Source organism: Helicoverpa zea, chromosome 7 (genome assembly GCF_022581195.2).
Source record: "Helicoverpa zea isolate HzStark_Cry1AcR chromosome 7, ilHelZeax1.1, whole genome shotgun sequence".
Classification (NCBI taxonomy): domain Eukaryota; kingdom Metazoa; phylum Arthropoda; class Insecta; order Lepidoptera; family Noctuidae; genus Helicoverpa; species Helicoverpa zea.
In genome coordinates, this window is record NC_061458.1 from 4158500 (window position 1) to 4302678 (window position 144179).

Consider the following 144179-nt stretch of genomic DNA (forward strand, 5'->3'; position numbering starts at 1 on the left):
TCTGAAAGATTAACATCAGACTTCAGAGCCACTTCATCATAGGTCTTCATCTGATTAGATTGAAAAAAATATATTATCCTTCAAAAATATATATTTTTAGTCAATAACGTCGCACTACTCTCAGAAAAACTCTTTCTATTCTTAGATATAAACCCGTTAATATTCTATTACCAGATATCAGACAGGTCGTTGAACTCTTGAAAGTCACGTTGCTAGATTTTTACACGAAATCTAAATAATTTATTTCGGGTAAAAAGTTGGTGAAAGATTACTTAGAATTAGTCTACGAATATAAAAATTCAGGACTCATGAGCCTAAGTAAGTAGGTACTTACTCAATAATTTCCAATTTTAAAATTTTTGTTCATATTTATAAACGTTGTATGTGTGCATGAAACAAAATGTCATGCATCGTTTTTGTTCTACAAGTAAAATTGGGACTGAAAACGTATAAATGATTAATTTTAGTATTGATACAGGTGCGGATTTTAGGGTGAGCCCACAGTGACGAGTGACGCGTATTATTCACGCTAACACGTAGGAATTTATTTAGATTTTTTGATAATAATTGAATACCGTAAGTGGGTAATTGAATCTAGACAAAATGAAATTATCCCAGTCGCGATTCCCAGTCTAGGTACAAATCAACTCACGTCGCAGAGTGGAGGTACTCTTTGATATTCAAAAAGCACTTTAAAATGCGTCCATTCTTAATAATAAAAACGTTGTCGTTGCCGTTCAGAATTCATATTTTTTCTTCGACTTTTCTCATTCAGTTCTCGCTATTTCTGTGTATATTTTCGCTTAGCTAACTGTGTGCCTATATATTATGTAGGTATCTACCTGTAGTTAATTTGAGTATCATTTCCAAGTAGTTATTTCATATCGGTAGACATGTTTCAGAAGAAGTTTGTTTCGGACTACATTTGGCCAAAATGAGACTATTTTAGTAAGTTATTTAGTAAACGATATTTGGTCTATTTTCGATACAATAGGCGTCTGTTTGTACAAAGTTTTCCTTTGTTTCAGTATTTTCACTTCGCTTGTGGTTTTTATTAAATGTGAAAGTTTTTCCAAGCCCAATATAGTTTTTATTGTGGCTGATGATTTGGTAAGTTTCGTGGAAATATTATTAAACATATACCCATGAGATTGTAACCAGACATATTGTAAAGATAAGTTTGCTTTAACTACTATTCAGAATTGTTTTAACAACTCCTTTAGTAAACACAACAGAATAAATAATCAAAACGTAAATTAAAGTTCCTTCTGTGGAAGTTAAAATTCGCAAATAATTTTCGCAACAGGAGTTAATTAATCTTGTTTGTTGACTACCGAACTTATTCATACAAAACAGACATAATTTTTTGAACCATTGTATGTATACCACTCGGATACTTCCCCTACAAATTCATCATAATAATCTTAGGAAAATTGCGTACAGGGTTGGGGCGACGTGACTTTCCACGGCTCAGATCAAATAATGACTCCTAACATCGACACTCTGGCATACCAAGGAGTCATAATACCGCAGTACTACGCCGATTCCCGCGGCACCGCGTCAAGAAGCGCGCTTTTCACCGGAAAATATCCTATAAGAACGGGTACGTTTTACGAAAACGCTTTCTTATACGAAGCTACCGTGAATTTATCTGTGTAATATTTTAAAGAGACCTGTTTATTTGCATTTAGGGTTGAACTCTTGGATCTTGAGATGTATGGCACAATTTGTAGATAAGAAGTTTGGCTTTTGTAGTATTTTTTCAGAACTCTATTTTAGTTAGAGTCATTCAAAGTACAGTTGAAAAAGAACAATACGAGTATTTTTTAAAGTGAAATGATATGTAGCTATGGTCATAAATTCGATACGAATTATTCCACCCTTTGTCAAATAGTCATCACGTCGTTTTCATCAGAATTGTTAAAAATATGTTCCATATTATTTAAAAAACGTATATTCATGGATTCCATTTCAGTAGTTAGTCATATTTATGCATATCAAACATAAACATAATATGAGTATCTATTTTGCATATTCCCTATCAATTCCGATTAGACACCACTCATCCATTAATGAAGCAATTCCAATAATGTATTCTAAATTCGACATTCATGTTTTAGGTACTCAAGGCGTTTCAATCGCTCATGCCGAAGATCGAGGTCTGCCTGCCACAGAGTATCTATTGCCACAACATTTACGAGAACTGGGCTACACCACACATTTGATAGGTAAATGGGGCCTCGGTATATCCAGGGAACATTATCTACCCTCTAATAGAGGCTTTGATACATTCTATGGCTTCTTAGGCAACAGTGTGGATTACTATACGTATAATCACGTCGAGGTTAGTATGTGTTGAGGTATTTGGAACGCAACGTAGCCTTATTACGAGTTAGGTTAAAGAACCTTTTGCTTGAACGCTGGAATGGGGCCTTTTTTTAATCCTTGCTTGATGGTAGAGTTTTCATGATTTTAATAACAACTAAAAAAACTGTAGCAATTATTTGTTTTGTAAAATACATCATACTTTAACAGTTTTGTAATTAACTGTTATAATTTCAAGGAAATAATTACCCGGATCGTGTAATTGCCACGTCAAAGGAATCATTTCGGAAGTCGATTATTGCTTGTTTGCATAGTCTTATTGCTTGAATATAATATGTTATTGTGAATGTATGTTATGTATTGCATGCGAGGGGGATGAATTTATGATTGCTTAATATGTTCTTGCAAAATTGTGCTGCTACTGTATACAAGGTGTTGATTTGCATTTGTGCCATAGTTCAGGAGGAGGACATACAATACGTAAATAATCGATTGGAATTACAGTAGATGGGAAATAACTAATATGCACTACATTTTTTGTCATTGTAATGTCGTGGCATTTCCAAAGTAATCCAATTTTATGAATGAAATTTATGAGTGATCGTTGCGTATGCTTTGTGTTTGCGTTTGTGTGAGGGTGCAGCACGGTTTTAATGCCAGTAACATACGCGCCAAGTTTAAATAAGGCTAGATGACATTAACGGAATTCCGAAAAAAAATTAAAGAAAAAAAAATTACGTACCAATTTTTTTATTGATTTGGGTCGAGAATCATTAGCATAATTACCTCCTTGAATATGGCACGGATGCAAATCAACAAACAACTTGTATACATATACTTAATACTATCGTCTGTCACTGGGGTACCTACGACCTATTTAAAAACTACTTTTTACCTAATACGGTACAACAATTTTAAGCGTGAAAAATTAATTTGTACTCGTAATTTAATTAATAAGTTTTTGATGCATATGTTACAGACATGGAATGATACAGTTTTCTATGGACTTGATTTCTTTAATGACTTCGAACCAATTGAAGATCAAAGGGGTCATCTCACCGATGTACTAACGGAACGGGCTGTTAAGCGTACGTATGGCTATTAAACTTTATGTAATAAACATTTGCATATTTGTTTGATGCACTCATTCTATAAACATAAACAGTATTAGAACATCAGAGAGAAATGGTTCGTGGTCTATTAAGTAGATTTTAGTTTCGTAATTTGAATTTTTTGGGGTAGGAATTTGATGATACTATAAGTAGGCAGTTCGCAAATGAGACGTATTTTAATAGTTTTGAAGTTTCTACATTTTACGTAGACAAAACCGCGAGTAAGGCATTGTATTAAGTTTTTTTTTTTTTTAATATTTACATTGGAAGGCATTGTATTAAGTAGGTATATAAATCCAAATACGTGCGGAAAAGCTAAAGTGTCAATAAGGGTAACATTGAAACTTTAGGGTAAACCAAATAGGTTGGGTAAGTCAAATAGGTCGGTATAAGTCAAGTGGGATTATGAGTCTAATCAAAAACATTAAGTGCCTTTTGTGCTTTTGTCGGATTGTGAACCCAGTTTTTAATGAATAGATTGGAAGTCTCATTAGTACTATTGTTTTAACTTTTATGTTCATTGAAATAACAATGATATAACTCGTTAGTCCAGTAACAGATAATTAAAAGTAAAGTATTAATATCAAAAATGTTACCATAATGTTAGCGATGAGGATCAATTTTTCGACGCCCTTTATTAGTGTCACCTACCATAAATTCATTTCGAATCGTTGGCAAATTGACGCTTTTATATTTTCTCGCCGTACCACATAAAAATTAAAAATATTGAAAAAAAAATAGTCCCTTTTAAAAAATGCGAATTAAATCCTTCTTTTACCAAAATTAATTGAAATATTCCAGTGATAAGGAATCACGATGTATCGACGCCTCTGTACCTTCACATATCGCATGCTGCCCCCCACATTGGAGGGGGGTACGTTAATCTGCAGCCGCCCGAGGAGCTCATCGCCGCAAACGAGCACATCGCACATTCGGCACGCAGATTATACGCAGGTAACTGAATCATGTCTTATGACTAGGCTGAGGATTTCGACTTGGAGTAACAGTTCAAGTGGTATTTTAAAAATTGTAATCAAAAGTGATGGTTCTATCGCTATGAAATATGACCGGTTCATTTATTGTTCTTTTGTTAAACGGACGATAACTAAGAAATTTTTATTCAGAACCGTGATCACTAGTCCAATACACGTCACATATTTTATGACTTTGCAGTATAACAGTACTTATTTTGTAGATAGAAACTAGACGCGTGTCGTCTAAGGCACCGTACAATCACAATTAACAGACCAACCAATATCCCCCACAGGTCTCGTTACCGGCTTAGACAGGAGTATCGGCCACATAGTATCAGCACTGGCTGAAATGGAACTACTCAACAACTCTATCATCGTTTTGGTTTCTGATAATGGTGCAGCTTCAACTGGATTAAACCGGAATTTCGGCTCGAATTTACCTTTGCGAGGTACAAAAGGCACGCCCTGGGAAGGTGCGGTGCGCACGACCGCGGTCATATGGCACGCATTGATACCATACAAAATTTGGCCGGGACTGTTTCACGTGACCGATTGGATGCCAACACTAATTGCTGCTGCTGGTGGAAGTTTCAACGAGACAATAGACGGTATCGACCAATGGAACGCCATAACAAAAGACGAACCACCTCCTCGAGAAGACTTATTAGTAACTCTGGATGATCTCAAAGACTATGCAGCGTTTAGACAGGGAAATTACAAAATTATCGTAGGCAACGTTGATCCAAAAACAAGTGGATATTATGGCATGGAGTTAAAAAAGTTTAGATTACCCTCGTTTTCGTACGAGAACGTGTTGCTGAGCTGTGACACAGCTCGTGTCTTTAAGGAGACTTTAAACATCAAACTAAATCTGAACACGGTAGCTAGAACACGAAATATGTCTAATCTATATCGACAAATTAATCTGACAAATATTGAAGAAGACCTTTGCATACCAACTAATGGTTAGTAATTATATATAAAAGTAAACATTTTCATGAGTCGTTCTGTGGTTAACCATTATTATTAGAAATCTGATAACTTTGTTTTTACCCAAGATAAACATATGCTTGTGTTTATGCAATTAGATCAACCGCAATGAATTAATAAGCTTCATCCATCAGAGGATTTATATGAAATTTGTTTCAGCAAAAGGTTGTCTGTTCGACTTGAGCGTGGACCCAGCTGAGACCAATGATCTGTGGTCCTCTCATCCGGATCTCGTGCAGCACATGGTCCTCAGGCTGCGGATGTACTGGGCCGCAATAAATCCACGACACAAACCAAAGCCAGATCCACGTGCAAATCCTGCACTTCGAGATTTTATTTGGTTCCCCTGGCTTGATAACGAAGAAAATGTATCAAAGGCTTTACAGGCATTCCCGTCTTTCCCTTTGCAAGTTTCCGCTGGCGAGCTACAATATTTAGTGGAGTTCAATCTAAACGCGTTCAAAGATAGTTTGACAAATTACGTTAAAAGCTCAACTGATGCTATCAAAGAAAACATTGCAAAATTATTCTCGTTTTAAACATAATTCAATAATGTCAACCTCTTTGTAAAAAAATCTCTCACTTTCCTTTTTTAATTGTACGTGGTTTATATTTTTATTAATGAAAAGGGGTAGCAAAAACATGCTTGATGACTTGGATGGGCCGAAATAATGAATTTTATGAGCCGTCGAGTTATTTTGTCGTCGCTTCGCCGCCCGCCCTTTGATCAAGGCGTGCATTAAAAAGGAAAATTGGTCAGCTTTTTGGGTTCGCATAGCTGAAAGAGCAACTGTGTTATTATGTTAAAATAAATAACAACATCCATCTATGTCTAAACGGCGTAAAGGGCTAACGAAATAATGTTCGGAGGAAGTTCAACAATTTGTTATTGTATTTTCACAGATTCATAAATATAAACAACAAAAGTTATTTATGTATAGGTAATACCAGATATTAATGGACGTCATTATTTATTGGAGAACTTGTGATATACGAAACAGATCCACAAAACTGTGGTATGAATAAAACATAGCATTGCCTTCGCTCCAATTGCTGTGGTATCTATAATTTAAATGAAATCTTGAAAGAAACAAGGCTTTTGAAGATTTTATTCATAACTCGTATAAACGTCGTGTATTTATTGTTCCTGTTTTATATTCATCTCAGCAAGCATCATTATGTTTGACGGCTAAGCGAATGAAGACTGCGGATGCATATACAAATATACCAATGTTACTTATATGAAAATTTTAATGTAATTTAACCAAATGCTAATTAGTAGTTGGTCGATACATACTTATTGCAATTACTGCACTTTTTGGACAACAGAAATTGATCTATATTATGTCTTTCGGAATGATGGATTGTTACACAGTTACCTAATACAATTGATAAACAATTTGAACCGGTTTTCAATTATTTCATATTAATGTTTTGAACTCGTGTTTCTATTTATACTTAATTGACATTCTGGCACGTTCTGTAAATTCGTGTATCCGCTGAAAATGTTTAGGTTATGCATGTTAATAGACAACAAGTTCATGAACTTTAAACTGTAAATAAATAATGATTATTAAAATTTTACGTAATGCCTAAATAACTTAGAACAACAATCACGTCTGATAAAAACAGAAGATGTTCGTGTCTGTAAAATTGTCGACTTTAGGAACATTAAATCAGGATTGATAGCAGGAACTGTGAGTGTTACCCAAACGTTTTGAATCGACTTAGTATTGGCGTCATAAATCTCTTGAGTCGAGAAGCCCTCTAATCTAACTCCCGACAAGAAATATATGAGCTTTCGTTTGTACACCATTCTTACACTAAAGAACCGCGACAATTTGTGAATGGCAAGAAAAACGCTCGTCATTTCAAAGCTAAGTTTCATTACAAACTTTTAATGATGGAACTTCACATTATTTATTCATGAGGCTGTTGAAGTTTAATATTTCTGTGAATCGTAATTATTTTTTAATAACTTCTAATGAAATGTCACCCTAATGGCGGCTATTTCAGCTAGGGTGGGATTAATTAATATTTTACAGGCGACAATGTCTATGCAAAGCGATACTAATTATATCTAGGTAATTCGTTTAGGTTAACGTGACAACTTTCATTTTAAATAACAACTAATAGTAGATTCGTTTATAGGTCCCAAACAAAGGTTTTCTATCTTCAAGGTATTCGTTTCCATTACGGAATTCGATTCCCGGTGGGCTGCGGAAAACCTAAAGTTGTAAAAAGACTACAAGAGTGACGAATCACCGGAATCACACAATACAGAACTTCCAATTCCTATGTTCTGTGCAAAGTTATTTATTCGGAACTAAGGGATTGGCGCGGCATCGATACACTGAACGTTCTCATTGTTTATCCTGTAAAAATAAACTTTACTCCAACGAGAATGTACTGATATCACCTTTGTGCAAAGATTTTATGCTTCCATTGCATTCTCCTTAGTGAAAATTCTTCGATTTATACGACATTTCTGCGGTTTTGTTTGTCGGAATACTATCGTTTCCGCGGGTTCTCTCACTTTCCGTATGCAGTATACTTCGGATAAGTTCAGGTTAAGTGATATAATATGTATAAAACAAAGTGCACTAGGTATACATATATAACTATATTCAGCAATATTATTGTATGATGTTTCAATGTTAACTTAGAATTTGCTAAAAGCCTGTTCCAATGAATCTTTGTTTAACAATATTATTTAGGCTCGCATTCCCTAGCCTATCAAACGTAACCGTTACCTTTACGTAACCTTTACATCATTGTAGGTACAAAATAACATATAGCCAGCAAAATAGTGATTCTATTTGCATGCATGGCTGTGAAACAAAGAAGTGCGCATTTTTCTCCCGAAGAAGTTTATCAGTGAATTGCCATCGGGGAGGGCCCGCTGGCACGATGCCAGGCTGCGTTCCTAACAACTTTATTATGCATTACCGGGAGCGCGTCAACCCTAAATAAGCAACAGTTCACTTGCCAAGTTTCGGCTTTACATTTTCATTAGATAGCGGTCTGTCAACGCGTGTGTGATATTAGCGCATAATTTGCGATAACACCCGCTCAAGATTTTGTACCGGATTGTTGATTAATCAAATTCAAAATAGATGTGGGTGAAGAAGGGAGACTTGTTGCGTTGTGTCGGTAACTTTGTCAGTCTGTGGTTATATTTGGCCTTCGAAGGATAAGAAACTTAATCATTCTTAATAAAAAAAAATTAGAAGGTTCATTAGTTTTTCTAGTCCTTCGTAGGTTGGCGGTTCATTTAGATTTTTTTTTCTGTTATCTTATTGTATGCTTTATTTGTAAAACTCCCGAAGAAGTGACAATAAACATTCAAATATATTGTAACTTTATTTCTGAGGTCAGCAGTTTATCTAAGTAGTGGGTGTAGGTCTAATCTGAATTTGCTTGTTCGCAGTCAAAACATAAAGGTCTTTGCATTTGACCTTTTAGAACTATCATAAGTCAGTTTGATATTAAACGGTCAACTAAATTGTTATCTCGTATTACTGAACTTATATGTCCTAAATAACACGATGTCATTGAAAGGAGTATTTTCACAGGAAGGGCATTTGTTATTTTTAATGTTATTCGAGTGTTGCTATGTAGTACCTACATGTGTATTTCAATTTATATTGTCAATATAGCTTCATAGCATGGATTGGATAATGAAAGATAAAATTTGGATAGATTGAATGAAGCGCTGGGTACCTATATAATGCGAATGATAGGACTTATGTATGAAACGCGGTATTCTATTCCGCAATCAGTCACTTTAACGTTAAGATTACATGACTACGTCAGCACAAAGTTCCCTGTTTTAGGCATATTACTACCTACTAAATATGTAGATGTTTACGTTACTTCATAATTAATGAGCTTCAGGGTTTTCCTTTTTAAAGTACGCTGTTGAGTTTTTTGTAGCGTAGGAGTCTGATAATGATGCAATACGATATGATGTAAACTATATTTAGACAAGAACATCCTCAATTGTGTTTAAAACAATAATTAGGGCTGTATTTCTGTGTTAGGCATCTCGGTATTTTAATAGTTAACATTATGACTTGACAGTGTACTTGATTTATAAAACGCCAGCTACTGATTCCGGCTTCGTGCGTTAGATTAGCTCGGAAAAACCAGTACGAGAAAGTTGTCACTACAACTATTAAAAAGTGTGATGACGGTGGGAAATGTCTTGTACACAGGTATATCTAGCAATTGCGCATGACAGAATTATTGTTAGTTACTTATTATACGTACTCGTATATTATTTGAGAATCATCAAACATTGATGCTTTGATAATCTTCGTAAGTTCGTTTTCATTTCAAACGCGGTATTGTTCTACAATTTGTAAAGTCATGTGTAGGATAACGACCTCACATGTTCAAAAGTAACTTCACTTCTAAGGACCAAAATAAACTTCTAATACATCTCCACATTATCTGATTGTAAGTTCTTCATTCTTGTTGGAATTTCACGAGAATTTGTGGTCTTCTAGTTAGAAAGTTCCGTGGGACTTGGGAACACCTTGCCAACTCCTTTGAACATTCATAACTCGTAATAAAATTTGTGCATTTTAGAAAACCGCAATACCCATACGGGGGAGGGAATATGTGAAACTTTTCGTTTTACGCTACGAATACTAAAATTGTAGGTCGTTTTATCGTTTGTAGATTCTAGCTTGTAGGTTGTGAGAAATAAGGGTACGGTACTGAATACAGATGTGACAATGGTCTCTGTATCATACTCAGTCTTTTGTCTTATTTGCTACGTCTCTTTATTTGGTTTTATATTACACTAGTGTTCGTTCTATCGAATAGTTTGTGAATAAAAACGGGTGGATTTTGATAGAGCGTGAAAACATACCTGTTTACGTAGCGGTTCATGCCCGCAATATTTGGAAAAGCTCACAAGTTATATTAATTCGGAAAAATATGTTAGTGGTGATGTGGTGGTTTTATTCCAGTAAATTTTGATTTATATGGGAAAATGGACAGTTTTTTATACCCACATGTTCCTATTTAGGTACAATTTCTTATCCTACATACTACAGATATGCCTACTTATGGTTTAGTTATTTATTATTTACATATAAAGACCAACCTTTTTTGTAATATTTCGTGACCTGAAACAGGAATGAAAGAACCTTTTGACCTGTAGGTACTCATAAATGAATTTAGTTCTAAGGAGTTCACATTAAAGCGAAATTGGTTATGAATTTAATAAAACGGATTCTTTCTCAATAAATAAGAAAGTGTATAAAATCTAGGACGCTGACTCTCATTGGCAAACATCCATGAAACAAATTGCGCTCATAAATAAATATAACCAAGTAAATAAGCGTTATGAAAAGGAATCCTTCGTTCCACATAGCTTTTTCCAGCCGTGTTTAAAGGAAAAAAATATAGGGAAAAATATTCAATGCAAAAAATGCGTAATGTGTGTATTGATTAAGTTATAAATATGGATTTGCCATTTACATTTACATATTCATGGAATGTCTCCGTTGGAGTTTCCAATTCGAATCGACGAGTAACAACTTTCGGCCCCACGTACAAAATTTCTAATTACATTATGTTTCTGAATAAAAGCTTGGAGCGGTCCTTTCATAAGCTCGCAAAGTGACATAATCCTTGAATTTAATAAATTACCCCACAAATTGAGACTTATATAACAAGAATGAAATTAACGAGGGCAAAATGACTTTCTGTAGGTAAGCTTTTATCGTATATAAATTCGTTTTGGTTAAATGGTAGGAAATTATTTATTTCATACTTTGCTCTTTGAGCCACTTGACGTCGGCATTTCCTGATTACGTCCGAAATCATTTTGGGTTCATAACAGTGACATTAATATAAAAATGTTAAAATTAAAAATATATTTTGCCGTTGTCTGCATAAATAATGTAAAAGGGGTAAAGTGTCTACATTTTGTGTGTGGGTTTTCGAACCACCCGACAAATTCCTGGAAAGCTATTTTATCTCTAAATGCTGTAGGCTGTGTTTAGAACATGAATGACGGGCGTTAGAATTTTCCAAACTGTTCACGTTTAATTAATACAATATTGTACTGCAGCACTTTACCTATGCATAGATGAACATTCCACCGAAGCAATAATTCAATTCAAAATAATCTCATTTGACATTATTTAAGCCGCGAACAACAATATTACGGTGACCCATTTTTCAGACAATGGCATCAATAAAGTGAACTTTCATTGTACGGATAACGGTAGCGTTCATTCAGAGATTGTGTATATTTTGTGAATTTTTATTTTACTCAGTCTTCCGCGCACTGCACCCATTGATGGTCCAAGAAATGTAAACAAATTGAAGATGTTTTCTTATGCTGTAGCTTTTCTTCAATGTGTGTCTGGTGTAACAAGTATTTCAATTTCATGAATTAAAGGAATTGCTTTTTTAAATCAATATTTATATTTTTTGTTAGTCGAAACTTTAAAGTAAACCCCCATAGTCTTTTGTATTTATATGTAGATACATTACACATACTTTGTCCTTGATTCACCTTCGTTTTTAGAAAAGAGTGTTATTGACTATTTAACGACCGCGACGCCCGGTCAAAAGTCTAAATAGTATTTTAAATAGGTCAGTCAGTGTATAAATTATCAAGAAGTACTAAGTAATGCTACCCATCAATGTTTTTTTTTTTACTTTGAATATATTTTGAGTACATCTGAAAGTCAACGCTTACATTGCCTGTAGACTCTCCAATTAACAGAACTGCAATACTTGTTACACATTACATCAACAAATCATCCCTCTTTGAGTGATTTACTCAATCTGACATCAACACAACTTCGGTCTAAATCAGTGTCATATTCGAAATTGGAAGCGCACGAAGCATCTAAGCAGACGAGCGAAGCATGAATCGTCGTAAACACATCACCACTAACTAGCAATTGGATTACCTGCAGATTGGACGTGCTAAACGATTTGCATGCATGAATGCGTTACGGACCAATTGGACGAATTTATTTGTGTTTTAGAGTAATGTTGAGCCATTGTACCCTTAATGTTATTCTTCGTGTTATTGGAAGAGTAAGAAACTTTGACTATGGTCATGGAATTTTAATACTTTTAGTTTATAAAATTACTTCTTTGAATATACGCTATTGTCATTATCCACTTAGTATGTATTTTAGAATGTCCTGAATTTGATATTATTTGTTGATTATTCAGGTTTTCATCGGATTTCGATCTCATTATTGTAATATCAATTATACGACTTATCGTTGTATAATAGGAAGATTACTGTTAAGCCATGTATTATAGAGCAGTGCAAAAATAAAAATAATTGGTTTAAAACGTATGCATTGAAGAAAGCCAACCAAACTCATCATCGTATAGAAGAATAAGAAGCATATTAAAGAAGTTTTCAGTCAACCCTTGGAGTATCCTGCAGACTGCAGACTAAAAAGTCGGCCGACAGTCTATCTTATTGTTGGAAAAAAATACTTAAAGAATATCTTAGATTCAATCAAAGTTTTTAGTCGGTCTGATGCCAACTAAATATATGATCGTTGTAATGTACGTTCTACCGTTCATCTCTATGCCTATTTATGAAGCCTAACCAACTATCGGTCGACTAAATGTTTCTATAGTTCGGCCATTCAGAGAATGCGTTCCTGACACGTCGCGATTGAACTGACGACGTAACTTTGCAATGGCGTTGCAGTTACGATAAAAATATTTTTGCTGGTTGTTTACCGTTTTAACAATTGAGGAGCATTAAAACAACATTATTATATCAATAATCAATGAATGTTATAATTTTGTGCCAAACTGAGTGTCAAATAACTTGGTAAACAATATTTTTCTAAATCTATACTGCGCTATTACAAGGTTATGTCAGCGGTTTATATTTTGTAGTGCTGTGCTAAAAATAACAGGCAAGTATCGTAATCTGTTCTTATACAGTTATAATATAAAATAATACGTTTTGATTTTCTTTTTAAGAATTGGAAAATAATGGACTATAAGACTTAATTATAACTTTTATGAAAAATAAAAATAAAACTATGACCAAACCGCATTTTTATACTTAGATTAAAAATGGTAACCCCAAATGGCGTTATGGGCCGCCATTTTGTGACGCTAAAACAGTCGTCCGTTGTCGTTTCGTGCGCATAGACCACGTTTTTCAAGTGTTTTCGATCTGTTTTTATTTGATTACCCGGCTTTTGTTAGACCGAGATATCAGGATTGATTCTGTTATTGATAATAATATAATTATACATGTAGGCGAAGATGATGATGAAGACACCACCTCCTCAAGCAAATCGGAGTCTGATTAATATTCTGTTCGCACATTCAATTCAATGTACTTGTAACAAAGAATAAATAAAACAATTTTATTATATGAATATTACCTTTTTTTGGTTTCCACTTAAATAACTAAAATATAAAACAAATGATTCCGCCAATTTAAAACGAAAATAATCTTAAAATAATGCGGCGGTTCATTTTGAAGGAACGGTAACGAACTCAGTGTTATGTTGTGCCCATCACTAGTCGTGACTAACTGATAGGTGTCAGGAACGCATTCTCTGAACGGCCGAAGTATAGTGTGCGCTTTACTCTTGCCGTATAAAATCTGCTCTGTAATGATTGTGATTACAAGGCAGACTTTGTCCTAGCTAATCCATTTCTAACTTAGGCTTAAACAGATAACGTTGAGAAGACTTAAAAAGAACTGACGGGACGAACTTTAATATAGTTAAAGAAGAAAGATAAAAGTTCCTTATGTTCGTAATAGATTTGTACTGGCTTGGATTTGTACTGGATTCGTGATAATGGTTTTAAATAGATGTCGCGTTCTGAATGTCCAATTTAATCTTGTAGGATTAAGTGGTAGTTAAAAATACAATTCATTGCATTACTTACAAGTCATTTTCATAAAAAAGAAATATCACCCCTTTAGTATATCGTTCGGATCGTTAGGGTGCGTCCACATCTGGCGAATGCGCCGCGAATGGGCAGCACGCGAGCCGATCGCGAGCTGTCCGCGAGCTGCGCGCGTGCAGTCACTGCAATAGTTCGGTGCGCCTCTTTAGCGCAACTCACGCAAGGCTCGTATAGAGCGCGCGAGCGGCGCGCGATCTGCGCGCAATCAGTTCTCGCCCTTACAGTTCCGTATATTGGCTCAGTACTATCGAAGATGGCAGACGTCGCGCGCCGCCTGCGCGCCGCTCGCGTGCGGCGCTTAGGTCGCGCGCGAGATGCGCGCGGGCGGCGCAGAAGCGGCGCACGAACAAAAATGCACGCGCGCAGCTCGCGGACAGCTCGCGATCGGCTCGCTTGCTGCGCATTCGCGGCGCATTCGCCAGATGTGGACGCACCCTTAACTATCAGATTTTTCTAAGAACTTTTTTTTTACTCTAATAACAAAAAGAAATGCAAAATAAAACTGTTTTTTTTTATGTTTTTTTTTTTTTGCATTATATGTTTCCAGCTTTACAAGGCAACAAGGTTTCAAGCTTTAACATTAATAATTTCGAGGTTATTTTGTCACCGGCCGGTTCAATTGGTCCCAAGCGTAATAAATTATGCTCACTTCGTTGGCTCATTTTTGACCATAAGGTCCCCAGTTTGATGCTCATTTTGTCGTCAGTTTGACGTTAGTAGACTCTTCTTATTTAAAATTACTCTGCACAATCCCTATAAATGCTATTTATAAGTCTTATCCTGTCTTATAAATAGCATAGCATAATTTACATATCCTAAATGTGTACCTAATCTTAATCTGGCTGTCTGTCATTCACTAACAAACAAGGTTTTGCTTCTAATTCTTAATCAAGTTAACATGTTCTAGTGACGATGTAGTAATTAGTTAGAGCTAACGAGAAACGCAAATATTAATGAATCCTGGGACACCCAGATCTTTCAAGGCTTTCCAAGAATTCTGTCTGCCTAAAGTCAATGTTACTCGAGTACTGTTACAAAGTTTTTGTTAGATAATCAAATTTTGATTAGAACTTGGTGTGGCTTCTAGACGCCTCCGATAACTGTATGATTTGTACTGAATAATATTTAATAGTATGAAGTTTATACAGTTTATATATTTTTTTGAGAGTAAGTATCGTGATTTCAATCACATTTTTTAGCCGTCTGATACCTGACAAATACACGATTGGTGTTTCATGCGTACTTTCATGATTTATGAGAGTTTTTTTTAGTTTTGTAGACTTGCATCTTAGAGATAGACAAGGTATCAGGCGGCTACTAAAAAATTAGACGGTCACTAGAAAATGACTAAAACAAGTCATTTTTTACCCATCAGATTTAAGTATGTTCCAACCCCTGTTATCTTCCTTCGTTTCCCCGATAGACATTCGATTAAAATTTATTAAGGCCATCTTAAAAGTATTCGGTTTTCTTCGTAAAATACGTCGGTAACGAAATGGAAAAGTTGGCGACTTGAAAATTTACCGAAAAGTCACTTACATGCGCCAACTTGAAACACAAATAACTTATAACTTCCCCTTATATACTGATTATCCATTTGCTTTCAGAAATTAAGGGAAGGTGAACGTTTGTTTAACGTTTCAGTAACTTTATAAATAGGTTATTGATTTTGTGTTATAATTTTTCGTAGGAATTTGAAATGTATGTTTATTTTGGGAACTTTTCATGTCACACATTTGTGTTGTTATTCTAGATCCGACATGTCATTTTAAAATATGAAAAGTAAATGAAACCTAACAATGTAACAAATATTTAGTACAAACGAATGCGTAGGCAGATCAGCATGGCAAAACATAATTAATTTCAAAACAAAATGATCCCTCGTCAACGAAACAAAGGATTTCAATCCAATATTTAAAAAAAAAGTATCTGGTTTCATCCCGTCAATACCTCTGAACCTTTGTTATAAGATAATAAAAGAATTTTGTTCAATTAAACCACAAAACTGAACAATGGTTGTGTCATTTTAATTAAGCGGGTGGATAATCTACTGGTTAACGGCACATCGTAAAAGTTACTGGAAGAGATTTCTTTTAGAAATGAGCAGCTTTCTAGGTTCTCTAATTCTCTGTTTTTCTATTCTCTCTTTTATTCTTCTATGATTTTTTATCAGTTTGTGTGTACACTACTATGTATAATACTGTTAAATAAGATAAATTAAATGTTAAATTAATAGCAGCAATGTACACTTAAGATTATCAAGTACATACTTAGCTTACACGCAGTAAATCTGATCTGTAAGTGGAGAAAAGGGTTAATAGTCGAAAGTCGATTACATATCTGTGCTTTGGTTCTAGTAACTTTATTTAATTTTGTAGATATGATAATGGCTATTTATTTACTGCTTAGATTTACATTATTTGAAGTTGAGTTAGTATCAGAAGTTAAATTTAAATTGTAATTTGAACATTGCAGTGGCACCAAAACAGTAGGTTCTTTACACGATTGACATGCAAAACACAACCTAAGCCAAACATTTTTTAATAATAAGAAAAGGTAAAATGGTAAAGGCGCAAAATATAAAGGCCGAAGAAAGCCGTGAGATGGATAGTCCGATATGATACAAATACAATGGAGCATAACCGTCGCGTCACGACGTCACGTGCCGGCCGGGCTGTACCTGCCCAGGTATAGGGACACAGGTAACATAACGTAACATGTCAAATCTTTTCATGTCCCACATAAAAGCCGTGTTGTGCTATCGGCAGATAATAATTTTAGGTGTGTTCGCAGATTTTTTTTCCCGACCATTTTTTATACGGCTCCCACCCTAATTTAGACCGAACTTCTCGGGTTGTCAGTTTGCAAAATAATTGGACAATCGAGAATGATATGTCGCGATGGAAATATCAGGCCTAGGCAAAAAATGATAATTCCAAAACAACTTGATTTACGATGTTTGTAACGAGCGAAACCGGTAAAGAGCCAAATAACAAAAGCAAAACTTGTTTTTGTTTACAGTCCGCGCTCACAGGTAACCTTATTAAATAATCGCCTTCTCGACGCGTAACGGTTGCATCAAAGCTGTTTGATCTGAAGTTTGCCGTTGTTACCTGTGTACACAAAGGTTTGTGAACTTGACAGTTAGCAAAGGTTGTTTAAAGTAAAATTAATTGTTAAGCTGACCTCATAAATAGCTACAAAGCCTTGACATTGAAATCCAAAAGTGCCGATCCATTTGGTGCTCAAGTGAAGTTGTTATGCTAATCATGGTTTGGGTAAATTTTCGAAGCTCAACGGTCAGTGATATGATGACCAGTTAGTTGGCGCGCTGTAGTGCGTGAACGAGACGGCGCTAGCTGGCGTCAACGCGCCAGTGCCTCCCGCGCTACACCCGGCATTTATCGCGGCGCATTGTCGAGTAGAGCGCGCTCCTAGCTCGGGTATCCCGCATGTATTCCGCGAGTGTACCTCTGTGAATATCTTCTGTGATCTCTGGATGTTTTGCGTGCAACATGGGTGGACGACTAGTGTTGTTGTTAGTGATGTGCACGGGACTCGTGAGAGCCGACAGGAAACTTACCGTCGTCGAGAAAATTAGAGGAGACGGGGACCTCTCGCAGGTATTGCAAACTTTCTAATGAGTACTTAAATAGTTTTAAAAGTCTTTTGTTTTACTTTTTAAGGAGTTTCTAAGAGGAGTCTTTGGTGCTGGAACTACTTTAGCCGCGTTAAAGTTAGTTGGCGGAGTTTTATGGTCCAACTTCAAAGAATCAAGAGTCAAGTTAGACCTGCACTTTAACTGCCTCAAAGTTTACTTAGGTATATCGGGAGCGTAATCCGTGTGTTTCAAATGTAAATTGGCACCCACTTGATTCAGTCTATTTGTTTAACATTATTTAATCGTAAGTGGGTGTCAGATAGAGCTACGCACTACGAACCAGTCGCAGGAACTTGACCTGATAAATAAAAAAAGTTAAACAAGTCCGAGTGCAAGATATGCAAATAAATATCATTCTTATTGGTTCTGTATTGGGAACAAGTTGTTTTTTCTTGAATGAAGTACTGTCGATATGCGTTATCGTTTATTATTGCTTTGACGACTCAACATTATAAAGTTGTTTTTGTTCGGAGAAATGTTAAGTAACAAGTATGTTTTGTATTGGATGTATTTCCTCATTAAGCTTAGTTTACATAATAAGAGGAGTTATTCATAACAGCTGCGATTAATTATTGCGAATGCAGTTTGCAATCGGCCATCTGGCCGTATGAGTCATGTGGTCACCCCTTAACTTGTTTTCCACTTGCTACAAAGCCTCGTTGATTTGTGACCAAAACTTTTACTACTCTTGGGAGTTTCTTTGTCTCCGACTTATTGTAGCTATTTCGAATCCTTTGATCAATTAATCTATCTTAAAGGAATAAAATAGGATACTATTATTAATCCTTTGTAGCAAGAAAAACTCACCGTGTTTCCCCATAGTTACCAACCAGATTGGAACAGAGAACCATTCACTTGGGTCTGTTACAGATTAATGGCTACCATTTTTCTCTATTAGAAGACCCCATAATTTCTCCATGGATGACTATAGGGGTCTTTAAGGAAACAAGCAGAAACTCGAAATCGACTTCCAAGAACTTTGAAGAAAGTTCAATTTATAAATATAGTATCCATAAAAGTATTGTTACTGTTATTTAGGAAAAGCAAAAGCATTAAGATCACTTTCTGGAGCGATGACGTAAAAACCACACCTTTAGAAAAGAAAACTGCTGATCATGCTCTAAACCTAAGAACTGGCAGGCAATAAAAGACGAACGGCGTAAACCAAAGCTATTAGCTGAAGAAAGGAATGGTGGGTCAACAAACTCACCTCAAGTAGACTAGCAGTTGACCTGTAACTACGCAAGTAGCACTGTCGACTGGTTAGCGGCTTCCGTTTTATATGCGTGACTCATTACACGGCTAATGGTCAAAGCGCATTATGTCAATCAATTTTGAAAGCTGCAGCAGAGTGCAATTAGATGGGGCAAGATCATCTATGAGTTTAGTCGCTCTCATATTTCCTGGTCGTTTAGTAGGAGTATTATTGATGATATCTGGGCTTCTATTACACTCTTAAATTAGCAAGTTATTGTCTAATGTGAAATATGTGGTATTAAAACAAGATTTTGAATTTCATCTCTAAATATCCAAATCTGAAACCAAATCCCACACAATAGGTACCTCGTCTTGAATAATTGCAGAAGTAGGCGTCAATATTAGATACTCTTAAAGTTATTTCTATCCCTTATCCATCCAAAATAAGCATCTTAATGTAAAATAAGTGAAACGAAAGCCGATTTAACTAAATCTTTCCTCAAAAGTTTAAAAGAGTCTGTAATTTTTCCTCTCTTATTTACGAAAACAGTGGTCCGCACGACGGCGATAAGCTAGGACAAAATCTTCTTATTAAAGATATTATTTAGTCACGGACCAACCCGGGTTACAAATTTACATATTTTGTTCCGGGGATGGCAGCAGGGCTTAACTATATACAAAAATATACAAACTCAATAACCAGAGAGTTCTCAAACTGGACTGTAATTTAAACCCGTCATCGACATTAGTCCCACAAGGACCCAAACGTATTAAGCTATAATGCGTAGTACCTCTCCAAGGAATGCATAAAACTCGTTCCTATTTTAGGCCCAACCGGGAAAACTCATAAAACTTTGCTAATGTCTGTTTTGGTACACATTTTGGTTATAAAGGCTTACTTTTAAGAGTTTAATTCCGCTATGCTCGTTATATCTCGGAAACAAACTCCCATTTAAAGTTTGCCTTCAACACAATTGAATTAGCTTTTAGGGCAATAATCGATGATTTAATCAATGGTCCACAAATGTTAATAAAGGCAGGCCTACATAATTTAATCGAACTGTCTCAAATGGTTGCATCCGTTGTCTTATAAGTCCTTTCAATTGTGGCTCAACTTTGTCAAAGGATGGTCTTGGATTTATTAATAGCTACGGCAACGTTTAACAATTAGACCTTATAGAGTCGGGGGGGGGGGGGGAGGAACATCTATTGAAATAGGGTACGAGGTGGTCTTGACCGTTTATGTACTTATGCTACCAAAACTCTTCATTGTAAAGTCCTATACAAACATAGAGTTGCTCTCCGTTTTGAATTGTGGTTTCCAAACGCTGAAACTGAAAGTGGTCTTTATGGCCCGACTCTGAAATGAGGTCTTGCCTCCAAGCTACGGTTATTGTAATCTGCGTTCTGTAGGGATTGCCATTATTTTGAAATTAGTAATCACCGCTGTTCCAATCGGGAACCCTTTTCGATAAAGGATTATGTTGTGAGTAATTAGCTGGTTTTTGAGAGACCTTTGTTTAGGAGTGCCTAAAAGTAAAATTTTTCAGATGATACTTCAACTGAGTTTCTTCTGAACAAAACCGAATTGACTAGACGCAAGGATCTTGTATGTAGTGGCATTGTATTGAAGTTTCTCGAGCACTGTGGCGCTTATTCAGGTACGTGCCTCAAAAGCGACAACCCGGCCTGAATGATGAAATATTACATAAATTCTTGTATTGTCTACGTTATGTCGGATATCCTTATGTACGTGTATGTACGTACTAGGCATACATAAGTAGCAAGAGCACGCGACGCGCGCTCATCTTACCCGCTTCCTCTGAGATAATTATTGTGAACAACGGGTCCCTTCGTCAATCAACGGACAGTTAAATTTCATTTGAGCTTCCTTTGTGAAGGTTAGGTTAGTTATAACGACTCACTATGAATATTATGTTACCTTCCAGCAATTTTGTATGTGGGTCGTTTTGTTGATTAGAGTTATCACAATTAAGTCATTTTCGTGGTTTATTTAGGCAGTGATCACTAACGTTCACTCATGATTTAGTTAAAGTAATTTGTTTTCTTTACATACTTATGTTTGTTCTTCATGTTCACATTACGAATAATGTAGGTATATCGTTATTCGGTTAACGTACGTGTTCGAAAATGGATGGCATAAAGGATTTATTGGTAGATATTATCTCTAATAAATCATCAAAAATGCGTTTACTTTTAATTTATGATATCTGTTTCTCTGCTTTACAATTGGCGAAAAATGCTTTAATGAAAAATTGTTTGTGTGTCGTGACGGGCATTCGGTTTCAAGGGGAACCGTGCCCGGGATGGCAAATCTAAAGTATTTTAATAACTCTTATCTACCAAACTGGGAAGCATGCGAACATGTTTTATATCCAAAATTAAATTCTTGAGGATGGACTTGGGGATTTCGAGATATTTTTGGGTCTGAGAAGTTTGTATCAAAGTTTACTTTATTTATGCATGAAAGAATATAATCGATATACTTTTCATTTCTGGGTTTGCCTATATCGAAGGAGCGTTTTATCATTCATAAATAATAATTTGTGTAACAATAGATAATAATTTAATTAAACTTCAATAAAGTAACATTCCTTCAAATGGTATTTACTATCTTTGCTTTTGCCGCCAAGAAATTATTTCTTGGAACACAATTCTCTAATAAAACTGAGTTCACGTTGAACTTAAAGAATTCAAAAGGAATTTCACAATCTTCCAATAAAAAAAAAATCAAGGAACGATTCCTGAAACGCTTCTGTTTTTGAGGTGCGACCGACTTAATTGGAAGCCGACTGAAGTGTTGGAAATTACAATATCGTCGATGTAAAATATTTCTATAAAAGTGAACTTAGGTAGCAATTGATAAGACCGTGGTAATGTCGCCTGTTCCCGTTTCGCTCTCAAGTGTTATTTTATGAAAATGGATTTTCTTTTCTAACGTTGCGTCGACAACTTTTTTTATTGGAAAATGGACAATATTGCTTGTCTATTGGACTTTTCATTACACCCATTCATTTTTGTAAATAGGTCGTAAAGGTGTCTTTCAGATAATATATTTCGAACTTTTAATTACTTATCAATGATGTTTCGAGCTTTTGAACTAAATTCGATTTGACTCAATTTCACAGTAGAAGTACTTATTCTAAAGCTTGTTTATTTTGCGGACTATTTAATGCTAAATAAATATCGTTTGTGTGTTTTGGTAATAGCATTGTTGAATAGCAGCATGTGTAACCTTTAATTGGCGTAGCCTAATTAGCCACACGAGCATGGGAATTTAATAGACAGCAACTATTTGAAATCTAGTTATTTTTATTGTTGAGTGATATTTTTTTTTTGGGTAATTATATCAATATAAATAATGGTTACACTTAAAAATACTTTTAAAATTATTGCTTTCTTAGAAAAAATTCATTGGCTGGCGTAGGTTGCCTAAAAAGGCGCTAGGTGACTATTTTCTTTATTATAATAAATATTTCTAGAACCTTTTTCAAATTCAAGACTCGATTCAAAATTACGATAAAATTAATCCTTAAAATGGTTAAGTAACACTCATTCAGATACAAATTTTCCTGGCTCGGACGGAATACTCAATCTCATAGTAAACACATGCACGGTGACAATATCTGGGGGCACATCCTGCCATGCTTCCTGCGTTCCCGTAGGTGACGAACTACGAGTATCAATTGATGGGGAATTCAATATGTGAGACTGTGCGTACGAACATATTATGCGGGCCACGAGACGCTGGCGTTTTGGTATTCCGCGCAGCTAGCGACACCTACCTGACAGGTGTAGGTAATGCCTAAACGAATTTTAACGTATTTTTGTGAAGGACGCCTACAATACGTTGGTAGACCGTTGATGATTTTTTTTGTTATAGTCCTGGTGTGGTTGATGTGCTAATGGTTGCGTAAGCTTTGATGATTCATAGTTGGTGCTTTTAATATTTATGAGTTAAGAGAATCCTGTCTTCCTGTTTAAGTGGGTGTTTTCAAACAGCATAGTTTCTGTATAATTCGACTAATGAATATACCATGAAGCGATGAAAGCTATTTCGTGTATTACAAAAAAGTCGAGCCCAATTTAATTAGTTTACGCAAAAAAACACGAAATAAATAAAAGTCAATTTGACAGTGTTCTCTCGAACAACGGAACAAGACAAGAGTCAAACAGCGTTTGAAATAAATTAAGTTACAGTTCGTTCATGAAAATGTTCAAGTATTTAAATATTGAATATTCTGTGTTCAAAGACAAAGTTTCCCACCTTGGAGACCGATACCAATACCGATACCGATACTCCATCACTATTAGTTAATGTTCGAGTCGGTTCTGTCTTAAACATCGGTATAGTTGGCCGACAGCTGTTATATTTCACTCGGCAAATAATTACCGCAATTAAAATAGTTAACTACCCATCTTGGTCTCGGTTGTTTATTACCTTCCGGTAAACTTTAGGTACCTATATTTATTTTATACAAATAGAAGCTTTTCCGTATCTATAATAATTATATGTCATCAAACTTTTGTTATTACTGTCATATAAGTGTCAATTGTTTCACAAAATCTTTATATTAGAAGGCATTTCTGCCCAGCATAAGATATCTTAAAAGCCGATGATTTGTGATCGTAACATTACTATTTGTTTCATGCATATTGCATAGATGTGCACCATTATTATTAACTGAAAACTTATGCATCATGAAAACTCACATGAAAGCTCTCTAAAGTTTACCAACGTGTTTGGCCTCTTCTATTTATTTGTTGGAAAATATTCAACTATCGACAAGGTTATTTTTCTAACGCAAACTTTTTCATCACACTCGCCTGCAGTGTATCTTTGTTACGTGTTAAACTCTCACTAGGATGAAAAGCCCAGAGAATTAGAGCAAAGAGAGAAAAAGCTTTGATTCTAACGCTAATTATTTTACTGTTTTAATTTCACAAATGAGGGTAACTTAGACTTTGTAAAACTTATACATTTTACATTGCAAGTGCAGGAATCTACTTCAAAATTTAAAGCTTAGTACCTACATTGAGGAAGCATCGCTCTCTTTACAAAATGTCTAAGCCAAGACTTGCAGTATTAAGGCATTACTAAATTAAACATTTTGTTAAAATATTACGCTGTAAACCTTAACTTTGGAGTACAGAAATTTGCTTTGAATTAAGACAAAGCCGCGTTAAACTTAATTATGTAATAATAATAATTGCTTATGTTGTGAGAAAATTACAATTTGATGTGTTCACGATTAAGTTATTAAGATTAGGAATCCAGTGAGGTTGCCTTTGAAGATGATAATGTTATGTATCACGATTAAACAAACTGGCATCCAACCTTTCCCAAAGAAACTTCATCTTCATTCACAACTTTACTTCTGGCCAGTTTCTGAACTCCAAGAGACAAGAACTCAGAAACCGGCCATTAGATAGATAACGAAAATAGCGCTAAATTATCGCTTGATAAAAAAATATGTTTATGTAATTCTAAATAAAAAAACACGGCCACTTTTTATTCCTCACTGATAAGTGATAACTTTTACAATAATTTGTTCTATGTTCCACTAAGTACAGAATAAAATCTCGCTGCCAACGTCGATAAAAACATTAAACGTGTAAAACAGTTTAATCGCAGACGTTTTATTTAAATTACGAACGGTTACAAAATGTGGGTAGTCGGATAAGTTGGTAGGTTTGATGCAAATAATGGCGGGTCCGAGCATCGCTGACAGTGATACGGGTGACTCTCAAGTGATAGCTCTTATACAGATTTATTCGTTTTTTGATATAGGAGGTACACCACTCTATATGTAGATTGAGTGTTAGTAAAGTACCAGAAATATTAATGGTTTTGGTTTGCCCTAATTACTTCTGAAGAAATGCCACAAACACAAAACGGACATAGTCACTCCGTGGCAAACTCCGCCGTGGTCATAGGATTTGATTGTTTCTGCTTCTAATTACCGCTCATTATTTCTAACCGCAGTAAAGGATCATTGTGAGAAAACCACACGAGTGTGTAGACAACAGCTGATTGCAACGCGAATTCACATTACAATCCAAAAGGCACAAATACCCAATTCAGAAGATAATCATCGTGAGTCATATCACGATATTAATGTCATCGACCTATCATGCCGTCACAGAGCATTTGGAAAGTAATGATTATAAAACTGTGATCATTGTTATCTGTAAATAAACCGGTTCATTCCGGCGCTAAATTGCGAGTTAATGTAACAATCAAATCGATTGAACCCGAAGAAGAGGCAGAAAATTAAAAAAGAAATGTCTGGCCGAAGTTTATTGAAGTTGTTATGATCGTGTCCGAAATAAGAAGAATAAAAGGGTGAATTTCAACAGGTCCAATAAAATCTTCATTTCCGTGGATTTTTTATACTTCAACTTTAGAACAAGAAAAAATAGTGTTTACTAAAGTTTTTGATAAGATATGTATTCTTCCTTAATATCTAGTAGATAGCTTAAAAAACTAACGAGATATACAAGACTAAAATTTTCATGCCACGGCGGTGAAACATGCATGCACGGCAATGAAACATGCGTCCATGGCAATGAAAACTATTCCTGCAGCCATCGTTTTGACATATCTTTCTCTTTCTTTTCTTAAATACTCCTCTAGTAAAACAACCTAAGTGAACCTGAACCTGAAGTGGTGTGTGTAAGTTTATCATTTAGTGAGGTGAACGTGGAAATATCTTTTTGTAGTTGACTATATAGTACAAATTGTTTTTTTTTCTTAATGATGCCGTGGCGATGAAAACATAAGTCACGGTAATGAAACATGCGGCCACGGCAATGAAACGAAATTGTTTTACAAGGCATGGCAATGAAAATTTTTTCATTGCTGTGTATTTTTTTTCATTTCCATAGCAAATTTTGACCACGGAAACCACGGAAATGAGAGCACGGCAATGAATATCAAGGCAAAAACATCAAAAAACTAAAAATCTGTTAATAATTCACAGTAATTAACACGTCACAAATAAACATAAGATAGATGGCATTGTACCGAATGATCAATTAAGAGGACAAACTTATTCAAACAGAAGTAAGACCTATCCACGGCGATGATAGAAAAAATGTCCAGTGATAAAAAAATTGCATACTTGCATTTATGGCGCGAAAACGCAGGCACGTGCAAACGTCATTCCACGTCGAACACTTGATGTCCACTAATATGCAACATTTAGCGCACAGCGGGAGGGACGCAAACCGTTAGAAAAAGGAATATTCTTAAATATGTTTAGGACATGGCGATGAATGGTGGTTCTGGGACAAACTATTTTTTATTTACCATTTGTTGTATTGTTTAAATATTTCAACAAATGTAGTCCGTAATAATACTTTAACTATTCACGAATCAAATAAAAGTAGGTTTTAATATAAATAACTAATACATTTTTATCAATAAGGTCTAGTACACATCAAGGTGACGTGTGGACAAACACGGCAATGAAAGATTTTGAGGTTTATTTTTTTTTTTTGGAGAACCAATTAATCCTATTAATAAAATATTTAGTGCTACACATAGATTACTATTTCACCTACTTAGAAAAAAATATTAGAATATTATAACAATGATTTTTAGTACCGATTTCATCGATGCCACGCAATTTTTGGTCCCGGGAAATTCACCCAAAACATTTATGTTCGAACTTTTTCTGCGATAATCAATAATAGATTGATCTAGAAGCAAAGAGGTAGTTTGAAATTAGCTGCTTTCAACACGGGAAAATTGACCCTTCATCTATGATGCCCCGATAATTGAATCCCTGTCAAAAGGCGAAGGAAAAAACTTTTAACAATATTTCCTGAAAGATTTATAGGAAAACTTTTACATTGTGTTTTTTACTGAATTAAAATTATGATGAAAGTTGAAGATGGACTAAATTTCAAATAAGCAGGTGTTTGTAATGGGATCAAGTGGAACGACTTCGTCGAATTACCCGGTGTAGGGAACAACCCTTTGAAATTGTACTGTTTTAATTATAACTTTGGCATCTGACGGCCGATATTAACAATTTGATCATGAAGCAAAAGCACAAATATTGTATAATTTAATTACCTGTCGTATAGAAATCAGTGAACAGAAGTTCAAAAGTGTAAGAATGTAGGAATTGCGGAAACTTATTCAGCACGGATTTCAATCAAACGTAATATGTTGGCAGTAAATTTGATCGCGACGTTATCACGAATGTGGGTAAACGACAAACGAATGAATCCAATAACGTTCGGTTACTGCTGCGAATATCGCACGTCCGCGCTGCAAGCAGCTGCCTGGCAGATAGGCTCCTTTGTATTCAGAACGCTGAGCCCACACGCTGAATTGCTTACAGTTCAACAGAATTCCTGAACAGTATCATTGTTCTTGTTTGAATATGAATCCACAGGTATATGTACCTACTTTTAAAAATTCAGCCCCCAAAAAGTACGATTTTCAGAAACTTGAAACTGAGATGCCAACAGCAACTTTATGCTGCTATTTAGTAGTTTTTTATTTAGTTTATATATCTCTACACAGAGTTCGATGGCAGTTATTGAAGCATTGATTTTCACCACTTTTTTACAATTAATATTTGATTTGGAGATCGTATAACAGACCGTGAGAACGAAACAATTTGTGACAAATGCCTCTTAACTAAAAATGTGATTTTCGACTACCACATATATTGTGGTGCTATAAAAAAGAAATATAGTTTTATTCTTTTTGAATAGGGACGTTAACGAACTAATAGGTGGAGGTGCGCTAGGCGTGGAGCGTACTTGAGTATCTAAAATGTCTGTTCGTCGTGAGGGCCTCGTTTGAACGTGACATGCTAAAGCCCGCGCTCACTCCGCGCCATTGTCTACAGGGCATCCGTGGCGTTATCGCGTTACCCCGCCTTCCCCTTTATATGGCTGCATCCCTAAGAACTACGCTCCTCGCAAAATGCTTGTTTATCGTACACCCATTTTTGTAAAAGAAAATGTTGCTCGCTTTTTAGACATGTTTTCCAATGGAAGTCGCGGGCTTTGTTCTTTTCTATTAATGTTTTTTCTCCCGTTTTAACTTACAGCCGTAGGAGTGTTTTGCGAAACAGAGCTCTGAATTGCTGTTATTTATTACACCATTAGGGCCAATTGATTTAACTTTTTTTTCTGTATAATTGGAGCAAGTGGCTGTGATACGGAGCCGTATATAACTGAATTGACAAATAGGGCTGACTATGATTAGAATGAATGGGAAGTCCGTCGTACTGTCTCTTACAAACTGATTTTAAAATGCTTGCATGGGCCATTTAATCCGTCATCGTCGTAAATTTATGAGCGTTGTTCAGTGCCCCTCTCTAATAAAAGTCGATGAGCCGTGATCTGTATGCCAAAAGTTCCACAATGGCGCTATAAGTTGGTTTTATTACGCACCGTGCATCTTAATGCGTCCGTGAGGGTTGTAAGCTAACATTACAAATGTCCGATTAATTAAATATTGTATGATTTATTGCATTCCATATTTTCAGCGATTTAGATTATGCTTTTTGCCAGCAAGATCGCCCTTTGTCGGGTTATGGCTTATCTCCCAATTAAACTCGTGCAAGGGTGTACTTATTCATATTCAAAAATTATAGAAGTTTTTAAGTATGTTAACCAGGTTATTTGAAAAAGTTTTTATTTAGCCTATTTATTTATCTATAAATAATAGTATCATTTTGAAGAATATCATGTCCTTAAATGTGGGCATAAAGGAACCCGCTCGATTCGATGCTCTTCAGCCCAGTGACAGTTACACGGAACATACATTAGTTTCCTCCAGGGATAACCAAAAATAAGTCATCCAAAAACAGCACTTACCGCCTGTCCTACTAAATGCACATTTATTTATTATTTTTATTTATTAAAGTATTCGTAAAAGCAAGGCATTCGGTAAATGACGTAAAAAGCATTTTGTAAAAAATTATTCACATATTTTTTGTGTTAGTCTATCTTGCTTTATTTGCACATAAAGTTCTTATCCTTCAATAAAATAAAAAAAAAACTTTAAACCAACCCAACGTAAAGTTATTTTTCGCTTGATAAAAAAAATAAGAGCTTTGTCATACGAGGCGAACGATTTTTCATGCAAATTGACACCTCGTCCGAAATAGACGTGGTGCCCGATCTATATATACGATGTCCGATATTCAATAGTTGGAAAACTATATTGGGTTTAGTTTTGCCTGTGAAAACTAAGTTAAATAACTATATAGATACGTCAGCATATAGGGTTGTTGGTCGTTGATGAAATATTCGTAGCAACCACAAGCCCGTCGCAACATTCCTGAGATAACATTGAAATTCTTTCCCTATCGGTTATTATTATTACGTTCCCTTGAAATTGTAATGAGATACTTACAGTGCACGTGACACCAGCTTGTTTGTTCTGTTTCACAACATCAGGGGTTTTTGAAATACTTGTGTTGAGGGAAAACTCAAAACGGTGCTCGATATTTTTTGTGGGGTCATTTTTTTCCTGGTATCTCGATTCTCGACACTTGAATCGCAATGCTACCTTCTTCTTGCCATTTACTGGAAACAGTAATTAAATGTCTACATAATGTAGCTACAAACACGAAGTATCTGCTTAGTAATTTAAAACGTCGTTGATTTAAACATAAATCAATCCCTATTCCTATTTTGGGATTAATCTCGTCGACTACTGCCGCTAAATTGCCGATGATTTAATTACAGGAGTTAACTTTGACAATACTAGGTACTCGTTACGTAATTAATACGATCCATTCTTCCTTGTTTAAAGTTCTTTGATACGAAAGCAATCCGCTTTGGATCCAAACGACTGTTCGGGCATAAAAAAAAGATTATCGAGTTTCTGAACGGTGACTTTTGAGATTTATTTAATCAAAGACTCTCTTTGTGTTTGATTTACGTAGTGTAGGCGGTAAATATAGGAATACATTTTTAATCATTTGGTTGGTAAAATTGTTTGCTAACTTTAAACCACTAGGTTTATGCCCTTATTAAAGTTTGGAGATTATTCCTACTAATTAGTTGAACAAACGTGATCGCTTCTTTGATCCCTTCCGTACTTATCGAATTATTCTTCAGTAAATTTTACATGAAGTCCAGGTTTAGACTGTAGATGTATGTTAAGCGTGGTTGCTAAGTAAATACGAGCTTCCCTATCAGTAGGATCTGCACTAACGCCGATGCTATTATCATTGTTTACAGTTTAGATTCTCTTTGGGGATTACAAATGTTATGGTTTTGATATTACGATTACCTACAGCTGCAGCAGCAATGGCTAAGCTCAATTCCCAAAATTGAGTTTAATCCAGGGACCATTAGCCTTTTATGAAGCACAAATGATACAAATGATAAGTAATCCTTTAAATCAATTTGGTTCACAATTTTTTTATAAAGTTATACAAAAATATAGGTTGTTTTTTTTTACTAATGCCTGACCCACAAAACCGACTAGCTAAACCGCGACCTTCTTTCACATTCAATTAAATGGAAACCAATTGATTCAATTACTTAATTAACGTCATTATGTATGTCTTTGATTCCCTATCGGTTAACACGTCAAGCTGTTCACTGATTAAGGCAATGTGTGAAGAATCTTTAACTTTGTGTTAGAACAGTGAACGTCTTTTCAAGTTGTAAACTTTGCCTCTTAGAAGTTGCCTCAAAGACATTTTGGGAACAAAACTTAGATGCGATTAAAATTAATGATGTTCTAACGGAGTTGGGCATGTAATACTTATTTATAGGTAGATGACTTTTGCGCGGGCTCTTGTCTATAATTACATTTTGTTTTTTTTTTAATATTTACAAAGGTATTTAAATAATTTCAATGTCAAAAAGTTCTTTAAAAAGTGTCAACATATTTTCTATTACAGTTTTAGAGATAAGAGATTTTTGAATTTTATAGATTTTAAAATCGACCACTAACAGATGTCGTCTTTGTTAGAATATTACTATAGCTGGTACAATATAGGTATGTTTATTATTGTAGGTATATTGATCCGTCGGTCAGTCTTACGTGGTCTAACTGTCTATCACAGCGATCGCGGTAGTTAGAGCTGAGGTGCGCTAGTAATTACATTGTGGCCAGTAACCGAGTTTATCACAGTCAACTGTCGACATAACACGATGTCTTAGTCTGGGGAAATTAGTTTATCAGAAGTTATTACTACGGAAAACCGTTAATAATTTGAGAAAAGAGTAGGTATAGGTAGTACCAATACAAACACACCAATAAAATAAATACGTTTTTCGTTATGGTATTCATTGAATTAGCGACATGTATAAAAAAGAATAATTCTCAGCCTCTATGCCAATTTCAGCTGTCCAAATAATCATAATCCATTTAACTGTACGAAGCAATGTAGCAGAAACATATATAAATTAGCAAGGAAAACATACATAAAACATCCAAACAAAATACTCAATGCACATGTGTACACTAATAAATCACAAATGCCACCAAAGTCCGTACTACTCGCAGATTACCGTTATTAAATATAATACCATTAAATGCCAACTACCCGCAAATGCGTGCCAAAGAACACGATGTTTTGTGTGTAATCCTCCAGCTTATTTGTCACAGCTAATGGCTTTTATGTGCTACCTTATAATTCCTAGTTTTTTCTCCTAATGTTTGTGTACAAAGAATAATGTGTTGTGTAACATGGTTTTGTGTATCGCTTAGCGGAGAGCACGCATCAACAATAGATGGGGCCCCATTGTGACGGTAATTGAAAATGCGGGCATAATCGAAGCTTTCTATGTTATTGTAATTTTCGACACACGTCCCACATTTTTGAGTGTCGATAATTTCGTCGATGTGATAATTGGAACGTTTGAAGCTTTAATCGTTTTGTAAAATAAGTTGTTTCTATTGTGTACACATGAGTGCAGAGTTTGGTGATAATTATTAATCAAACAGTTGCAAATTGATGTCATACGGCTGATAGGAGAGGAAAATTAGCAGTGCTCTGTGTATTTTGGCCAGCAGTGTTTGCCAGTTTAGATATTCAAGCAACTCTCTAGCGGCAAAGGCCTTTGATGGAGATAATCAGTCGACCAGCTAAACTGACTTGAGGTACTTATTTGTGCTTGATTTATTAACTGAATGTAGATAATGCAATTAATTAAATATCGTTCATTTTCTACAAAATTTAAGCAGAGATGTCCTAATCTCACATTTCGTTAAGTTAATTTGAATGTAGCTCGTAAAGCTTTTTCTTTTTCTCAGAAATTAAGTATGTCAAAGTACTGTTTTAATTTGAATATCCCGATCAAACCGCAGTTCTAACTTGCTGACCCAACAGAGGCAATAAAATCGTCGATCAAATCAGTATAATCGAATTATTAAATTAAAAAGCGAAGGCACGGTAAACTAGGTGGGTGTGTAAACTAGGTAAATTGAAGGAAGCACTTCAAGAGCCTGTTCCGGTTTCGAGCGAAATGCCGGCCGCTGTATGGCTTCCGGCGCTGACCGCAGCACGTACCGCGCCAGACCGCCCGAGCTCTGTAACACAACTCCGCGCACCCGGACATCAAATGTGGCAAATAATTCACCCGCGCCTGATACATCACAGTTTTACACGCCCAAAACAGCTCTCATTTATTAAGCGTTCCACGAAATTCTTGCTCACTTTGTTGTGTCAAAGTTATTCACCTTACTCCGTCTACAACTCAAAGCGGAGTCAAGAATATTTACTAAAATATTTAATTACTTATAAGTACATATACCTAGACTTCTTTGTTGAAGGTATTTCGTTCCACTGAGCACAATATTTCGAGTCTTCTCGTTCATGTAAATGCAATGGGAACAGGGTAAACAAAGCGGCGAGCGTTAACAATTAGTTGGTTTGAGCACCACTGTACTGATAAACAATTTGTTGAATTTGTACGAGCGTAAACGTACTTAATCAACAGTTTACTTGTTTGCTTATGGTAATTAGCATCGATAATAATACAGTTGATGTTTGTATTTACCTTACAATTCCCGGTAAACAATGAAGCCTATCTCTTTTCCAGTGACGTCTCAAATCTGGGGGAGAATAGTTGTATAGCCTTTTGATTACGTTAAGCAAGGGTCTAATAACTTGGCGAAACACAATTCATACGTAATGAGACAATGATAATGATTATTCTGAGCAATCTAAGGAAGTTGTTGATGGGTTTGCTCACAGCAGGGAGCTGTTCTTGGCTGTGTTAAATTAAAACAATTTTCCTTTGAATAATTTACTTACTTTCAAAACTTTGAATCGAGCTACCGGAATACCTGTCATGGTATAAATATTACAAGTTCAAAATGAATGATCGCAGTTTTCCAACTCCAGTGAGTCTGATTTATTCGGGTCCAGTTGTAAATAAATGGACGCGCTGCCATCAAGTCATCAATAAAATGCTCACAAACATATCACTCACCTAACTTAAGACAGTTCTGAAAGATATAATGACAATGTTGAAAATTTATTTTTGGCAGCGCTTTGCAAATTGATGAACAATTTGTTGAAAGACATTGTAAAGTGATTGGAAATTCTATCTGCAACTTTATCCTCTTGAACGTAAAGTCGTAAATTGCTTGGTGCTGGGACGCAGTTTAATATCGAGTTTTGGGATAGATGTGAGAATAACAAAGGTAACAAGGGAGAATCCTTTAAGCTCATCAATAACCGGATGAAAATGCATACGAAGTCTTATTTTTGTCTGTATGCTCCATTAAATTCTGAACGAACTGAACAGTTCTGGCGTTCCATTAAATAATTGAATTTTACTTAAAATCGTGCGCAGGATTAACATTTCAGAACTAAGATTCAAAATTGTTAAAATACTGAATAAAGTAGGCAGGCAAAATATACCTACCCTACTCACTCTTAACGAAGAATAAATTTAAAGGCTTATTTAACAAAGTACCTTAATATTAATCATGTCTTTTAAATACCCTTCTACTAATCCTCGCATATTAAAAGCCAAGTAGCTTCACACGGGGTAAACGGCAGCTTGCTTATCAAAATCTTTAACAAAGCTGGGTATTGTCCTGGCCGGCTCATATTGAATGCAAGCGAGCGCGCGGCGCCTCCCAGCGGCAAATCAAAAAGTACCCTGGCACGCAGGATATTCTCGGTCGGTGGTCTTATACCACTTATAGTCCCGGTAATAATCGCATAGCCTGGATCGGATAGCCCCTTTAATATAATAAAAGAGCTTGCTGCAAAGAACCTCGGTCTTAAAAGGAATTTTAAAACTAATTCCCTCTAAACTCTCGAGGTACCCCTAATAGAATTAGCAATCGAGAGCTTCTGTCTAAGAAGCGGTCAGGGCGCATTATTATACAGATCTAAGCTGGAAAAAGAGGTAAACGGCATAATCACTTACTTTTATAGGATTTTAGAAATGTTATGCAAATGCTTGGTTTATGCAAAAATCCTTTTAATTTGTATTAAATCTCTTGACGTTTTTGCGCCAAATGAGGTCACGCCACCGTCACACTGGGTAATTAAGAAAATTTCAGCCTTTTTTGTGGGCGAGTTGGCTGTTCCCGTCAGTTGTGCCAACATTAGTCTTAATGTGTAATTTAGGATGGAATACAGACTCCGTAATCTGTTCGCTGATGGCTGAAACTAGTCTCACCTCGGGGTCAACTTCAGAATAACCTTATTAATTATTTAAAGTGCCTACACAAAGCTCTTTCAAAGTCCGTAATAGATTAAATAGCTTCAATGTAATCCGTTAAAGTTGAGAATTTTCTTGCTGAAAATTATTTTTTCATAACGTTTTCAGTTATAGAATTTACCACCTGAATAAATTATAATGTTTTAGCAGTAAAGGTTTTAATGAAGACAATTTTTTAATAGGCCTTTATTTATTTTTTAATTTTATTTGAATAAATTCTTGTGCTTTAGCTTGGTCCATTGAATTACCATGAATTGTAGGATCAAAGAAGGAATGCGTCAAAGAATAATATTACAAGAGCATCAGTTGCAGGGTTGAATCTCGTGTTTAAATCAGATGTCTGAGCACAAAATTCATAAACAATAATAGTCGAAGAATGACTGATAAGATAGCACGAAAACTAAATGTAGCTTTTAGTAGCAAACTGATCGTAAATTCAAATTCAATACACATGACTAAAAGGAGAATCGGAGAGCGTCGTGAATACTACACAGTCACGCTAGAGCTATCAATATTCTACGTCTGCTATATTGTTTGTAAAGAGCTTTTATCTACCTATATTTATATCGAGTGTGAAATTCGGTAACGTCTGCTCTATATCAAATATTCATTGCTGCATAGATACATGTTTTTCAATAAAAGTAATGTATTTCAATAGGCACATGTTTTACATGATCCGGCTCACTGAATAGGTAGATGAAAAGGATTAAAGTTAATTTAAAAATCATTTTTATATTTAGTAGTTACAAATGCTATTAAATGAAAAAGCTTTAAAGTAAATAAAAGGAAATTATGTTGTACGTCGATAAAATAAATGAATTCTTATTACTAAAATTTTGGTACTATTTAAATGAGTAGACAAAACTACTAGGGTCTCATAAGTTTGTGAGTTTGTAGACTTGTAATAGACACGAAATGTCGCGACGTCGGCATGCGGGCCCTATTGTTCCTACATCCTCCGATGTCCCTCGTTTAAACACTTGATACTTACTCTCCTTTTGTCTGGTTTTCGAGACTTCGTTACACATGCGACATTTTACGAGTGCGGATTTTTCGCGTAATAAAGTTGTATTAAAATGTTTGCTCGTTAGAATAATGAGGTTCATACCGCTTGCCACTTCTTGGACTATGATTCTGAAACTCAGATTCTGGTAACCTGTTTTTGTTTGTCATTTTTGAGCTTTGCTTGTAATGTAGGTACATTCTAGCAAATTAATTATTCGTACCTCAAAGCAAGCTTAAAAGTCCCTAGAGCTTAGAGACGGAGAAAATGTATTCAACAACAAAAAATGCACTCCAAAGGCAACAATCCCGGAAATCTAAAAACCGAGAACGTAGCGTATGATACATACAAACAAACAAAAGAAGGTCGACATATCGATGACGCCGGCTCGCGGCATCAGTATACTTATGTTTCATTCAGTCCGGACGCAGGAGGCCGTTAGCTATCGGACAAAGCTCAATTTTTCATGCAGATTTAATCAGTAGCTGGCTATTGCCCGCCACGGCCGGCTGTAGTACAAATACAAATAAACAGACACCCGACTGCCTGCCGCGTTCCGTAATTCGTCGCATATGGCGCATTAATTTTCAATTGACGCTTTATTGACAGAGATTATAATATTAGAAAGCCCCGCTTCGCTCTAGAGTACAAATGCCAATTAAGATTAGAATTATTGAATATTGAAATGCTTTTCACATCTGGGATTGAAACTAAATAGTGACATTCTTCGTATTGTGTTTCCGTATTATTGTTTGTAATTTTTTAATAAACAAAGTATGAAGACTTTATCTTCAATAGTTTTTAGGTGTTTATATTTTACAGTATTATTTCAAAGGGTTTCAGTCAAAGGAGGATAATAAGGAACTTTTTACTGTAGCCGTCTTTCAGATAAAAATACTTGGGTTTCCGGACATTTTTAATTACAAAAAGATTCCCCAATGATTTGCCTCTGAGACCTCCGTCTGACCCTACGTAGTCCTCAATTCTTAGAATATTGAATAATAATTTAATATTTTCGTAACAGTTCATTCCGAAAATTAAGAAAAGCTTAGAAAATGTTTAGTAGATTATTAAACAGCAGTTTATTATTAGTATTGAGAAAGATTGATGAGGAATATCGGCTGTGTTCTCCTTTAAATGGAAAGGTTGTATTAATATTAATAACAATGCTCTTAATTCTTATCCACTTGGCGGGACCTGAGTGCGCACTCCTGAATATAATGTGGAACATTTTTCGTATATTCAAACGTCGGTATTTTCCTGAACAAGCCACTGGTTTAACGGCTCGATGGACTTGTACTGTAGTTTTGGAAATATTTTATTTTGGGACATTGTACAAGAATGATATTCAAGAGTATGTAGGTACTTTAGAGACATTGTAATGAAGTTATAAACAAGTAGGTAAATTGCTTTAAGAAAGATGTCATAAAATTAACCACGTGGTTTAAAATAAAGTCAGTTGACTTCGTGAAATTCCAACTTCTTTTGGCTGGCCGCTAAAAGAAGTAGGTGTAATGTTTCATTTTAATTATTGCTTTCAGCTAACAGCAATCTTGACGATTCTTGTATGTATGTTAATTTTCGCTTTATATGCAAAGCGACTTTGTTGTAATTATTATTTACCTAGGTACATGAAAAAAGGACAGAATCTTTTTCAGAATATTTGCCGTGGAGTCCCACATTAATTGAATAAATAAGGTACCTTTAGGGGAGGGATTAAGCAAATTTGTTCACGTCGATTTGTTCCCAGGAATATTATTGTTTGAGCGAAATAGAGATTGTCAAACATTTGATTTCTTTTCGGTTTTACGGTGAATCAAAAATATTGTTGACGTGGAACTTCATTGTTAGTGAAGAATATAAATGTTCGAGTGTACTGCGATTTAATAGTTGCTACAATCTCTGTAATGGAAAATGCTGTCGTTTGAAAAGCTAGGATTAATCGCTCAGCGGCGTGCTGTCGGATTTCAATGTTTCGCGAAGAGAATTCCTTTTGACTACTCTACAAAATGTATTGCGGTGACCAAGTTATCAATCAGACTGGGAACAATAACTTATTGCACAAATACTGCAGACAATGTTAAATTGACTAATATTTGAAGTAGGTAATTCTACGTCATTCTTCATAGCAGAATTAAATAGAATTTTGCCCTGTCTGTTCATGGAATTTAAACTCAGATACGGCAGTTATTTAAATAAAATTAATTATTTCCTATAGAAATTGTAATTTTTGTAATATGGCTATATTACAAAAATTACAACAGCAAGTATTCTAATATCCAACAAAACATTATATTATCAATTAGAGTAATAATTAACATTTAATTAAATGCACTGACAATTTCATACCATTAAAAGCTAGATAGATCTTCGTTACATAAATTTATAACATTTTCTTCTACTTACCGATATTATTTCTCGTTTTCAAATAAAGTTATTTCTTATTCATCTCTGAAACAAGTGATCTGAATTAAATTCATAGTCTTCAGGTCTCCACCTCGTGCTGAAGTACTACATTGTTTATTGAAGTACAAGTCCAGACTATTCTTGACAAATTAAAATAAACTCTAAACTAGAGAGAATAGAGTATGAACTCGAATATAAACTTTGCAGGTTGCATCTCGTCTCAAGAATAATTTTAATACTTGCTCGTTAAATAATGAAAATGAAATGATTGCAATTTCTTGTCCAGTACATTTAAGAAAAGTGTATTTTGAAATTAATCAACTGACACATAATAATTTACGTCTTTGTAACCTTCATATTATTAAGCCGACCATGACTTAACGTAGGTAATTTTCACCTCTTTACAAACCATATTACAAATACAGTCACAAAAAAGATGCAACTTGCATTTAATAGTTACCATCACAAAATTATTCTACTTGGTATAACGTAAAACATTATAGAATACTCTACTTCACGATTGGAATTGCTTACACACTCGTCTCTTATTTAATTTGTACGCTTAATCACAGCTCGGAATTGATTGATAAGCCCGATACACTAAGATAGCACATTTATATAAACAACACCCACTCATCTCATTACATTACTCTAGTTTCTTTGTGTGCCAATTTTCTTAGGGGTCAGAGGGTTTAGTGACCCCTTGTTGACATGTAGCAGAGTTACAGCTGTTTATAGTGGGACTGGCATCTTGGTGGCGCCAACAGGACTGGGATGGTGCCGTCGCGACGCCTTGGCGCCGGTGTCTGGATCGCGCGATTAACAGAACTCCTTTATATCTGTGACGTCGGTAAATCTGAGTACGCTAACATCGTGATTCGAGATCGTGTTGTTTTTAGTGAAATGGTTGTGAAATACGTAAGATGGGTTAGTTCATCTGTGTTAGGATATCTGTTTTCGTAGAATAAAGTGACCTAAAGGATAAGAATATTTCATTTGCCCTCTAAGTACATGCTTCTGGGGTCTAGATTTTGGTTTAGGTTTTGCTTGAAACAATATATTAAAATAAACTAAATAATTTACCATAAAAGGTATAGTTAGATGGCCATATTTCCAAAGAAAGGTAAATAAAATTATAAACTCTCTCGGTACACTAATGAATAAAATCCGGGAAACCTCGGTAATCAGAAAGGAACTATTTCTGCAACCGCAATAGCATTGAATATAATTAAAGCAGTCTTGTTAATTCTTAATTGATTTATAGAACTTTCGTAAAAACTTTCTAAGTACTTAGTTGTAGAACCGTTTGAAAATCTATGCGGTGGTTCGCGAACCGTGGCAGAAGTTTAGCCTGCAATCTGAGTGGGGGTGTGCTTAACGTAAGTTCTAGGTACAAAATCTTTATACCAACGACATACTTAGATACTTAGGTAATCTATAATGGGTTATCACGAGCTTAAAAAACTCCTGTATCGATAAAACACAAAAAGCGTCACATCATTTTTGCCGTGGAAGGAAGCATGAAAGAGGTTAACTAATATCTTACATGATCGCGTCCGTTAGGGAGGTGGTTATTTATTTTAGGGAAATATTTGTGTTACAGTGCCAGCGGTATCTAATGGAACAGTTATCAGAAGGGTTGGATTTGTTATCATAGGTTCGAGTAACAAAGTGCCCCAACTAAATAAAACACGTTAGGTTAGTCTGAAACGTAACAATTGCCGGTCCAGACATAAAGTTTCCCTAATCTCTAGGACCATGATTGTTAATCCCCATTTACATTGCTTATCTCATTATAATTACTTTCAAAGCCTACTATAAACCAGCTCTAATGGCATAGCCCATAATTATTATCTTTGAACAGTATTTGTAACAAAATTAAGGGTATCTGTAATTTATTCTGATTCCTTTGATTGCAAAGTTTTGGATCATAATTTGTGAAGAGTTTTCCAAGTTTCTTCGCAACCCCACTTGATGACGGCCGAAAAGAAAAAGGACTCTTTTAATGTATGGATCAGGATACTTATCGCCCTAGATTTTGGATATCGGGTTATATAACCTGGGACATAACTTTTTCATCATATTTGTTTTAGACTGTTGAAACTTTGCATGTCTACTTATTCTATGATATCAAAAAAAAGTTAAATAACCTCAAAAGCTTAGTGGCTATATAACTTGGATCCACTTTACGGTAGAATTTGGACTAACGACCAAGTGCAAAAGCGACGTCGAACATTCGCGTCTTCGGCAAAACTGTTCAGCATCGTCATTTACAATGTCGACAGACGAATTCATCAAGTGTCTGTTGGTTATCCGAATTTAAGTAAAAAAACTTCGGATTAGCGCGAGAGTACACTAAATACTTAGCAGTCGGCCGACTGGAATGGCTTTTTTTTATTGTGAATTCACTCTTCAAGTCAAGTGTTTAGTCGCTGTGATACCGGACATACCGGTATAGATAGTTCAACTCAGATTTGCGCGCGGCCCTATGTGTGCGTCGGCTTGTAAATATACAACTTTCATTCGTGTGACAGTGACGTCGTCCGAGCATGACGTGTTCTCATCGCTTTTTGTTATGGGTACAGTCGTTTACGAAAATGTCTAGTTCTTCACGGAAAAAATGTTTTAAGGAGTCAGGCAGCGTTTCAAAAAAATGAAACAACATTCAAAGCTTTTTATTATTACATTTTACAGTTTATCATTATTTTCTCATACGGCTTTTCAAATTGACATTGACAGTATCTAAGAAATAAATGAAGTGAAATATCTAAGATGAATTAAATACTCCTTACATATTTTTTAGCTCGGGGTACGCGGACAATAAATAAATGTGTGGACTAAGAATGTAAAAGACCTATAATTTAGTATAATAATGGAAACAAAATGTGTGGGGAATTTTAAAAAATTATATTGCTTCGCATAATGTCGACCAAAATAAGACGGAAATAATGAAACTCATAAATGAACGTTTAAGTCAAATTGATGAAGGGATGTTGGGTAATACTTGTCGACATGTACAAAAGAAAAAAGAAGAATACTATAGCCATTTTGACATGGAGTCAGAATTTATAATTAACATTGGTGAAAGTAGCGAATCCGAAAATTCATCATTTGATTTTTCAAGTAGCGATACAGAATCATTATAAATAAATAAACTAAATTACGTAATAACTGTACTATAAACAGCCGTATACAGCCCCTAAATAACTGTATTTGTACCCGACTGTACCTCTTGTCACGCACACAAAGTCACTGTATATGTACAAGGGTTACCCACACATAGGGCCGCGCGCACGACTGAGTTGAACTTACTATACTTCCATTCATTTTACATACTGATTTATAACCCCAAACTATCGGCCGACTAAAAGTTTGTAGTGTGCGCGTGTAATAGTGAAATATTCACAAGATGAAATTCAGGATTGATTTCCATTTGGAAGATCACGCAACAATCTAGCAAAGCTCGGCGGAAATTAAGCGAGTAAAGTGATATAAGTTCTGCGGCGTTCGCAAATAGATTATGCAGCTTCAAGTAAAAATGGATCTTGCTTGAGATCTAGTTGATATGATCATATAGATTTAGGTATCTTCTTATGTAACTCACAGATAAATTTTCCAAGATTTGGCGAAAGGAATTTTTCGTTTGATAAGATCTTAGGATCCCATATCGTTTTGCTTCAATGCAAGTTATTTCTACTCATGTAGAATCAAATTTTAAAGGTATCCTTTTCGGGTTTAATGACAACGATTATTTTAAAAGTAATCAATATTTTTTATACGTTGTTAAACACAATGTACTGATCGTTAAACATCAGTTACAACCGATAAGAATTTTTGCTGACTTATCGAGTTCGCACGAGTGCGCTTATCATAAAAATAAGTGACTTTTTACGGCCAATTTCAATCCACTTTACGTCTCTTTTGATACTATCTATGAACATGTTTGAATCGTAAAACATCCCGTATAATATGGGTCCTGTCTTCCTCGGCTACGATTTAGGTCCGGGAATCCGGATCCACTTGCCATAGATTATCCTATTTCCAAGAGAGTAAAAAATCCCCAGAACCTTATTGTTTTATCTACTCAGTATTTTTGGCAAGATCTCCTTTCACAAAATTAATTTAGTCCAGTGAAAAATGTTAGAAAATGTTCACTAACTTGTGGAACATTTATACGTTAAAACACTTTTTCCTCAATAAATATCAAAATGACGGATTTGACGCCGTACCCATTCTGACACATCACTTAACCCTTCGCCGTAAATTTATTGGCACTAAAGCATGGGGTCATAAAATAAAACTATAAGCTTATCCGCGTTGTTTGTTTGAATGATTACGCGAGATTTGCACTACGGCGGTTGTTTATGTGCTGATTCGGCGTCACTGAACGATTGGCACGTACGTCTAACGATACTATCTATACATATCATCAAGTTTTACATTTCCTTTAGGTACGGTTGAACTACGAGAATGATACTTCTATCTCGCAAACTTTTATGATCACATATTTTTTCCATCTTCTCGTTCCTTATCTATGTTTGACGAAGAGTGAGTAAAGCACTAGTAAACACGTGTGTGAAAGACTGGAGTGGTTAGGGCAGGTTTACCAGACGTCAATCTAACCTGGACTGTAAGACAAATGGTTTGCTGTCGACAGACAGATAGCGGGAACTGTTTATCTTCGTGACGCGAGCGCCATGCTCGGGACGGACAATGAAGTCACCGGTTCGCACTGTGGAACTTCCTTATTTCGGAATTACTATGAATAGTGGACTGGAAGTGAGATATGTTTGACTATTATTGCAATGAAAGGGTCGGTCGTGTATGTACCTACTTATTATTTTTTATTAATCTATAATTAGGCAATTATGAAACAATAACGTACACCACCCAAAAATCACATAAATCACAAAAACTGTCTGAACTTTATCACATGATTAGAAGAACTAACAATAAACCGTTTTAGCTAAATATGTAGAAAATGGCAACTACTTTAATTTTATTTAATAAAGCAACATTAAATTCTAAACAATGTACCCGTATCACACACATATACACGTATCACATGCAAGACATTAATCGTACGTTTACGTGCGTCTGTCTATTCTGGATGCGGTTTTATTTTCTGAATTGTGTCAATAGTGTACTTTCTGTAATACAAGGGTGCTCCGTAGTGATTTATTTTACGAGCTCGCGACAGGTGAGACGTAAGGGCACGGTCCCTACTCTTGTATGTACAGGGATCTAAAACCCAACGATATTTTTTCTTTGAAATCACGTACCTACTATGATATAAATAATGTACGTTTACCTTCACTATGAAGTGCGAGGTTATTTATATGTTTGAGGACACACAAAATATTCAGTTTTTAGAATAAAAATCTACAGCATAACGGCTCTTATACGTACTTTAACATTCAACAAAAATGGTGTCTAAAAATACTACGGCAAAAACTGTGTTCGTAATTTTAATGACGGGCAGGTTATTTTAGTTACTAATTATAATTTTAGTAATTAAAATTGTTTAGAGAAAAAGTAGCGAGGTGTTGAGTGTGTACTATACTTTATAGCAATAAGAAAGCTTAACAAAGTGTGACAGTGTATTCAACACCCAATTAATAGAGGATTTATTGCCCAGAAATATGAAATACGATGGCTGTGGAAACAAGGATGCTACAAAAATAATAATAGGTACATATTGTATTTCAGATTTTCTTTATTAAAAATTATCTTTTGCATTGCTTTTTCCTAAAAATATTACAATTTAGTCTTGGTTTGACGAAGAAGTATAAAACTTCTTCTTCTTGTACATCCTAATTACCTACTCACGAAACTTTATGACATATTTGCCTCTACTTTCAACGATCGAAATTTTAATCAGCACGAAGTATCTCCACAAAAATATTTTATGCAAAAGCGAACTGAAAACTACTTGGTAAAGAAAAAACAAAACCTCTCAAAGTTAGTAAGCTAATGCATAAGCCTTGTTTCCTAAAGCGCAGTTAACTTTTCCTGGAAAATATGCAACGAGCGTCATTTGAATAAATGCCGAATAGTTTGTATGATGAGAATAAACCGACCTGCTTTTTTTGGCGAAACCAGAAAACAGCGTTCAATTATTGTGACTTTTGTTGATTATATCACTTCAGATTGTAAAAATAATGAAATCCGTCTATATGTCAATTAGCGATAAAGTCGAAAATGGATGCACGGATTTTAATTCAGTTTTCAAGATTATTTATATACTTAGTTATGTTTATGAAAAAGGCTTGGACATAGGCGCACTACGCACGTCGCGTACCTACATACTTATCCTTAGTATTTATTGTAAGTTAGGATTGACTCGTCTACCTATTTATTTTCTGAGATTTTTGAGAGTTTACCGTTACTGTTAATCTAATAATAAAAGTTGGACTTCTCCAACATAAAACAGTTGTGTTTAAATGTCGTTATCCCGAGAACTGAGACATGTACTCATAAGGTACATTTGTACAATTTAACATTTAGTCTGTTCCAGTTGGAAACTAGATTATAATCTCCGCTTAAACCAACTGTATTTAGCCGGCACGTCTCATGCCCATCCGTGGACTCAGACGTACGTACGTATTCAGCATAATTTTGTATGAAAACTAGCCAAAGGCATTTTGTCTTTTCGTTTGGACTTTATTTTGTCACATTTGTCACGTTAACTTAATTATGTAATAGATCTGACTGTAATGAATCAAGTTTAGTCGCCACATTGTCTGTTTGAGCTATTGAGACAAACAACGTCTTTTTCGAAGCTGTAGCAAACTCTATTCCTATGTCACATAGGAAAAGCTTTTTGCATTTATATCCACCTTTGTGTGACACACAGAATATATTTAGCATTCTGCTTATTTTTCTTTAACGTCAGAAACTTCCTTCGTTTTCGATCAAAACGAGTATTTCATTATGAACAAAACGAAAACACGATCTGAATCTGAGCACCGACCTAGAAACGAGCTAACAAAGCTTTTAATAAAGCAAAAAATAAACAAATCGAAATACCTAAAAAAGCACAACACTGCACTTCTAATTAAAAATCTTAAAGGGATTTAAACAAAGCTCATTTTAAATAACAGAGTGACTGATGAAACTTATACTCGTTGGGAAATTCCTTCTTTTAATTAATCACGTTTCAAGTTGGACATACTTGAATTAGAAACCTTTTGTGTCCTAAACGAACGCCGTAAACAATAAATTAATTAAACAGAATATAGGATAATGCATTTTGAAACAGATTCCTGATACAAATTGGGCTAACAAGCCAGAAAATCCGCGCTCCGTTTCTCTTTTTAATTGAGCATGTAATTTATTGCCAGTTCGTGTTTATGAAGTTTATATAACAATAATAACAGGATGTTTTTGATATTTTATAAGCTGGTGGACTTACAAGGAAATGAAATAAGATAAAGCTCTGCAAAATCGATGTTACACGGAACACATGATGATCGATGAAGAATATACTAGATACATTTATTACATGGTATTTTCGTGGATTTTCAACTACGATGAAATCGCTCTTGATAGGTAGCAATTCTATTCATTCCTACTTTAAAAGCATTTGAAATTTTATGCTCGAAGAGTAGTAAGAAAATGTCAACTTATCATCCGTAGTTTGGGACAGGAGCTCTTCGAAAGATTTCCATCAAAGAATTCCTTCAAAAATTTTCAGGAGCAATATTTGAGCGAGAAATTTTCTTTGGTGAGTTATCCCTTTAATGTAGCACCGTTCTCACAAATTCTGTTACGTTTCATTTTCGCCGTCACTTATTCTGCCTGGACTATTCGTGCTCACAAATTCTTGAAATTGAATAACAGTTTTAATACAGAGTACGTGGCGTAGGTTTTTGGTAATACTGATTAAACGAGTAAAGATCATAATCCGACTGAGAGCTTTATTGTGACAATTTATTGGGTTGAAAGGTTGTCCGTATAAGCGTGCGTAAACAACAGATGGAGTGCGACGCGACTGTTTGCTGACCCCATAATAAAATCCGGGCACGCATACACGTATCTACTTTGAATAAATAAAGGACTTCGACAAGTGCTTTCCGCAAAATGAGACTCATTAAAATGCTGAAAGAAAAATAATGTGAAATGTACAAAATACTCCGCGTGTATCTATTAGCCTTATTGAAGGAGCTTGTTTATGTATTCCGTATGTAGAGCGTAAAATTTGTCCGTTAAACATCCGTCTTTTTAATATCGCAACTGAATATCAAGACGAAGTGATGCAGGAGGACGCATTGAATACGATAGCAGAGGAACAAGTATTTTGTGCAGCAATTTTAACATGCTGGGAATGTAAATAAAATAGAATATTATAGCCTTTTGTTTTCATACAAAGCTATTTAATTTTAGGGATATTTTCAGTCTAAAACTGTCTCCAGAAAGTTAAGTCGTTACGCTAAGAGATTGTGCAACTACCGCTTGTCACAAACGGCTCCGACTAGAATAGAAAACATATGTCTCTTCGGCATGACGCCAACAAGAGAATGGTTCAAACAGACTAATTAAGGAAGAACGCGAGACCATTATATTTTTCCTTCAGTTAGTTGCAAAAGAAAATAGAAAAGTTTCGCTAGAAATAAGATGTTCCGCATTGATGGGGAAACGGCTAATAAAACGTGTCAATGTGACTGTAAAAATTGCTGTAGGTAATTCCTGTTTTTTAAATCTGTGTAAATTAAAGAAGATCGGAAAGTAGCTAAGTAACTGGTGATTTGCCGCCAAGTTTAGTGGGTTGTGATTGCAATGAGTGCCACGTAAGTATGTGTATGATATTCAAATGCAAATTATGGAACAATATTATTTCAAGCCTGATTTTCGTGTAATTATTTAACACTGTGGTGTAATTATTTAACACTACAAAAAGAGGTAGAGTAGATCTTATTCAAAACAAGACGATTTTTGCGACGCGGTCGCTATAAATATTTTAATGAGAAACTCGGTACAAAGCTAATCCTACTCATTTGGACGGACACCCATTCATAATAATTTGCCTTTCAGATTATGTAAGGCTTTATGGCAATTTGTTTTATGTAACCAAGTGACTGCTAACGAACTTACAACGACTGTTTATTTATTCACAAATAAATAATACTGTATTAATTTCTTCACCATTTATATAGTTTTTATGGATATAAAACCAACAGAAGCTTTATTCTTCAGAATATGGATTTTACTAGACAAACTCAGAATAAAATTTGAATTAGGTTTACGACTGTTTTGTGGTCTGCGCGAGATTAGTGTGTTTAACATTCTGTGTTCGGTTTACGGTTAGATATAAAAGGCAAACTTTGGGCTTAAATTCAAGTAATAATATGGGCATAAACTTGTATTATAAACCGTACCTCTGGCATATTGTGTACTGTCAAAAGCTATTAACTTTACAATAACGCGCCTGCTTTCACTAACTTCGTTCACGACCCTTTGTTAAAAAAAAGTCAGGCATCTCTCCTGCTGGGTAAACACAATGAATTAAATCAGATTAACACTTACTATTACAGGGAGGGCTTTGTAAACGCATTCTAATCAAGATTAGGGGTGTCGCAACGTAATTCTTTACATTTAAATGTTGTGAACAAAGGGCGCTAAATCCGAGTGAAAATAAACAATTTCACACGTTGCTGGGGGCTGCTGGGTTGCCACTGAACTGTCTGATGTTATCGACAATCTCAATGGGTTAACATTTACAGTGAGGATCACGGCGCTATTTGTTCGGGATTATTCTTATTACAACTGCTAGTTCACACTTTACATTGTGCGATTGACGCTTTTTTCGTTACATTTTTAATAGGGATGTAAATTATGTGCTTACATTAGGGGATGATGAAAGATAAAATATGGAAAGGATTGACATACTTGAATGGATTGTGTATTATTGAGAATAAGGGCGTGTTGTTGGACACAATATAATGTATTTAACCGCCCAAACCTGATAGACTAAACTTGTTTCTTCCACAAACCAGTTTATCTCACATAACACAATTTACTACCTACCTAAATTATTTCAAGTTTGCTCCTGCTTACTGCTCATCGTAAAACCGTCTCCCAAGTCAGCACTAACGATTGCATTGACTGCGAAATGCAAGTGACAAGCAACTCGTGTACTTTGAATAATCCTCACTAAACCCAAGCAATCTACTTAAGTGAAATAAGGGGAAACTACATTACTTGGACAACATCCTGATAAAACTTAGACCGTCCTTATTTCCTGTAATAGCAAAGAGCGAATAAAATGTCAGTTTGAAGAACCATATAACCTGCGCCCATGTTTTTGTTAGAAAGGCCTGGTGAGTCACCGAGACTACGACTTAGACAGTGTCGGTAAACTGACAATTCGTACTTTGTATGCGACATGACATGTTTGCGCTTTAAAATATAGAGGCTTTTAGTGCACCCCTCTGTTTTTATTAAGTGCATGAATCATAGTATTTTACATGTACGTATATATGTTGTACGTAGATAGTGTAAAGTGCAGTACGTTTACATAGAAAAATTGTATTTCCAAAACTGATGACTGCTAGGCTTTAAGATCTTTTATGATTTTTCAAATATCAATACCACAGTAGAGAAGACAACATATTTATATATTCTAATAAGATATAATAATGTGACGTCCATACTCGAAAAGTTTTATTGACCTCCTATTTATTAATCGGAAGGTTCTTGTAACTAATTAAGTACCACGATTATGATCATGTCAATTACGATTCCTTTCTTAAAGACAGTTGAATAATTACATTGTTTTATTATAATTTGAGTAGGATACATGACAAAATATAACTTACCTAATACAAAGTTGGATTAAATTCATGAATAGTTTTTTATTAACACGCTTATATTAGCTTCACTTGTAACTTTGTATGTAAAAAAAACTTGGAATCTTAATTTGACCCACTTCCCGGTGATGACGATACATGACTAGCGTCTTTTTTTAGTTTTTAAGACTATTAATTGTTTAATTTTATTGGCTGATTTTATATTTTATCGTAGCTGTAATATAGATAATCTACGATATCCATTATTTAACTGAATTGTACAAAATTTACTTCATCTCAAACCAACTGAGTCAATCATTAACTTCATCTAGAATCAAAGAAATAAATGTATCGGAACGTTAATACTGAATACCAACAGTCCAACACATTGTCATTGACCAGTGAAACAGAATCAAGCCGACAATCTCTGCCTCGTGCGCTTGCCGACACAATCTCTGCCTCGTGTGCCTCGCCTCATACACAACAACAGGTGACGCGTGGCGAGGCAGGTTTGCATATTGCTAATAAATTAATCAGGCGTGAATATGTCAATGTACATAGGTGTGGCAGACACATATAGCAGACTGAATATGTATGGTACCTAAAACTGTAGGTATATGTTTGGAAGTTGTTAAGTAGGTAAACAAAAAATTGCACTGAAATTAATAAAACAATATTAAATTTAAGTCTTTACACCCTTCTCTATCGAATGACTTGTCATTATTAAAAGTGTTAAAAGCAAAATACTACCCATTTTTTCTTAGTTTGCAAAAACGTTAAGTAAAAGATACAAAAACACAATAAACAATAATTAAATGCTCGAACATTAAATGAAACCCCCCGTTTGTTTATCAAAGAGCAATATGTATGTCGGTGTGTCTGTGAATGAATTACTTGTAGACCGCGCGACCGTTTCGTTTGGTTGCTCTCTTAATTGGAAACGAATACTCGCTACCGAATCCCTTTGCTATTTAATTTTCATCGACATTCAATTTTTCCTATGAATTAAAGATTCAAATAAATGAATATTATGTTTATCATATTATTATGTGAAAAACAAAATGGATATGATAATACATATGTTTCTCAAGTTCATCAGCAATTTATGATTCTCTATCAACGTGAAAAACTATTGGAAAGAAAACAGACGCCAGGCATTTGGAAAGCATCACCAATTTTCTAAAAAAGGCACGAATTATCACGTCGTGACAACTGGGACGAAACGGAGAGATGGGTAGGTAATAAAAAAGAAGTAAAAAAGTAGGCACTGGGTATTATGTAATTTTATTTCCACAAGGACGCCACGGGAATCAACTATACCCTGTTATGAATTTTTAATACAGTCTAGAGACACGAATAATTTTTGTAGCGTTTTAGTTTCTGGGAAAATAAATGTACCACCTGAATTATAGTCGGTACTAAAATAAAGTCAAAATCACAGCGTGAAAATTGCAGAAATATTTATTTAACTTTTCTAATGCATACCTATAGGTACCTAAATACTTTCCTTACACTTGCAGCTGTTTGGCACCATAATGTTCCCTTTTCTTGTACCTCCTTTTCCTGGTATGCAAAAGTGGCCCACCCCAGTGAGTAGGTGTCAAGCTGGCCGGGAGTTGTCCGGGTGAATTCATCCGTCATGCGGCAAACGTCCGACTCAGGCCACTTCGGCTTCACTGCGTTTCCATTGATGTGGGTGATTTGTGTTTTGGAACTGCTCTCTTTGTTTTTGTAAGGTCCCTAAGTCTTTAGTAGCTAAAATGTTTTTTAATCATGAAAGGGTTACTCTACTATAGTTTTGGGAAGAAAAAAAACGAAAATTGCACTAGCAATCGTATTCACAAAATGGGTTAATAAAATGGAAAATAGGTATATCCAACTATGCCATTGAAGCTTTTCAAAGGCTAAGTGTACACTTACACGCTACGTTTGTCCACTATTGTTAGCACTCAATGACCCGTCATTTGCAGAGGTAACAGTGGCTTTGTGTGTAACAAGCCTAAAAAATCTCATAAGGAAACTCGAATTACAGCTAATAATAAGTAATGGGTTCCGGTTACTTTCCTGTAGTTTTCCTTCCGAATAATTCAGCTAAGTTATGCTAAACCAACTAACTTATATTCATATGATTCTTATCTGAAAAGTTACCAAGAACTTAGTTTCCAAACTTGCAGTTTTACGAAGAAAATTTCATGCCTAGTTTAAAATGTTTGTAAACTGAAAAGTTTGCATTCCTATTGCCTAGTCGTCCCGGACATCGTTATTTAGTTCTTCGCGAACAAGTTTCACAGTACTATGATATCTACGTAGCATTCATTAGTATTCTACTCCTGGAAAAGCGTTATGGAATGATAAATTTTATCGTCCCTATATTTTAAAGTTTCTAAATGGCATCTCTATCTAAATTCTTGTTTTTGTTCGGAACACGAGAGAGCTCTGCAGTTTGGATTGGATAAGTAAAATAAAAGAGCATCGAACTTTTGATTTTATAGAAGGCTCGAAGTTCGCTGTTTAATCTCGTGATATGCATGAGGCCCCTACATCTGAGGTAGTGAGCCTGCCGGTACCTTATTAGAGTCTATTGTTCTAGCCCTGTGTACCATTTGAGGTTTTCCTTTTGTGGCCACATGCTGTGGAACTATTATCACGCTCCCTAATTAGAAGGGCACAACATGTTTCCTTTGTACCACGTTGAACTATCGCTCAGGTAATCGTAAACTCTCCATAAGGCTAACTATTTTTATTAAAATAATAGCTTTGACGATTTGCATGCATTGAATTGTGGCCGGCATACCCGAATAATCCTTACTAATATTATAAATAAATAATATACTTGAAAGTTATTTATATATATTGTTACATTTATTTACCTTAAAACTTAAAATCAGGCTTTTCTGTACGTTAAGAAATACCGGAGGGAAAACAGAAATAATTTATTTTTATTCAACATTCTTGGAAAGAACGAGAGTATTATTTCAGCATTTTCATAAAAGTGTAACATAAAGAACGTCATAATTATATTAAAAGAAAGAACGTGGTCGCATATAATACTACCTACTTACACCGCACCTGCTTTATAAAATTCCTTTGAAAATGTCGTATGTACTCGTTATGAGCTTTGCGGATGAGTGTCATATTAAACCCAGCCGTCATGTCAACATGAACGGGCGTCGGGATTTCTGAAGTAATTACACGAAAACGTCTACCGCGGGATCGAGACAAAAGGATTTTATATACTCTCTCACACGTAGGTACGTTACGTGCACTCATTCATACTGATAAAACTTGTACTTAGCCGCATAATAGGCCCCAAGATAACAATACGGTGCATATTACTGCTGGATAGCCTTTGAGATAGGAATAAGTATTGTATGTATTCTGAGGCATTAAAACGAAATGCACAATGTATTTTTTCGGGAGCGGTTTTATCTCTCTTCTTTTCATTTTATATTTTTACATGTTTGGTCTTAATAAATAAATGTTATTCTTTAAAAATTTACAGTTCATATTGAAAAGACAAAAATACTATAAATATAATGAAAAGAAAGTGTCATACAGCATTTCAAACTTCCGTACCACTGTGAACCAGTTAGCCAAAGTCAATTTGATCTACCTGTGTAATTTGATCTAACCAAGTCAATTTATGCCAAAGTTTGTAACTATGGGGTCATTAAACCGCCCCCAAATAGGGCACTGGCTCACCCCATACGTTGGCAAATCTTGTCGGCGCCGATACCGCCCTGCTGGCGCCGCTCTACAAGCGTACCTTTATTTTGCAAGCCAGTGTACTTGCAACCCATATTCTGTTGCCAAAACCCCGATATGTTGACCCATTTATAATATTAAATATTAATGTTATAAGCAATTGTGTTGGATTTATGTTTGTTGAGTCTAAGGTCACTGTCCGTGTTTTACATCGATTTAACATGCTTATTTTTTTGGTACAACATAACACTTTTGAACACAACTCTACGGATTTTTAAATATAACTTTTGAAAAATTTGTTCGCAGTAGGTAAATAAAATTTTAAATCCCCACAAAAGAAATCAACTTAAATTGATAGGTCTTTATCAAAGAGAAAGATTATTCACTCTGTTGCTTTGATGTGACTCTTTGTAAAATTAAAGTTGTAAGGTTTCTTACTGGAAAAGTTGAAGAAAAAATCAATGGCTGTGGTTCCTTTAGCAGACGTTCAAATTTTTGTAGGTAAGTATAACATGAGAGAGAAACGTGAACATGAGTGGAAAAAGTTTCGGAATTACGACGGATGTACCGAACATATTTTGTGGATATAAATATTACATGCCTCCGGTACATTACTGGCTGATAGGGATGAAAATATTCAGTAGGCATGCCATACCACTTGTTCCGAACACTCGTTTTGTGAGCCCTCGTTTTTTGACCTTAAAGTATTAATAATAACATGTGGCGAGGTCAAATAACAATAATACGGGGGTAGGAATTAAACTGACAAGTTTCCACTTGTCAATGTGATCTATGGGCGAGGAAAAGATCGTTCGATTTAAGTAATCGGTAGGATATAATTAAAAGCTATTTGTTTACGGCTATAAATATCGCCGTATGGGTTAGTTCTTGTATAAATAACGGTAAAACGTTTACAGCCTTACTTATAAACGTGAATTAAATATAAGTAATACTTAAGGGCTGTTTAAGAAAATTCTTACGTATAAACGTTGCTTAAGCATGTCTTAACTAACATTTAATTACTACTTAAGACTTTAAGTAGTGATTAGTTAAAATGTTGCTTAGAAGGTGATTAGAGATTTTATAAGTAAGGGGGTTAGTCAACGAGTTGTATGGTTTTAATTTTATATTTATCCATTCTTTTGCAGTTTGAGAAGTTTATTTACCTAACAACCAGTTTTCAAAATATTAAAATATTGTGCACAAATGGAAACATAAACGTGGAAACTTTTTTATTTTATTCTGTTTTTTGTTTATATATTACTATTGGAGGGCATTGTACCGACAGCATTTATAAAACTAATAACGTGTTATCATGGAGAACCAAATGACGAGCGTATCATTGAGGTATCCAGACTTGATTGTACGTGATTAAGTAATTTTGGTTTAAGTATTCATGTTGTACTAACTCGAAGTTAAAATATCTATGTTATACACGATCTGCGTCATACTTATGTGGGCGAGTTCTAAGAACATACTTATTGTTTAGGAATATTTTACAATATTTAAATAATGAATTGTGAATTGTGAATAAAATGTGAACATGATGTTCTCAAGAAAAAATCTCAGGCATCCCCATCAAAAGTTGAAGGATAATATAATCAAATATGATGCCTCGTTTCAGAAATTTTCTTTGAATAAATAATACGAAAGCTTCAGAAGTGAAGGATGTATGGTAAAAATATGACTTATTTTGTGTAAAGATTAAAATTCAGGGAAAAATATAAAAATCATTATTATTTTATGAGAGTCCTAAAAATACCTAATTATTATTTTAATACTTGAAACTGCTACTTTCATGATGATTTCTGTAATTACCGATAAAAAAGATGAAGTTGAAGAATAAGTTAATACATCGCAACTCAAATAAACACAAAAACACAACAAATATTAAAGAAGACGTACAACAAAAATCTCTTTTATTTATACCACAATCAAAAACCTTTTAAGTACCAGCAAAAATATCTGCTTAGATAATTATATAATTAGTAACCGTCAATATGGCAACACCGCAGCAAAATGAGCAAGCTTCACAAAACCAACACTAAAGGAATAGGTAGCCCAAATGCGAGCGTCAGTGAAACGTGCCACATGCTTAAAAGCAGTGATTGAAGACAAATATGTTGCCAGTGAGCATTCACTTTGACGCCAGCTAGTGCAGATAAGTGCTTATTCGTACTTTTTGCGTATTGAGTTGCCAGTACTGAGTGTTTTAATGATCGGATTAAACGAAGCATGGGTGGAATAGATATTTGCTGGAGTTCAGCTTTGTCCTTGTGGCAAAGAGGGGATGATGGTTAAAATAAATGTTCGATTTATGATAGACTGAATCATATTTGTGTGAGTTTCTAATCGAAAAATATTTACCACAAAACGAAAACTCATGGTAGGTACACAAACAGAAAGTGCTTAAACATTTAGAAACAATTTCGTACAACGGACAACGAGTGCAGCCAAATGTTCGCCGCTAAGTACAGATCTCTTGAAACTTGGTACACTTTGAAACTACAGAAGTGCGATAAGCGGCCGACAGTTGCAACTTCCAAGAGAAATAGCCAATTGACACGGCCGTCCTTTGTTTTGCCAGAAAAAAGCAAAAGACTAAAAATAACGGATGAAAAATCTGTTGGTATCACAAGGATTGTTTCTCATTTCTGAACAGTTATTTTCCGTACAATGAGAACGAAATAAATCCAGCTGCGTTCATTTGTGAATGCAATCATGAACACAGCGCGGAACAGCTAATCCTGATTATTATTAATGAGAGTTTTAATTGGTTCACTATGGAATGGAGCAGCATGAATTTTAAATAATAGTCCCTAGGGCATGACGGTTTAGCGGCCTGCCCATGGTAATGCTATGTGCGTACATGAGAACACCGGTGTGTTAGTTTGTTTAGCATTGTTTGGAAAATGGAGTAGGGAGTTAGTATTCATGGGCTTAGTTAGCCGGCCAATGGAGACAATCGTGTCGCATTAAATTGAATTACGTTTGATTGTACATTCACCTGTTGTGAGAGCTTTTTGCTTTGAACAGTAAAATGGTTTGCAGGGACTTGTTATGAAAAACAAAAATCAATGCAGATGGTATTGACTATTGACATAGTTTTACTTTTAGTTATTTTAGTAGGTACCTAAATTTTATGTCAACATACAAATAAACTTAAAGCGCTTAAAACTGAAGGTTGAAATATCGGGTTACTTTCAAAATACTGTGGTAGCACGGGGAAAGCAATGATGTTTTATCGGTATGGTCAATATTTTTTTATAAATGAATTCGACGCCACTCTGTAACACCAATTCGTTTACGGTAAAGTAATATAGTTTCATCAGGTTGCATCTGAAAATATTTTCATTTTTCCCCATTCCGTCGCAACATGTTTTTCCTGAATAAAATATAGTGAAATAAAGAAATGTAGCGGGTTGTGTGAGCGCGGTGAAATTATGGTTATTTCCTTGTGGCGTAAGTGTCACTATGAGTATATTGTGTATGGGGCTGGACCATTACCCAGCCGGCTTGTGAACATTGCAGCGATAAATACGTCACTCACTCGCATACACACTCACTTCTCAGCAAATGTTCCTGTTAAATCCAGAAAAAATATTCCAAATTAGAAATGTTACTTACAGATAAACAGTTTATTATTAAAAATGTTTTTCGTGGAAACCAACAAAGGAATGTTAAGGGATTTAATAAATCCGAGCAAGGGACTAAATAAAATATGGAAAAATATACAGCTATTAGAGAAATAAAAACGTTGATTAAGAATCCTATTGTAAGATTTCTTTTACGGTATCCGAATATTAAGAGCAACATAATTTTATAAGGAGTTATTTAGCCGCCCACGCACTGAGACATGAAATTGACGGAATCCTTTTACTTATACGCATAATGTTTGAATTTCCCTTATTCTGGAGCACATTTTATCATTTACGTATCTAATAATATCTTTAGTCGATCACAAAATTATGCGACAGTAGATTCTATTTCCTTATTTCTTTGAAAGGTCAAGTAAGATAAGAACCTTATAAGTATACTTACCAAAAAACCTAGTTATATTAATAACTATGAAGTATGAAATATTCAAGAACTTGTTCCTAAGAAACATACTACATAAACTGCGTCAATATTCTTATTTAAAAAATATATATTCTTTCAATGACTAACATTAGTACCTACTATCGAGTGGCAAATAAAATACATACCTACATATTGTAAAACTTTGTTCTCAGCGCAAATACTTACGTCAGTACAGATTGTACACAATGTAGGCTATTCCTACATGTCCAATCGATATTTACACAGTACATTAATGTCTATTGTGTCTTCTCCAATAAAAACTTGGTAGCTGAAATAAAAAGGCTAAAAGTTTTAACGAGATCCGGTAAGTTATAAAGAAAGTCCAAACGTAAGGGACATCCATGTTCCAATGGCGCCCTTTTGTATTCAGCCTAATCTTCTATTTGTAACTTGGGATAATAACCTTTTACTTATCTGAACATACTACAAACTGTCACATTTTTGAATTTAGAAGACGTATAAAAATATAACACGAATGAAAAAAAAAAACAATTGACCGTATGTCATTAGCCTATTTAAAAAGATACTTCTTCTAAATCATCCGCTTCAATTTCACAGTAATTTCCGATACAAAAAAGTATGTTCTACAGTTAAAACTGTGTGGTCAATAAAAGGAACTAACGGTCATTGCTCAGCAAGACGTTTGTCGGTCTACATTGCGACACTCGTCCTACTTAGTGTCCAAATATAGCAGTTTGACTCGACCTTAAGTAGTGCTTCACTCCTGTTTCTTATTATATAATAATGCCTGTGCGGCTGTGTTTTGTTATACCCAAAGAACAGGCCCATAGGCGTAACGGCGTAGGTTTTTCTTTTAGGATCGTTCGCAGATGATAAATATATTTTTTTTTAATGGGCGCTAGAGTAAGTATTAATTCAGTTACGTTTTTTATTTTCAAATACCAGTTAGTTTAGCTCCTAAAACATTTTTAACATTCTTAGTAAAACCTGCGCTCATCCATCTTCTTTTAAAACGAGCCAACCATAAACTACAAACCAATATTGTGTTAAGAACTCCTCAAGACAACATCCTTGCGGTACACTGAAGACCAACAGCGGATTGGTTAAAAGATTGCAGCGCTGAATTCGTAATGACAGGTTGTGAGTTCAGCTATACGAGCTGTCTTCAAATAAATATTTATTACTCCACAAATTCTAGAGCACCTCGAAGTTACGAGAGTAAGATTTACCTATGAAAACACAATACTTTAATTCGGCAAAGAGATCTGCATCTCTGCCGCATCGCGTATTTTGCTTTGTCAAATCTTGGCGTTCGGCCGCGTTGCGTCATCAAATTCGCGGTTCCAAAACTGCACCGGGCTTAGACATCTCTTCATATGCATGAAAGATAAGCCTTTTCAGAACTGGAAATCATGTCAGTGCACTTTAGAATGTCTGCGATTGAATTTTTGTTGGTACATTTTATTTTTACCGATAGTAGTAAAGTAACACCAATACTTGACACTTGTATTGTTTTGGGCATTCAATGCCAGGGTCAGAGCAGATGGGGTGTCTAAGTTTCAGAAGCGAAACCATGTTTTGTGTCAGAAGTTTGTGTGCACACTTTTCCCTGCAGTACAATGTTAATGGTATTGGATATAGTAGCTCGTGTAGCCTTTTTAATACCCATTAAACTAGTTATAAACACATTGCTACCATGCCTGAAATCAGTTAAGTGCACTTAACAGCTCTGCGTGTAATTTTTTATTACTCGTTCCAACAATAATTCATCGGAATTTTCATTAAAAATACTCAAATAGTATCAATTAAATGTTGAAGCTTTTTAGATCGGAATCCGCTTCATAATTTATCGAATACTTTAGTGACATGCTAACAGACAATGCTGGAATAAAACCGGGAATTGTATATTGATAAGGAAATTATTCCGTCGTCGACATATTTTTACATTTACTCGAACCTTTTTTTTTACAGCTATAGATAAAGTAATATACCGTTCAGTAAATTTTGAGGGTCGAGAGGATTATCCTATCGATTTGCTGATCCGCTTATTCCAGTCTATATTCGTATTAAGTAAAAAACAATGGCTTCCTAGTTTCACCTTGATATGTGAACATAAAGGTTGGTACATACGTACGGCGAACAGTGGGCTCTCGGGGGAACCATTGTTGTTCAAACTACGCACACGACGACGCCAACGACGTGATTTCTATTACCGTTTCCGAGTTTTCTTTGTATGAATTATATTGTTTGAAGTGTTTCACTTTCTTCACAATACGCGTGATCTGCTTGTGTAACTGGGTACCTCGATGTTTATATAGGCATTTGTATACCTACTTTGGGTAATCGTGAAACACGCTGAACTAAATATGAACAGAGAAAGTTATTTTTTATCATCATAGAAAATGTTAATAACAGTACATACAGAGGTTTGGTATCGAGCGTGGGTTTTGCCACAGTTTTGGGTACCCGGCAGCTGTGGAAGTAAAAACACTGAACTCAAAGCTTCGAACGCCCGATTTCCAAAAAGTTCTAGCGCTCCATTCGGGGAACTTTGAATATATAATCCATTTTCTGGCCGGTTATCTTTAAGCGTATATCTAGTGGGTCTATGCAAAACGTGTTGAAGTAGATGCTCGCTCACAAATATCCCGAAGCGAGTTATTGTTTAGCCGTCCATGTAGCCAGGATATTGTGATCTCGTTGTGTCAATATTGTACAGTTTTCTACTAGAAAATATTTAAGCGATGTCTTCGCTGCATAGAGTAAAGATTAAATAAAGATTTAAAATGTAAACTAGCAACATTTTAATATTATAATGAGGAAAAATAGGAGGACTAAGCAGCTTTTTCCCCTCGGGCAAGAATGGGGTTGTTCTCATTAGACGACATTCGTTTATACATGTTCTCATTTGTATTCTTTACTGTATAAAACTTAGGTATATCTGTTAGCGGGTAGGTACCACAGGCTGACTTTGTAAGGAAAATATAAATCAATAGAAAGGTTATTTTGTTAGGAAAGAAGGGTTTTCAATCACGCCGTGTTACATACAGTTTGTTTCCTAACGTAACATTAAATGCTGAAGCGATTTAAACAAACATTGTCTTTTGGGTTATTTATCCAAGGCCTAAGTGTCACACCACTTTATTTGATTTAACTACATAAGTATCTATGTTGTTTATGAATAGCTCAGTCAGTTTATTTTACTGGCTAAATAAAATAGTTATGTGAGTGAAAAAAACTATTCATTCAAAAGTACAAGAATATTATTGAAACGCCAACGTCTTCAACGTGAGACTCGTGTGTAAAAATAAGCAATAAAATAAGAATTGCGAAGCCCTTGAAAACTTTCCTAGGCGCGATTGAAAATATAAAACACATTCATATCAGCGTTCGGCCATTCAGAGAATGCGTTCCTGACACGTCGCGATTGAACTGACGACGTAACTTTGCAATGGCGTTGCAGTTACGATAAAAATATTTTTGCTGGTTGTTTACCGTTTTAACAATTGAGGAGCATTAAAACAACATTATTATATCAATAATCAATGAATGTTATAATTTTGTGCCAAACTGAGTGTCAAATAACTTGGTAAACAATATTTTTCTAAATCTATACTGCGCTATTACAAGGTTATGTCAGCGGTTTATATTTTGTAGTGCTGTGCTAAAAATAACAGGCAAGTATCGTAATCTGTTCTTATACAGTTATAATATAAAATAATACGTTTTGATTTTCTTTTTAAGAATTGGAAAATAATGGACTATAAGACTTAATTATAACTTTTATGAAATATAAAAATAAAACTATGACCAAACCGCATTTTTATACTTAGATTAAAAATGGTAACCCCAAATGGCGTTATGGGCCGCCATTTTGTGACGCTAAAACAGTCGTCCGTTGTCGTTTCGTGCGCATAGACCACGTTTTTCAAGTGTTTTCTATCTGTTTTTATTTGATTACCCGGCTTTTGTTAGACCGAGATATCAGGATTGATTCTGTTATTGATAATAATATAATTATACATGTAGGCGAAGATGATGATGAAGACACCACCTCCTCAAGCAAATCGGAGTCTGATTAATATTCTGTTCGCACATTCAATTCAATGTACTTGTAACAAAGAATAAATAAAACAATTTTATTATATGAATATTACCTTTTTTTGGTTTCCACTTAAATAACTAAAATATAAAACAAATGATTCCGCCAATTTGAAACGAAAATAATCTTAAAATAATGCGGCGGTTCATTTTGAAGGAACGGTAACGAACTCAGTGTTATGTTGTGCCCATCACTAGTCGTGACTAACTGATAGGTGTCAGGAACGCATTCTCTGAACGGCCGAAGTATACCTACGTAGTAAGGTAGGTACTCCCAAGATTCGAGTGAAAGGAAACTTTTTATTGTGAACCTCGCAGACAATAGCTACCGTTATTATCCATAGTTGAACCGTTTCGATTTTATACAGCTCAGTTTAGTACAATTGAAAGTTTTACAGAAACAGCTGATCCAAATAGAGAGAAAATGGAATACTTAGGGAAATACACCGACTTCGGCGGAATAGTTTGGACTTTAACAACTATGCCAATTGTTTATCGATTTTTATCGATTTTTTATCGATTCGAGTTGAGACAAAAAAGAATGGGAATCGTAGTCAAAATATAATATGGTTAGGTTATGTCTTATGGCTATGCCAGACTTATTCTTGTCTACCAAGCATATTTTTACCGTTATATGACCATATGACCAGACAGTATCAACAATTAAAAACCTATCGACGCTCAATTATTCTACGCACTACTAACAAACATGTTTCTCTTGTCCTCAGTTCCTCTCGCTGCTGGAACGCAACGTGATAGCCAACACAACCCTGCATTATCGTCAGATGACTCTGTTCGCGCCGACCAACGAGGCATTCCAGAGGTTCAACGGAGAGCTAGACGACTCGCTCGTCCTCTATCATATAGGTATGTACCAGTATGTCAGCTATTTGTTCCGTAAATGTTGTGAGTTCATGTGTGTGAACGGAGCTTTTCTATTGATGTGTAATGGTTGTTGGGTACTTCATTTATCTTCTTTTTATGTGTTTAAGAGTACACGACAGACAAAAATGAGAAATGGATAAGAGGGTGTTATCTTCTATGTGGTGTCACTCTCGACCGTTAAAGAGCAATAAGTTAGTAAAGTTGGGAACTACTTACCTGGATGTACCTTAATAAAATGTTATTAAAGTAAAATGGACATAGATACCTATTGGGTATCTCAAAATAAGTTCACTTTCTTGATTGCAAGATCTAAATTGGCTGCTTATTTTTCTCTTGTCTATTGATATCTAAACTCGGTACGAAGTAACAAGCAATTAATTTATCTAGTAGCGCAAATCTGGAAATGCTCAGTAAATAGCAAAACGTTAAGAATGATATTGTTCTTGCTAGTTTCCCTCTGACAAGCGGGTGTCGCGATAAATTGTGTCCAAGCAGATGTACCCTTAGCATACTTTACTTAGAATAATAGTAGCTTTTTCCTACGACTTTGTTTCAATAGATTTTTGGATACGAAATAACAAATTACTTTGTCATGCTTTTTTCCTTTTTAAAAACCTATCTCTAACCATGACTCTAGTGAGTATTGTTCTTGTTTTTTACGGGAAACCAACATGTATCCATCCACAAAAAACTTTCGCACATGTGTAGGATAGGGTGCCCGCATGAAAATTGTTCAGTCGGACCATACACGCGTCTTTGTAGATACCCTAAAACACGCCTAAAACAGGCACACTACATAAAATGTTCAAAGGAATTTGCCACACAACAAAGTCACGTGTTGTTCCGCCCAAACTCAAAGACTAAACTTGTAGAACTTATCCTATTAGTCAACCCTCCTTGTACTCCAGTCTAAACTAAGCTAGTTCAGGTGCAGCAACTCCTAAATTAAAGCAATTCGCCTAGATTTTCACCTTGTGTCTACGTGGGAAGCCAAGCATTCATTAATTTTAACTCCACATGTCTACGAGTTGCGTTGATTATTGTTTAGGAAACTTTGTGTTATGTCAAGTACTTTCAGCTGAGTATAATTAAATCTGGGATTAAATGAGAGCGTAGAATTGTAGATATGAAAGCAATTATCACTTCGCACGAGCGGATTAAAATTCTATAGACTTCATCGAAGCTGGGAAGCGATCAATTAAAACTATTATTTAAGAGTAGGTACAACGCAAAGTAAAGGCTAAAATTACATTTAGACTATAAAACTCCGCATAATTCAAGTCTAACCCTTCGTGGATTGATAAAGGAGCCGCTCTAATTCAATATTGGCTGACATAATCCGATTACAATAGTTGTGGAACGAGCTAACTGTCAAACGTGGTTTCGCTCGCGCATTATTTGAATAAAATATTAATAATAGCGTCGCCGTGTCATTTATCAGGAAGATAAATAGATTTCTGTTGTGATCTGAGGAACGCCACAATATTCCGGAGCAAAGTTTTCCAAAGAAGAATGGTTATGGTTGTGACATAAGGTTTTATTTTCTTGACGTGTATGACTGTGATGAAATAATGTATCATATATAATAATCGATTAGGCTTTTACGTCTAGTCTAGCAATTAGCGTAATACAGATGAATAGATATAGATAGTTGATTATGGGCTTCCACATAATGCAGTCTGGGTAAATAGAGTAGCAGCTGCGGCTTCACTGGGCTTTAAACGCAATAATGATCTAAAGCCCCCATTGTTATTAATATCAATAGAGGACTTTCGGAATTAGCAGGCGTATTCTTACGGTATCCTTGAGTGAAAGGCGGATTATGGATTTGATGATTTAATTTCATTTTAAGAAATTATCTTACAATACATTTTAAGAGCCAAGTGACTTTTCAAATTCTGTAGATTGTGTAGATATTTGTGTTCTTTTGGTTAATAGACCATCTATCTAAAGATGAAATAATTATTGAACAGACATCTTTGAAGAAAATAAAAGAAGCCTAGAAGTGCTCAATAATTAAGTCTGCTGAAAGAGGTTTCATTACAAATAAGCAGTACCTTTGTACTATTTTATGTTACTTCCGGTTTTTTATCCCGGTACGGGAAGTAGTTCCCACGGGATGCGGGTGAAACCGCTGGCAGAAGCTAGTGCTTAGATAAATAAATAAATAGTTGAGTTAAATGTGGACAGCAATACTTCCACAAGTTTTTACAACTCAGCATGTATAACCAGCTAAATCAATAAACAGGAATTAACCAAACTAATAAATTTCAGCAAACCTAGCGACAACGCTATCGAACATGGACTATGCGATATCAACGGACTTGGATGGCAACCCGCCGCTGTGGGTGACAACGCGCCGCGGCCCGATGCACGACGACATCTATGTCAACAACGCTAAGGTCTACGTCACCAGGTCTTACCAGGCCGTCAACAGGAATAATAAGCTGCAAGTAAGTGGAATTTGAAAATTAAATGTTGATAATTAATTTGAAGTATTCAAACTGTGAAGAGAATATGAAGCAAGCGTGTTTTCTTTTTCGCATTCATTAGGTATGTCTCCCAGCGTAACATAGCAATTTTTCATATTTATTAGCATAGTAAATTATATTATAAAATTGACTGATGACCTCGAAAATGAAAGCACTAATTATTCCTAGATTGTTCGTAGCACACTAAATAATGCAGGTGAAAACATATCTATAACAGATAATCGACATTTTAAAATTACCTAAGACTTGGGAGAACAAACACATAAAAGATTTAAGTTTTGAAGCCAATATATTGAATAACGTATCTGAAAGTAACTATTACGGCCGAAATAGTATCAGCCGAAATAATAGGTAAGAATTTCAAGGGTTTTTTCATAAGCCCAAACCCGGATTTACTTGAGTATATTACGAACGTCAATAGCACTCCCACGGGACTCAGTCAGGTGTCTTTTGGGTGAAGACGTAACACAATTATTATTATTTCTAGGAGATACTTCGGTAACTTTGACAACTTAATTTAATAAAGCTTTAGTCTATATAATGACATTAAAGTTTTATGTTATGTATTGACTTGGCTGTATGAAAAATAAATTAAAATCAAAACAGAGTATTTTTCCTTTCTTGAATGTCTCGTAAAAATTACAGATAGGTAATAGTTTTCCTTTAGTTATAGTTTTCCTCAATTCCAAGTGCTCCATAAATTCCAGTTCCCGGATAGATACGAGTGTCCAAAAATGTTGCAAATGATCTGTACTATAAACCTCTAGCAAAACATAATGCTGTAACTACAAAACACCCTGTCTGTATTAGACTGAACTGTAACGAAAAAAGTTACTACCGAGAATACACATTACCAGGGTTTAGCGAGAGTTTTCTTTGTGACAACAAAAAACGTGCGCCAGTCAGACGGACGCCAGGATAATTAAGTAACTAGGTGTCCTTTTACATTCCATAATTCATTCACGTTCAAATGGAATACAAGATACTCCTCTAGGAAGCGAGAAAGGATCAATCGATTTTTATTACACCTACAATATTATTATATTGTTGTTTGTCTTATCATAGCTATTGTTATAACATCGTTCAACTAAATTAAGGAGCGTCGGAATATTGGGAAAAATCTTTGTGTATTTTCAGTTTAGCCTAGTTAAGTTTTGAGGATAATGTGTTGTGCCAAAAGTCCGCAACGATCAATATCGGGACAGAGTTTTGGCACGTTTCTTATACGAATAATATGCAGTGTACATTTTGAACCCAGGCAAGCTTGAACGACGTGATTGCGTCCTGATTCGGAAACCAAAGCATTTTGCTGATTACTACTAAAAATATCTTTTTATTATGAGGTTTTTTCGTGCCGTTCCGACAGAAATTTGCATGCCTAAAAAGGTTTTTTCGGAAATTGTACTCCTGTAATGGTATTTGAACACATTTCTCTGATTCGCGCCGAAGGCGTGCTCTGCAACTGTTTGCGCCAGTTTTCTTCAAAGTTTGTGGAAATGTTTCACGCCAATATATTCCCTGTACTACTACACTAAAATATTTCATTTATATCTCCCTGTTACATAACATAAATACAGACTGAATGATTCAACTGACATCAAAATCGATTGGTACCAAACAAAAAGGCCTACCATAAAAATAAAATCCGCAATGCCGATAAATAAACAGAAAGAAGTCAAAGCAAACAAACTAGTATCCAAGCTAAAGTCTCACTGTACTAATTAGACGAGAGATGTAGGCAAAGAAAAACAATTAGGCCAAAGAGACGGGAAAAGTCAAGAGGGCCCGGCATGATATCGAAAGGGCGTCTGACACGCAGTTTATTAAGCTTAATAATAGTGTACAGACGAGACAGCCACTCGGCAACTCGAAACTTCTTAGAAGCTTCGTCGCAAGCAATTTTATTCATACGCGATGAAACAAAATAGGTTCTAACTATAGTTCGGCCATTCAGAGAATGCGTTCCTGACACGTCGCGATTGAACTGACGACGTAACTTTGCAATGGCGTTGCAGTTACGATAAAAATATTTTTGCTGGTTGTTTACCGTTTTAACAATTGAGGAGCATTAAAACAACATTATTATATCAATAATCAATGAATGTTATTACGTCGTCAGTTCAATCGCGACGTGTCAGGAACGCATTCTCTGAATGGCCGAACTATAACGAGACAGAACTTTTTGTCAGCACAATGGTGCCTCTTTTGCCTTTTGCTACATTATTTTATTGTCTTTGGCTCCGTATCTGTCTACATAGACATAATATTAGTAAACAGGACTGCGCATATAAACCCAAAAAACGAGCCGAGTGAAACAGTTAGTACGGAGGCTGTCTGTCCCTTTCTAATAGGGTGACTATGAGATTAAGCTATGTGAGACAAATCCGAATTTGCTAAGATTATTAAACACAGATTAGTATTGAAGTTTTAACTTACGCAGTTTGTGACCTTAAGATACTAATAAAGGCTTTTAATAATTAGCGGAAATTAGCAGTATAAAAGCAGGAAGATTCGAAGTGAAGACTGTTTTTTTTTGTATTTCTACTTCATATATAGACTGCTGAGCCATTTATGTCGCCTTTCTTCATTTTTTGGGAAGCTATAACAATAATACAACAGTTTTAAAATCCATCACCGATATTTTGACTCGTTACAAGAATTCATGGGCACCCTAGTTGTTTGGTTTACGAAAATGTTATTATTAGCTAACCTGTGGAACGATATATTGCAACCACCATAGGATTCACTTTTGCAAGTAGAAACGCAACACTTTTTCACCATTTTAACAGTTTAAATTGATTTAATACAAAAAAAATATAAACAAAATTTTAAATGCTGATTACGCGCCAAGAATGTTCAGGGTTACCGCTAGAAAATAAAAAAAAGCAAAATAAAAATTTATGTTGTTTATGTTTTAATAATAAATACGAATAAATTAATGCGATTTTTATTAATTTGTTGACTTACAATTGTTAAAATAAGATAAAAATATAAGTGATTCAATTGTTTTTGGGAAGACAAAACTTTTGATCACAACATTTTTTTATGCTGGCAAGGTGTTAGAAAGAGACAAACAGCCTCCGTTCGAACTATCCCGCTCGGCTCGGATTTGCCTCTGTGTATTATGCAACCAATTTAGTACCTTATTGCGTTAGAATAGAGTTCATTTTCGTAAATATATATTTTGAGCGTGCGCAATCTTGTTTAGTAATATTATATCTATGTCTGTCTATGACGTTTGATTCATTTTTGACATTTGTTTTAAAATACAACGTACAACGTACCTATTTGTTTACGTGGTGCAGCGTATTTTATCTTACAAAGATGATTGATATTAAATTGCTCATTTTAAACCTGGCTTGGGACAAAGATTATTGCGACTATTTGCCTTAACGACATTTAGTTTACAAAAATGATCGGATTAAGGCCTAGAAAATTTTATAAGTGTATGTTGATATTATTCTAAATGCGTTACCCTGTCTCAAATGGTAATATAAGGTGTGAATCTAAAGTATAGGACATTCGTAGGGTCAAATTTCAGTTCAAAGTATTTTTTTCTCAGAGTATATATTCCAAGGTAGCTTAGTCCAAGGCTTTCGATGCGTGTAACTTATACATGAGACTATATTTATTTAAATTTGTTTAAGGTATTGCACGTAATAGACCAAGTGTTACTGCCGCTGCAGCCCCATGGACCCAGCTCAATCAGCTCTCCAGTGTATAATCCCAACGCCTATCATTTTCTGGAACACTCGGATCTCTTCAACATTGGCCAACACCGACTCAGGTAATTGAGAACGCAAAGGAAATCACGGGAAAATTTTGCATGGTTTGATATGCAAATAAATAAATGATGTGCTGTGTACATCAATGGGACAAAGTTAAACAACGACATTACTGTGGACATAACGAGATCAACCATACCGGTATAAACTGCTTATATCTCTGAAAGTTGGTTAAATGTCATACATTTTTCCGACGTTTCATATCCCGAGGCTTACAATTATATTCGTGATATTGGTTAATCGTATTCAACATGAAATAAAATAAAATTATTTAAACTGCAATTAACATGAAAGAAAGTTTTATACCGTGCAATTAATTTGCTGAAAAATAATACGTGAAAATTGGCTTTTATTTCCAACTTCACATTACCATTTAATTAACTATTGTGTAAGCTTGGATTGGCTCATAATTGTCCTTAAATATTGAGTAGATGTTAAATGCAATGTTGTAGGAAAGTCTGAAAAAACAGGCTGGCCATAATGAAACAAGTTGCAAGTTAATTACAATGCGAGCGTTTCAATTACGGCCAAACTCGCGGCGAACCAAATTATCGTTGCATTGAACTTTTGCACGTCGAGTTCGCCAAACAAACAACACAATTACTGAGAACTATCTGTAGTGCAATCGCTAAGGTAGTGTTACACGCAAGGAATTCCAATTCAATGCAGTAGATTGAATGAATTCGGAATTCAGGCGGTGACTGATTAGTTGCTCGCGAAGTTTAGAGACTTAATGAAATTATACTTCCATTCGTTCAAGCTGTCTGTACTGTATTTTAGTAGCACTTTAAAAATAAGGTCTTTTCTATACGAGATTCGATAGGTTTAAATAAAAGAGTATTCCATTTTAGACATACAACAAATTTGGACCTACTTCGGGAAACCGGAAGGATTTTAAGAATGCATCCTATAAAACTTTTCTTCGTAAACATACTCGCTTAGTCGTTCGAGATAGAATAAAACAAAGATGAAAATATAAACGCTCATCCGGCGATGCATTTTTTCAGATCCTTCAGACAAAAAGTGAACCAGCTTAAAAAGAGCAAAGTGTTTGACTCCGACGGCAGGCATACGTTCTTTATCCCTGTCGATGAGGGATTTAAGGTAATCTCCTTTTAGAAAATATACTCTCAGAATAAATCGAAAGGCGAGAAATAAAATTGTTTTCTGTTTTAGCCGACAACTAGATCCGATTTGATAGACGAGAAAGTTGTGGACGGACACGTTATACCTCATCATGTGTTGTTCACTCACGCGACGCCGGACACTAAGGAGTTTGAGACCCTGGCTTTCGGAGACAATGTCAAGGTCATTATATCGTTCAGCACCGTCATGAATGGGAAAGATGAGATAAGTAAGTATTACGTCAGTTTCTTCTAACGAAGTTTTTTTCTGTTGTGGACTTGCTCTAAGGAATGTTTATTAAAAGCAGTCAAAGGGCGTTATTTTAAATATTTCGGAGAAAGAGCATACTTTGAGGATCACATTATTAAAGAATACACGTGGAGTTTATTTTTAGCTGAAGAACAAAAATGGATGGCGAGTTTTTCAATCATAAATTCCAAAAAGTAGAGGAAAGTAACGCGGCCTTTTACTTAGTTTGTGCTGTACAAATGCATGAAAAGGTCACCGGCATTCAAGCGTGGCTCGCGACTCGCGATAGCAAACTGACATTTGATGGATACTGTTGCCTAGCTAGATAATGAATACAAAAGCTGATAAAAGCTTAGCTATTGAAATAGACTTACCAACTATTTTATTTGTATGTTGCTGGTTTTGTATTTGCTCCCTATAAGTATATTAATGTATTGAAAACGTGTAAAGTCGCGTTATCAATATTATGTGATAATTTGTTAAAATAATATGAATACTGAATAGTGTTAAGCTGTTTACGTTTGCATTTCCAAGTAACTCTACTGAATATAGGGTATTATTATCAAAGGCGTAAATTATGAAGTCTAGTGCAGACATTTCCTTCAACGTGAACGTATTTTGACAAGCTTGCATCGCGCTGCAATAGATTAATTATTCAATAGTTCAACTCTGACAGGGTAATTGCTTGTATAAAGGAACGATGAAGGAATACGAAGTCTGTCAGGGAAATCTAACTTCTCTATTGTAGTGACGTTAATTGGCATGACGAATTTGGTAGCGCACTCGAGCATTGGCGACTAACGAACCACTGAGTACTCTGATATTTCGAATGATCTTATAGGATTTTTGACGGGAATTAATATTCGATTTCTTTGAGTATAGCTTATTCTAACGAGACGGAGTGGTAGGTTTTATTCGGTATAATTCTTCCTGATGATTGATGTTTTATGTTAGGGATTAATTTTGACACTTACGAATTCAAATATTTGTGAAATCAATGATTCTGCAACGAATTTTTTGTCCATGCCATTCAATATTGACTCTTCATCCAGCCTACGTAAAGTCCAACACCGTGGCTGGCGATGCCAAGCACGCTCGAGGCGTGGTCCTGGCCGACATCGTGAGAGCGAACATCCCCGTGAAGAACGGAGTCGTACATCTGATACAACGACCTCTCATGGTCGTCGATACAACCGTCATCGATTTCCTCAGGGTGAGTGGAATTTCAACAAACAATTTAATAGTAAGAATGATTTTCTTTTTTTTCAAACACTTAAAAGGTTTTCTGGTGTTGGGATTTTAAAATAAGATGGTTGGTGATGGATAATTCTCTGCTAGTAACATTCACTGCTACACGAGTTACACTTAATGTATTGTCCACAAAATGTACAGCTATTTGACTCATACGTAACACACTACTGAACATTAAAAATAAATGTATCCTCTATTTTACCGATAGTAATGTAAGCTAATAGAAACACAATTTCAATCACATAATTGACTTTCCGCTCCATTTTAATGGGAACCAGGCCATGAAGGTAAAATGAAGCGTTTTATTTATTTCTTATTTTATTATCCATCTTTGTGTGTCCTTTATTTTTATTACATACCTTTCCGTTTCATAGAATTCTACGGTATAATCAATTTGAGCACGTTCTTAAAGTTTTTTGTGTGTGCAATCGTGCGTAACATTGAAGTACTGTGATAGTCTGGTAAGCTTCATTTGGTGCCATGGTATTTTATATTATTTGGTAGACTACCTCAGGTTGATTTGTAAGTAATTTGTTCATTAGACACAACAGTTTAGGTCAAACCATTAGTAACGCAGTATTAGTAAAGTATTCAAGAGTAAAATGTAAAAAGGTTGGAAATAACTTTGTAGAAATTGATTTAGAAGTATTTATTGTAATGGCGTATTTTGTGTGTAAAGATACAGAAGATTTGTATTTACTATGACATAATATACCGATAGAACCCTCTAGTGCAGGTAGGTATATAATGAATATTTGTTATCTTGTTTTGTTTTTGCATCCCCGCTCCGTTGGACCCGCCGCTCCTGCATGACTTGACAACGTAGGGAATTGTAAGTACTGTCGCCTTATACGCATGACCTACCTTAACACCTTACTTTTACACTCTTTATACTTCCTCATTCCTATTTTACTAACAAATATTGTAGATTTTTTTACTTATATTTGATTATTATGGATGTTCCAGGTAAAGTACGACTTCTATTATAAAACAAATATTTTAGGACTCAACAATATTAAGAATATTAAGAGACTTCTTGTTATAAGAAAGAAGTTAATTACGCATTTCATTAAAAAGAACAGTACGTAAATTAATTACAACGGTCACTTGATAAACGATGGCTTTAAAAAGGATCTCAGAAGCCTTTACAACCTTATCCAGATAAAAGATTACCCAGATTGTGTTGGTGTGCTATTATTTTCCCTGATACTAAAATAAGAATTGTTCCAACAGGAAAAAGAAGACGGACCTCTTTGTAAATTCTATGAAGTAATCATGGACCTGGGAGCAAACAACCAGTTCTTCAACGAACTCACTTTGGCGAAAGACATTACTCTATTTGCGCCTTCAAATGAGGCGTGGGCCGACTTCAGCGTCGAAAATATTATTAGGTTATTTACTTCGCTTTATTTTTACGAGCTTTTTGTGTTGATGCGATTGCTGCCATAATGACGCCGTCTTTGATGAGCTTTACTGAGTTACCATATTGTGTTGCTACCCATATCAACGCATGTACCTCATAACACGCGACGCTGCTCATTATCGACATTTCATCGTATATTATTTTATAGGAACCATCAAAAGCTGAGGGACATTTTGAATTTACACTTGGTACGTGAAAGGCTGCCACTGGACGCGATAATACACAACAACATGAATCAGGTAAACATTGAAATGTTAATTTACATTTTGCCGCATTTTCATACGAATATTTAATTTATGAACGAACACAAAGCTGTGACTGGAGATCTGGAATTGCCACGAATTATAACATTCATTTCCGATTAAAATTACTGTCGTGTATTGGTTTTAACTCTCTGGTTTGGTTGCTGCTATTCGGAACCAGCTACCCGGAACTGTATGTTTTCAATTTTTCAATAGCCATTAATTATCAAATGCATTTACCGATTACGATCCGGTGTTGTATTAATTTTTAAATATAATATAATTTTTAATTATTGTATCTGCCTCGATGTTCATTTGATTCAATCTGTACTGTGGTTGCATGATTGTTAAATGAATTCCTATAAAATAATTTATGTTTAATTTGTGGATGTCTCCTTTGATAGATTTTTCAGGAATGTTCAATTTTGTATTATTTTCCCTATAGACGTTGTGAATGCATCGTGGCATGGATGTCGAATGCTAAAAGATTTTCCAATTACAAATTTTTACAATACGAATGTAATTTTAGATTTATCAAGCACCGACGGCCTTACCTCGGAAATACCTTTACTTCAACGTTCTGACTCGCGGTCAGAATCAGACGCTAACTGTGGAAGGCGGTGGAGTGAACGCGACTGTGACTCTTCCCAACATTGCTGCAACCAACGGCTTTGTTCACATTATCGATAGAGTACTGGGAGTCCCATACACAACAGTCTTCGAGAAATTGAAAACGGATCCGATGCTCAAGTAAGCAAGACTCTCCCAAATATATTCATGTAAACATGAAGAAAGTTACAAAGAACAACAATTGTGTCAAATCTGTTTAGCGAGTAATGATAATGTTTGTCTTGTGTTTTAGCATTACATACAACCTGGGCAAGCGACAAATGTTCAACCAGCAGCTAAATGACATGGAGCATCGTTACACATACTTCGTCCCCCGCGATCACGCTTGGCTAAAATTCCAAATTAAGCATCCTTCTGCTTTCAAATCTCTGTTCAGAGAAGACTTTGGTTATTTCGTAAGTATTAAACATATTATGAACATAAAGTCATTATCATTATGAGTGTTTTAGTTAAATTCTTATCTCTCTTGTTAAATTTCAGACAAAGCAAATTTTAGAGCGACATGTTATCCGGGCCGGGCGTGCGTACACGGTATCTGATTTAAAACTTCTCGCAAACGAAACACATCCCTTCGTTCTGCCGACTTCACGCGATCCGCTCCGGCTGCGTGTCAAGGAATCTGATAAGAGTAAGCTTTTAGCGGTTTATTTACATTATTATCTGGTCTCCTTTATAATGTTGCGATTTTATTTACGATAAACGTTGAGATTCGAGATTGAAGTAATTTGTTATTTCCACAGACTACTACGTGGAGTGGAACGGCCATTGGATCCACGTATTCAGGCCTGATGTGGAGTGCACTAACGGCATCATCCACGTCATCGACGAGCCCTTCGTGTTGGAGAGTGACATCCGCGCGACCGGCGCCGCTCACAGACTCAACCTCGCCTACACGTACTTCATTCTGTTCTTGTCGTTCTGTTTTGTAAGAATTTTGGAAAATTAAACGTCCATCCGTTTTTGTTGAGTCAATTATGCGTTCGTATTATTTATGGCCAAAAGGGGCTTTGAATAAAATCTTAAATTATCATCTTAAAATAAACACAAACTTATTTGGACAGTGTACGCTAAAAATTGCATTGAATGTTTCATGAATTTTGGGTACCTTCATTTTACGTTACCGTAGTTTTCATATAGTTTAAGGATAACATGCGGGATTGCACTGAATTTTTAACATGCAGAAGTCCGTGGTGAGATGTTTATGTCTCGAAATATACACTGCCATCAATATTATAAAGTTTTAGTGACAAAAGAACATTTTTAACATATTTATCTTTTTATTACATTCTAAATCGAAACTTGTTGTTTCAAGATAAATCGAAAATTCTGTAATCAATCTTGACATAAATTTATATATGGTATTTATAAAATAAATATTTGAGTAAGGCATTATAGACATATAGGTATTTATTTCTACATAACTGTTGTTGAAGTTTTTTAGATTAATTATAATGAATGAATGAATCTTACGCTCCACTTTTAAATTTTGGGTCCCTTGTGCCTTTTTTAAAACCAAAGTACTAAAATTAATTCAAAATATACCTATCCAAATTTTTATTTACAAAATCTGTATAATATTTACTTTAACATATTGCCTATACATTCCATGTTATAAGTATCTTAAAGATCTATTAATGTCTAAATATTTATTGTTGTTACCAATGAAGTACCCAAATTGAGCTTTCAGTTGTAAAAAATCTTTTAATGAATCAATATGAATTGTTAAAATTTTAATCGAAGAGCATTGATTTAATGTAAGTAGAATTATTCATTCGTGTCAAATTAATTGGTCGACAAATAAAAATGTTCGGATTTAAATTGAAAAGATAATCCGGTAGCGTATGGAGAGACGCTTGCTGCCTGATCATTATATTTAAGTTCATTGAATATTTCTAACTATTACGATGATTTGAATTTAATAAAGTATTGTAAGAACGGCCGCTTTAGCTTGCACGCTGTTGGAGCTAGGCAGGTCTTTCTATCATTATTATAAGCAATGGAAAGTAAAGTATTTAATAAAGTATTCTTAAATTGAGAGCGATCATATTATTATAGATGTATATAGGAATGAATGGGCTTATAATTATGATGGTGCATTTGTGATTCTCTTACGTTTACTAAGCAGATGTAAATAATTTATATAAGTTATCATAGTTCATTAAAGTTATTGTATAATTTAGTAGCTATTACTTGAATACGACTGAAATTTTATCACGTTTTCATACACGAAGATATACTCGTATTGGACAAATTGAAAGATGTTACATTGAAATGACAGAAATGCTGCTTCCGCGTTTTAAACTTTACTATAACGTTGAAGTTTTCTATTAAAAGTGATTTACAAAATAGTGTTATGTACTTACTTACATTTACAATGGTCACTTTATATTGAATATACATGAAATATTTGGAGTAGATATTTACAACAGTAAGGCAGCATTTATTAGTAAATTCTTACCGATTAATATATTCAAGTATCTTGTTGAAATCAGTGTAATAGATACAATTATCTGTCGCTTAATAGGTATATTTACATTAATGACTTTATAAGCAAATATTCAAGTGATGTCTATATTGAGCCAAAGCTAATGCTACTTCAACTGATATCAATATTACCTTCCTATACTTATTGTGTAAGGTTATAATATTACCTACAATAGTTGTTAGATTGACATATAGCCTATAAATGTAAGGTTTGAATGTTCATGGAAGCGATCATTATTAAAATTGCATTTTTAATACTATACACTAGTGTTACGTGGGACGTATTGACCCAAGACAATATAATTCTGACCAAATATTCAACCAAATATTTGGTTAAGTACGAAATTGGAATTCAATTAATTAGTGGATGTTTTGGTGTAATAAAATCTATGTCAAATTAGTGAAGACGTTATGGGGAAGTGTTTAATGACAAAGAATTTATGTGTAAAATATACATATTGAACTTCTCGTCTTGGTTTTATTTGTGACTTTGAAATTCCTTCCCTAGTCTAGTCACGTAAGCGGTAGGTGTCAAATTAAATTTGGGTACGCCGACATAAGCGGGCCCGGGCGGCGCCACGCTGCCTTAACAGCCAGCAATAACATTGTTAGCAACAAAATCTAAAACAAAATTAACAACAATAACAATTAAATGTGTTGCGAGATGTACACTCACGTACAGCAGCTGCTACAATTTCATTAATTTTCAGTTGCACGAACAAATGTCTACCTAATTAACCGACGTACGGCTGGCTGCAGTAGTACTAACGCTGGATTTTGGATATAAATCATACAGTACGTAATAATGGTATAATGTCATGATTGCGAACTAGTCCCATCTGTTTATTTTGATTAATGGTATAACTGAAAAATTAACAAGTATTTGTTATAAATCGTGAACGATGTTAGTCCGGCCACAATACATACGCATTCGCGTATTGCTCCTTTAAAACTGTGCTCGAAGGTGACCGCCGCGAAACAATCTCTTAATATAAATGCACATAAAATCTTCCTTTCTTAAAAACCTCCGTATTAAAAAGTTGAATTTCCATAATAAACGTTATTCTACAGGTATATTTACGGAGTCGTCTCGTCAGCTCGTTCGGAAACTCGGAACGTTTTGTAAACAGAATAAAAAGAATTCCAGAAAAATATTTCCGCGTAGTTCCGCGCGGGTAGGTACTCTGTTTTAACGGAATAATTGAACGCAACGTTGCAAAGGTCGTAGTCAGTCTCTTAATCCCATAAGGTTGGCTCGACGACACAGCTACCGCGCAATGCTAATCCCCTTGATGGATAGCAAGAGTAGCTCGCTTCTGTAACTTCTGTAAGGCCATCCCATTACTCGGGACACGCTTATGCGAGGCTATAATGCTTGTTGTGGTCCCTAATTATCTCCCATTCAGACATAAACACTGCGGGTAAACAATTTGATATGGTAACAGCCCCGTTTATAAACAATAGGCACAGATTGAATGCAATTAAAGTGGTATTCGACTGAAATGTCCACATGAAGTGAGTTACGGTGCAGGAAAATCGAGGATTTTGCAGCGGGCGACCCGAATTTACGAAATGTTGTGTAAATAAAGTTTAGACGACGTTCCGTCTTTAAATAGGAATTGGTTTAATGAAAACGACATTATTTTTTATTAAAAAGGTGCTTGTTACCGTTAGAGGCAGGTACTAATAGCAAATATAAAAGACATTTTTTAAGTTTCTTATTCCGCTCTCTGACCTCTTTCAGCAGTGCAGCCCTACCACGTAAATTAAAATTTATAACGGAGTCTAGAGAATGTTCATAAAAAAATAGTTTAAGTAGCGACTTTACTCCATTTTCAATTGTAAAGAGAATTTTACATAGAAATAATAAAATTCTTCTGAGATTGTACGAACAATGTTGCTTTGTCTAAAATAAATGGCCTCTCACAATTTGCACTAAGTAAACAGATTTATTTCTTGGACGTTTCTTCCGAAATCCTACGAAATATAGTATGAGCAGGTGTGTCCACTAACATTTTTACTCACGAACGGTAACCCGAAAACAAAACATAAAACGTTTTGTGATAGCAAGCAACGTTTTATAAAAATATCGCTAACTCTGAACGTTAGGGTCGGCATTTACTAAAACGGCATGAAATATTGCGAAAAACATTTATTATTATTTGTCAAACAGTACTCAACATTGATAAGTATAGTATCGAGGAAGATTCTAGATCATATCAGAATAAATTCGGCATGAATTCACAGCAGATTTCAGCACATCGACTGGCGCACAATATGCGATCTCCGGACATCCCTGCTATCTATGTGTACTAGTATTGTAATGCTGCCGTGCCGATGGTGTGCGCTGACCTTAATTTTACAGGCAATTCATTGTCCTAATTAGTAAATATCGTGCGCCAAGAGATGTTGATTAAAAAATCTGCGATCACTAATGTTCTGAGTGTCCTTAAGCCTTAGTTACGCCAAGCCTGGATTAATTTCATCGAACAAGGAAATCGCATTGTACGCCCCTACAAATGTTTGGAAAGGGATTAGCCAGTCAGCAAGTTAATTAAATAGGTATCGGGGGTGATTGGTCAGCGTATCGTGGACACTCAATTTATTATTTGCCGTCGCTCTATAATTTACTCTTTTATATACCTAACCCTACATCAAACCTTTCAAAATTAAATGTAGCACAGGGCTCTAATGAAAAACCACCTTTAGCAACTTACAAATATAAAGGCGAAATACTGAAAATTTAATTTCGAAGCGAACATATTGCTTTGCAAATTCATATATCAATTTCCAAGAGAAAATATGAACTGGTGAAACAGATAATTATTTAGCGTCGGTGCCTGTACACCACATCCTCTTAAATCTGGCACAAAATAAATGCAAGCTGTTACGACCTCCGTCGGACAGAGGGAAAAGAAAAAAAAAGTTTTTATAGACACGATTTATCTTAACGCTCTCCGGCAGAAATACAGAAGCGATCGAAATCAAACGCAGTTCTTCTATTGCAAAGAGGCTGCATCTGATTAATGTTTATTTTATTATTTGTTCAGCCAAAGTCCGCGAGTGACCATTCGTCATTTTAATGGAAGCGATTGATCGGTAATACTATTAACCATTTCTGCCATTACTCAGGATAGTTTGTAGACTACATTATGTAACAACATTTTTATTTATTGTTAATCATTTGTGAATTAAGACAGAATAGTGTTCCCATTAGTGCAAAATGTATTGATTAGATTTAAGATAATGAGATTCTATAATCATCCATCTGACAATTATCCATCCAATAAATATATGTATGTAAGTAAGTACATTTTGCATAAAATTATCATGCTAAAGGGTTTTCTTCAGTTATAAGTAAGTTTGTAAACGTTACGCATATACTGACCCATACAAAGTTTGTAACTAACCGTCTCCAATGAATTAAATCCCTTTGGAGCATATAGCCTTGTGCATGACGCGTGACGTGTTTTATTAAACTAGCGACTAGGCCTCAGAGGCATAAGTTATTTGCATATCTTTGCCAACGCTTGATCTACGGGGATCAAAATCATCCTGTGTTGTCATCTTCATGACAGCCTATATGTATGCAAAATTCATGGAGATCGGTCTAGTAACTGAGCCGTGAAAGTGGGATGTATACAGGTGTAGCTGAAACTACAGGTAAAATTCAAGCAGGTTATCAAGTTATTCATTTGGTAGGTAGTGATTTTTTTATAAATGTATTGACTTTTACAGTTAAATTATTTACAAGCATAAAAATACACTGCGAAAATATGAAAAGTCAGTACAAATAATAAATAACTGCTCGGTGAGGTTGATAAATACTTGCATAATACGCAGGTCATATTTCATGGGCTATATTTTAAACCGAGTTTTGATGCTACGCGACGCGATATGATACGCCGTAGCTGAGTCTGTGCTACGAACATGACGTAGTTGCTACGCCACAAAATTGTTATTCAGAAGCTATAAAAGTAAATTGATAATTTGATTTGTGTGTGTTATATTTTTTTTCTACAGTTCCTAGTATGGTAATTATATTGATTCATAATCAGTCTGGCTGGAAACAGGCCTCCTCTCACACAAATAAGAATTGAGCGTTAATCACCCTGCTTGATCAATGTGGGATGGTGATTGCAGACTTTATAGTCCAGGTTTCCTCGAGATGATTTCCTTCACCTTTAATCAGTCATTGGTTTCCAGGATAAACTAAAGAGAATATACAATCTTAGAAAAGTTGCATTGGTACTTTTGCTTGACCTGGAATCACAATCAATTTGATAGGTTGGTGCTTTACCCACTACCATGACACATCCTACTATGTGGTAGATACAAGTATATTAATACTTTTAAGTAAACCTCTTTATTCGGTTCATTACGCTATTGCATTTTTCATCTCTGCAGGCACATCTGTCGTTCTTTTTGATTCTTGGAACATGCACTTCGTTAATCTGTTTTCATGTGGTTTTAACGCTCGGCCTGATTTTTGCGCCGATTATTCTATGAAGAGAAGATATAAGTAAAAGCCGAGTTTTGCTTCGATATTATTATTGACGTAAAGGTTTGCTCAGAGTTCTAATGTAGGCGTTATTATTATGAGCCGTACTTACAAAACCACTCAAATAAAGGTAATACTTTAAAATGACAATAGGTACCTTAGAAAAGCTAATGGTATCTTATCATACGTAGAATTAATCATTAACATTACTGCTACAAGCCATTCAGCGATTTCTATGCAATATTTCAGGTATTTCCAGGTCTTTTTGCTTCGCCGATAAGCTCGGTTTATAAAATGAATATTATGGTTAAAGTCGTAGTTCGAGTAAGCATTCGATCATCTTTGTTGACTATTTCCACAGTATCACAAAATGTTTTTTCTTTTTTTTTCAGTTTAATTTGTTTGAGGCTGTAGTAGGTCCTTGTGTGTGAAAAAGTAAAGAAGAACAGTAGGTAATAAATAAAATTTAAACCAATTATTACGCTCGAAAGGAGACTAACCGAGAACACGGAACCGCCTCGAATATTCGGTTCCATTGAATTAAAGATTTAAATGTAACAAAAATAAAAGATTGCGACTTGAATGAATGGCAGCGAGAATTTGCAATTTAAACGAGACTTAGCCGATACCTACTAAACTCGATTCCATTTCCTTGATTTCATTACTGGTATTGGTACCAGTGCATTCTACTGTTTGAATTTACTTCGCGTTCAGTTTTACGCTTAAAAGCAATATCGTCTGTTTCATTACGCGAACGGAACGTAACAAATGATCTAATAACAAGACACAATTTACTTAATTTGAAGATAACATAAGAAAAAGAAATACAAGATTAGACGATTCTTTGTGTTCATTTATCTCCGTCTGTTTGGTAATGTAACAATCTTTTCTTTTTAAGGCGAACCACTTTGTTGGATAAAAGATAAGTGTAAATAAAAAATAGGCTATCTCCCAAGTGCGTGTCGAGGCCGAAGCAAAGTTTCAATTAAATCATTTCAGGATTGTGGCGCTTTGAAATTATTTTTTTAGTCTCACGGGAGGACGGACATGGGTCCACGTATTCACTTAATCTGTAAGTGTGCTTGTAGGAAAAATAAACCAGTATACTTTTACATGTTGGTACTTGGATACGATCACAGGCAAAAGGCCTTTGTTAACGCAAGTTAACGCAATTAAACTTTTCTACAAACGGTTCCAATGAGATATTTTGTTTTTCGGAGGCCTTACTTATATTAAAATATTTTTCGCTTAATTAATTCATAACAACATTATTTCTCCTACGTTTTGGTTGTTTTAAATACACAACACAATATTACATGCCTGAATTGTGAAAATCGGAGCAAATATTTGCAGTTCCCATAATGTTTCGTTACATGCATTGTTTATTTACATTTCATGCGATATACGAAATAATAATTCAGAATCTTTAGCCTGATGAGATCAATTACACTGGTCAACAAATTATTATTATTTTTTTGGTGCAAAGGTGAAATATACAATTTCTTGTAGAATATTTGATACGTAATCGAAGTCCAGAACATAAAGTTGCACTAGCACGTAGGGATTTAGAGATATACCCCTCCTAAAGTACCAAAAACGCCGTTTTTTATGAAATTTGATGTATTTTTTTGGGGACAGCAAAATTTTCTAGTAATTTCTAACTAAAGCATTATATAGTACTACTTCCCCCGCATTAACACCATTTTAATTTATATTTTTGCAAGTTTTCTTTCTCAATATATACCATTTTATATCTAAAGTGGAGTTTTTTCATACTAACAGGCCAAATAAAATATAGGGAAGATCGAACTATCGTAGCTGTATACCTATTTCATGAAAATTTAAACTCTTAGCGTTCGAAATAAAAATGAATTTCAATCGGGAAGAGTAGTACTATATAATGCTATAGATAGAAACTAAAAAACAATTTTGCTGTCCTTCAAAAAAATCGTTAATCGTTAAAAAACGCGCATTTGGTACTTTAGGAGGGGTATATCTCTAAATCCCTACGTGCTAGTGCAACTTTATGTTCTGGACTTCGATTACGTATCAAATAATCTATAAGAAATTATATATTTCACCTTTGAACCAAAAATGCTGTTGACCAGTGTTATTCTTCAGAAAATATTTTTGGTTCTAAAAGTGCCTTAGTTATAATAAATTCAGATACAAAAGTGATTTATTCAGAGTGGACAAATTTTAAAGTGCTTTCTGAATTTGAAATGGAGGGGTAATGCCGCAGGGTATACAGGTGAATTTGGTAGAATCCGGTTTTTTAAGAACAAAATATCTATTAATTATTCCAATTTATATAATGGATAGGATGTCAATTAAATAATTATGCACGTAGATCAGTTGTGAAAGTGAGTAGCAAAACTATGGTAGGTATCCGATATATTTGTTGTATAAATAAGCTGCACGTTCATCCAAAACTGAGTAAGTATAATGAGAGTATAAACAAATAATGAGTTATATTATGCATTTATATTTAAATGTCCACGCACGGTTTTAGATGCACGAAATAATGGTTCAGCATGTTAAAAAATAATGAATGCTGTTAATATTTAAGATAATTTTTTTGGCAGAAAGAAAAACTGAGTGCTATGGATTACGTGCTATAAACTTTTCAGTTCTGTGAATAAATTTGTTTCCTTTTATTTATTATTATTAAGAAATTCCACGGAAGTTGTCTACAGGGATTATGTTATGGCTTTCGAAGAAGCGAAGATATTCAAATGTCAGATCTACGAGAAGTTACGAGTTTAATTAAATCTACAAGTTCTAAGAAATACCAAGTTCTTAAACCTAGGCAGAAATCTTAGAACAAAAAAACAATTAGAGTTTACGGGAGTCATCAAATATCTGTGCTTGAAGTCGAAAATCAAAAGAGCATGTTTATGAAACTTAACATGAAATCAACTATTTATAACAATCACGATACCAGCAATGACATACAACGTGAGCGCTAACAAAGCTACCAAATCTCCATTCACGATACGTTGCTCACCACATCAGCACCCAAAATCGCGGGATCCAATCAAAACGGCGATGTACGTGTAAATATTAGATATGTACGTGAATAAATGCAATTTTATCGTTGCATGATTCCGACCCGAATAGCTGGAATGCAGCGTGCGATGAACAAATACAAGCACGGGTAACGAGCCTTCGGCCCCGCCGCGGGGAATTCGACCACGGCCCGTTGACATTTCCAAAGCTCACAGGATTTTTTCAAATATCTATTTCCCTTTCGGCGCTTCGTTAACACGCTGTCCTATCAAATTGCTGGTGAATTTTCACGTAGGTAGCTCAAAGGTGTATGCCATATATTGTTCATGAAATATTCCATTTTATTCTCACACATTCACATTTAGAATGAAAAGACCAGTCATCATATTACATCATAATTTAGAATCAGTGTATCGCCATTTCATTCATAACGTGGTATACGTGGTAAACGTGGTAGCCCTATGGGTCAATCCTTACTTATAAATGCGAAAATAACTCTGTGTGTCCATAAAACAACGTCACTTATCACGCCCTCTTCGTCGACTGTTACAGTTGTGATATTTTTGAATTTAACTAATCCCAGATTATGATTTTCCTTTGGCGACAAAACCTTTTTAGTGCTTCCGTAAGCATAGAAGCCTTTTATCAGCAATCGATACCTAGAAACGTTATAAATACGAATCATAATAATTCATTCAAAAGTTTTTCAGCCACTACCTTTCCAGTTAGAATTTTTTAGAAACTAAAAGATTGAAACGCCTACATGGGTAGTATTTTTATGAAAGACTGTAGTGTGCAGCTCGCCTAACCCTATATTTGTAACTGCACACACTAGATTAGTACATTATTACACGGATTGTTGACTTGAACAGTTCTCTTTTATTTTGCCTACATCACTCCAATACATGGCGACCCTTAGCCAGCAGTTAAAATTTTGCAACATGTGTAAAATACGAAAGTAGCTGAATAAATATGAAGAAATACAATTACGAAGAATAGAAGTTTGTGGCGACGAGAAATAAGAAAGGCAAGATTTTCAAGCTACAGAAGATTTTCAAGCTACAGAAGATTTTCGACTACAGAAAAAAAACTCTCACAGAAGATTTGGACGAAGCGATGAAAACAATACAAGAAGACAGAAAAGGATGTAGCTGCCGGGAGCCGGGAGAATGCTCAAGCCTTATGATGAGAGGATATGCAGGGCGCCGGGAGATAAATTGTACGGGTCCAGTGAGGAGCAGCTGGGAGTCAGTTCGAGTCCAATGCTGAGGAGTTTATTCACCCGCGCTACGTGAGACGTCATGACCTGCATATACGTTGACAGTAAATACGTGCCTACTGCAATGTAAGTTTTTCTCCACTTTTGTATTTTTTTTTTGCGTTATTTGTATAAAGCGCTGTTTTAAAATGTTATTATTAAGGTCATGCATAAGTACTTTATATTCAGTTTGAGGAAATTATGTCACAACAATTGCGAGATTTACATGCTAAGTTAAAATATTTAAGAGAATATGTAATAAAACTTGGTCCAAATGGACGTACAGGAAATTTAGGTTTTAAGAAACTAGAAGAAGCTGAAAAAGAATATAGTAAATTGGAGTGTATTTTGACTCAACTGAATCAAGAAGTTAAAGATCAGAAGCTAGATAAAGAATCTTGTGACATTTGCCAAATATTGATTGATGAGATACGACATAATTTTACGAAAATAAAGAGCTTATTTTCTTTGAGAGATAGTAGTAGTCAAACTAACGATAGAGATTTGATAGAATATTCTATCTGTGTTACAAAAATGTCAGACTCATTTGATATTAAAACTGCAATTTCCCTGTTGCCGGTAATGAATGGCCAGGAGCAGGTGACAAACCAACTTATCGATGGTATTCTTCTTTATAGTTCGCTCATCAATGACGACAGTAGAAGTAAATTAATAGACTTCGTATTAAAAACACGTCTCTCTCCTAGTGCAAAACTGCGCCTTAAAACTACGTATGCTGACATTGAAAGTTTGGTAGGAGATATTCGCTTTTATTTGTTACCGAAAAAATCGGCGGTAGCATTACAAACCCAATTATTTAGAGCTACTCAAGGTCGCAGGACTATAGAAAAATTTGGGTCTGAGATCGAGGAGTTGTTCGTAAATTTGACGATTGCTCAGGCTAACGAGAAGCGCGATGCATATGAGGTATTACGTCCTCTCAATGAAAGGACTGCAATTAAAAGGTTTAGCGATGGTTTGACCGACAAACGGCTCAGCACTATCATTGCCTCGCGACAGTTTGCGTCCTTATCTGAAGCTATTACAGCTGCGGTAGACGAGCAGTCTATATCTCTCCACCCACAAGAGCAGGTTATGCAATTTAGAGCCAACCACAATGTTAAACGCGGAAACAGCAGAGGATTCCGAGGCCGAGGAGATAGGCATTTTTATAACACCAAGAATAATTATAATCGTAATTATAATTGTTATGAAAATAGCACAGGTCAAGGAACTTCACATAGCGTAAATCGCGGCAAACACTCAGGCGGTCAGCGCCAGCGTCAGCATTTTCGCGGCCGTCCGATGCGTTATCAGCGTGTTCAGCATAACACGCAAGAGTCCAATGGCCAAGACAACTTGCGCAATGATGTCGCAAATAATAATGACAATTTAGAGTTTTTTCGTACCTAAACAGTGTACTCATTCTATTTTTAGTTATAACAATTTTTGTGTAGTTAATTGTCAACTTAACGATAGTAATATTGATCTTAGTTTGTTAATCGATAGTGGGGCTAGCTTATGTGTACTGAAGTATGAATGGTTGTCGCGACATAGGCAGTTATTGAATTTGGTAGAACAGGATAAGATAGTTATAAAAGGAATTAGTGGTAATTTAGAGTCTATGGGATATATTTATTTAAATATTACAATTAACCATGTGAATTTTAATCATAAATTTCACATTTTTGAACATTTATCTTGCGCCGCAGAGGGGATACTCGGTCAGGATTTTTTCGAACAATATAACGCAGTATTAAATTACAAAGATGGTACACTGACTTTAGAATCCCAAAACGAGTCTGTTAGTGTTAATGTTAACAAAAATACGTTTATAATTCCACCCCGTTGCGAAGTCATCAAACACATCCCGACGTCACAAAATTGTGATTGCGTCATTTTGTCAAGAGAAGTTCATAAAGGAGTGTACACAGCGGGAGTAATATCGAAGCCACATAATGGATTTATTCCTGTTAGGATATTAAATACAACAGATAGTTCAGTTAGTATAAACACTTCAGAATTAACTGTTAGTTGTCTAGATAACTTTTATGTTTGTAAGTTTGATGACGATTGTTTATCTGTTGATAGAGTTAGAACTTTGCTCGCTACTTTGCAACTGCATGCATATCTGAATAAAGAAGAGCAAATAAGCATTGAGAAAATATGTGCCAAGTATGCAGATGTTTTTCACTTACCAGGAGATACGCTCACAACAACTAATTTAATAGAGCATTCAATCCAACTAAAGGAAGACGCGTCTCCATCATATGTCAAGCCTTATCGATTGCCAAAAGCGTTGAAAGGCGAGGTACAAAAACAAATAGATGAAATGATTAAAAATGATATCATAGAAGAATCTATTTCAGAGTGGTCAAGTCCTATTTTATTAGTACCTAAAAAGACAGATAGGTCAGGAGAAAGGAAATGGAGACTTGTAGTAGATTATCGCCAACTCAATAATAGGATAAAAGATGATAAGTTTCCGTTACCTAACATCACTGAGATCCTAGATTCGCTATCAAACAACATTTATTTTTCAAAATTAGATCTCAGTCAAGGATATTATCAGCTGTCATTAGATGAAAAATCTAGAAAATATACTGCATTCACAACAGATAGGCAGTATCAAATGAAACGATGTCCAATGGGATTAAAGACATCTCCAAGTGCCTTTGCACGTCTTATGACTATAGCGATGTCAGGGTTAAATTACAAATCATGTTTCCTTTACCAAGACGATTGTATTGTTGTAGGTAACTGTCTTGAAACGCATAACAAGAACCTCATAAAAATTTTGGAATGTTTACGAAAAGTAAATTTGAAGTTAAATCCATTAAAATGTGAATTTTTGCGTAAGGAGATAGTTTATTTAGGTCACAAAATCACTTCAGAAGGTATATTTCCCGAACCATCAAAAGTATCATGCCTGCAAAAATACCCTGTCCCACAGAATGTAGACGAAGTCAAGAGGTTTGTTGCGTTCGCTAACTATTATAGGCGTTTTATTCCAAATTTTGCGGAAATAGCCTATCCTTTGAATGCGTTATGTAAGAAAAACGTACCGTTTGTGTGGAGTGATGAATGCGAGAGAGCATTTAATAAGTTAAAAGATATACTCATTAGTCCGACTGTACTTGACTATCCAGACTTTAGTGACAAAAATAATTTTACGTTACAAACTGACGCATCAAAACTTGGATTAGGCGCCGTACTGTCTAATAGTAATGGCAAGGTAGTTGCATATGCCAGCCGTAACTTGAAACCAGCTGAGACGCGATACCCTGTGATTGAGTTAGAATTACTTGCTATTGTTTGGGCTGTTCGACATTTTAGACCTTATTTATATGGGAAAAAGTTTTATATAAAAACTGACCACAAGCCATTGATTTACTTATTTAATATGACCGATCCTTCAAGCCGTTTAACTAAGTTTAGATTATATCTTGAGGAGTACGATTTTGAAATCAGTTATGTCCCAGGACGGCACAACGCAGCTGCAGATGCATTGAGCCGGATACCTATTACATCCAACAGTTTAAAGGAAATGCAACAGCATGTAGTATCGGTCATAACAAGAGCACAGGCTCGTAGGTTACGTACTGACTGTGATAACAATGACATGACTACGGAGGTATCCTCTACTTCAAGGCCTGATCAACCTAAAGTAGTGGAAATCCTCAAACGACCTATTGACAGCATTGAATTGATTCTATTTTGTAATCAAAATACACTTAAACAGATAGAAAAATTAAAACATTTTAATAGTGATAATGGTAACTGCAAATTCGTGCCTGAAAAGTCAGCAATTTTTATTATTTCTCAATCGTTGTCTACCGTAAGTGTGTTAACGAGAGAATTACAACGTCTTTGCAAGCAAATCAAAATAAACGAACTCGTAATAATTAAAAATAAGCAATATGAACGATTTGTAAACAATTTTATAAAGGAAATGAGTCATTTGGATGGTTTCCCCAAGTTACTTGTTATTAAAGATGTGACAAGAATTACTGACAAAGATACAAAGACTGTGATCTTAAATGACTTCCATCTGTTACCCACCAGTGGCCACGCGGGGGTAAACAGAATGTTAAATAATATTAGGAAGTATTATTATTGGCCAGGAATGACTAATGACGTATCAGAATATGTAAAGAAATGTAAAAATTGTCAGATTCAAAAGCATTCCAATCGACATATGAAAGAGCCAATGATTATCACATCCACGGCATCCACTGCTTTTGAGAGAGTTAGTTTAGATTTAATGGGTCCATTAGATGTAGACAATTTTAATTATAAATATATTTTGACATTACAATATGATCTGACTAAATATGTTGAAGCTTACCCTTTAGAAAAGAAGGATACAGTTTCAGTAGCACGATCATTTGTAAATAATTTTATTCTTAGATATGGTATCCCTACAGAAATAATAACAGACCAGGGAACAGAATTTATGTCATCAGTATTTACTGAAATTTGCAATTTATTGCATATAACAAAAGTGCATTCAACAGCTTACCATCATGAGACTCTTGGAGGTTTGGAAAATACTCATAAGGTTTTAGGAGCTTATCTAAGGATTCAGTGTGATAATAATAAAACGGATTGGAGCGGTTGGCTTCCATTCTGGTGCTTTTCATTTAATACTACAGTCCACTCTGAGACAAAATACACTCCATTTGAATTAGTATTTGGTAAACATTGTAATCTACCATCTAACATAGAACAAAATTCATATGTTGATCCTTTATATAATCCTGATTCTTATCCTTTAGAACTAAAGTATAGACTTCAAAGAGCACAAGCTGAAGCAAGAAACAACTTGTTATTTAAAAAAAAAATAAGAAAAATGAATTTTGATAAAACTATTAATTCAGTAATATATAAGAAAGGAGATTTAGTATTAATTAAAAATCAAGTAGGAGATAAGTTAGATAAGATTTATTTAGGACCATACAAAGTCATAGAGGATGTTTCACCAAATGTTAAAATTTTAAGGGATAATAAAGCATATATAATTCATAAAAATAATACAAAAAAGTTTGTAACTTAAAATGTCGTTTAATTTTAGTTTTATTGGATTTGTTTGTAAAGTATGAAGTCTAATAATATTCTGTATTAATTTAGCCTAAGTAAAAAAAAAAAAAAAAAAAAAAAAAATAAAAAATAATAATATCATTGTATTAATTGAGTTTAAGTAAATAAAAAAAAAAGAATTATGTAATAATATCATTTTTTTTTTGAAAAGGGGGAAGGTGTAGTGTGCAGCTCGCCTAACCCTATATTTGTAACTGCACACACTAGATTAGTACATTATTACACGGATTGTTGACTTGAACAGTTCTCTTTTATTTTGCCTACATCACTCCAATACAAGACCCATAATTGAATTATTGGAAAACCATGATACGAGTATGATGAAAAGATAAAAGGCCGTTGTTTTAAAACTCTATCTTAAAAGCTTTTAAAGTTTTATTATTTTGTGGAATAAATAAAAGGTAGTTCTCAATTGATCGGTTTATTTGTTTATGCGTGTTATGCGATATTGCAGATTCTAAACGAAACTGATCGATGTTTTTCTCTTTTAATTAACTAGCAAATTCGGCGTTTTTATATTTTCAGGACTTTTGATCATTTTTGGACATAATTTTTCTTACTTACAACTTAACTCTCGGGGTCCTGTCAGCCAGCCTATGTCAGTTCATTCACTTACTCTCACTTACGTGTCCGTCGCAATTGAGACAATCTGCTATGTACTTAGTTCTCTTGCTGAAATCTTTGAAATCAAAAATATTTTTTCAGCTATCGCAAATGACACCCAATCTTTACTCACGCGCACTCAATAGTGATATAGACGAACCGCCACCAGATTTAAATTCAGAATTCGTACATGTGGCAAATATTATTAGACGCCGGAAGCGCTTGCCAGCGGAAACACGTCACCGGGGGCGCACGCCCTCTACATCCGGCCGACTGAGGCGAAGCTCCTACCGACTTACTTGCGCTCATTTCTCGCCGAATGGATTCTAGGGAATCGCTTTTCAATCCGCCCAAGGTATTCTCAAAGAGCGCTCGCCTTTAGTTCACTATCGAACATTTCACAAAAGACAGTATAGCTCCAATTATGTACGTGTGTGTCTCTATAACGAGGACTATCTACGATCCGATGGTTGCGAATCTGGGAGAACACAATGTCCAGAGTAAATGTTGAACTTCGATTCATAATTGGATCAATTAAGCTACAATGTACACAAAGGGTGGTTACAATATAGCTGGTTAAAAAATTATGTTTTCATTTCAACATTTTATTTATTACCTACAAACTGATTTTTTTTGACCGTTGGTTTTCGACATTATCTAGTGGATTAATGATAAAGTATACCTATTGTCAATTTGTAAAAATATTTTTTTTATTCAGGTAAATAAAAATCGCAATAAATAAAATTCAAAACTAACAGCTATAGATATAGATTTTTCTAAAGCTTCGAGTCAATAAGTGTAGGCAGTTTTTGTTCACAAAACTAACATGACCCATTTTTAGAAAATCCCACAATATGTTATTCAGCACGTTTTCATTGTTACGTATTTATAAGACTTTTTTGAATGGATTTCATTCCATACCAACTAAGTAGTTACGTACCCATCCAAAAAAGTTGCGTTATGGTTTTCATTGTGATTATTTTTTTGATATCCTTATATCAAACTACCATCTCAAATTGGCTACATAAACAACACAAAGATTTCAAAACACAAAGTATAAACGCCTTGGGTGACATCCAAAGCAAGTTGTCGCGTTCATGCATCTTTGCGCTGTTTCCGAGCGAGGCACCGAGGCACTCCGCTGCCTCGCACCGCAACACGAGGCGCCATATTTGCCATGTACCGACAACTTTTGGGATGGAACTTTGAAATTCTTCGTGTCATTGTCGTCTTACGAACTTAACATGTGTGTGACAATATAATTAAATATTTTGGTCGTTAGCATCGTTGTTCGGTTGAAAGCTTTGGGATGGGATACTTTGAGCAAATCAGAATTGTTTGGTTTGCTTTTCATAATATTAATATTAAGTACTTTTGTGAGTCAGTTGAGCAGAAAATTATATAGGTATCTAAACTAGATTTGTAGTCATTGTGTTACAATTTGCACGCCCACAGGCCAATTAACCAGTTATCTAAAAACACAACAATACACTAAAAGGCTTTATTTGTTTATTTGTAAATTTTTATCATCTATGAGCGCTGTATTCATATTTATCTTAATTAAAGTTTCGTGGTTGTTTTATTATTTAATGGGAGGTATTATGTAAGTTACTACCAGATTGCGACAGTTTATGCTATCAAAATAATCATAAATATAAATAGTTCTGAAAACCCCCGTTTTACGCACGTAGACAACAAAATGCATGATAAAAGTCAAATATAAACTCTTAGAAAAAACCGGTACTTACAATTTCAAATATTCACAGGCTGTTTCTAGGTCCCAGTTGTTGCCATACTAATTTTCATCTAACTTACAGTACAACCTGTTTACTGTAAAACCTAAACAAAACGGACTAGCCTTCATCAGTGAGTTTACTCGCGAACCGTAATTCCCACTCAAAGAAATAATTCTAATCTAGGTCCAATAGCATCCGATATTAGCACGTTCAAACAAACAACAAATTCTGCATCTTCATAATATTAGTGTAAGTTCACATCATTGAAACATTAGCTCAGAAATCACAATGACATATCCTATAAAAGTGTATTCAGTAATTCGAAATCCATATTCGGTGCCCCGGGGACCAAGCTAGAGGCTCTTCCTTCCTGATCTGACATTCAGGGGGATTATGAGGCTCGCGTTGCCAGAAGTGGGGTCTAAATCGTTAAGTACCTTCCCGACAGGAACTTGGAATTTGCCAAGTCTTGACCTCGTGATACGAGTGTCTGTAAAGATGTGGGTACACTGAGTTACTATTGTTGATGTGACAATGTGGACAGTTTTTGAAAGCATCGCATATATTTTATTAGAGAGCAGCTAAACATATGTTATTTTTTATTTGATGTACCTACTGTACGCATTCAAGATCACTCAGGTCATCAGAAAACCTAAAACTTAAGATGCCAGTGCGTTCCACGTCATTTTATGACAAATCGTTTGTTGTACAAGCCACTCGTCTGTGGAATGCACTGCCAGTGGCAATAAGGCGTGCGCAGTCGATTGCAGTTTTTAAAAAAATGGTCAAGGATCACTACTTGGCTCTTTGACTACTATCGCTGTATTGTTATTATTTTTTCTTTTATTATCTTTGTTCTTCTATCTTTATTTTCCGTTTATTGAATATTTATTTTTATTTATTTTTTATATCTTTGGTACTTATCACTTATATATAATCTATATTATGTATGTACACCCTAAACTGCCCGTTTTTTCATTGTGTTCTATCAATCCAAAGGTTGTCTGGAAGAAATCGCTATTTAGCGATAAGACCGCCATTTGTACTGTACTTTGCGTGTTGTGATGTTCTGTGTTGTCAATTCTTTTTTTGGTGTACAATAAAGAATAATCTAATCTAATCTAATCTACTGAGTCGAACTTAGTCTCTACTATTCAAGTAGATAAATTATTCAGATATAATAATTTATGTCGGCGTAAGGTACACGTACGCTATTTTCAATTCAGATTTAGCTCTATAGATAATGGAAAGGTTTTTTTCCAAAATAATGAATTTTGGGAAATTTTCTGAGTACAGTTCTTGAATACTACTATAGTCGTCAGTCAACAACTTCATTACGCTATTACAACACAAAAATATTGACATGGAAAACTAATTAAATCCGCAAGTGTGCCCCAAACCTTAGGGCGGTTGAAGTAGATCATAATGAAGTGCTAGGAATGACAAACAGGCGTTTGTTTGTACGAATAGGCCTGTCACCATTCGTATTAATTGCTGAACTAAGTTAGTTAAGTTTCAGGAACACTTAAAAACTTTCAATGATCGAATGACAGCCATGTTGATAATGTCTTAGAGTATTTAATAAAAGACAATTAAAATACAAGATTTTTATAGAATAATATTTTAGTATCCAATCACCAATCAAAACGTTATTTTTATAATATACATACACATTTCTAAATCGTCATAATACAAACAACATTTCACAAACCACACAGATTTTCGTAATTTACCGTGATTATTTTTCCGACCCAAATATCGACCAATAGAATTGCACCATTCGACGTCACGTGGTACAACCTACATGGTATTATACTGAAAATTTTTTGAATATTTTCTCTGGTCGTTGCTACGTCAAACTGACAGGTTGTGGCCGACATTTGGGACGGAAAAATAATCTCCCGAATACCACACGAGCTTCATAATTATCTGGCATTTCCCTCAAGGTTCCCTGCAAACAAATAAAGTCGTCAAGTTTTTCAGGAAAAATCACTCGCGCTTCGCGCTCGTTATTTTTTAACCTGAAAAACTTGACTCCTTCATTTGTTTGCAACGAACCTATCGGAAAATACCCGATAATTTTGAAGCTCTTGTGGTATTATAAGTGAACATTCCACAATTATAAAACAATAAACTTATATCAGAGCCGTAAACTTATCTCTTTAATAAAATTACGTTAACTACGTATTTGCCCACTACCTGCGGTTATGTAAACAAATGTTACAAAATAAAACTGAAAAGTACACAAGACTTAGAAATCTCTCTTATCTAGTTAAATTCTACTTATAGTAGTTGTATCATCATACAGCCCTTTTTCCTTGACTCATTATTCACACAACCATCACCTAATGAAAATTACTAGTGGTTTCCACAAACTTAAATCCACTTTAAATTAACAGAATATAATATCAAAGGCAAACGATATTTCTCTCGAAACAAGTTTAGTTACCAAAAATTCATGAGTATGAAAGTTTCGACCCGAGGTCGGTGGCTCGAAAAGAAAACGGTGGGAGTATCACATTGTTTGTTTGCCTCCACGGGCCGCCGGCCTTACTATCTCATCTCATGCAATTTGCATTTGTTTAGCTACACAAAGGGCAACAAACTATCCATTACGACCCACGACCTGCCTATCTGTCCTTTAGTTTGTTCTCTATTGATATTATGTGGCTGAATCTCTACCCTTTTTGCATACATTTGCTTGATATTTACAGCAACAAATGTAGTAAACCGGTGGGTATTTTACTTAAAAATCAATCATAAGAAATGAATGCGAAAGAGTTCCTGCAAGCTTACTTAACGACAACATCTATCATAACCACAGACGGTTTTAAGCTCTGTACTTTCATTTAGTTATTCGCTGAAAAACTGTTTTTGCATAACATTAGTCATGCTAAGGGAAGATGGATTGCTCTAGGTTTTATGATACCATTAGTTTTCATGGGAACATATTGTGGGTGTCTATTAATTACATCAAGCAAGTTATCATCTACGACTTAGCAAAGGTTTTCTGCATACTTAGCATGGCATTGCGCCAGACAGATTGGCTATTTTCGTTTTTTTCCTTAATCAGTTCCTTGTCCATTTTAATGACACTGTATACATACGATAGATGTAACTTCAGAGGACTCGTTTTCGTTTTTAATCGGATTTTATTTGTAATTTTGAGGTATCTTTATTAAAGTGAAGCAACTGCACTGTTTATTTGCTAACTATACTACTAAAAGAGAAGATTGCAATACCATATTCTACAAGTTTTCACATGTACGTAGTTAGTACGTCAGCTTTGGCTGCTTGGGTGTCGTAATAGCTTGAAAAGAGGATTCACTTGGTACCCCAGTTGGGTGCCAGCCAGGAAAATTCCGCTATTGTACAAGTTTAAACTTATATGCGATACATAAATAAATAGTTACGATGACAGAACATTTCATAATGTTCTTGGCGAGAACAAGAATAAAGTTCCGAATAATGCCTATTTTTATGTGCTGTTAAAACAGATTTAATGCCAGGCCGTACCATTTAAAGGATTGTTACAATTTTCGCATCAATTTCATCGCTATTTTCATTGTTATTGTAGAGCAACTACATATATTAATGGTAAACTCCCTGTAGGTTCCAGATGATCACGATATTCTAAACGTTAAAGATTCGATAAAAAATATAATAAGGAATTATCGAACAATGCTACACAAATTAACTATTTTAAAATCATAATTTCGTTACAAATATTATTTTGTATAGAGAGTCAGACAGCCAATATTGGTATGTTCTGAATTAAACGTGGTTAGCAAAATTAAATATAACAAACACATCCGTACACACGTCTGCGGTTGATTTTTATATGCGTAATAAACATATTGCGTAATTTTTATAAACTTAGTCCATACCAAACAGATACTTTTTGTGCTGAAAAAACACAAAAACAGACTGGTTTTATTTATTGCATAACTTATTCACGCTTTTATTAAATTAAATACATAAAGAAAAAAAAATAAAAAGTTAGCTTTTATTTTCTTTTCAATGATAGTAAAAATCATCAAATGTCCTCTCCCGCTGGGTTAGTAGCGGTGAGGGAGTGTCAGACTTTTACTGACTAAAAATCCATCGTGTACCGTCGTGGGCCTTTTATACCAGGGCCGCCGTAACTATTTCGAACAATCCCGCAGCCCCCGCGGATAAAGAGTTAGTTACGGCTGACTTAAAAGTAATAACATAATAATATCTAATTCAGGCATAATGCAACTGTCTCTCAGCCGAAGACTTTCAAAATCTAGTAGGTACCTAGAAGCAAAGTTCACATACAAACTTTCCAGGTAACAAATTCTCTTTATAGTGCTGATATTGATTATAGTTAGTAATTGGAAACCTGCTATCAACACAATATAATCTGCTTCTACTGTTCATACATTAAAAGTCAAAGATATTAAGATATCGTTAATGGTAAAAGTTTCTGGATACTCTACGTTCAGCTTATTGAATAAAACAATGAACTCGCTAGCAATGAATCTGGGGCACTTAAAATATAGAATAGTAGTCATAAAACAGGTGTAATCAAACTGCTTTAATAAGAAAATAGTTTGATGAAATTTTGATATTAAAGAAAGTATAATGAAATATTTAAGCATCAAGAATATTATTTTCTCTATCTATTTTACTTAAATATTACGTCACAAAATTGGAATCGAAATCATACTAAATGTCTCAGTGACCTTTAAAATTATGTGTAGGATTGTGGTTACCGGACTAAACCGGAGTCTTACGATAACCCCAGTTGTTACCGTAATAGGTTTGTTAGTAATGTATCAAATCCAGGAAACGGTTAACCTGAATCTAAGGGCAATCTAGCGAAGTGATTCGAAACAATATGTCGGTAATTAGTTTTGGTACTTGCCTTTGATTAGGTTTGCTTGATTCCCAATTTCAACCAACTGTTCTCGAATAATTATGGATTGTGGAACGATATAATTATCCAATGACTAATGGTTACTCAATGCTCAAAGAGAGCAATGAAATGTAGGCTTTATTGTAGCTCTGCTTTTATTTTATTCCAACCTGCGTGCAAAATATTTCATGTAGGTGCGTGTGTACATAGGTAACTTCAGTCGAAATGGCTCTGGTGTGAATAAGATCCACCTTTTCATTCCCGGAGTTAACGACACTCAATCGTGTGTACCTAATTCGGAATTTTCAAAGGAATTGATTAACGTTTGAACCGTGAATAAAACACAAACAAAATCGCTCTCGCACCTACAGCATACAGATTAAACTCACCTATTGAGTAAGCACGTGCTTGCTTTATTTATTTCTCGACGTGGCTTCAAGATATTTTCACAAATGATGCTGCGGTCCAACATTCTTCCCTGGTCATTCATGTGGAAAGAAATCAAAGGATCTCTGCGTTTTCGTAGCCAGCTAGGTAACTGAAATTTCACGGGTCGTTGCGCAACGTTTTTGGTCAAAAAGGGATCTTATCTTGAGGATGATAACCTTTTTAACTATTCTAAGAATATTATCTTTCTTTTTGTTACGTTGAAGTACTGGAATATTCAGTAAATAAAAAATCGGTAAAAAAAACTTTTAAGTTTAACGGTTTTACTTTATGTGCACTGAAAACTAGAATATATAAAAAAAAAAACTGTTAAGTCCTTACCTATAAACCTACGTAGGTGGTCCCGGTCATATTAGACTAAAATAAAAACGTGGGGCCCATTACTTAACTATTGCTGTAGTACTTTCTTCTAGAGGTATAATAGGTGTGGATTGCATCGACTTACTATAATCGTAAATGGAGATTTTGACAATCAATAATCAGCCGTAACGGCTTCACCAGCGCACGCCAAGCTCATGATCTACCAAAGTATAAAGATATGCTTTGCCATAGGTAGGATTTCAGAGGGCCCCACGTTTTTATTTTAGTCTAATATGACCGGGACCACCTTCGTAGGTTTATAGGTAAGGACTTAACAGTTTTTTTTTATTTTCTAGTTTTCAGTGCACATAAAGTAAAACCGTTTAACTTAAAAGTTTTTTTTACCGATTTTTTATTTTCTAGTTTTTAGTATTTAATGAAAATGCCTACCGAATATTCCTCTTTCTATATATGGGTCAGCAGCGGTGAGGGAGTGTCAGTCTCTTACTGACTAAAAACAGTTGTGTTTCGTCGTAGGCCTTTTATGTACCAGGACCACGGTAACTCTTTCGAACAATCCCGCAGGCCTGGGCCCCGCTGGGGTTGCTGACAGTATTCTACTTGTGTAGCCCTTTCATTTGATACCCATATTGAGGGGGTTGTGGAAAAAATATGTAATCCGCCATTTTGTACCGGCGGCCATCTTGGATTTACAATGTTATTGATATTACTATATTGTATTGTCATCGGAATTGAAGGTGTGTACCAAATTTCAGATCAATCTGACAACAGGAAGGTACTTAAATTTGAATTACTAAATCTGACCCAAGAATAATAAATAAATAAAAACCGGCCAAGTGCGAGTCGGACTCGTGCACGAAGGGTTCCGTAAATTACAGTTAAATCAACCTATCTCAAAAACTATAAGAGATACTTTGATCAAACCAAAAATCGTTGAAAGAGTTAATTAGCATGCATCACCTCTATTTTTTTTAGAATTTTATACCCCGTAGTTATAAAAATAGAGGGGGGGGGACATACTTTTTACGACTTTGAGAGCTGATATCTCAAAAACCGTTCACTTTAAGAAAAATGTTTTTTAGAAAACTTTATATCATTTTAAAAGACCTTTCCATTGATACCCCACACGGGTATGTACATCGAAAAAAAAAATTTCATCCCTCAGTTACATGTATGGGGGGCCCCACCCCCAATTCTTTTTTTTACTATTTAGTGTCATATTTTTGTAGCGGTTCATACAACACATATTCCCATCAAATTTCATCACTGTAGTACTTATAGTTTCCGAGTAAATCGGCTGTGACAGACGGACAGACGGACAGACGGACATGACGAAACTATAAGGGTTCCGTTTTTGCCATTTTGGCTACGGAACCCTAAAATAAAAAAAACAAACAAACAGGGTGAGCTAAATAAAACCGTTTAATAAAACCGTTTAAAAAGAGCTCTTAGATCCTTTAATTTAGAGATGACAATGTAAGAAATTCACGCATAAAATATCAAGGGTCGTATTACGCGTTCAGATTTGTATCCAGCTAAGAGACTGATGGCGATAAAAAAATAGTACCTAAAATAGTAAAAATAGTACCATATCCTTTATGTACTAAGATTTAGAACAAGACATTGAAAATAATATTAAAACTTTCATAAGCCTGTATTTTGAGGACTCTATAAAATCCGCATCATCTTACGCGGATCCACGCTTTCGAGTTTCTTTATAACACTTTTAGGGAGCATTATGTAGTGTGCGATACCAACACAAGTGCCAACAACTACATAAACGTATATAGGTGTTACTATTTTACGAAGTGCGAGATTAAATTTCAAGAATGCCGGGAAGTAAATTGGATTTTACCGCAATATATCGTATTCGGGTATATTTGTGCGTTACGCGGGTATCATGTGTGCGAGATTACACATTTATTATGAATTAAACTTGATGGCTTATGCGGTGGAACTACTCGTAGGTATATCCATGTCTCTTTATATAGAAGTGTGAGGTACAACTAAGTAGCTTGGAAAGTAGGTCTTTAGCTTTATTAACTGAATATTTTGTAGTTAAAGGCAACTAATGTTAAAAAGGCGTGAAGATGTAGGTACGAACAATCTAACATGGACGTACTTCTGTATTCCTATTTTTCTGTTTGAATTCGATCATCACACAAGACATTTTCTTATTACTTACTGAGTTCAATTGAGTTTCTTCTAGAACTTCTCAAAAAACTGAATGGAAAAAAGTGCTTAAAATGGAATAACTTGTAAGGATCTGAATATAACACATACCCATACTAAAAATAAATTATGGAATCAAGAAAAAAAATAGTTATTAATTCGTGAAATACCTAGTTGCAAGCAAAATAATAAAGTTAGACAAATATTTTATATTTTATATAATTGCGATGTTACATAACTGATTGGTGTAAATTCGTGCATAATTCGATTAGAGATTAATTGAACAAATAGCTAGTATCGAGAACTAAATCGACCAGTTTTAAATCGTGATCACGTTATATGAATTTCCGGGACTCAGCACACTGTTAATCGAGATATGATTAAATACAATCAAAGAACCATAAAATACGAATAATTAAGTGCACTAGGTTAACTTTCTAACTTTTGTGCATCTATAATAATACGATGAATACAATTGTTATTTTTTAAACAATACAAAAAAGTTTGGCTATAGATCTAACCTTAATATAATACCACGTAACTTGAGAAAAATAAAGAAACCATGTATCTATTTCCCTCCTGTACACACACGATATGAACAGATATATTGTTCTTTTACCATATCCAGATTCAAAAGCTACTGTTCACTGAAATTTCCACTTCACAACAAGTAGGATCATTACAATTTTAAATACTTCAGACAAACTCGAACAACGAGCACGCTATGAAGCTTATTAAAAAACAATCGCTGATTGAAAATTTACGAATGCACATACCATAAACGATCTCTTCAATATTCATGACGAAATTATTATTCCAAGAGAACTTTCATACTGAATTTTGCTCTATTTGCGGCCAAAGTTTTATTTTCGTTGCATTGCAAGTTGTATTTGATAGATGACATGAAAAATAACATGTGTTCTTGGGTCTTGAGTAAACCTAATCCGTCCTTTTCGTAAGAGAATTAGTGAAGTAAATGCCTTTCACGGAGGCTTAGCCGCGAAATGTGTACAAGCTTATTACTGAAATGTTGTTTATGCTTTATACATTATCCTTTTACTACCGAACACGGAATTATGTTCAAGTAACATTACTGAGGGTAACACCACGAACAAGTTACGTTTAAATGAAAAGTAAATAATAATATTCTTGGTATGAACTGAAACCACAACCACGCATTTCTGAATTAGGTAGATACAAACAGTTCAAAAGCTTCTCTTTCAGCAATTTGAAACAAGCCATTAAGTAAATAAAATGAAAACTTGTGTTCACTTTCTAATTCTTCTTCTTCTTTCGTGTCGATGACATGTCTTATAGTGAAACTACACTTTGTCAGCCCAATATGCCGCCACAGCGAGAGCACGGCCGGATGCGCTCATGAGGTCCTGCCGCGAGCAAGTTTCAGGGCACAGTGGACATGCGATGAGGTGGGACATGGTCTGCATAGCAGCCCCGCACTCGCACTCAAGGTCCGCCCCCCCGTGAAACCCCACCTGGACCGATTGTCTTTGCTTCGGCTGACTTTCTAATAGTACCTACGTACTTAGTGGTGTAGAGGTACCAATAGTACTTAAAAGTATGAAGTAGGTAGGTAACACAAAAGTACAAGGAAAAAATCCGTGCGCAGCACACGGTAACAACAAAGGTTTAACAAAACGTCGAACACTTTTATTTCCCTAATGTAAAACATAATATTTACAGCTTAAAACGACTTTTTTATCTTCGTTGAGCCACAATAGCAACCGTCGAAAACACGGAATGATAAAATTGTGCTGGTTGGTTTTTGGAAAATGCATCGTATGCTTTTGAGATAAGGTTTATATTACTGAAATTAAGCTTATGAACATTTTTGGGAACATTTCGGTTGGCTGACTAGACCTTAGAGGTAGAAAGCCGTGCATTTTGCTGTGCACAAGAGTTCGTCATGTAGGTACTTATTATCATGAAAATATAATATGTAATGCTTACTTTTCAATCTCAAACTACATATCTAACTATATTATGTGCATCTTGAGTTTTCGCTATATTTCACAAGCTTTACAAAAAAAGAATGTCGCTGAGTCTCATTCATTGTGAATGTCCCTTACGTGTATTTTTTTTAAATAAATAAATAATAAGTCTTTGAAATATAACATCCCACCTGAAAAACCTATCTATCCTAACTACTCAACAATAGTACATTGTTTGAAAATGTTGTAACGCCACTGAATACAAGCTGTTGATTTGCATCCGTGCCATATTCAAGGACGTAATTATGCTAATGATTCTCGACCCAAATCAACAAAAAAATAGGTACGTAATTATTTTTTTTTTATTTTTTTTCGGAATTCTGTCAATGTCATCTGGCCGTATTTAAACTTGGCGCGTGTGTTACTGGCCTTAAAACCATGCTGCGCCCTCACACAAACGCAAACACCAAGCATACGCAACGATTATTCATAAATTTCATTCATAAAATTGGATTACTTCTGAAATACTACGACATTACAATGACAAAAAAAGCAGTGTATATTGGCTATTTCCCGTCTACTGTAATTCCAATCGATTATTTACGTATTTTATGCCCTCCTCCTGAAGTATGGCACAAATGCAAATCAACACCTTGTATAATCAGCATAATTTTCAAACGAGCAATAAGCTAAACATCAGTTTTTAAACCTACAGTCTCGTCACTAAAAATTAATGCTGGAATTTTAATAAAATTTTCGTCGGTACACACTACTTCGCGCCGTAATATGGACCTAGCCTCGCATGTTCTACGTAAGTAATTATTTTATTAGACTCACTTTGTACTTTTACTCATTTTGTCATGCCAGTCGTGTTTTGTGACGTGTAGACTTTTAATTTGTTGTAGTCGAAATTATATTAAAAGTAGATATAAATAGCGACCTAAGTCCTAGATTTGAAGATTAATTCATGCAGTTTTCGAATATATTTTTGTAACTCCCTGCCGTGGCAGCAAAGAAATATATGTTCGTCAACGATTCACGATGCATTCGACTTTGAAGTCAATTCAAATAAAACAAAGCATTTTGCCAATAATTTTATTGCAACAAAATCACGAACACCGGTCTATTCAATGCCACCCTCGCCTGCTAAATGCAAAACAAACTTCACAATAACGTACAATTTATGTCTACCTAACGGAAATGCCATCAAAAGTTGTTGTGTAGTTGTTTGAAATTATCGTCGCACATGCCAATATGTCGGCGCTCAAGTAAATTGGTAGGTAACTTCAGTTATTAGTATGCAAGCCAAGCGCTGCCTCTGTTGCCACGTGTCACCTTAACATTGTACTGCATGCATTAGATATAATTACAACGAGATACATCTTATCCTTTGTTAGATAAGCGATTTTCGCGACGTTGATTACGGATTTGCCTTTGTACTAAGACAATGTACGCTCTTAAGTTCGTAGCGTTATGAAAATAAAGGTTACTGTTACAAACAAACGTGTCGTGTTCATAAGATATACGAGTCGTCTGACAGACAACCATCGTTGCGACATAAGTTTTATACATTTACAATATACAAAAAGATTTCGTACCTACTCTACGTGGGTGCGTTCATGATTTACTGTGAGATTGTGTTCAATCTACATACATGCATATACATATGTATCTACAAATCTTACAAATATTTGTTTCGTGCGAGGATTGAGAAAGCTACATGCAACGCAGCTATCAATCGCTTAACCGTAGCGCCTACAGTTACTTCTGTATTCACAATACTAGTTTACATACAGGATTGAAGATCGTATTGATATACACAAACCTCTATAACTTGTACGTACATGTACATCGAGTTTCCTGGAAGGGTTTGTCCGAGGTTTATCCGGTTGCAATCCCGTTTACCACACATTGGCCAGTTAATCATTTATTTAAGCCCCATGTTATATTGAGCTTGTCTGAAAATACCGGGCATAAGTCTCTATACTCGTCTGAGATAAAAATCTAATATAATGTAAAATAATACAAATAGAACTCAAAACTCCATGTTCAACATTCAAGCAAAACTAAAAGACCAACCACTTGACAGAACACAACATTGACTACCATAACAAATTGAATTTATCTGTATGTTTATTTCTCTTTGCTTATACGATACGGATAAAACGTCAACATGAAAAATGAGCGTCTAACAAATTGATTTATTGGTTATCTTAGCTGTGTAGATGTTGGAAGTGGCCGCCGGCCGTCCATTTACGTCGGAGGAAGCGCATGGTACAGTGTCGGAAGCGGCTCTGATGCGGGATAACTTCTGGTTCCGGCGTACGTGCCTGCTTGTGACGTATTAGTAGGTAGGTAGTTAGGTATGTCGCGAGCCTTATTGTGTGGACGTGATGTTGATGTATGTATGTCACTGTTGTTGGGTGGTTTTGATTTAATGACTTGTAGTGTTCTTTTCTCTAAGATCTGATGAGAAGAAGAACATCCATTCTACCATTGTTCATCATAATGCGATAGGTATCGGTTTTTCTCGTCTGAAAGAGTACCTCCGTCTAAGTGTCACAATTTTCTCTCGCATGACGGAAAGATAGGATTTAATGATCTTGATGAAAGCAGATTAATAATTAGATTTCAAATCAAAATGACTTCACCTAATAAGTCCAAAGGTTTCATTTTTGTTTTATATTTCTGTTCTCATACACAGTAAAATATTCCATGCAAAATTCAAAGACGTCAAAAAATATCCCTTAGCCCAACAAACTACTAACGAACGTAAAAAGTAAAACCGGCATAGAACAGTGCGTCGAACCGAACGGTGTCATGTCTAATGCATAGTAATGAACCTCGAAATCCGAAACCCGAACACACGGCGACCACTGAGAGCAAAAGATACGAAAATGGACAGAAATTCCCAGAATCCTATACCTTAGTAGTCATACAGTGTGATGTGCTTTTGATATTCTTACACAACAGGATATAAGCAACAATCCCAAATATTTATCTGATTCCTTGCTTAAAGCACTCGGGTAAAAAAAAACCCCCGACCCAAAAAAAGTACGCAATTAAACCCTATAAAAAGCAAAAAATAACTTTAAACACTACGTAAGTACCAACTAAAGCATGTCAGACTAAACAAAATTTTGTCGTGTCGGGGGACCGCTCTAATTTATTAGCCTAACGTTAGAAGTAATTATATACTACTACATTATATATACTACTTATAACTTTGTATATAATTGTGTTTAGATACGTGTTTTTTATACGAGTGTTATGATTAGGTAGGTATTATTTGATTTATGTAAGTATTTTTAAAGGTAAAAAGCGGTCCCCCGACACGTCAAAATTTTGTTTTAATTTTATTTCATGCTTTTTGAAGGAGCTCCTTAATTTTTCCTTCCTTCATTTAATTTCTTTTATTTTAAGATGGGGTCGCTATATGCGATCTCGGCCAAAGGAAGCTGTTTAACAATCCTCATGACAAACTGGCTTTGGGAGAATTGCACAGATTAAGAATCAATAAAGATTAACTTTTGGTCATTCTAGATTTTCAGCAAAAATATAAATCGGTTTACCCGTTTCATTCCGGCATTCCATGGTTTCATCCGTCACATCCCATTTCCAGCATCAGGTTCTCGTCAATTACAATCATGAAGAGAACTAGTCAAGACAAATTCAACGAGCCCAAACTCGATGCGTTTACTAAAAGGCAGTTCAGGGTTACGTCTCCTATCTTCGTTCCCTATCAGCAGACCAGCTCAGCGGTTCCAGAAGACATTAGTGTTTCAAATTTCAGATCCCACATATGCTTGCAAGTAAACTGAGCGTGTAACATTCCTATCACACCTATCAAACGAGCTGATGACCTTGAAGACCTGCACCGATTTCCACCAAACATAGCTAAGAACACTCCCGAATGACATTCCTTTCAAACAAAAAAAACCGCATTACAATCGGATCATCCGTTTGGGAGCTACGATGCCACACACACACACACACACACACACAGACACGTCAAACTTATAACACCCCGTCGTTTTTGCGTCGGGGGTTAAAAATATAGTTACCTACTATTAACAAAATAAATACCTATTTACTACAAAATCAAAAACTAACTAAGTACTGCTAAGTAGGTACTAAAATGCTTCGAAAAATTCCTTCCGTCGCTGACAACTGGGAGTGTGTCCTAGCTAGCTGGCTATTTCAGCATTGCCGTGGCAATTCTGAAATGAATTATCCTTTGTCCAAAGTTTTTCAATTGTTATATTTTTCTATGCTTGTATTTACACACTTTACGCATGACATAATGTGTTGCGTCAAGCATTTAAAAGAAAAAAACAATGATTTATTCTTACTAATAGCCCTTTGTGAATTCTATTTTAATGAAAGACATGTAATAAATAATGATGTTTGTAGTTATTATAACAGAGAAAGAGTATAGAGTATGTAAACACAAAAAAAAATAATCTTCAAAACTCTAAAGACCGCTGCAGTTGTATTTAAAATCAAAAACTAACTACTTTTGAATATTACGTACCTAGGACTCTGTCCTATGTGCAGTCTTTAAGTTTTCCTGATTCCACGTGCGCTGTACCGATATTGTCAGCAGTAAACATCCATTCGCAATTGTTATGAAAGACCAAGCGTTTCCTCTCGACCTCTCCAATTCGCTCACTTACCAAAACAACCACGTCTGTTCAACATTTCAGGCTAATGAAACGGCTATAAACGAAATTATATCTACATTTTATTTAGCACATTCACTGGTTCAGGTCAACGTTTTATGTTTATTTACATTTATTAAGTAAAACAAATTGCTGATGCTTTAAAACGCGCGCAGTAGTGAACGCCGGGTATTATCAGTAATTAAATTAGACTTGCAAAACGGAGACGTATAAGCACGTCTACTTTTAAGCATTTATTTCCTTTACGCACAGAATGAAATTTAACAAATTTCACGGAATATTGTTTCCAGTTTGCGCTGCAAGCTCGAATTCATCAAGTTTCGGGGTTTGGAACATTTTTGCTTTGTGCACAACCTGAATGAAATTGTTTTCATCTCCAAAAGATGAGATTATTTTTATTTTAGAGCGTTCTCTTTGTCCCGTCTCGTCAAACTGTGTGGGTTAATAAGATTTTAATAATGGATGGGAAGGTGTCAAGTTGGTTACGTGCGGGTCATTCAGCCTATTGTATGGAGTTTACGAGCCAGCAACCTCGTAAAGTAAGTATTGCTGAAGGTTCAGCTATCAATAAACTTTATATTGTTAAGCGTAATGCAATTTTCAAGAAGATGAACCACAAACCTTAGATTGTTAGCCGTTTTATTTTATGTATTTTTATATTTTCAACCTTTTCGGGCTGATAACTTCACCTTTATAGAAAATTCAATAAGTACTGATTTTACGCACCAAGCAAGCTATGTAAATAAGTTATTTATTAACCACGAGACAAGGTTACTAAAGGCTGAAGTACCTAAAATATGATATTCTGTACCTAATGTATATAAATCTGAGAAGATATCTTCCCAGCTTACCCTACTCTGGACTATCATGGAAGTTGTTATAGTTTAGTCATTCGTGAAGCTCATCAATCATTTGTTTGCGAACTTTTGCTTGTTCTGGCCGAGTCTTATCTGTATTATCGGGAGCAGACGCGTTATCTATCACATAAATATAGATATGCGTAGGTATATTAGCTGCTATAGTAAATGGCGTTGTAGTGTTTTTGGGAATGATCGCGGGTTGATTGAACTCGATTTTATATTCAAATAAGTATGAGAGCAACTCAAAAATTATTGGGACAGTAGGTAGGAAAATACATGTAGGAATCCTACATGTATTTTAAGGATATTATTTGCTGCCTGTTATATTATATTGTATGGTAATATTTCAAGCGAACTCAAATTCAAAATTAGCCTCACCTGCTTACTACCCATTCTGTTCTAACATATTGTTCAGTACTTACGTAAGTAAAGTTATCAGTTCACTCCATATTTGTCTGGTCTCCCTAAGACAACGTATTTGGAGTTCGGCCAGAAGTGTGTACTCGCCTCTTGCCACGCTATAACTTAATAAACACAACCATATTCGGAACTTCAACTACCTACTGAGCATGGAAACTTTTAAAGTAGGTCTTATTATATGCAGAAGATATGGTTTGCAAATGGAATAATTTTTCCGCAAACCTCTGTATATATAATGAGTATAAGTCGAAAATGTAAGGCTAGATTTTGTATAATATAAGTACTTAGGGTATTCTGGTAAGCTTAAGTTTATTAAAAATAATTGGCTTAGCAACTTTCCCACAGGTAAAGTAGGTAAAGGCCTTTTCTGATAAACAGAAGATACGTCAAATGTCAAGGTTTTGTCGAGTAAAAATAAAGGTATGGTGCTGGCTAACCGCGTTCGTCAGCAATAAAAACTATGTGGCACAAGTTTCGTTTGAACAACACAACTAATTTCATAATCCCTTATGGCTTTATTAATCAACAGATAAGACTCAACTCTGTCCGGAAACATTTGGGTAAACGTTAGTGGCAACAGACAATTTGAACAGTTCGTAGTGGCTCTGTGCCAAACTTTGCGGTTACTTCCCCTGAGTTTTCGGGACCCCCTGTGTATTAACAGTCGCTATCGATTGACCGCTTAACTACGAGATACTTACGTAAACTTTGCAAGAATTTCTAATAACTAAGAATATTTTAGCAGCATCAATTCGGTAATACCCTTCTGAGTTACACGGAATACTAATTCTTTGAGTGCCTTTGGGAATTGACCTGTGATTAAATTGCTTCTTTTATTTATTTACTTTACCTGCTTTTGAACTGGCCGGTTAAACCAGAATTTTAATTTATCATTGTGCTCAACGTGTCTACAAAAACAAAAAAGAAACCAAACTGACTGAGTGAACAACGAGTGGAACATATGAGTAAACTTATATTACTTCAGTTTCAAGGCTGTATAACCATAAAAACTTATAATAAACTTATGCATTCAGACTTTCACGCCTACACTTGAAACATCTATCGGGCACATTGATCCCTAGGGGTAAAATACTTGGAAAAAGGGTACCGAACGACATACATTCATACAAATAGATTAACAATGTCAATAGGGACTTGGAACTGTCAAGACTTAAAACACCGCAAGGGATTCTGCCTTTTGACCCACAAGTTTCAAATCTCCAAGTTCTTGGATAAAAGAAAAAGTTGAATCCCGTCACCTAATATCCCTTGCGGGTTACACAGGGTTACATGACAATCATCCGAACAAGTAAACCTTGGAGGTACCACTTTTTAAAGAAATGCCATAGAGTTTTCTTTTTCTTCCGTCATCGGCCTGTTTGCTTAATTAATTATTTATTAGAACTTAATGTTTTTTTCTTTGAACATATCGTCACACACGTCGTAAAAAATCCTCTTATCAATAATGTGTGTATTAAGAAAGAACATTCTTCTTATAATGTAATGAATGTCTAAAGAATACTTAATTCTCTGTATAGAACATATGTCTCCAGTGATGTATGTGTGATTGTGTCAGATGGTTAATTGGCACGATCTTCGCTGGACGCTTGAAGGCGCCCTAGGGTGTTCGGATAAACGGAATCGGTTATGCTTAGAGCAAGTCATAAGCGACGGCGATTTAGGTTATGCGAACATTGTTTTGTCAGGTATTGTTTAAAATGTGAATCTAACGTCTTCTGTGGCTGATTAGATCGAATCATTTCTTGAGAGTGATGAATACAAAATTCGTCAAGTACATACAAACTGTGAGGGTGGATAATGAACTTGTAAATCTTATAAATCAATTAATATAAATTCTATTTCTTTATTTAAAGGGAGCCTACACTTTCATGCTTCAGTGTTATGAAAATCACAGAGTAGTTCGCAATGTCAATAACAAAAACTAAAACAAACCATTATACGTACCCAATGTAGGTATACCTGAAACAGTTGAAACAGTTTAATTCCCAGCACAATATATCCACAATATCAAAAACCAGTTTATTTGTATATCGTTTAAAATCACCGGATATTATTCGTACGCACTGAAATAAAAACCTCACGTAAGCTTACAGATTCCACATCGCTGATGCATAAATCAGTTTTTAATACCATAAATTTAATATACTTGGGCACGAGACAAACAGGGCTTCGGAATCATGAGATATCTGTTCAGTTTCCACTCAGATTTTCCCTAAGGAACCTGGGAAAGGAAAACTGTATAGGTACATACGACAGTATACGATGGAATGCGTTGTGATTGATAACAGTCGTAACTGCTTACCGATGTGAAAAATCACTGCTGATCGCTTGTAAAGTTGTGATCGATTTTCTGCACGACCGACATTCGGAGAAAATTCGACCCATATTTTTCGTGTTTTCTTAAATCGGGACTGTTCGACTGATTCTATTTTTAGGGCCGCATACCACGACATGCGAATATCAACGACGTGATCCGTCGGGCTCTTGTTGCCGTCGGCGTGCCAGCCGTACTTGAACCAAATGGTTTGGTACGCGACGATGGCAAGAGACCAGACGGCATGTCGCTATTTCCGTGGAAGATGGGTAGGACTTTAGTGTGGGACGCGACCTGCGTCGACACTCTTGCGCCATCCCATCTTCCTAGAACTGCGTGTTGTGTTGGCTCCGCCGCCTCACAAGCAGAGGACCTCAAACGGCGCAAATATAGTAGCCTTATCGGGAATTACATGTTTGAGCCGTTTGGGGTTGAAACTCTCGGGCCGTGGGGTCCGAGTGCTCACGCGCTTGCGAAGGAAATTTCTAAGCGCCTTGTTGACACTTCTCGTGACCCAAGGGCTAGCTTTTATTTCGCACAGAGGTTGAGCATTGCCATCCAACGTGGCAATGCTGCCAGCCTTCTGGGTACATTACCCAGTGACAGCGATGAGGAGCAATTTTTTGATGCAATGTATTAGTTTTAAGTTATATATATAAGTTTATTTTTAATTTATAAAATTAATGTAAATATTTTGTAAATATTATTTTTTAGATTAATTAAGAATTACTAGAATCTATTTGTTATTCAGAATTATTTCGTGTGTAGAGAAAATACTATACACGAGTACTTATCTGCTTCAAGAATCAAACCTTTTTTTTTCACTTTTTCCCATTCTTTTTTTTGGAAAGTAACTGTACTTAAGAACGCTATAAGAATATGTTCTTTGTCTACCACTACTTACACATACGACAGTGGTCACTAAAAGCCTAATGGAACTGCTGACGTAATTTTCCCAAACAAAAGAAGGTCGGCCAACCCTTTGTGGCCGACAAATCGAAAGTAAGGCAGATTAAATGTCCAAGATGTTTTTTCAAGATTCGAGTACATTTTAGGGTTTTAAGTGATTTTGGGGACTGTATTGGTAAAAAATCATGAAATATGCTCTACCTTACAGTTTTCTTGCTTGAGGTAAATGTTTATATTATATTTATAGGCATATAGATTTTCCTCAAATATTCGCCTGATATTAAGTATTAGCAGTTGGATAAAATAAATATTCTTTGTAGGAAAATATTTTGAATTTGTTTTCCAATATGGCTAAATATAACTTGTTTTCCTTACTATAAAGGGTAAAAACAAAACATTTATTCTACTAATCCTACAAATCAGAATATCAAAAAGTTATACTTAATAACAAACTCTTAATTACTCACAACTTACCTCTAGTTGAATCATTCAAAGTGAGGACTTAAAACCTCCTTACCGCAATAGCACGCCTTTCATAATTTCTATTTAATTTGCTAAGCTGTGAGCAAATTAATTTCCCGCCGTAATTTGAATGCACCGTATTTCCCGAAAGCGCTGAAGGAAGTTGTCGTCGGAAGTAGTTAGGTCTAGCGGAAACAATGCGACGACGGTAAGATGGCGGCGCTTCTATTCCAAATTTGAAATTTATACACGTGTGTGTGTTTGTACTCTTTTAGAATAGGTTAGGGGTTCGAAAAAGGCTTTTATTAAAACCATTCTATTCCATTCTTTTGTCTTTACTTTACCTCAAAGGGTATTGTCCTTACATAATAAATAAAGTTTATAGCTACGGTTTGTTCTGCACTAAGTAAAAGATTTTTTAAAAGCCTAAGTGTTTTAAAATACAGGATATGAGGCAAAAAGCTCTGAGCGGTAATTTATTCTAAGAAATAGCGAGCGTACTTCAGAAACTACTTACTTGTATTTAGACTGAAATAGGTCTAGAAAGGGCAAAAGCAAATAGGTGAAAAGATTTTTGTACGTACACTGAAGCCTTTAAGTTTATGTAAGTTTTATTTAAAATTGGGACATCGTAGAGTTTACTTTGAAGAGTTGGAAAATATAATAAAAAGAAAATCGTGGTAATAAAAGAGATGAAATAAATCAAGAATACCTTTAAATAATGGTATAATTTATAGGTTTTATTGAGTAAAATAAATGCTGATTGTAATCTTCACACACGAGGTTTAGGGAGCTGGTAAACCCGTAAAATTTCATTAGGGACTAAACTAACGCGTGCTTAGTTTTGGGAGGTCCTTATAATCGATTTGTACGTGATTTCCTCTCTTATGGTCGATAGGATGTTCTAGTACAAGGTGGCACTTAAGCCCTTTTCAAAAGTAAGTTTACCCAGAAAATACTGAGATTCGAAGATAGTTATTCAGTAATGTGTTACTTTTATTTATTTTTCTTCATAGTAGATGACGACTGTGAGCCTATAGAGTACCGGACTTATGGAATGCGAACGTGGAAAATCTCTGTACCTATATATAACCTGCTATAGAAATGTACCTAAGGATAATCTTCGATTTGTTTATCTATGCATTGTAATTTATTTATTGTGTTATATCAACGAATATTTACTTATACTTCTTCTGTTTGTAAAATACAACCCTATAAAGACGTTGATGCAAACTATTTAAGACATCTTAGTCCAACATTAGAGTGAATTCGAACTTAACGGTTTGGCATCGGCTATAGAATAATACATCCAATAGTGCGATACCTTCGTACATTAATGGCGTACCTCAGATTTCCACCCAAGATCTGCAATCTGCATTCCTCTGCAATTGCCACTGAAGCAACGTATGTGGCCACGAATTAAGTACCTGTATGCATATAGATTATTCTGAAGTGCTATTGCTGGAACCAAACGTTCTACAGTTGAGATTTTGTATTGAATTTTCGATGATAAGCTATCATTGACGTCATGTATTCGTAAATATATCCGTTCATGAATTAAAGTGTAGTGACGTTTTTACTGTAGTGTAGCTGAATGTAAACATATCGTTGTTTCTGTATATTGACAGTCACAGTTCTAATACAAAAGTTACTTTCCCATTTTCACCTTTTCCTTTTTTGCCCACACCTCAAGTTTGTTTGAGAGAAAACTTTATGTCTTCAATTTAAAAAAAAGGAAAACGGTGGGCGATTGTTGGCCTGCAATTGTTTTTTTTTTTAATTGACTTAGAATACAATGTTTATGTAGTTTAAATGTAAATCAAACGAAAAAACTGTTTTTAGCAAACGCAAATGTACAATCAACATCATACCATATTAACTATTTCACGAATATGATAAATAGTAGGTACTTAAAATGTAGGCTGATTTGTAAAAGCTAAGAAAGCATATCTTTACAAAATTTACAACCCGCCTTAGCGACTTAATAAGCCAAACGGTGTTTTTCTTTTGCTAAACAGTCCTTAACTACCCGGATCTCCTCACCCAAGAAAAGGAAATGGTTCGTAAAGGCATCGTTATATTAACATAATGTTGTAGATGGCAGAAAATGTACTAACTGAGGGTATTCAGTACAATCCCGCGGAAAATATTAAGGTGTACAGTAAATGAAACTCCTTCCACAATGGTCTTTTGTTTTTAAAGTACACTGTAAAAATTAAGCGAGATATAATTCGGTTCTTGCAAATTGGCTTTCTGGAAAACTTGCTGAAGTTAGACGATGGATATAAAATACATACATTTTAATATAATAAAGTATTTTATTTGTTTTCAAACCATCAGTAAATAACAATAATGGTAGCGAGTTACTTCCTTTTTAAAAGTGACTCGGCATACAAATAATGACTTTTGATTTTCAGAGTTTTAATTATCAAATAAATCAATCAAGATTGAAAAGATTGCATAGCATTTAAATAATAAAGAAATATTAATTAGGTATAAGCAGGTAATTATTGGATTATAACAACTTATTGATTACTTTATCAAATAATCGGACCGTTATCGAGAAAAAATATCCAAATCCAATCTTAAGATATTCTTTTCCGGGTTATATCTCGAAAAAAAGGGTATGTACCCTTCACATTGTCTGAAACATTTTTCAATGTTGATAACATAACACAAGATTTGAGAAGTTTTTGGATATGTAGGTACGTACTAGAAGTATATGGAAAATAGGTTGACACAAAGTAAGTATAACAGTGTCATATCGCAAGTAATTATTACATTTAACAGAACTCTAATGCATCACACTACACTCATTATAATCTACATGATGTTGGTTTCACTAGCAGTAGTACCCTCGAGACGCGGGTGAAACCGCGGGCCGTAACTAGTTGTCAATATCATTCACATTACGACGGACATTTGACGATAGTAGTCCTTACAGAAATAAATAAAATTCATTTTAATGGTAGTCACAGTTAAACGGACAGATACCGGGCGCCGCCGCTTTTTGTCGCCTCAATAAACTATCGGATTCACATGAAAATGGCTTGCAAAAATTTATTTGTTACCATTTTTGTATTTGCTTGTGTTGTGACCTGTAGACGAGTGTGAGGCCTACGATGAAATGGGATTATTCAAGTTTACCTAGGTGGGATGTTCGTTTGTACGAAGGATTTTTTTTTCTTGTATAAGTATGAAAGGAGGGATTCCTGTGATTTTAATCAACATTTTGGTAGTAAAATACGTCGCCTTTTACATGCTTTTATTTGTCAATCAAACATTTTTTTCAGCAAAGAAGAAAGATTGTTGCAGTGGCGGATTTACCAATAGGCCAAGTAGGCCAGTGCCTAGAGCGGCAGATTTAGAGGGGCGGCAAATTTTGCGAATTTTTTTAGTTTTTTTTTTTTTATAATTATACGAGTACACAATCCATATATAAATAAACGATTAATAAACTCACTGTAATATATGCTTAGGTTTATGTGATCATGAATTTTAAAATATTCCAATAAAAATAAATTGAAAAATCCGCTCGCGTCGCTCGCGGTTTCTTCATCTTTTCTGGTTTATTCTGCGCTCTTTGAGTCCAATCTAACAAAAAGTTAAAGCACCGAAGTAGCAAAAACAACTGACGCTCTACGCTGACGATTTCTAAGCTGTTCAGGAGGTGGAGGACTTTTGTGTCCCAAATAATTTCGCTTTTGTGTCCTCAAAACTCAACAAATTAAATATTAAAATTCCTCCAAAACAGGAAATATGGTCTATAGTGCAAGCTTACTCACCAACAGAGCAGTCATCTACTTTAGAAATCGATGCATTTTACTCAACTCTCAACATCGCCCTAAAAAAGTACACATACAAACACTGCATAGTAATGGGAGATTTCAATGCTCAGATTGGAAGTCCACGAAATGGAGAAGATATTGTACTTGGCCCTTACAACAGAGCGAAAAGAACAAGGAACGGACAAAAACTAATAGAAATGGCGATGGAAAATAACATGAGGATAATGAACAGCCTATTCAAGAAAAGAACTTCAAAAAGATGGACTTGGGAATCGCCAGGCGGCAGTTTCAAAAACGAAATTGATTACATCTTAACAAATAGACCATTTATTTAATTAATTGACGACTGCGGCACCATTTATCTAAATTTTAATAGCGACCACCGAGTCCTCAGAGCACGTCTGAGCAGGTCAATGGGCACTATTAAAAGTCGACCCTTCAAAGTCAGAAGACCACCACAACACCAAATAACAAACAAATGTTAAACACCATCAAAGACAAACTGAAATTAGTGACAGAATCATCCTATGAGGGTATAAATACTCAGCAGAAGTACAACATACTACATGAAATATTGACATTGAGACCAGAACCTGATACTAAATATAATACGAAGGATAAGAAAAACTTGTCAGAGAAAGTAATTACACTCCTAGAAGCAAGATCAAAACTGTTAAATACTACAAAGAAAACAAAAATTATCAGAAACAAAATAAGCGAAATAAGTAAAGAAATCAAAAACCAAATAAGAAAAGACAGAGAACGCACTAGGCGTGAAACTTTTGAAAAATACATAAGCAAAACCGGAGGTATTAAAAAGCTCTAAAAACTTTAAAAGAAAAGAAAAACTGGATACCCAATATGAAAGACCGACTTTCGAAAACGAAAACAAAAAGATATGATATACTGTCAATAGCAACTACATTCTACGAAAACCTTTACTCCAGCAAGAACCAAATAGTAAACACCGACTTAAATAACACCGACGCGGTCCCACCTATACTAATAGAAGAAATATACAAGGCAATAGAAACACAGAAGAAGGATAAAGCTCCCGGCCCTGATAATATCAGCAACGAATTACTTACAGATTGCAAAAACGAGCTAGTACCACTACTTAAACACATTTTCAACGACATATTGCACACCGAGGAAATTCCTGCACAGTGGACTACATCAACAATAATCCTACTCCATAAAAAGGGGGACAAAGGAGAAATTAACAACTACAGACCAATAAGCCTAATGTCGAACATTACAAAATTTTTGCAAAAATTGTCCTAAGGCGAATAACCAAAACTCTTGATGAAAACCAGCCCAAGGAACAGGCTGGCTTCCGGTCAGGCTATTCAACATTGGACCATATACTAACGGTAAGACAACTTTTTGAAAAAGCCAAAGAGTTTAAAGTGCCCTTCTACTGTTGCTTCATCGATTTCAACAAGGCATTTGACTCAATAGAACACAACAGTATCTGGCAATGTCTGAAGAAACAAGGAGTCGACCAGAAATACATTAGGATTTTAAAAAAAGCATATACACTAACAGTACAGCAAGAATAAAACTAGAGAAACAAGGGAAACAAATAAACATAAACAGAGGCGTACGCCAGGGAGATCCACTGTCACCTAAATTATTCACAGCTGTACTGGAAGATATCTTTCGGAGACTGGAATGGGACCACTACGGACTTAACATAAATGGCGAAAATCTTACACACTTGAGGTTCGCTGATGACATAATAATACTGGCAAGGAGCAAAGACCAACTACAATACATGATCACTGATCTGGATAGAGAAAGCCGCAAGGTAGGTCTGACGATGAACACTTCAAAAACCAAAGCTATGACAAACGCATTGGAAGACAATATTCTTTTAAACGGCGAACCAGTAGAGTTTGTAAAAGAATACACTTACTTGGGCCAACAAATCTCGGTCACTGATATAATGGCAAAAGAAATCGACACAAGGATTGGAAATGCATGGAAACGCTACTGGGGGTTTAAGGAAATAATGAAGAATACAGAAATCAAAACGTACGTGAAAACAAAACTGTATAACACTTGTATACTCCCAGTCTTGACATATGGCTGCGAGACATGGGCTCTCACCAAAGCGCAATATAAGAAACTTGAAACGTGTCAGACGGCAATGCAAAGAAGCATGCTAAATATAAGAAAATCTGATAGAATAAGAAACACCACTATCCGAAGGCGCATGAAAATTGAGAATGTCACAACTAGAATAAGGAAACTAAAGTGGAAATGGTCCGGCCACATAGTCAGAGGCAATGACAAGTGGAACAAAAACATAATATCTTGGTACCCTAGGGACAAGAAAAGAAATCGAGGAAGACAGTACCGAAGATGGGATGACGAAATTAAAAGCATAGCAGGGAATATATGGACTAGAAGAGCCCAAAACAGAGCAGAGTGGAAGGAAATGGAGGAGGCCTTTGCCAAAGTTGGGCAAACAGACCAGGTCGTTGGTGTCATCAACTCGTCAGAGTTGTTAGATTAAGATTGTATACTGTAAACAAGGTCTGAATAAAGGCTATTTTTATTTTATTTTTTATTTTATTTAATATATGCTTAGGTTTATGTGATCATGAATTTTAAAATATTCCAATAGCGTTTCAATAAAAATAAATTGAAAAATCCGCTCGCTTCGCTCGCGGTTTCTTCATCTTTTCTGGTTTATTCTGCGCTCTGTGAGTCCAATCTAACAAAAAGTTAAAGCACCGAAGTAGCAAAAACAACTGACACTCTACGCTGACGATTTCTAAGCTGTTCAGGAGGTGGAGGACTTTTGTGTCCCAAATAATTTCGCTTTTGTGTCCTCAAACTCAAAAAATTTGGCGCTCGCTACGCTCGCGACTTTTTCACTTTAGGCCGGTTTTATAAACTCGTTTTGGTACTTTACTGTTCTAAATCTTAAAAATTTTGCTTGACACTGGTTTCTATAAAACTAGTTAGCGCTTTATAACTTTGCAGTGGTACCGGTTTCTTTATGTTAAACCTAGCAAAAAGCACCATGAATGATTTCTACACAATTTTTAAGTACTTCAATTACAATTTTAGTCCGTGATTATATTGTGTCGTTTTTTTGGGGGGGCGGGGTGCCACCCGATGGGTGCGCCTCTGATATAGTACCTACCCGAACGAATGAACCGATTTTAATTTAGTATTTTTTTGTATTACAGGTGTTTTACGGGCGAGTTTCATGAAAATCAATTGAGCCGTTTAAAAGTTACAGAGGTTTTACGCTTTAAAGTCGCTGTCAGATAAACTTGTTAGGTCAACATTAAACTCTTCGGTAAATAGTGGGTTGCAAAAATAATCTAGTAACTGACAGAAATATCATTAAGTTCACAATCATTAGGGGCGGCAAAAATTGAATGGCCTACTAGCGGCAAATTTGTAAATCCGCCACTGGATTGTTGTTAAATGATTTTTTTCAGTTGACTGCACTCTGTATAATACACGTATCAAAGTAATTAGTTTCTGCTCATTTTGAAATTGTTACCTACATAAACTAAGTGGGCTGTCAGAAATTCACTTTGTTTTAAATTAAATCAAACTACAAACCTGAGTACGCGATTTAAATTGAAAATACTTTTAATGCTGTAGTTCAGTGAGTTCAGTGTAGTAGTAACGTGAAACATCTCGACCGTTTTATTGTGCTTTGTTTATTCTGTTGATTACCATATATTTTTATATCATTTGATTTATTTTTTTTGATTTCAGAAATCAATTTATTTTACATTTTGAGTGATAGCTAATTAAACAGAGAGCAATCACCTTCACCTGTCTACTTAATGCAATCCTACTCATAAAGAATGATGACAAAAACAAGTTACAGTCTGATCCCAATTTAAGATTTCAGTGTAAAAATAAGCTTCCATAGCGCGTTTTCCTCAAACGCTTGATTGTGTCTTACAATAACATAGATATAAATAAACTTACTTCCTTGTTATTTGATACATAATCCATACAATGTATACCTAGTTCAATATTGATCCCTCGATACTTATACAATAGCTGACGGAATATTTCTGTTCCTCTCTCTTGTGGGAATAAAGGCGTGATCTGTTCTGTTACGTCACGGCTGTGTACGGTCGAATCGGTCATTGTTTAGTACAATTTATGACAGTTGAACTTCATACAGGGGCACTGGAGCGCGAACGACATGCGTGCGCTTTGTGCGACGGTCAGACCATTTGTGACAGTCTACCGTGCCGTGTCCAGTACATTTGGGTTCATTCTTAAAAAATGAAGGTAGCATTTAGTTAAAAACGTCAACTTACAGTGGCAGTTAATGAAATTTTAGGTTTTGCCACGGCGGAAGAAAAGATGAGTTGAGATGCCATAAGGCGCCTTCTTGTAGATAAAGTAACGTATGGTAGGCGTGATCAGTTACTAGAACTAACGAGGCTTTGGGGTTCCTTGTCAAATCTAGACGAATCTGTCAAAGATAGAAGCAAAGAAGTTTAAATTAAAAGTCTATTTCCGCATTTTTTTTATAGTTCGTCCTACAATTATTCCTAAAAATGCAAATCATAAATATTAAATACTGACAGACAAACCAGACCAATTAGTTATTCCAATTCGAAGACATAGAATAGTAAATGTATCCGTCTGGACCACGCTGTTTACCTTTTAAACTGAACGTTGAAAATTAACCAGAATAGTCCTTCTGCAATCGACTTGTACAAACATATAGATACCTAATAAATACTATGAATATTCATACATCGATACCAACGTACAGCGAAGTCGGGAATTAACGGGATTTTTTAAACAAATGGAAATTATTTACGAATGCAAAGTGAGATTGTTGGGACACAGTGAGTGTGAATAAAGATCGGAGGATATTGGAAATGGAATTTTATTTATAATACATTCACGTTTATAGTATGAGGTCTTTATAGATATGTATTACTTAGTTATGTTTGTATTCAAATAAAGATAATCCAATGTTTATGTATTAGAAAACAGTGCTTTTGTATTAGAAAACTGAACAACAAAACATACAAGAATAGGTCCTCATGATGACCTGTTAACCTTAAACAGAAACCTACTAATCAAGCATGTAAAACAAGAATATCATGTAAACATGTCAAACAGATAAAACAATAATATCTATTTTCATAACTCTTCAATAACGAGCGGCAAACATAAGTAAGATCCCTCACGCGTATTCAAGCAAGCGTGTGAAAACAGGAATCAGCTTCCTATGTGAGAGGTGACGCGATAACCTGCAGGTCAAACATGCTTTGCGCATGTATCGAAACACGTGTTCGACTCACGTTATCAATTTCCGATAAGCCACAATGTCATTCTGCATCTATTATTGTTCGAATGTGAAATAATAATCATGTAGCCTGTGTTATTTTAGTTCGCTAATTAAAATGTTCAATTATGAATATTAATACGTATAAATATTTGGAATTTTGGGTATTAGTGATGTTATTTAAAATCAATTACCGCATGTACTTTATTAAAGTTAGTTTTTCCTATTTTCATGTATCAGTCAGTTTAACTTTTTTAATGTCTTGGAAGTTGCGCTGTTTACCAACCAATACGCGCAATTTTAAAACATTGTTTGTTGGTTCCACTAACATAGCATATGACCGTAGTTTGCATGCACTCATTCTCAAATCATCACATGCAAACTAATATTCATAAATGTGAAAGTAACTTTATCTATCTGCGAAGTTAGAAGCAAATATTAGTGTTATCAACAGCCAGTTGTTTTTGCTCCGGCCGTTTGTGTTTGTGAAATTCTATTTGTTTGTTATTCCGTTCAAATCCTGGCATTTTGCATAAAATATAATGTTCAGTTTTTGTGTGAAAACTGGCAAGTAAACATTAGCTGACCCATTATAAGTAGTTAAAGAAAACTACCTACATAATCAGTTTTACGTACATTTTCAAGGTAGTTTGTAAGTAAAAGCGTGGCACACGCGAAATAGTATTTAATACATACTAACTCTCTTTAAGAGTTTTTCCTCTATAAAATGTTAAATAACGTTGGTATAAAATGCCCGATTGAGTATCGGAATAGTCCAACTTTTCTACGTTTATGACACGATTCCGAGTGTATAGCTGAAACTCATTTTAACTTGCGGGGCAGTGGATAGTGGATTTTTAAACATGACCGAAACCACTATTTATGATTTAATTGGGTTTAAAATATGGGTATTGAACATTTTGGTGCACTTCATCAGAAATATTTTATAGGGCGATTTAATTACTTTTATAAACTACCTAACATGGAGAAAATTTCATAAAAAAAAATAAATAAAATGTTTGTAGGTGCTAAAATATCTTTGAAGCAACATCAAACTTAAAAATATAAACAAACACATTGATTTCGCTGTTTATTAAAATAGCACGGACTCGACTGAAACATTGATCCGAGAAATGTAAATATTTGATAGAAATTCTGTGAATGTCCTTCATAAATATATTTGCTCTGATTCCAACAAAACGTAAATACTCAGGATCTAAACGAGTATTACAATTTATACCTTATACGACTAGGTATCTCATTTTCTAACGCATAACGGTTCAGGGAAAACATTGTTATACCTACCTTCATTTTAGTCAACCAACCTCTATGAAAAGGTCCAGATTTTCCTTAAAGATACGAAACATTTTCAAATTACGATAGTATTGTATACTGCTTACAATGCATTGGAAAATTTCATGCGACCTTTTATCAGTAAAGTTGATGGCCTGATTGATAGATGTGTATAAATTGTATAATAGATACTTATCTCTGTTGCTGTTAACCTTTACATTTACTTTATAGACCGTTAGCGACGATTAAAACTACTTAACGCTCTATTGACGTTCCATTGCATATTGGTACTTACGCCTGGTAAGTTGTTTTGTTAAATAAACCAAAAACACACAAGATTCCATGTTCCACTTTTAAATAACAGTTTAATGAAAAAAACATAAGGAATGTAACAAAGCATAGTTGAGTTCAATTGTTCCGTCTTTTGTTTCAGCTGCAGAAATACAAGATGTTGTGTAACGGCGTCATAGCAGCTTTGTTAGTTCTGGCAAGCGTAACACCAAGTTTCCAAGACCCGACTGGCGACCCTAAAGAGGAGGAGTGCAAAAAAATATCTTCGTGTGCGTCTTGCATAGCTAAAAGTTTTTGCACGTGGTGTGTTACCAAAAGTAAATGCACCAAGCAATCATGCGGCAACGATAACATAATTTTCCCCCAAGGGTACTCCTCCATAATGGCTGGGCCGCAGTTCTGTCCCAGGGTCGTGCAACCGGAAGAAATACAGACTCTAAAAAGTGGAGCAAAACAAATTATTGCTGTGAAACTTACTCAAATACATTTGTATATGGCGTTTACTCCATGGAAATGTAAAATAGATTATAACGGAGCGCAAACGACAGTGGTGGCAATGTTGTTAGGTGACCAAGTATTTTGTGAATCTGTGTTACTTACTAACGAGTCTCATGAGCCGTACGTGAGCGGGAGTGTATCAGTTCTGTGGGACTACAGTAAATCCTTTGATGGATCTGTTCCGTTTAAAGTGTGCCGCTGTGACTTAGACCCTTATTGTAAAGCTTGTAACAAATTAACTTTAGGCCAATAGATTAAGAGCTACTTTAAGATGTGTTTGTACATAATAAATTACCAAAGCAGTTTTAAATGGTGTCTTAATTACGTCTAATCTTTTTTGTGTTTAGTGAAAATACACATTAACAAAAAACAGTTTCTTTGTATTTAGAGAACAAAAACAAGTAATTAAAGTCGATTGAATATTTCTTAGAAAGTTGCAGCAATATCGTTAGGATGGTTCACACTTGAAGTATCTTGATAAGTAGTTGATGGAACATTTTTCTTCCCTTATTGTGATGAACTAACTTCATAATGATCATTATAGGTAGTTGTAATGACCATTTTTCATCTAAAAAAATATTTCACTCGCAATTTATGAAATTTTATTTAGATCCCATCTATAATTTGAGACTGGTATTGAAAAACTTTGTAACTATATATACATATCTTATAATATCTTATATTATCGATCTCAGTGGCGTGCACTTGGAGAGGCCTATGTCCAGCAGTGGACTGCTATAGGCTGATGATGATGATGATGATGATGATACATATCTACTACTTACGTAAAAGTTTTTCCATCTACATTTTCCATATGTTTTATAACATACGTAGTTATTACGACTTACAAAGTATTCAAGGTTATTAGACCTTTTCGAAATAAATTGTATATAAGGAGATATGATTTAAAATGGCTGAACTTCAATTTCCTGTGTTGGTTGTGATGCGACCGTAAAACCGATAACCTACTAATATGTAAGGTCGTATGTAAGTATCCAGTAATGTAAGTATATTTGCTAAGAATAGTACTTGTAATATAAAAGTTGGAGTTGATTTTAATCAGTATTATTATAGTGAAGCCCAGACTTTTCTCGTTATTAAAACTTATCAAGCGAATAATTATTAAAGGAAAGAAAAAGTTACGTCTAAACGAGAGCTTTTAGCGGAACAATAATAGCAACAAATTATACAACACAAACTTAAGTATTTAACTTGTACAAAAGTTGGTCTAGACGCCAAAAGGAAGCTTTAATTTTTATAAGATTGCCCACAAAAAAGACGATCATTTTTTCTGCTCCCAGGAAGTCTTTACAGCCGAGAGCAATAATATATCAAGATAAGACATTTACCATGGACTTGTCTTCTTGATTCACTAACCATCAAAATGGGATATTTACTAGAAAACAGTTAATAGAGACAGCTCACCGAGATATCAATCGATCATAAGATCCGTGGATGGTGGTGACCATCTTGTCATGGCGAGTTCCTCACATTCCACATTCGATAGGTTGCCCCGCTGTTATTTGAACATCTTTGACAGTCGTAGCTCCATGTAAAATACTGTAGCCACGATCTGGTAATCAGCTGCATCTGATAATGTTGATGATTTTATAGATAAATAAAACGAGTTATTGTCAGTAATTCCTCACCAGTATCCCTCAATTAAAACTTGAATGTCAGCTCGTTTGAAACAATGGTCGCTACGACAGTGCCGTATGAGATAGAATGGGTCCGCTATTTCTATTGTGCCGGCTGAATTGTAGCGATTGCAAGCCTCCTTTATAAGCCTGCAGGACTTGGATATCCACGGAGTCTACGATTCAATTCGAAGTAACATACCTGTATGGTCATTTATCTCTCTATAGATGTTTTGGTACTTATGTCTATTGATTTGAAAAAATGTATTTTAGTTTGTAATCGATAAACTCAAAAACTACTGGACTGATTTTTTAAAATTCTCTTACTGTTTTAAAGCTACTCTCTTCCCGAGTAACATCTATAGACTATATTTTATCCAGGAACGGGCAGTAGTTCACAAGGGACGCGGGTGACACCGCGGAAAAACGGCTAGTGTAAGATATTCATATAGTCTTACACGCATATAAATTAAAAGTGAACTGGATCCTGTCTTGCCTAATAATCGTAATTTTTTTGTAACCTCAACATAAAGACAATGGATTTCTATTCATGTAGTATGTAATATGTATATTTGATAGTAAATGTTTGTCAGTTTGTCCTTTTAATTAACTGACTACTGTATTGCAATAAACAAATATTGACGGAACTTATCAATGATTCTATTTGGTATCACGCAGTGTATTTGTTTACAAACACTTAACAATTAGCATACAACTGTCAGCTTTGTTAATGTTCCCAACAAATATTTTTAATTTACCTAAAGCTATATAGAAATTAAAATAAATAAATAGAAAGGTATTATTGTCTTATTTCGCGTTCTAAAATACCTATTATTTTGAAAAATTCAATAGATTCATTATGTCATTCAGTTTGTAAATTCCATGTTGAGAGTGATAAATACGTATGTCTCAAAGAGCCTTTGGTTTGTTTTGGTCTGGGCTAAAGAGCCAAAATACGTATATTACCTTTGTAATATACGTATTTTGGCTCTTTAGCCCAGACCAAAACCTTAATTAGTACTAAGTAGCCTATTACGTATTAAAGAGGTTGGGTTGATTGCACTTATATAAAGAAACAGATGTAACGTATGGGATTATGTGCGCCTCTTGTGTATATAAAATAATGTCCTCCAGACTGTGTGATTTAAATACTGTATAATATTGATCTGATGAAACTACGCATTTCAGTGGACTGAACAGTGTAGGCAAGGACATTCTATTTCATTCTATTCTAGGACGCCAATCCTTCAAGATCCGTTCTTCAATAACAATTTAAACCTAAGAAAAAAATCTCCGCGAACCTATAAAATATAAAAAATACTACTTGAAATATTATCAGACGTAATTAAGTAGGTACTCTGTGTACTCCAATAGGTACACATGTTTATTTTTTTTATACTTGAAAGTTGATACTTCATTAAAATAAATTCATTATTTTCCTTCTTCCAAAAGTTCCTGGAACAGACGGCATAGTGAAATGTTATTGTTATTATGATGAAATGATTTTATTTGATGTTAAAATTTTCCTTTTAATCAAAGAAACTTATAATTATTATTTGTACTTACACAGAAGCTACTTTTCATATCTATATGACGTTATAACTTCTCAAATTCGATTCGCAGATAACTCAATCCCATCTTTATTCAGAGATTGATTGATAATACAGGTGATCTATTGCTACACAATTTCATAATTCTACTAAATACTTTCTATGTTCTCATAGTTTTAATAGAAGATATTCCAATATATATAAGACTAGTCTGACTGAATTAAAATTAGGAGGTATGCTTTTGTCTTTTCTTCAAGTGCAAGTGAAACGGCGGTAAATAGCCAGTTAAATGAATACAGTATACTCTGAAAGCCAGTCCTGCCCTATCTCTATCTAAGCCGCACTAATCTAACGGAGTAAGTTGCTCTTTTCAATTAACAACATGGCGGTCACGGGCAATTTTTCTTACAACCAAGAATACTCTGGGTGAAAAAGGGAAAAGCTATGTGCTTTGTAGTTTTATTTTATTACTTCAACTTTAAGTTTTAAAAGAGAAAAGGTTTATTTATTTAGGTAAAGTTGAATTAATTGAAATGAGCTTTTATTTACAGAGGTTTTCTTTGCATTCTTATTTTTTATTCTGTGCAATTTTCTTAAAACTTCGTTTAGCACACAAAATAAGTTTACAGTTTTACTCTGTTTTGGATAAGTAGTTATTTTATACATGTAATTGGTGACGTTGAATTTTAAGAACATTTTCTCTCGTATGAAAAAGTTTGTTATGAAGGAAAGGGAGCCTGTCTTTTTTGTTTGAAAAACATTGTCTCAAAAAAAACCGATTTGGTCGAAATTGATTCGGGCCACTTATGACCACCGACATACATTAAGACCTACATAATAATTATTAGTATGTAGTTTATTAGACAAGGTTATTTTACTACTATCAAATAAAGCAAGCAAAGCAAGCGTGGTGATTAATTCTCAATCCTTCTCCGTGTGAGAGGAGGCCTGTGCCCAGCAGTGGGACTGTAAAAAGGCTGTAACTGTAACTGTAAATTCAACACCATGCAACAGGATCAGTCATTTCATATCTGCATAATTAATTGTTATCAGCGGGCAGCATAACAACAATGCTACGCATTACATTAGACACAGTTAGATCAAATAACTTTATTAGTACACGTACCTACAACAATGCGAGAAACGTAATGCTAAATGTATGTTATAATTGAGATAGATAATTATCATTCCAAAATTAATTGAGTAATGAGGTACTATTATAAAGCTATAGCCAAACCTATTCAAATGATAACTTTCAGCAGACTTACTCGTTGGTCTTCTGGTTGTCGATAGCGCGACTGCTGTGCACGAGGTCTCGGGTTCGATTCCCGGGACAGGCAGAAATCGTTTTGTGGGTTTTAAGTTTTAGAAACTTTCACCAAGCAGACCGATAGTCTAGAAGTTGGTGGTGTTACACTCTCGTACCTAGGAGGGCACGTAAAGCCGACGTCCCCGAATGCTACTCAGTGGCAGTCGTTGTTACAGTTCCACGTTAGATGCAGTCAGGCGGATTTGAGAAAACTCTGATACCAGAGCTTGCTAGGATGATTAAACCTGTACCCCATCAATAAGAAGAAGAAGAAGCAGGTTTGCATTAATACAAAACATAAAAACAACAATATCAGACGGCGAAGATTACTTTCCTAATTTACCTGTACCGATCCAATCTGTCCTGAAAACCCGAATTTTCGCGGCTCAAGAATCAAACTTATATGAAAATCATGCAAATTGTATTACAAAAATTTTCATAATAAAGCTTTGGCCTAATCTCATTTTAGGTTTAGATATTTTAGTTTTTATCGCACTATTTCCAGCACTTTGACGATAGGGAAGTTACTATCAGTCGCAATATCAACGCTAATAGGGCAATCATTTACTGATAACCATCAAATTACTAACTTAATTCACCTGTTGATTTTTGTAAGTCGTGTACCATGACATCATACTTTTGTCAAAAGACAGAAAAGCTACATGTTAAACTATTTTGATTTCAAGATATTCTTAAGCCTTTTCTGGTAATTTTCGAAAATCTGAGGAGAGATTTTTATCTGAATTAATAATTCTGTTTATTAGCTCATGTAATTCTACTTTAAGTAATTAGTCAAATCTTATCATTATTAATCGTTAAATCATGAATTATCGCAAGTCATTAAATTAATCTTGAACACCAGTAAGTTTGTATGTTTTTCTAGATTATATTATAGAAGAGGAGGCCATGGGATTTTGGATGTTACTTGATCGAGTCAGATTAACGTTTTTATGCGAGCTTTTTATAGAGTTTAGGGAAACCTGTTACATAAATAAAATACCAGAATAGCGTCAGTCTAAGGATAAGATAGATTAAGTACAAAGACCTTAAACGATTAGTTTTTAACAAATCTACAACTCTCGAATAACTACCGATTTAGCATGTTTGCCTGCCCTACTGTAACGTCCAGGAAGTATCGTACTTTTCAACTAAGCGAGTGTGTGTCAAATCTTTTCCAAAGTGTCTGTAACTTGTTATTATAACATCATAACTTACAAAGTTAAAGTTGACTACAACGTACTCACATGTACTCTTCTATCTACAAAGTTGCGAAATGTGGTATCAGATGTTTTACTTTGTAAAATTTTCAAGCGAATAGTTCCCTATCAGATTGTAGAATTATGCACTTTCCATGTAAGTTTAGTGCTGTTACTTCTTTGTTTTCATTCTTCCCTAGTACTTTAAACATTGGGTCCTGTAAGATATTAGCTTTAGGTACAAATTAATCTCCAAAACCGATCTATATCCTACGAGATCGTTTTAGATAAAAGTAGGTGTACGCACATAGTTCCGATCATACGCAATCGATTAAACTATTAGCTTTATCGATAACAATCTTCTACAATTAATTAATATTATTATCGAAAACACCCGTTATGAAATTAATACTTTTTGAACACGTGAATTCATTGACGAGGAACAAAAATAGTTTCAATATTATTTAATATTGTAATGCACCTATTGAGGTAGATGTTGTATGAAAGAAGTCGATCTTTTAAAGTGTTCCTATAATATTAGCGTCATAAGTTGGGCATGTATAAGTTTCCTAGGACTTTAGACTCATGAAGATAAGGAATCATAGTTACAATATTAGTATGACAACCGGAATCAACTGTCAACATGCCCTAAACATGGGACAGTTATGTAAATTGCAGGTAGGCCTATACCTATTGAATATTGTTATGTAATGTATTGATTGATGTACACAGATGGGGTTTAGTGCCTTGGAATTTATGAGGGGATCGTGTATAAGCAACAAGGGTGATATAGCTATGCGATTTAGCTGTCTAACATAGGTACTTCCATCACAAATTTTTAACAATAGAGACTTCTTCTAAATCATGATCTTCATTACTGAGGCTCGTGCCTTTCTTGATATGCTTAAACCGAGACGGTGACTATTATTTTTCCACCCCGCTTTATCTTCCGCTTGTCTTAGGGCGTGCGGTATAGTGAGTCCCGACACGTTTTTTATTTGGTCTGACCTACGGATGGGCGAATGTCCACATCGTCTTTTACCCACATCAACCAATTTATCCAAGTTGTCGAATTCTCTCCGGCAATGTGACCAAAGTACCAAGAACTCATAGACAATAGAGACATCCTCATGCAAAGGTCTCCGTACATCTCTGATTGCACGTGAAATGGTTTGTCTTATGTCTAATCTTGGATTGTCCGGCCCGTTGATTGCGATGGCTAGGAAATAGAGACTGCACCTGTGTATCCGTAATGCGTACCTTGGAATACTACAATGTCTCTTTTGTATGTAGCAAGTGTCCGTTCAGATTGGCTAACGTGATCGGAATTCGATTTGACGACCATATTTCTGAGCATAATAACTTAGGTAGGGATAATTAATTTTCTGTAATTGCTGTCTTAAAGAAAATGGAAAGCACATTAATTTGATATCCTTAAATTATACACCGTGACTTTTTAGTCGTCTTACAACGGCAGCCCACTTTATGTATCCAATGACTAGTAAACGTTCATATAAAAAAAAAAAAAAATTATGAGATTTGAATAATTTAAAAATAAAAATTCATTCATTATTATGATGCATGACGTAGATTATAAGAACACCCTGTTGTGAGCGCTGCCCGAATCTTGTATCAATGGTGCGCGGCGCGTTGGGAAGGTACCTACTTTCTACCGTTTGATACGTAAACATTTTTTTTCAGTATATTTCTTTGCACCTATTATCTTAATTAATGAAGACTATAAAGTTAATAATCGTACCTAGTGGTATTTTATGTCGGATAGATTGAGTGGACCACCTTTATAAGACGACTAAAAAGTCACGGTGTATACAATATGTACTTCACCATAAAATTATGTAATGACCTAGTGGCCATCGAACATAACGTTCGTTATCCATATTCACGAAAATAACTCCCGCTAGGCGAGGTCACTATATTTTAGCTGGTAAAGTCTCCGCTTCTGTAATCTAATTTCAGAATAACGAGGTTTCGCAAAATATTGTTGCCTGTCGTTCCGCATAAAACTTGGGCTTCTTGTCGCTGGATTTTACATAGTCATCTGTGAAGGAGGCCGATCTTAGTTCGTGTTTTACTATAAGTAGAAGAAAATACTTATCATATCTTGCAAAAGCTAGTAATAATTTACAGTATTAGCTCTCTTTGCAATGTGATCTAAATATAAAACCTTCAGTTTACAGTGATCCCCAAAATTATAATTGAATTTACCCTAGCTCCACTTTCTAATTGCTTTTCTAGGAACTACAAGAGGCCTTCGCCGAATTGTTGAACCTTTTATAGAGAAAATAGACCATCAATATTTTTTTTAAAGTAAGCTAAATTTTCATTAAAAAAAAAAAACAGAATCGACAGGAATAAAATGTTTACCAATGGGTTCAGTATGACAGACCTTTGATGGTGCCAAAAAGACCGGCCTGAAATCCATGGGGTATAGAAGCTATATAGGTATGGTAAAAATAATAATAATAATAAGCCTTTATTTGTTTCCTTGACTTAATCCTATTACATAAGTATTTTAAAATACCAGGCGCAGCATGGTAAAAATAGGTTGTGTTAAATTTATGTTGATTTTAAGGATTATTTATATCAAGGAACATAAAAACAAGGTACACTAACATTATACAAGCTTATGAACTCTCTTATGTACTCTCTTATTTACTCCTCTTATGTACTCTCTTATGTACTCCTCTTATGTACTCCTCTATGTACTCCTCTTATGTACTCTCTTATGTACTCTCTCATGTACTCCTCTTATGTACTCTCTTATTTACTCCTCTTATGTACTCCTCTTATGTACTCTCTTATTTACTCCTCTTATGTACTCTCTTATGTACTCTCTTATTTACTCCTCTTATGTACTCCTCTTATGTACTCCTCTTATGTTCTCCTTTTATGTACTCTCTTATTTACTCCTCTTATGTACTCTCTTATGTACTCTCTTATGTACTCCTCTTATGTACTCTCTTATGTACTCTCTTATGTACTCCTCTTATGTACTCTCTTATTTACTCCTCTTATGTAATCTCTTATGTACTCCTCTTATGTACTCTCTCATGTACTCCTCTTATGTACTCCACTTATGTTCTCCTTTTATGTACTCTCTTATTTCCTCCTCTTATGTACTCTCTTATGTACTCCTCTTATGTACTCCTCTTATGTACTCTCTTATGTACTCCTCTTATGTACTCTATTATTTACTCCTCTTATGTACTCCTCTTATGTACTCCTTTTATGTACTCTCTTAAGGGGGGGGAAGCCAGGGTATGGTCTTGGTGGGAATCGCTGGATGTGAGACCAGCATTACCTATAAAATGCCAAGAAACCATCTGCTGTGTTAGTGGTGGAACACCGAATTTGAGCAGAGCCCTGGCCAGTCCGAGTCACCAACGTCCCCGCCGTCCCTCCTGGGAACTGCTGCACCGCGCAATCGCGTGGCCACCACCACGAGGTGCAGCTGAGCTGAAGGTGCAGGGCGCAAGGCGAGTCTTCTGCGCCTCAAAACAGAACCAACTCATTAGGGAGGAAACCCGAGAAAAAAACTCGAGCACGCCCACAGGCTCCAAGGTGGCAGCCCCACCAGTGGGCTAGGGTATAGTGGGCTAATCACTCGCTTACCTAAAACCAAAAGATTAAAGAAACTGAAACAGTGCAAAACCGGACCGATCAAACTACGACGACCTTTGGCATGAAAATACGGACACGAATTGCTTGTTGGAACGTGCGAACACTGAGCGAAGATAGCCGACTAGCCCAAGCAGAAACAGAAATGTTGCGATACAAACTGCAGATACTCGGTCTCAGCGAAGTGCGCAGAAACGGATTCGGTGAACTGAGAACGTCCAGGGGCCTTACATTTCTTTACTCCGGGAAGGAAGATGAAGAGGACGTACGTGAAAACGGCGTGGGATTCCTCCTTTCTGACGCTGCAAAGAAGAGCCTACTGGACTGGAAACCCATCTCAGAGAGAATCATCACAGCCCGGTTTAACAGCAAAGCCCGCAAGATAACCGTCGTTCAGTGCTATGCGCCTACAAACCCGGCATCAGAGGAAGACAAAGACGATTTCTATAGTGCACTCAACCTGACCTTGAAAAACATCCGCAAACAGGACATAGTAATCGTCATGGGAGACCTGAATGCCAAGGTTGGCACAGACAACGACGGCTGTCAAAGACACATGGGTACACACGGGATGGGAGTACGGAACGGGAACGGGGAGAGATTCTTGGAGTTCTGCCAGGACAACGACCTGACCATCGGAGGCACGCTTTTTATACATGGAGACCACCATAAGTATACATGGAACTCACCCGATGGAATCACTAAGAACCAAATCGACCACCTTGCCATCAGCTCCAAATGGCGCTCATCACTGCTCGACGTCCGCAACCGTCGTGGCGCGGATATCGACAGCGACCACCATCTAGTCGTAGCCGAGGTGCGGCTCAAAGTAGCGGTAGCTCGTGCTGCCAGCTCGACGTCCAGGGTAGGAAAAAGATTTGAGGTCAACAAGCTGCGGGACCCAGACATAACCGAAGCCTTTCGGTTAGAGCTGCGAAATCGCTTCTCCGTTCTCGAACCAGACTCCACTATTTCTGTCAACGCGGAGTGGAACCACATCAAAATGGCCTATACAGAGACCAGCTCCGTCGTTCTTGGACACAAAACATACGCTCGTGAGGACTGGATGTCACAACGAACCTGGAACCTCATTGAAGAAAGGCGCCAGCTCCACCTTCAACTTCTGACAACCAGCGACGTAGCAGTGCGCCAAGACCTGAAGCTGCAATACTCCCTGATACGCAGGAAAATCTACCGCAGTACTCGTCATGATCGACGAGTATGGGCTGACTCTATTGCGGATTGTGCACAACGCGCTGCTAACTCCGGCAATCTCAGGGAGATGTACAAGGCGACGAAGACCTTGGCCGGGAATCGGAACCAGAGGAAGAAGAAGCCCTTAAAAGATAAAGGAGGCCAGCTGATTGTGACATCGGAGGGACAGCTTCAACGCTGGCGGGAGCACTTCGAGGAAATCTTCCGAGTCCCAAGTGACCCCGTAACCACGGCCGTACCTGCTGCCAGCTTGCCCACATCAAACCTGGATATCGATGTGTCTCCTCCTACAGGGGAGGAGGTAATGAAGGCTATCCGTAGGCTAAAAAATGGGAAAGCCCCAGGAGTCGACCTCATCACAGCGGAAATGCTCAAAGCCGACATTACCACCGCAGCAAACGCACTGACTCCCCTTTTGCAGAACATCTGGTCAGCAGAAGAGTTACCTGATGACTGGAACAAAGGCCTTCTCATCACCGTACCCAAGAAAGGAGACCTCAGTGAATGTGGCAATTGGAGAGGCATCACTTTGCTCTCGACTCCTTCCAAGGTGCTCTGCCAGATCATCCTGGACAGGCTGTCGGGGGCCGTCGAGCCTCTTCTGCGTAAAGAGCAGGCTGGCTTCCGTCCCAACCGATCGTGCACGGACCAGATCAACACCTTGCGCATAATCCTCGAACAGGCATCAGAATGGCAGAGGGACATGTACTTGACCTTTGTGGACTTCGAAAAAGCCTTCGACACGCTGCGATGGAATTGCATCTGGGACCGGCTTCGTGAAATTGGAGTCCCCGAGAAGATCACGACCATAATTAAGGCCATCTACGGGAAATATTCTTGTAGGGTAACTCACGACGGCCTCGTCTCGGAGGACATACCGGTTCATGCGGGTGTACGCCAGGGGTGTCTCCTTTCGCCTCTCCTCTTCCTTGTTGTCCTTGATGGCATCATGCACCATACCACCAAGAACAAGCGCCGCGGCATAGAGTGGGGACTATCCAACGTCTTAGAAGATTTGGACTATGCCGACGACCTATGTCTATTGAGCCACACGCGAACCGACATGCAAGCCAAACTGGACGACCTGCAACGAGAGGCCATGGAGACGGGATTAAAAATTAACACCCGGAAGACCCAGGAAATGAGGTGCGGAGTGACGTGCTCATTACCGTTGCTTATCGGCACAGAGGGAGTGGAGAGGGTCCACAAGTTCACCTACCTCGGCAGTGTTGTGTCGGAAACAGGAGGGACCGAGGAGGACATCACGTCGAGGATCGCCAAAGGGAGAGCAACCTTCGCACAGCTCCGTCCTGTGTGGCAATCACGGAAGTTGACCAGGAGAGTTAAGCTCAAAATATTCCGGTCCAATGTCAAAACCATATTGCTGTACGGATGCGAAACATGGAAGGCCACAAAAGACATCTCGCGTAAGCTCCAGGTCTTCGTCAATCGCTGCCTTCGTCGTATTCTCGGTATATACTGGCCCGAGAAAATCTCCAACATAGAACTGTGGGAACGCTGCGGGGAGACACCGATCGACCAGCAGATCAAACGCCGCAAGTGGAACTGGATCGGCCACACGCTCCGAAGGGACCCCGATCACATCCCGAGGCAAGCCCTAGACTGGAATCCCCAAGGGAAGCGGAAACGTGGCCGCCCTAAACAATCCTGGCGGCGGACGATCATTGCAGAGGCGGCGGCTATAGGCAGAACGTGGAGCGAAATAAAGCGCGAAGCTCAAGACCGAACGCGATGGCGGAGCACTGTGGATGCCCTCTGCCCCATCTAGGGGACATAGGACTCTAAGTCAAGTCAAGTTATGTACTCTCTTATATACTCCTCTTATGTACTCTCTTATTTGCTCCTCTTATGTACTCCTATTATGTACTCCTCTTATGTACTCTCTTATATACTCCTCTTATGTACTCTCTTATGTACTCCTCTTATGTACTCTCTTATGTACTCCTCTTATGTACTCCTCTTATGTACTCTCTTATTTACTCCTCTTATGTACTCTCTCATGTACTCCTCTTATGTACTCCTCTTATGTTCTCCTTTTATGTACTCTCTTATGTACTCCTCTTATGTTCTCCTTTTATGTACTCTTATATACTCCTCTTATGTAATCTCTTATTTGCTCCTCTTATGTACTCCTATTATGTACTCCTCTTATGTACTCTCTTATGTACTCCTCTTATGTACTCTCTTATTTACTCCTCTTATGTACTCTCTTATGTACTCTCTTATGTACCCTCTTATGTACTCCTCTTATGTACTCTCTTATGTTCTCCTTTTATGTACTCTCTTATGTACTCCCCTTATGTGTACTCTCTTATGTAATGGCGTCCACGGCCGATTTCGGCCACGGCGGCTGTTCTTATATCAGAAGATCAGCCAGCTGCCCAGGTCATGCACATGGAGTGCACGAGCATTTGCGCAGACACAAATGCTAAACAAGTGCACCAGACCAGTTATTTTAGTACTTCACACTCCTCCATGAGCTACCAATGCTTGATGTTATCTTAATTTGATTTGTATGCTTTCCTCATAATTCAGTAAACACTTTCGACTCAGACAGGACGAAGGACAAAAAAGAGCCTTGAACCCGAATAAAATAACCATAGTAGTTACAGATGAACAAACAAAGGATAAGCCCCTAAGGCTATGATAAGGTTTGAATTCGGCTCAACTGAGCAGAATATGCCCGCTTAAAGCCGTCTAGTCGCGGATTTCATCGTATGTCGCAAACGTGGGGGGAATTCCTTGCAGTTTCGGCACTCGCCTTTTGTTTTGTGCGCCTATTATGTCGGCATTAAGCTTCAACCTCTGCCAAAATGTGAACTGCGAGGTTTTGGTCTCTTTGTGAGTACATGCATACGGGGTTACATGTCTCAAAGCAGAATTTCATTACTCCGTTGATATTTTGTTTACCTTAGCTTTAAGTTTATTCAAATGACTTGAAGATTTCACAAAAAAGACGAGTAACATAAGACTTTCTAACTTAAGTAAAAATTAATTAGTCATTATATAGGTTAAAACTATTTTTCATTCAAAACATTGTCCCAAAAATGTCCCCACCATTTTTTCACGGAATTCATCTCTGAAATTAGCGGTTCAATTCGTAGAGTGCTTAATAGACGTGTTGTAAGCTCCGCGTGGTAGCTGGTGGCAATTAATCAGGCCGCCACTTTCCCCACCACGGATTATAGTTAATGGCTCGGATTAGAGTCGCTGGCGTTTTTGCCCCTCTCACGGCTAGATTTTTAACACACGATTTATCGTAGACTTCTCTGGGGATGCGAGCCGACAAGTTAATCTCCACGCAATCAGCTACTTAATGTATCTACAGATATACGTTATGTGGAGCATCTTTATGTGTTACGTGAACATGCAAACGTGACGATGTTTGTGACTACATTAAGTACATAGATCGGGGCGTAACGACTAGATAGATTTACGTGATATATGTGAAATGGTTGCTCAAAATGTCGTCTATTCCTACCTACTTTAGAAAAACTTATTGTTTTCCCTGGTAAAGGCTAACGTATATTTATAGTTCTTCTATTAGTAATTTCATTTTTATTTCAAGGAAGTTCATAAATAGAGTAAACATCCCAGTTTCTGTGCGATTGGTCGGTTATGTGTTACAGTTTATATTTTTATGATTTCCACGAGCTTTGGCCCATCTTTCCTAATAAATATGTATGGCGGTCTTGTTTGTAGACGATGTCACAAGGGACACTGCCCTTTACGGGAATTATTTGAGGAAACTTAGAAGTTGGTAACATTTTTAAGCATCTGTCTATGCCGAAGAATAAATTGATTCGAAGAAAAATAATTTGGTACGTTTCTTTTTATAGCTGGGGCCTGTGCCATTTAGTCTGACATCACAAACATTGTATATGTATGAAGTAGACTATGGTAGATTATTACTGGAAGTATGTACCTATCTTGTTGAGCCCTACTCAACAAGGGCAAAGTCATTTTGAACTAGAGAAAAACAGACAACTGAGCACTTTCCGAGTCCTCGAAATATGAAAGTAACGATGCTAAGTTGAAACTCTGTGCTTCAATGATTGCACGACATCTTTAGAATACCGAGAAAGTGATAAGAGTCTTTGTTGGATTAAATAATGTATTTACTTAAAGTAGGCTCTTAAGGCGTTACACCATGGGACAAAAAAGTAGTCCCTATAGAGATGAATCGTCAAGAAACTCCATAAAATCCAGGTTAGTATATGTAGATAATAAAGTAACTATATAATAGAAACAATGTTTTATTTCACGTGGCTGCGAGCTGTAAAGATGACATCCATGTTTAAAAACTTCTGAAGTAAACAGGGAAAATATACATAAATAGACCATATTCTCTCATACAGACTTTCTCATAATAAAGAGTTCCCATAATAAAAAGATTGACTAGGGAAACTACATCTAATTATTATTATTTAGATCAACTTATTTTTTTTCTCAGAAGGGTTTGAAAACCAATGAGGTAGTATGCATTTTGAAATACAAACTTTTTCATTGTATTGTGAACATTTTTGATATACCTACTGTACCTACTAGTTCAACGGGCAAACTGACATAACTTGACACCTTTTCATTGAAAATGATTTGATTGTATCATAATATGAAAACAAGTGTTCATAAATGGTGAAAATATCGTGCTAATCAATAATAAGAAGATATTGCTTTACAATCATTGTGTAATTGTTCCACAAGAAGTTACTTTAGAAAGCAATATTTGATGTACGAGTGGAGCATTCCTGTACATAATTATTACATAGGTATTTATTGTCAAATGCTAATTTTATGTTCAATTTAGGCCTGTTTATAGGTACTGCTATAAACTACTGCTGATCTACCGTACGTTTGAAAAGTTCCAACAGCTATGTGTTCACAAGATCATAGATTAACACGATTTACATACCTAACATGAGTGTGTTTCATAGCCTACCAATTCTTGCATTATATCTTTACTTCAGTTCAGTTCAGTTCTGATATTTAAAAGCCACCATACGTGTCTAAAATTTCCCATAGCACAAACCATAGCTTCTTAGCGCTGCCATTTGTGTGAAAATGCTCATATTTCAAATACCTTAAAAGGAAAAACATTTACGTACAATCATCCAATACGTCTTTGGGGTAAAGCTTTAGGCATAAATATTCTAAACACCATAACAACAAATAATGGATGGTTACAATATAAGTGTTTTGTTTTTCTTTCCTTATTTTTAGTTGCATCGGTAAAGATAACGTCTTAAGTAAGTCTTATGGGTGTGGTGGATATTGCACCGGTAGCTATCTCCAAAATAATACGGCATTTCATATCTTCAAGGATTTGTTTAGATAACAAAAGAGTTTATAATATTCTTGACGTATTAAGATGGGTACTTGGTACAAAACTACTGGGTACCTACATGATTTCTATACTTCCATTTCCAGCCGTTCTTTTTGATATTGTCAATTATTTTATGATAACTCAAATGTGTCAATATTGTAGGATATTAATTTTTACGTTTCTATTTCAGATGAAGGCAAAATTTGTAGCAATTTTATATAAAAGATTGGGAAGGCATCTTCAGATTTATGCCATGATGACAAATTTAGTATAATTTGCTATGACAGTACCTCCAACAGCTAGCTTATTGCAGAGGCTGAGAGAAATTCATCGAGAAGCCATGTGCGCCGATATATCCTTTTGGTGCAGAACACATTGGCGAAAAATCCTGGCGGAATTTATTTCCACCTTCCTCCTTATATTACTCGGTTGTATGTCGTGTGTGCCGGCCCCGGGCAGCGATGCCAGCATATACCCAGCCTTTGGATTCGGCAGTGCAGTCATGTTCAATGTCCAAATATTCGGCCACATATCTGGAGCACACATGAATCCATCAGTGACTTTAGCATCAGTCATCTGGGGCAGTACACCCATTGATTTGGCAGGTGCTTATGTAGTAGCGCAATGTGCGGGATCAATAGTTGGTTATGGGATCCTAGTCCTGCTGTCACCAATCGATTTGTTGAACGCAGGAGTATGTGTTACGAGGCCAATATTCGGGATGTCGATGTTCCAAGCATTAGGAATTGAGATTTTTATTACGGCAGCCTTGTGCTTTGTCTGTTTGAGTGTGTGGGATCCAGTAAATGAGAAAAAGCAAGATAGCACTGCACTGAAGCTTGGTGTTACGATTCTGGGACTTATTTTTATATCTGGGCCGCTGACTGGTGCCAGCATGAACCCTGCGAGGAGCTTGGGTCCTGCGATATGGAGCGTGCAGTGGGTTCGGCACTGGGTTTACTGGCTTGGACCTCTTTTGGGAGGTGCTTTGGCGGCAGTGATATACAAATACGTCCTTTTAAAGAAACTGCTGGTACAGACTCCCGATAAGGTTTGAGACAAGTGAAAAAAAGTCTTTGTAATATAACTTTTAGATTTGATTGTTGTTAATTAATAAATATTATTATCCACTTACTGATTTTATTTCTATATTTTGTAGAGAAAAAAAAAACGAAATATTCTTGTTGTTGGTTTCTTTAGGAGTAACTTTTACTGCAAAGAAAATGGATTAACGCTAATGTTACTTATTTGAAATATGTGTGCTTGCATTAGGTAATTATCAATAGTATGAATATGTCTATAGCGGTAACAATACAAATTCCAATTATACATGCATACTAACGATAAGTAAACATATTGTTTACAAACCATTATATATAAAAACAATAGGGAAAAGGATAATACATGTTACGCATAGGTACGCATACGCATGTCACATACACTAAGAACTTGATTGGACATTATGAGAAATTACTAGATTTTAAATAATACTAGAGTCTATCACTTACTATTAACGGTAGTAATGTTTACAATCTTAAAAACGAACGTGTTTCGTGAGTGGTTGCTCAAGCAGAAATTATAATTCCATAGTTACGTATGGACTTTGAACTACAATTAATGATAAAAATTATAAGATTCCTAAAAGCGTTTCAAAACCGTCATACATTTTTAATTTGATATTTAATGATTGCATAAACAAAATAACACACATTAGTGAACAAACAAAAACAAAAGAAACGATGAGCACATAGATAGCGATTTCCACTTACATTAATCCGAATGCTCAAATTCACAGCCATTAAATTCACGAAACGCGATAATAAATAATAATCGGGTGTTTTATTGTAGGGCTGAAAACAATAGATAACGGTCGCTCTATCTGCATTAATATCATTTTATCCGTGTGACTGTGCGCTGGGAGATATCTATATATTTTCACCTCGAGTCTGACGCAAAACAGTCGTGTTCGCCGGCCGACAAACACCACAAACTTGAAGTGAAATAATTGACCCGGCAAAATTATACGATGTGCATTTACAACTAGAAAATTGACTGTATTGTTATGAAGTGTTGTTGAGCTAAATATTGCAATTTATTTTGTGAAAACGGACGTCAGTGATCAGTTGAAATGACTGTGCCGCCGGTCCCGCAGTTAGTGACGGAACTCAAAATCACGCAAGATGATCAGCCCGCAAAATGCTCCGTTAAATCCTGGTGGTGCACTTCATGGCGAGGAATCATATCAGAGTTACTTTCCACCATGCTGCTGGTACTATTCGGTTGCATGACATGCTTGCCTATCGAAGGAATCAACACTGCGATATACCCGCCATTTGGATTTGGGTTCGTAGTCATGTTAAATATTCAGATTTTTGGACACATATCTGGAGCCTACATGAACCCGGCGATAACTTTAGCAGCAGTTATTTGGGGAAGTGTTCCTATTACAGTTGGAGCAATATACGTAGCAGTTGAATGTATCGGGGCTGTTTTGGGATATGGAATATTGATGGCACTGTCTCCAATGGATTTGGCAGCATCGAGCGTGTGTGTATCGATACCTTACGCAGGTTTGAATGACCTTCAGTCACTGTTTATTGAAGTGTTTCTGACGGCGACGCTCACTTTCGTAAACTGTGGTGTTTGGGACCCAGTGAACGCGAGCAAACAAGATAGTGCTCCGATAAAGTTTGGTTTGACGATCGTTGGGCTCTCGCTTGTTGGAGGTCCGTTGACTGGCGCGAGCATGAACCCGGCCAGGACTCTGGCGCCCGCAGTCTGGACCAGTGTCTGGGCCCATCAGTGGATATACTGGATTGGACCATTCGTTGGGAGTGTATTCGCAGTTATCATTTATAAGAACATCTTTTTAAGGAAACGCCAAGGTGAATAAAGTTCATCAACGACTAAAGTGGAACTTTCGTGCGTTGCTTATTTGCGTCCATAGTGAGTTAAATTTAAGTAAAATGGGTATGTGATTCTGATAATACTGCAATCTTTCTTGACAACAAAAGATTCGTAAACTAATGATTGTATAATTGTTATTAAGATTTAATGATATAATAATCGCTATAGTTAGTCGCTTTGAAATATAATACTCTTGTATTTGATAAGTTTATCTATGTATAACTATATAATTATGTACATAATACTTCATGAATAATTATAATCCGTCATGACTGGGTTTTTACGGACTCTAGAACAGTTTGTATGTGAACTCAATTTTTTGCCGGTTTCCGTGTGATGAGGTAAATATCCAGTTGGCTTATTAAACACTGAGTGTTAGGTTCAGCAAAATTTTAATTAAGAATACTTGAAACCATGCAATTAAGTAGTTAGTTGGCTTTTCCTTGTGGCTTAAATGCCTTTAGTGTCAAAACTATACAAAACCTATTGGATTGAAACGTAACACTGCGGAAATATTTCGTAGCAAATATATGTTAAAACATATATATGTTAAAACATATATTTGGGTTTATGCGTTAAGTTTTATTACCTTTTGGCGAATTTCGATAACAAGCAGTCTTAAATTAAAAATTCAATGCGTGTATTGGGTTTAGGCTTACATTTCTGGGCACCATTTGTATGTTTACATCGGTGTGCAAACGCGCCAATGACCTCAAAAATAAGGAAAAGGCAGGTACCGGACTCGCACACATTATCTGCACCGATCTTATAACGCTTCAAGACAGGTTACGTATGTGACCAATCTATTACCTACCTACTCAATGTGTTATAACATGTTATGGCAGTTCAATGACCTCTGTACACTTTATTGCGATGTATAGAAAGTGTCTATGATGGTGCGATAAAACTTTTTTTACTTTAACTTGTATCTTTTTCGGTAAAAAAAGACTATGCAGCACGCGTTCATATGTATATAGGTAGTGCGTAACGTACATACCTTTCTGACGCACACACGAAATTGATTCAATTTGTGGCGTGAACCAATAGGGCGTTCTAAAGTCACGTGCTTTTTATAAAGTGTTGGGTAGCTCGATGTAGCGCCAATAGTCAATAGCATAGTTATATGTTGCGTAATGTCGCCTATTCAAAATATTCCTTTCTATAAACTTCATCTTAAAGATACATCTACATTGGCATTCAATTATGTCAGTGTTTGTATGTTTTTGTATTGCAATACTCTGTTTATGTAAACTTTATAAATAAGTAGGTACAGTCGTGGAATAAAAATGTTAAACAATTTTTTGGTTAGAAAAATTAAATTGGCCTAGAGCCAATTTAAAATTCTTTCATCATGAGTTCATCATTGTCTACATCTCATTGTCATGAGATGTAGGTACCCATTACCCATATATAATTCATGGGAGGCATCCAGTCTATCCGGATGCACTTGCGTACCATAGCTTCACATGTAGCCTGCCTATGCCGGGCAACCCGATAACCCTTGGTCAGACTGACAGACTTTTGGCTTCTGTAATATTCAATGCAATATTCTAAAAAAAGTATAGCCATTTAATAAATGTAATACTTTCCGTTTTATTCCACGACTGTACCTTCTGCTCTCGAGATACTTTTTTCATGCACAGGCCAAACAAATAAATTACTGTGTATCCTCATTAAAATTACAGTCATTGTGTTTTTACTCTATAGTCACTTGAAGTTAAGTGTTTGCCGACCGTCATATTTTGGCCCAAAACAAAGTTTTTCATTATCATTTCTGTGTACCCAGGTATATTACAACTATGACTGTATATTTTTTGCAGTAGATACACGCTGAAATTGAAATGTGTATTAATATTTAATTTGTTTTTTTTTTTTGTGAGACAAAAATGCTGTGATTTAAATAGGAATCATATACTTATGTTGAAAGTTTTATTGATAATTTTATCGGTCATTATTGTAAATGGTTCTAAAAGCCCAATCGGTATAACATTTGAAGAACATTAAGCTATTTCAAAAATAAAGGTTGCTATTACATTATATTTATAATATCCAGTACCTGTTAAAACTGATTCTAGCTTTATTTCAATAGAACATGATATCTAAGTAAGCTAACCCTACACTAGGCAATTACCAAGCAATTAATTAATTGAATGATTCAATTTGCAATAATTGAATGAGTGTAAATAAAACGTGCGAACCAGTAAATAAGTAGGACGTGGGTGGCTGGTGTATTGTAATGAAAGAACAATAATTTTCTCTGTGTTTGACATTGAAAGAGTTCATTTTTTTTTGCTCACAGTTACTATTAATTGAACCTGTTTAACTTGTTAGTATTTTACGTTTTGTTCGAAAAAAAGTCTTTCCTAATATATTGCAAATACAAATTATATATGTAAATCAAATGTATTGGTGCCGCTCGCGGTGAGATAATTTGAATCCACCGAAATACAGGTCAATGTGTTACTAATTCTATTTAGTTTGTAAATATAGAATAATGCTAGTATAAATTGGAACTGTTTTGTTTAAAATTTAATTATTAATTCATAGAATATATACTCGTAGTTTTCGATAAATTAATAAATATTGTAAGTACTAATTAAATTCGCATTTCTATGATACTAGTCCGATCAGAAATAATGCGGCTCAATAATTGTTCTGTTTTATTAGTGTTTTACACATAGTTATAACTAGTTATTTAATGTTTTAATGTATACATTATGGCAAGATCCCACCAAGAGCGCACATTTGTTCGCGCACAAAAAATGTGAACGCGTCGTCGCACAAGTCCACAGATAGCATCTATTCGCGCACAAAGTTTGCACTTTCGTGAATATTTTAGATTTTTTTATTTCTAGCTGCCAAACGAATGTCGAAGAAAGATATGTTGCGCACATAGGTGGAATCTCGCCTTTTCCTAACACGTATCAAATTAAGTGGTTATTAATTTATTTATTTATTTGTTAACTTTTAATTATTTATTTTCTTCTCGCAAATACAGTATGGGACAAGTTTTGTGGTTTTATTCATTTCTTCGTGGTCGTGGTTTTATTCAATCCTTTGAGTACTGAA

At 35.5% G+C, this 144179-nt stretch overlaps 5 protein-coding genes and 1 long non-coding RNA gene across 7 annotated transcripts; all 6 read left to right on the forward strand.

The window, feature by feature from the left end:
* Nucleotides 1–831: 831 nt before the first annotated feature.
* On the forward strand, nucleotides 832–6803 carry LOC124631917 (arylsulfatase B-like). Its single transcript, XM_047166552.1, has 8 exons — nucleotides 832–948; nucleotides 1029–1110; nucleotides 1444–1603; nucleotides 2121–2344; nucleotides 3305–3413; nucleotides 4239–4391; nucleotides 4705–5376; nucleotides 5561–6803. The coding sequence occupies exons 1-8, from the start codon at nucleotides 935–937 to the stop codon at nucleotides 5938–5940; spliced, it is 1794 nt and encodes a 597-aa protein (XP_047022508.1). The 5' UTR covers nucleotides 832–934; the 3' UTR covers nucleotides 5941–6803.
* Nucleotides 6804–17723: 10920 nt separating this feature from the next.
* On the forward strand, nucleotides 17724–75972 carry LOC124631961 (fasciclin-1). Of its 2 annotated transcripts, XM_047166608.1 has the most exons (14): nucleotides 17724–17961; nucleotides 61667–61805; nucleotides 64098–64276; nucleotides 67963–68102; nucleotides 69108–69204; nucleotides 69277–69454; nucleotides 70527–70687; nucleotides 71552–71557; nucleotides 71959–72116; nucleotides 72297–72387; nucleotides 72920–73140; nucleotides 73253–73415; nucleotides 73501–73648; nucleotides 73761–75972. In XM_047166608.1, exons 1-14 carry the CDS (start codon nucleotides 17854–17856, stop codon nucleotides 73964–73966), a joined length of 1995 nt encoding a protein of 664 aa, XP_047022564.1. In that variant the 5' UTR covers nucleotides 17724–17853; the 3' UTR covers nucleotides 73967–75972. The 2 variants fall into 2 exon arrangements, with proteins under 2 accessions (XP_047022564.1, XP_047022565.1); XM_047166609.1 differs by lacking the exon at nucleotides 71552–71557 and having other exon boundaries at nucleotides 17725–17961.
* A 7856-nt stretch (nucleotides 75973–83828) lies between these two features.
* On the forward strand, nucleotides 83829–89613 carry LOC124631880. The gene has a single exon (XM_047166515.1). It carries the CDS (start codon nucleotides 84474–84476, stop codon nucleotides 85683–85685), a length of 1212 nt encoding a protein of 403 aa, XP_047022471.1. The 5' UTR covers nucleotides 83829–84473; the 3' UTR covers nucleotides 85686–89613.
* Nucleotides 89614–121653: 32040 nt separating this feature from the next.
* Nucleotides 121654–122623, forward strand: LOC124631921. Its single transcript, XR_006984558.1, has 2 exons — nucleotides 121654–121824; nucleotides 121958–122623. It is a non-coding gene; the product is annotated as an uncharacterized LOC124631921 (long non-coding RNA).
* A 15860-nt stretch (nucleotides 122624–138483) lies between these two features.
* LOC124631976 (aquaporin-like) lies at nucleotides 138484–139260 on the forward strand. The gene has a single exon (XM_047166629.1). It carries the CDS (start codon nucleotides 138484–138486, stop codon nucleotides 139258–139260), a length of 777 nt encoding a protein of 258 aa, XP_047022585.1.
* An 887-nt stretch (nucleotides 139261–140147) lies between these two features.
* LOC124631999 (aquaporin-like) lies at nucleotides 140148–144119 on the forward strand. The gene has a single exon (XM_047166650.1). The coding sequence runs from the start codon at nucleotides 140332–140334 to the stop codon at nucleotides 141094–141096; it is 765 nt and encodes a 254-aa protein (XP_047022606.1). The 5' UTR covers nucleotides 140148–140331; the 3' UTR covers nucleotides 141097–144119.
* Nucleotides 144120–144179: the final 60 nt, after the last annotated feature.

Bases quoted from the DNA above. Each gene is read 5' to 3' on its own strand.
- LOC124631917 (XM_047166552.1), top strand. The intron at 3,414-4,238 runs GTACGTATGGCT...GAAATATTCCAG, and splicing joins AACGGAACGGGCTGTTAAGC to TGATAAGGAATCACGATGTA. The intron at 5,377-5,560 runs GTTAGTAATTAT...AATTTGTTTCAG, and splicing joins CCTTTGCATACCAACTAATG to CAAAAGGTTGTCTGTTCGAC.
- LOC124631961 (XM_047166608.1), top strand. From the start codon at position 17,854: ATGGGTGGACGACTAGTGTTGTTGTTAGTGATGTGCACGGGACTCGTG. The intron at 64,277-67,962 runs GTAAGTGGAATT...AATTTGTTTAAG, and splicing joins ACAGGAATAATAAGCTGCAA to GTATTGCACGTAATAGACCA. The intron at 72,117-72,296 runs GTTATTTACTTC...ATTATTTTATAG, and splicing joins AGCGTCGAAAATATTATTAG to GAACCATCAAAAGCTGAGGG.
- LOC124631880 (XM_047166515.1), top strand. From the start codon at position 84,474: ATGTCACAACAATTGCGAGATTTACATGCTAAGTTAAAATATTTAAGA.
- LOC124631976 (XM_047166629.1), top strand. From the start codon at position 138,484: ATGACAGTACCTCCAACAGCTAGCTTATTGCAGAGGCTGAGAGAAATT.
- LOC124631999 (XM_047166650.1), top strand. From the start codon at position 140,332: ATGACTGTGCCGCCGGTCCCGCAGTTAGTGACGGAACTCAAAATCACG.